The sequence below is a fragment of the Bos javanicus genome, chromosome 4, assembly GCF_032452875.1.
Source record: "Bos javanicus breed banteng chromosome 4, ARS-OSU_banteng_1.0, whole genome shotgun sequence".
Taxonomy (NCBI): Eukaryota; Metazoa; Chordata; class Mammalia; order Artiodactyla; family Bovidae; genus Bos; species Bos javanicus.
Genome location: NC_083871.1, coordinates 20,947,108 through 21,091,286, shown reverse-complemented (window position 1 = coordinate 21,091,286; position 144,179 = coordinate 20,947,108). Strand labels below are relative to the sequence as shown.

At 37.3% G+C, this 144,179-nt stretch overlaps 1 protein-coding gene across 1 annotated transcript; it reads left to right on the top strand.

Moving 5' to 3' along the window:
* The first annotated feature begins 35,820 nt into the window (after positions 1-35,820).
* VWDE (von Willebrand factor D and EGF domains) lies at positions 35,821-134,294 on the top strand. The gene is given in 27 exon segments (XM_061415369.1): positions 35,821-36,051; positions 37,713-37,944; positions 46,294-46,359; positions 50,947-51,194; positions 52,027-52,118; positions 52,655-52,800; positions 55,475-55,692; positions 55,940-56,013; positions 57,398-57,645; positions 60,333-60,373; positions 62,510-62,644; positions 66,893-67,048; positions 67,173-67,295; positions 72,660-72,824; positions 78,396-78,525; positions 78,528-78,569; positions 85,588-85,688; positions 85,744-85,858; positions 86,902-86,997; positions 87,898-87,993; positions 89,248-89,304; positions 93,651-93,746; positions 93,850-93,945; positions 94,817-94,912; positions 97,692-97,795; positions 103,493-103,576; positions 134,085-134,294. Coding segments are annotated over 27 exon segments (3,498 nt in total).
* The last annotated feature ends 9,885 nt before the right edge of the window (positions 134,295-144,179 follow it).

The following is a 144,179-nucleotide window of genomic DNA, read 5'->3' as shown; positions in this document are numbered from 1 at the left end:
TTTAGTTTGATTTGTAAAAGGGGAGCTATCTTCTCACCCACCATAAAATTTTTAAATGAATATTAGACCCAATTTATTAGATCATATCCTGAAATAACTCGCCTGTGTATGGGTGTTTTCTTTTTTCTTCTAACAGAAATACCATGTTTTATAATGACCATTTAAAATGGATGCATGTAATGTATAAAATATGTATTTATTATAGCTAGACAAAACATTTTGCAAAAAATACTTCACCAAAATTTAAAAAGAAAAGAGACTTCAGGCTTTATTATAGTTTTACTATAGACCACATATCCTCTTTTTACCCTTAACTTAGTCTTGTCATCTGTCTTCTATGGGCAAACATTGTCCCATGTTCTAAACTCCAAGTTTCATTGACTGGTACTTCCCTTGCTTTGCTAGCAGATTTACCATGGTTAAAATGTAATAAACATCTTATTTAAATGAAACCATTTAGTAGTAAATATGCACTTATTTCAGTTAGACAAAATATTAAAAAAAACTTGAGCAAAATTTAATAAGGAAGGAAGTTCATTATTTTGTTATAGACCACATGTCTCCTTTTCAGTCTTCACATAAATTGCATTGGCATCTCTAAAATAAATATTGTCCCTTACCAGGTTACTTTTAAGCTCCTATAAAAGTAAAGTAGGTAATATCATTTAATAAAGTAGAGACAGGAGAGGAGTGAGATGAGGAAATGAATGTTTGTTGAGCATCCTTTATGTTTAGCAAGCATTGTAGGGACATGAAAATATTTATAAACAATCTGCATTAAACCGAAAGATCAGCTGAAGTATCATAGAGTTATTTATAAGTCATTAGCACCAGAAACATAGTAGATTTATCTTTGACATGCGGTATTAGATAATACCCCTCATGTCCAATTCTTCGCGACCTCATGGACTGTAGCCCACCAGGATCCTCTGTCCATGGGGATTCTCCAGGCAAGAATACTGGAGTGGGTTGCCATGCCCTCCTCTAGGGGATTTTCCCAACCCACGGCTCGAACCCAGGTCTCCTGCATTGCAGGCGGATTCTTCACCAGATGAGCCACCCGGGAAGCCCATGAATGCTGGAGTGGGTAGCCTATCCCTTTTCCAGGGGATATTCCCAACCCACAAATAGAACTGGGGGCTCCTGCATTGCAGGTGGATTCTTTACCAGCTGAGCTACCAGGGAAGCCCTTATAAACAATCTTCATTAAACTGAAAGATCATTTCAGTTGAAGTACCATAGAGTTATTTATGTCATTAGCACCAGAAATATAGCAGGTTTATCTTTGACGTGTGATATTAGATAATACCCTGGGCTTCCCAGGTGGCTTCAGTGGTAGAGAATCCACCTGCCAATGCATGAGATGCAAGAGACTTGGGTTTGATCCCTGGGTCAGGAAGATCCCCTGGAAGAGGAATAGGCAGTCAAGCCCACTGTTCTTACCTGGAAAATCCCATGGATATAGGAGCCTGGCAGGCTACAATCCACAGGGTCACAAAGAGCTGGACACAACTGAGTGACTGAGCACACATGCACACACACAATAGATGATACCTTAGTTTTACACCATCTGCAAGTAACTGTGGAGTCAATGCTTTTTAATCCTGTTATAGTTACTTACTAGAATATTTTCATAAGATTTTAACTGATATTCAATTTTGGCATCAAAATAAAATAATGAAGATAATAAGGTAAATTTTCATTGAAATCCCAATTCAGAGCCAGTATGGAAAATTTTTTATGGGAAATAAAGCTATCTTATACCGATTCTCTTGAAGAAGAAGCTGTAGAGTAAAATAGACTGTAAGTCAAAATAGAAGGAGCCAGTTAAAACAATTGACATATTTCTAATTGTCAGACATATTGTATTCTGAATAAATACTGCAGGCACTGAGGAAAAACTCTCTTATGTATTATACTTAAGATTTTGTTTGTTAATTGTTTGTTCACATACTGGGTGTAACAATATACTTTCTTTATTTCTTATGATTTTTTGAACATATAGCCCAACAATAATATATAATGCTATTAAACATTTGCAGTCTTTAGAATCTTTTAATTTACACACCAATAATATTTTAGAACTTGTTCAAATATAAAACCAATATAGGTTTGAAAATAATCTTTGTCAGTTTTCCTCCTCTTTTACACATGACTGTTGGGGAAATCAGTCCTGAATGTTCACTGGAAGGATTCATGCTGAAGCTCTTAATACTTTGGCCACCTGATTGGAAGAACTGACTCCTTGGAAAAGACCCTGATGCTGGAAAAGATTGAAGGCAGGAGAAGAAGGGGACAATAGAGGATGAGATGGTTAGATGGCATCACCGACTTGATGGACATGAGTTTGAGCAAGCTCCGGGCATTGGTGATGGACAGGGAAGCCTGGAGTGCTGCAGTGCATGGGGTTGCAAAGAGTCAGACATAACTGAGCAACTGAACTGAACTGAACTGTGTTATGCTAAGTCACTCAATCATGTCCGACTCTTTGTCACCCTATGGACCCTAGTTCGCCAAGCTCCTCTGTCCATGGGATTCTCCAGACAAGAATACTGGAGTGGGTTGCCATGCCCGCCTCCAGGGGATCTTCCTGACCTAGGGATTGAACCCTCATCTCTTCTCCTGCATTGGCAGGCAGGTTCTTTACCACTAGCGCCACCTGGGAAGCCTCTTAGTGAAGTGAAAATGAAGTCGCTCAGTCATGTCCGACTCTTTGCGACCCCGTGGACTGTAGCCCACCAGGCTCCTCCGCTCATGGGGTTCTCCAAGATTCTCCAGGCAAGAATACTGGAGTACGTTGCCATTTCCTTCTCCAGGGGATCTTCCCGACCTAGGGATTGAACCCAGGTCTCCCGCATTGCAGGCAGATGCTTTAACCTCTGAGCCACCAGGGAAGCCTGGGAAGCCTCTTACACACATGACTAAACTATAGTTAAGATTTCCCAATCTGATGCTTTACATTGGAAACTGTGCGGAATTAGCACACATTATCAAGTGGTAATCTTCATTTTGTTCATCTGTTTTTAAAATATTCTAGGTAATCTTGTACTGTTATTAACAACAAAAATTCTTTTCTAATCTCATGGTTATACTTGGATGTTATTTGTAATAGAATATGAACATAAAGGGCTATTTTTGATGTGTTCCATACTGATAATTTTTTGGCATGAGCTTCTGCTGTTTCAGAGGGCATAGGTGGATCCATTTTAGATGTGTCCTAACAACACAAGAGAAGTTTCTACACATGGACATCACCAGATGGTCAACACCGAAATCAGATTGATTATATTCTTTGCAGCCAAAGATGGAGAAGCTCTATACAGTCAGCAAAAACAAGACCAGGAGCTGACTGTGGCTCAGACCATGAACTCCTTATTGCCAAATTCAGACTGAAATTGAAGAAAGTAGGGAAAACCACTAGACCATTCAGGTATGAGCTAAATCAAATCCCTTATGATTATACAGTGGAAGTGAGAAATAGATTTAAGGGACTAGATCTGATAGAGTGACTGATGAACTATGGAATAAGGTTCGTGACATTTTACAGGAGACAGGGATCAAGACCATCCCCAAGGAAAAGAAATGCAAAAAAGCAAAATGGCTGTCTGGGGAGGCCTTACAAATAGCTGTGAAAAGAAGAGTAGCAAAAAGCAAAGGAGAAAAGGAAAGATATAAACATCTCAATGCAGAGTTCCAAAGAATAGCAAGAAGAGATAAGAAAGCCTTCTTCAGCATCAATGCAAAGAAATAGAGGAAAACAACAGAATGGGAAAGACTAGGGATCTCTTCAAGAAAATCAGAGATACCAAAGGAACATTTCATGCAAAGATGAACTCGATAAAGGACAGAAATGGTATGGACCTAACAGAAGCAGAAGATATTAAGAAGAGATGGCAAGAATACACAGAACAAGTGTACAAAAAAGAGCTTCACAACCCAGATAATCACAATGGTGTGATCACTGACCTAGAGCCAGACATCCTGGAATGTGAAGTCAAGTGGGCCTTAGAAAGCATCACTACGAACAAAGCTAGTGGAGATGATGGAATTCCAGTTGAGCTATTTCAAATCCTGGAAGATGATGCTGTGAAAGTGCTACACTCAATATGCCAGCAAATTTGGAAAACTCAGCAGTGGCCACAGGACTGGAAAAGGTCAGTTTTCATTCCAATCCCAAAGAAAGGCAATGCCAAAGAATGCTCAAACTACTGCACAATTGCACTCATCTCACATGCTAGTAAAGTGATGCTCAAAATTCTCCAAGCCAGGCTTCAGGAATATGTGAACCGTGAACTTCCTGATGTTCAAGCTGGTTTTAGAAAAGGCAGAGGAACCAGAGATCAAATTGCCAACATCTGCTGGATCATGGAAAAAGCAAGAAAGTTCCAGAAAAACATCTATTTCTGTTTTATTGACTATGCCAAAGCCTTTGACTGTGTGGATCACAATAAACTGGAAAATTCTGAAAGAGATGGGAATACCAGACCACCTGATCTGCCTCTTGAGAAATTTGTATGCAGGTCAGGAAGCAACAGTTAGAACTGGACATGGAACAACAGACTGGTTCCAAATAGGAAAAGGAGTTCGTCAAGGCTGTATATTGTCACCCTGTTTGTTTAACTTATATGCAGAGTACATCATGAGAAACGCTGGACTGGAAGAAACACAAGCTGGAATCAAGATTGCCAGGAGAAATATCAATAACCTCAGATATGCAGGTGACACCACCCTTATGGCAGAAAGTGAAGAGGAACTAAAGGGCCTCTTGCTGAAATTGAAAGTGGAGAGTGAAAAAGTTGGCTTAAAGCTCAACATTCAGAAAACAAAGATCATGGCATCTGGTCCCATCACTTCCTGGGAAATAGATGGGGAAACAGTGGAAACAGTGTCAGACTTTATTTTTCTGGGCTCCAAAATCACTACAGATGGTGACTGCAGCCATGAAATTAAAAGACGCTTACTCCTTGGAAGGAAAGTTATGACCGGCCTAGATAGCATATTCAAAAGCAGAGACATTACTTTGCCAACAAATGTTCATCTAGTCAAGGCTATGGTTTTTCCTGTGGTCATGTATGGATGTGAGAGTCGGACTGTGAAGAAGGCTGAGCACCAAAGAATTGATGCTTTTGAACTGTGGTGTTGGAGAAGACTCTTGAGAGTCCCTTGGACTGCAAGGAGATCCAACCAGTCCATTCTGAAGGAGATCAGCCCTGGGATTTCTTTGGAAGGAATGATGCTAAAGCTGAAACTCCAGTACTTTGGCCACCTGATGCGAAGAGTTGACTCATTGGAAAAGACTCTGATGCTGGGAGGGATTGGGGGCAAGAGGAGAAGGGGACGACAGAGGATGAGATGGCTGGATGGCATCACTGACTCGATGGATGTGAGTCTCAGTGAACTCCAGGAGTTGGTGATGGACAGGGAGGCCTGGCGTGCTGCGATTCTAGGGGTCGCAAAGGGTCGGACACGACTGAGCGACTGATCTGATCTGATCTGAACAAAGTAAATATCCACTTGAAAATGGAGAGTTCCATAACTTTAGATATTTTTGATAAGTTGTATGCTGTCATATTAAAAGTGGAGCATATTTAATATCATATAGTTTAGGTTTTGTATCATTTTACATAGCGCTAGAATTTTTGTATCATTTTACATAGTACTAGATTTTGACCATTAAAATAGGTCCTTTTGAAACTCTTGTCTTTTGAAATTACATTATATGTCATGAAGCTTTTGATTCTTATATTTATCAAAAGAGTTTTAACTAGTGATAGCAGAACAAAGTCACAGTAGTTTTGGCTTTGAACTTATTTTTTGTAGGTAACAGTATATTTGACAGATTTTTTTCTTTATGGGTCTTCATGGTATTCTGTTCATTAATTAGAATTTATACACCTTTATGTCTTCTGCCATCTCAATGAACTAAATCAACAAAATAGATTTACTGATTCAACTTGATATAGAGTACTTGTGTGCTAGTTCCCGAAGAAAGTATAAACGAATTGGGAAAAAGAAAAGACATGAATCCTTCAAGTGCTCTGTTTTCAAGAAAGTGTACTTCTAAATGAAAAAAATGAAAATGATACATGTGACTATCAAGAAGTTTGATATTAGTGTTATTGAACAGGGTTCTTGGCCTCCTTAATCAATAGAAACTGATAAGAGAGCAGAAAAGAAATTCAGGCAAGGTGTTATTGGGACTCCTGCTGCAGCAGAGGGAGAAGGCGATGGTACCCCACTCCAGTACTCTTGCCTGGAAAATCCCATGGACAGAGGAGCCTGGGAGGCTGCAGTCCGTGGGATCACGAAGAACTGAGCGACTTCACTTTCACTTTTCACTTTCATGCATTGGAGAGGGAAATGGCAACCCACTCCAGTGTTCTTGCCTGAAGAATCCCAGGGATGGGGGAGCCTGGTGGACTGCCATCTATGGGGTCGCACAGAGTCGGACACTACTGAAGTGACTTAGCAGCAGCAGCAGCTGCTGCAGCAGAGAGAAGAGAGAACAAGCAACAAGTTCCCTTGATTGCTTGCTCCCCAAGGGGGTAGGCAAGCTGGTTCCTTTTGTGGAATGAGGGTGGGAGTGTGTCCAGGGGTCCGGCTGGAGTGGTGGCTTAGGTGGTTTGCCCACCCCTTTGGTGGTGGTGTGTGCAAGGGGCATGCACAGTGCTCCTGTCTCTTCAGAAGTGACAGTTGGATTTTTGGTCTTTTTGTATCTTATTGTTCATAATTTGCCCCAACCACACATATGTGCAGTTATTTTTAGTACTTTATAGTTTCTTCATATTTTGTTGCCTGAGGAGACATCTGTGTAGATTCAAGCACTGCAGCAAAGGGTTCCAGGTCCCAGTTCCCAGCCTTTTCATTAATAAACAGTTTAGGGCTTTTAAACTGTTCTACTGCTGTTGATCTTGTTTTAATGTTAGCATTGTATCATTAGAGTTGTGTTGTTTTAATGTTAGTAGTTGGTGTTTTAATGTTATAGTTGTGCCTACTTATAGATTTAAGGGGGAAAGATCTTGGCAAGAATTTATGGAAATTTTAGAGATAAGAAAATGTCTCAAACTTACATTATGTGTTGATGTTGGAGAAGGGTTAGAATCATAGGAACCCAGTAGTCTCAAGAATTGGTTGTTGACTGAGTAAATGATTAAAGTTGTTAATCTGTCAAGCATATTAATTATCCAGTATGTACCCAATCCAATTTGAATGAAACAAATGATTTTTATGAAATTTTTTGTATCTGAACTATTGTGGTCAGTCTGTCTTTAAATGAAAAAAATGCTCATTACCATTTTTTTTTTTTTACTGTAATCCTAAAATTTCATCACTGCAAAACACAGCTGTGCTGCTACTTTGACATTTACTATATTCTATAGTTTTCAGTCATTATCATTAAGAATAGGTCATGCTGACTTATTAAAGCAAGCTGAACACTATTTAAATAATAAAGTTTAAAGAGCACATAAAAAAGATTTCCTGGTCAAGGACTCCCAGAAATCTTCTTGTGTTATATCCTGTTTCTAATAGTGAGTTACTAACTTGGTCTTAAGAAATAAAATCTAAACATGCTGATTTGTTTTTCAAAAATGTTCTTCCTTCAATTTAGATATTGTCCTCTATCATCTACAAAATGCTTTTATTACAGTGCTTTAATGGCACATGCCTTTTTCACTACTGCCTAAAGTTGAAACAGCTACTCACTAGAAACAGCTCTAAGAAATAATAGACAGGAAATTCACTTCCCTGAAACTAGACTGAGGATTTTCTTTGGTAGTTAGAGAGGAACAAGTCAAAGGTTTCACTTTACTAGAAGTCTCTCATTAAAACCATTGCTCAACATGACATAAGTTACAATAAGCCGCATGTTTCCTCAACATGGCAATTTTTTCAGTCTCCTTTGGTAGTGAATTATACTCATCTGTTGCTTATATTGAGATGTACTTCCTAGCAGCAATGGGCTCCCCTATGTGACTGGTTGCGTGTGAACTGTCAGTGTTATATAAGCAGTGTTATCCTATCTCTCTTTGGAAACTCCCCTCAACGCCAACCCCACTCCTCTTGCAACCGCCCTGCCCCATGCCTTCTGTCTGCCTTTTGTCTGTGGAACACTTTAGCCAAAGAATAAATTTAATCAGAGAAATGAGGAATGCAGAAACAAAGGAAAATAGTCAAAGGAGACCAAATAATAATAATGTAGTCATTAAGCATAGTAAAGGATATTTAGCTCCTTCTCAAAGACTATATATAATAGTCTGAGCCATATCCTGTGAGCTGTCTTATAGGTACTGAAACACCAGATGGAAGAAGTTAAGTATATGATGACCAGACTGTACCCAGGACATGAGCTGCGATAATTCTCAGAATTGGCCTCAAAGAAATGGGAACAAGTGGACCCTGGAATTAAAGGTTAACTAATCTGGAAAACTCAGCCGTGGCCACAGGACTGGAAAAGGTGTTTTCATTCCAATCCCAAAGAAAGGCAATGCCAAAGAATGCTCAAACTACTGCACAATTGCACTCATCTCACACGTTAGTAAAGTAATGCTCAAAATTCTCCAAGCCAGGCTTCAGCAATACATGAACCATGAACTTCCAGATGTTCAAGCTGGTTTTAGAAAAGGCAGAGGAACCAGAGATCAAATTGCCAACATCCAATGGATCATTGAAAAAGCAAGAGAGTTCCAGAAAAACATCTATTTCTGCTTTATTGACTTTGCCAAAGCCTTTGACTGTGTGGATCACAATAAACTGTGGAAAATTCTGAAAGAGATGGGAATACCAGACCACCTGACCTGCCTCTTGAGAAACCTGTATGCAGGTCAGGAAGCAACAGTTAGAACTGGACATGGAACAATAGAGTGGTTCCAAATAGGAAAAGGAGTATGTCAAGGCTGTATATTGTCATCCTGTTTATTTAACTTATATGCAGAGTACATCATAAGAAACACTGGGCTGGAAAAAACACAAGCTGGAATCAAGATTGCCAGGAGAAATATCAATAACCTCAGATATGCAGATGACACCACCTTTATGGCAGAAAGTGAAGAAGAACTAAAAAGCCTCTTGATGAAAGTGAAAGAGGAGAGTGAAAAAGTTGGCTTAAAGCTCAACATTCAGAAAACGAAGATCATGGCATCCGGTCCCATCACTTTACGGCAAATAGATGGGGAAATAGTGGAAACAGTGGCTGACTTTATTTTTCTGGGCTCCAAAATCACTACAGATGGTGACTGCAGCCATGAAATTAAAAGACACTTACTCCTCGGAAGGAAAGGTATGACCAACCTAGACAGCATATTAAAAAGCAGAGACATTACTTTGCCAACAAAGGTGCATCTAGTCAAAGCTATGGTTTTTCCCGTAGTCATGCATAGATGTGAGAGTTGGACTATAAAGAAAGCTGAGCACCGAAGAATTGATGCTTTTGCACTGTGGTGTTGGAGAAGACTCTTGAGAGTCCCTTGGACTGCAAGGAGATCCAACCAAGTCATCCTAAAGGAGCCCAGTCCTGGGTGTTCATTGGAAGTACTGATGCTGAGGCTGAAACTCCAATACTTTGGCCACCTGATGTAAAGAGCTGACTCATTGGAAAAGACCATGATGCTGGGAAAGATTGAAGGCAGGAGGAGAAGGGGATGACAGAGGATTAGATGGTTGGATGGCATCACCAATTCAATGGACATGAGTTTTGATAAACTCTGGGAGTTGGTGATGGACAGTCAGGCCTGGTGTGCTGTGGTTCATGGAGTCTCAAAGAGTCAGACACAACTGAGTGACTGAACTGAACTGAACTGTACCTAAAACAACCAAGATGATGCTAGTCAGACCACTGATGACCAGTTTGAAGATGACTATTAAAGGTGAATATGCTGTTTCTGTATTTAGCCTCCCTCCACATCCATTTCTGGAGAAGGCAATGGGACCCCACTCCAGTACTCTTGCCTGGAAAATCCCATGGATGGAGGAACCTGGTAAGCTGCAGTCCATAGGGTCGCTAAGAGTCAGAAATGACTGAGCAACTTCACTTTCACTTTTTCACTTTCATGTATTGCAGAAGGAAATGGCAACCCACTCCAGTGTTCTTGCCTGGAGAATCCCAGGGGGCAGGAGAGCCTGGTGGGCTGACGTCTATTGGGTCACACAGAGTCAGACAAGACTGAAGTGACTTAGCAGTAGCGGTAGCAGCACCTCCATCTCTGTCTATAAAAACTCTTGCCCCACTGGTTGTCAGTTAGGGAGGAGTTGGCCTTTGGACAGATGTCTACCCTCTCCCTTGCTCAGTTGCTGGAATCTGAAATAAAGCAAACTTTCCTTCCCATCAACCTGGCCTGTTTATTGGCTTTTGGGCAGTAAACAGCCAGACCTTCACCCTTTTGGTATAAATGTGGCCAAATAATTCTGATTTGTGTGATAATTTTTGAGATATTTAGTCTATAGACCCAGAAAGACAAAAACGCATATGTGTGCATAGGCATGCTTACCTAATGAAGCTGATTAGACTTGTATTTTCTCACTTGTTGTTCAGTGGCTAAGTTGTATCCAACACTTTATGACCCCATGGACTATAGCCCACCAAGCTCTTCTGCCATGGAATTTTCCAGGCAAGAATACTGTAGTGGGTACCATTTCCTTCTCCAGATCTTCCTGGACTAGGAATCAAACCCACATCTCGTGCATTGGCAGGCAGATTCTTTACCACTGAGCCACCAAGGAAGCCTTATTTTCTCACTTCCTCATATGAAAATTTTCATTACAATTTAAAATTTAATAGTCCCATTTATCGTGTTTATTGCATGCCAGGAATGGAGGGGACATTTTGTTCACTATCTTATTTACCCCTCATCACAGCCCTGTGAAGTATTAATTGATCATCTTCTGTTACAAATGAGAAATCTAGGACAATGCTGGGATTTCTAGCACAAGTCTGCCCAACCACAAAGTCTGTACTCTTAGCTGCTATTTGATCAACCAAGTTCTCTTCTCAAATCAAAGAAAACATGTTAGTGAAAAGTGCATTTGAGCAGTGAAGTCAAGGAACATATGTACCAGACTTACCCAAGTCATGATTTTTGACACTCCATTATCCTACCCCTAAAATGAGGACTTCGATACTGAGCAGAGGTTGCTGATTGGCAGCTATACCCTGGAGTTGTGTCTTTGATTTGACAAGGAATTTTTCTTTATTGTTTGTTTTTAACTAGTTGTTGGCTTTTTAAATTAGATATTTCATAAGTATTAAAAAGAAAAAAAGAATGAAAGAAGAAAAATGCTTGGTTATTGTGAAAAGAGACCATCTAGGATAATAGGCCCCTCTCCCCAAAAGAAAAATAGGCCCAAATTTTGTTAGTACAATAATCAGCTGGTGGTAGCAGCTCCTCTCTCTGTGTGGTCAATTCCTTTTCATGCCCTAGTCTCTACCTCTCAGAGTAGTTTCGAACTAAACCACTTTCACACATTTACATTCCCAGCTCTGCCTCTGTTGACATCTGAGTAAGTACCCTGTCCTCAAGCCATTATTTCCCAAACTATCCTGTGCAGAGCTGGTGGGTAGGGCCCCAAGATTTCCACGCAACTTTTAATCAAAGACTTTGATACACATTATTTTTAAAATAAATCGTTTATCTTAAAATAAGCTTAAAAACCATTCATCTTGATGACTTTCCCAGCTCTAAAATAGGTAACTCTTATTCAGCTCTAACTAGAATATCTTTTCTTATTATTGTGCAGGTAAGAAAATACAGAAATTCCAAGAAGGTTTAAAATGTTTCTGTAAAACAAAAAATCATACATTTTAAAACTAAGGAAGAAGTAAACAATGTGAATGGTAAGTAGTTATTAATAATAATACATACTCTATTTTCATTACCTGTGAAAGATCTGCTAACTATGGCCCACAGGTCAAATCTGACTGATGGCAGTCAGTTTTTGTGGATAAAGTTTTGTATCAGCACTGCTATACCCAATCCTTTATGTATTGTCTATGACTGTTTTTACTCTATAATTACAGAAAAGTAGTCTCAACAGAGATTGAATTGTCTGAATTTACTATCTGCTCCTTTATAGAAAAAGTTTGCAAAAATCTAGAGAAAAATCTGGGTGATACCCATAGAGCAGAATGGTTCTGGCTCAGTTGGGACTAAGTTAGTATATAAATTTGCTAGAGTTAAGTGATGATTAAGACACTGTTCTTCTCCACTAAATTTCTAATTGATTCATTTGCTCTGTCACAAACAACTGAATAAGATATCTCAGTAACTGTGCTTATAAATAATATAGAAATATACAGAACATAGTACTGTCAATTCTCTAGCATTTGATAGGCATTATGCTAAATACTTAATTTTTAATACTATCACAATGATAAGCACTAGTATATTAGTTATATTTTCCCAGATAGTTTAAGTAGCAGACAATGTCACATTTAAACTGAGGGGTCAATGTAACAATGTAGTCACAGGGAATATAGAGGGAGGCAGATTCTTACTCAGCCTTTAAGTTAAGAGGAATTTGCTGGAGGTGTATTAGTTAAATTATAAGGGGTGTATAGGAGAAGAAGAGAAAAGAGAGAGAGTGAGGATTTACAAAGGCCATAGGCAATCTCTAAATTTCCTGACAATTTCCTCTAATTTTATCTTCTTCTCCCCTGCAGTAAATGGATATAGGTAATGAGATTGCACTGATAAGCTGCATGAAAAATAATAATACTAAAAACAGCCCAAGCCTCAGCCATTTGTTGAACATGTTCTAAGTGCCATGTATGATAAGACCTTATATATATGGTTTGGTTTAATCCACAAAGTAACTTTATTAAGCAAATACTATTAACCCCTTTTTACAGATAAACAAAGGTAAAGAGAAATATCCTACCCAGAGTTACTAGATGGGAATGGGCAGAGTCAGATTTTCAAATGATGTGCTCTCATTCCAGAAATCTGCTTCACCTTGTTCAGCCTCCTCAGTACAATACAGTAGCTCTCAGACCAGCTGACTTCCCATGTCAAGAATTGAAATTCTATAAAGGACGAATGACATATATACACTGCCATGTGTAAAACAGACAGCTAGTGGGAAGCTGCTGTATGGCACAGGGAGCTCAGCTTGGTGCTCTGTGATGACCCAGAGGACTGGGGTGAGGATGGGTGGGAGGGAGGCTGAAGAGGGAGGGGATATAGGTACACATATAACTTGTACAGCAGGAACTAACACAACATTGTAAAGCAATTATACTTCAATAAAAGAAAACAAGGTAAAATAAATTCTGTAAAGGTGGGGACACGTGGGCTCAGAGAATCAGTGCCTGTTTTGGAGCCTTCCGTTGGGCAGAATTGTGATGCCAAGTCCCTTTCTGTGCATCAAGCAGGGATTCCCTGATCCAATCAGCAGCAACCAAGGGTCAACATATTCAAACATTAGGAAATCAGGGGGAAGAATGTGACCATCAACTAGAGATTCTTGGATGCTTCTCTATTTAGGTAGTCATTGAATTATTGGCCTCACTTTAGAAATCAAGAAATTAATTCTCTGAACTGTTAAATAACTTTCGCAAAGTTGTACAGCTTTTAAAGTATCAGATTCCAACTTTGAATCAAGGTTGGTCTAATCCAGTAACATTTGTTCTTTTTTTCACATCATGAAAAATTTAGTTTCTGAAACCTAAAATATCAGAAAATCCAGGAATTTAATTAAGTACACTAAAGTCTTTGGTTTTTCTTTTAATGGTCTAAGCATTATTTGAAGTCTAAAAAGGCTTGCTAATAGATTAATCATTCATGAAGAAAAGTTGCTCAAATTTTCAAAAATGTTGACAGTAATTTTCATTTGTATTCATAAAAGTTTGAGAATCTTTGATAAATTGACTTCAAAATTTGTCATCCCAATTTTGTACAAACAAATCTTTAAGACATTTTACTTTTCTTCACCTAAGATCAAATGAAATGCACTGACATTTTCAAGACAATCCTTTCTAAGTCATGCTTTAAGTGTTACAACTGCTAAATAAGCTTCAAAATTGAGTCATGGAAAAAAACAAAAGATAATGTTTGATCAAAAAATTTGAGGATTTTTACATATACACCCAAAGACTTACTCAAATGTTAATAACAGCATTATTCACAATGACCTAAAAGCAGAAACAACTCAAAATGCCCATCAACTGCTAAATGGATAAGCAAAATACACTGTATTCATACAATGGAATATTATTTGCCAATAAAAAGGCATAAGGTACTGACAAAGCTACAGTACAGGTAATATCAAAAAGTGAAGCCTGTCACAAAAGAACATGTATGATTCCATTTATATGGAATATCCAAAAAAATAAAATATGTAGAGACAGAAGGGAGATTAGTTGTTGCTTGAGACTGGAGATGGAGAAAGACTATAAATTGGCATGAGATTTATCTTTAGAGTGATAGAAATGTTCTAAAACTAGATTGTTATAACGTGTGACCATGTGAAGTTGCTCGGTCACGTCTGACTCTTTGCAATTCCATGAACTGTAACCTACCAGGTTCCTCTGTCCATGGGATTTTATAGGCAAGAGTACTGGAGTGGGTTGCCATTTCCTTCTCTAGGGGATCTTCCCGACCCAGGGATCGAAGCCGGGTCTCCTGCATTGCAGGCAAATGCTTTACCATCTGAGCCATCAGGGAAGCCTATAATGTTTGCACAGCTCTGTAAATATGCTACCATGCATTGAATTATGCACTATAAAAACAGGTCAATTTTATGTAAATTAACAATACATCTCAATAAAACTATTTTAAAAAATGAGTTTGTATCTTATAAAAATCCAGCTTATTTCAAATTGGACTAGTGTGAATGTTATATTCTGACATCCATTAGGTTCCTTCGTAAATCTATCCATTTCCTAAATAATGGAATTACTCCTCCAATATTATCAAGCATTCCTTCTGGAGTTAAAGAATTTAACTAATTACATATTACAAGTTATAATTGTGAGGCTCAAAATGCTTTGGGATTTAGAAAAGGATGGCAACATAAATCATATAAACAAAAACAGAAATGTCACATAGCTTTACCATCTGCTACAACATTTTATTTAAGTCTTCTAGAAGAATCTAAATACTATTCAAGTATAATCATGACACTAACCAGACATGTCAATTATAAAGGTGTCGTATAATATATACTTTAGATGTGAGCATTATTGCTTATGTATATGAATGGCTATTGACAGGGAAAACATACCTTTCCCTACTCCATTTAAAGTAACTTTAGTACTCTAGTCTCATTTTTAAACCACATTGTGGAAGATAGTGTTTAAACAAGTTAATTTTTGTATTAAAATAATGATTTTTCTAAAAGCTGCTCTTATTGTTGTACACAAGAAACTAACATAATGTTGTAGGTCAATTATACCAATACGTCAATCAAAGAAATAAACGCTTAGAAAAAGAGATCAGATTTGTGGTTATTGGAGACTGGGGATGGGGGAATTGGGAATTGGATGAAGACAGTCAAAAATACAAATTTCCAGTTATAAAATAGGTAAGTACTAGGGATGTAACTGGAGAAGGCAATGGCACCCCACTCCAGTAGTCTTGCCTGGAAAATCCCATGGATGGAGGAGCCTAGTGGGCTGCAGTCCATAGGGTCGCTAGGAGTCAGACACTACTGAGAGACTTCACTTTCACTTTTCACTTTCAAGCATTGGAGAAGGAAATGGCAACCCACTCCAGTATTCTTGCCTGGAGAATCCCAGGGACGGGGGCGCCTGTTGGGCTGCCGTCTATGGGGTCGCACAGAGTCGGACACGAATGAAGTGACTTAGCAGCAGCAGCAGCAGGGATGTAACATACAACATGATAAATACAATTAACACTGCTGTATGTTATATACAAAAGTTGTTAAGAGTGTAAATCCTGAGTTTTCATCACAAGGAAAATACTTCTTTTTCTTTTATTTTGTATCTACATGAGTTGATGGATGTTCACTAAACTTACCGTGAGAATCATTTCATGAGGTATGTAAATCACATCACTATGCTATCTACCTTAAATTTATACAGTGCTGTATGTCAACTATGTCTCAATGAAAGTGGAAAAGAAAAAAATAGAAAATAAAGTTGTTTTTTTATATACAAATAACAGAAACAAAATCTCTGAAAAGTAGTAATTTGTCACTCTTCTGTAAAATATGCTGAATTAAAAGGAAAACTGCTTAGGTACTAAGACATGGTCACATGTTGCAGTCTATGTGATTTTGTATGGTTGACTGATATGTAATCAGGTTGTCATTTCTATATGAATTTCTATTAAAAGTAAACTCTGTCAGGGGTTGAAAGTGAAAGTCACTCAGTCATGTCTCTTTGTGACCCCATGGACTATTCAGTCCATAGAATTCTCCAGGCCAGAATATTGGAGTGGGTAGCCTTTCCCTTCTCCAGGGGATCTTCCCAACCCAGGGATTGAACCCAGGTCTCCTGCATTGCAGGGGGATTCTTTACCAGCTGAGCCACAATGGAAGCCCAAGAATACTGGAGTGGTTAGCCTATAGCTTCTCCATGGGATCTTCCTGACTTAGGAATTGAACCAGGGTCTCCTGCATTGCAGGCAGATTCGTTACCAACTGAGCTATCAGTGCAGCCCATTAGTAAGGGGTTGAACCATATTGAACTCTACTGACCATTTCCAGGAAACCTCCTTGAAACCAATAACATTGAGATATGTTTAAAGGAAGGGCTTTCATTCTGGCTGATGGGTTAAAGATTCATTCTTCTTATTTTACCTTAATTTACTTTTTATTCAAGTATGGTTGTTGTACAATATTAGTTTTAGGTACGCACCACAGTGATTCAGTATTTTTATAGATTATACTCCATTTAAAGTTAACATATTAAACTGATAAGAACAAATACTATACTTCAGTTCAGTTCAGTCACTCAGTCGTGTCCAACTCTTTGCGACCCCATGAATCACAGCACGCCAGGCCTCCCTGTCCATCACCAACTCCCAGAGTTCACTCAGACTCACGTCCATCGAGTCAGTGATGTCATCCAGCCATCTCATCCTCTGTCGTCCCCTTCTCCTCCTACCCCCAATCCCTCCCAGCATCAGAGTCTTTTCCAATGAGTCAACTCTTCACATCAGGTGGCCAAAGTACTGGAGTTTCAGCTTTAGCATCATTCCTTCCAAAGAAATCCCAGAGCTGATCTCCTTCAGAATGGACTGGTTGGATCTCCTTGCAGTCCAAGGGACTCTCAAGAGTCTTCTCCAACACCACAGTTCAAAAGCATCAATTCTTCAGTGCTCAGCTTTCTTCACAGTCCAACTCTCACATCCATACATGACCACAGGAAAAACCATAGGCTTGACTAGACGAACCTTTGTTGGCAAAGTAATGTCTCTGCTTTTCAATATGCAATCTAGGTTGGTCATAACTTTTCTTCCAAGGAGTAAGCGTCTTTTAATTTCATGGCTGCAGTCACCATCTTAGCCAAAAGACTGAGAAGCAAAATAATGGCTATATTTCCTTATGCTGTACGATAGAGGCTTCCTTGGTGGCTCAGACAGTAAAGAATCTGCCTGCAATATGTACAATATATCCCTGTTGCTGGTTTAGCTTATACATAGTAGTTTGTACCTCTTAAACTCCTGTTCCTGTCTTGTGCCTCTCCCTGTCCTCCTCCCCACTGATAACCACTAGTTTTTTTTTCTTTTCTCTTTATCTGTGAGCTTATTTCTGTTTTGCTATAATCATTTATTTAACTTTTAAAATTCCACATATAAGTGATATTATACAGTATTTGTCTTGCTCTGAATGACATATTTCATTAAGGGTATTACCCTCTAGGTCATCCATGTTATTGCAAATGACAGAATTTAATTCTTTTTTATGGCTGAGTAATATTCCATTATATATATCTACATGGACATAGATATATATCTTTTTACATTTCTATGTTGATGGACAATTAGGTTGCTTCTATGTCTTGCCAATTGTGAATAATGCTGCTATAAACATTGAGCTGCATGTACTTTTTCAAATTAGGGTTTTTTTTTTCTTCAGATATATGCCCAGGAGTTGAATTGCTAGGTCATATGATTGTTCTATTTTTTTGAGGAACCTCCATACTGTTTTGCATAGTGACTGCACCAATTCACATTCCCATCAACAGGGTACTAAGGTTCCCTTTTCTTCACATGCTTAGCAAATTTGTTATTTGAGACTTTTTGATGGTAGGCATTCTGATGGGTGTGATGTGCCATCTTATTATGATTTTGATTTCCATTTATCTTATGATTAGAGAATGTTGTTGAGCATCTTTTCGTGTGCCTTTTGTCCATCTGTATATAGTCTTTGGAAAAACATCTGTTCAGGTTGTTGTTGTTTAGTCACTAAGTCATGTCTGACCCTTTGCAACCTCATGGACTACAGCATGCCAGGCTTCCCTGTCTTTCACCATGTCCTGGAGTTTGCTCAAATCCATATCCATTGAGTCAGTGCTGCAATCTAACCATTGTACCCTTTGCTGCCCTCTTCTCATTTTGCCTTCTGTCTTTCCCAGCATTAGGGTCTTTTCCAAAGAGTCAGCTCTTCACATCAGGTGGCCGAGGTATTAGAGCTTCAGCTTCAGCATCAGTCCTTCCAATGAATATTCAGGGTTGATTTCCTTTAGGATTGACTAGTTTGATTTCCTTGCTGTCCAAGGGATTCTCAGGAGTCTTTTCTAGCATCACAATTTGAAAGCATCAATTCTTCAGTGCTCAGCCTTCTTTATGGTCCAATTCTCACATTGTACATGACTACTGGAAAAACCAGAGCTTTGACTGTATTGATGGACCATTGTTGGCAAAGTGATGTTTCTGCTTTTTAATATTTTGTCTAAATTTGTTATAGCTTTCCTTCCAAGGAGCAAGCATCTTTTAATTTCATGGCTGCAGTCACTGTCCACAGTGATTTTGGAGCCCAAGAAAATAAAATCCGTTACTGTTTCCACTATTCAGTTTATCTGCCCATTTTAAAAATCAGATTATTTGTTTTTTGGTATTGAGTTGTATGAGCTCTTTATATAGTTTGGATATTTATTCCTTATCTATAATTTCATTTGCAAATATTTTCTCCCAAGTAGGTTGTCTTTTTGGGTTTTTTTTGATGGTTTCTTTGCTGTGCAAAGCTTTTACATTTAACTAGGTTCATTTGTTTGTTTTCCCTTAGTAGACAGAGGAACCTGACAGGCTACAGTCCACAGAGTCACACAGAATCAGACACGACTAAAGCAACTAAGCATGCAGACAGGCCCCCCCAAAATATTACTATGATTTATTATGATAATAAAATATTATTATGATTTAAAGGGGGTTCTGCCTACATTCTCTTCTAGGAGTTTTATGGTTCCAGATTTTACATTTAGGTCTTTAATCCTTTTTAATTTATTTTGTATATGGTGTGATAAAATGTTCTAAATTTATTCTTTTACATGTAGCTGTCTAATTTTCCCAGCACCACTTATTTGAAGAGACTGTCTTTTTCCATTGTATATTCTTACCCACTTTGTTGTAGATTAACTGACCATAAGTGCATGAGTTTCTTTCTGGGCCCTCTATTCTGTTTCATTGATTTTTATCTGTTTTTGTGCCTGTACCATGCTCTTTTGTTTACTGTAGCTTTGTAGTATAGTCTGAAGCCAAGGCACATAGGACCTCCTGCTTTGTCCTTCTTTCTCAAGATTTCTTTAGCTTATTCTGTTACTTTTTTCTATTGTGACAAAATATATATAACATAAATTTACCATTTTAACCATTTTAAATGTATAACTCAGTAGCAATAAGTATATTCACGTTGTTCTGCAACCATCACTATCATCCATCTCCAAAACGTTTTCATCTTCCCAAACTCAAACTTTGTTCTCATTAAACAATAACTCCCCATTGCCCTCTCCCCTTCCCCCAGCTTCTGGCAACCTCCATTCTACTTTCTGTCTCTGTGAACTTGTCAACTGTAGTTACCTCATATAAGTGGAAACATGTAGTATTTGTCCTTTTGTGTCTGGCATCTTTCACTTAGCAAACTTTATTGTCAGAATGTCCTTTTTAAAGATGAATAATACTGTATTGTACATATTAATATATACTACATTTAGCTTACCATTCATACATCAATGGACACTTGTGTTTAATCCATGCTTTAGCTACTGTGAAAAATGTAATTGCTATGACCATGGATGTAGATTCATTCCTAAAATAAGCTCTCATGCCAGGCATGCAGCTCCCAGCTCTTAGCTTATTTACATTGTTTCCTAGAGGCATGCTACAATATACATTACAAAAGTCACAGTTAATGGTTGCTCTCAATGAACTGTTTTTAATATGTCAAGTTTCCAGCTGACTCCTCATTAAGAAAAAGGTATTTACTGTTGCTGGGAATGAAATGTCTGTCCCATTTAGTTTCTGTGTCTGGAAGCAATGCCTCCAGAATATAAACTCTGTGCCAGAGCCTCAAGACTAATTTGCAAAGCTCAAAAATTGGTCTGCTCATGCTATTCTCTTCTCCAACGCCATTTCTATCAAACTTTTCCTCCCTCCGCCAGGGGAGAAAAAAAAAAAAAACAGATGTGTCTACGTGAAAGCCAGGTTCTCTCATTTAGTAGAACTTACATGGGCCAAAGAATTCATGTATTATGCAAATGTGCATTTTTCAATAAGGTTCCTCCAAATTATACTCAGCACTGTAAGAGGATAACTCTGAAAAATAATGTTATAATAAAAAGATAAAAGGAAAAGTATAATTATGTGATATTGCATCTTGGTTTTATTATCTGCAAACTATTATATATATTTCATGTTAGCTACCTTGTGTCACACACTACCTAAGTGCTCTCTCCAGGCCTCTCTTCCTCCGCTCCCACCGCCACATATACTTAAACTACTGTTTCTTAAACTCTATGGGGTGGGTTTTAGTACCATCAATCTCACTGTACAAAAAAAATGAGGTTCAGAGGAGTTGAGTGGCCATCCAAGGTAACAGTTAGTAAACAGGTAGCAGATCTAGGCTTAGAACCTAGGTGTCCTGACCTCAGGATTTGTGCACTTATCAGTGTCCTTTTTTCCCCTGAATTTGGAGGTTTTGCCCATATAAGTTCAGCATCATTTTGCAAATGAACCTGAAAAGAACTGAGTTGTTTCCTTTTTCCAGGACATTATCGTCTGAAATTTTTTCTTGATAGAAAAAAGAAAAACTTTTCTTTTCACTTAAGTTGTACTAAGTACTTATTAGCTCTTGGCTTCCCTTTATCCTCCATACAGGCATTCTGTATTATTTCTCTCAGTGATATTTTACACAGTGCATTTTACATATACCACTGGTATTTAGAGTACCATGCCTCCATTGGTTATTCTCTTTTTCAAAAATAAAAAAATTAATATGAATATTAACCAAATTTTTTATGAACCTCACTAAATAATGTATGTTAAAACATGCTTTTTATTACCTTTTGTTTTTCCCCACAGTACTGTAACTAGTTTTTATTCAGCCTATTTTTGCAGACTTAAGTCAGTATAGATGAATTTTCCATTGAAAACAACTAAGTTATTTTCAGCTTTTTCCACTTAACTCACTAGTGTGGAGGAAATTTTGTCCTCTGTTACAGATCTACTGTAAACTCATAAACTGGTATTCACCAATCAAAAGTGAAAGGAAAAATGAGACCCATTTTACTTTAAATTTTTATGCCCTGGGTTTGCTGAAAGTTATGTTAAGTGATGGTGTCTTCCAGGAAAAGTATGAAAGTTGACTGCATTTTTACAGATTTTGTTGTGTTGGTCGCTGTGTCATGTCCAACTCTTCTGAGATCCCATGGATTGTATCCCACCAGGCTTATCTGTCCATGGGATTTCCCAGGCAAGAATACTGGAGTGGGTTGCCATTTCCTTCTCCTGGAGATCTTCCTGATTTGATTGAACTCAAATCTCCTGCATTGCAGGCAGATTCTTTATTGCTGAGCTCCCAGGGAAGCCCCTCTATAGATATTGCTGGACAATAAATTTACCAAAAAGGTCTGATATGATTTAATCCTGACTATAATCATTACTTCATTTCTGATAATTTCACAAATAGATTGAGAAAACTTAATGTTTATTTTTCTGTCCCAGTGTTATTAGGCCTCTGATAAGCTCAAACAAAAGATGCAGACTAAAAAATCTCTGGGTTTTCAACCTGCTCACATCAAATTGTTCTTCCGCGATTAGACTTCAAGATGAAACTCATCTGTCCATCTCTACCAGAAACTTATGTTTCATTTTTTTTACAAGATTGGGTGCTTCTTCTACATGTAAAAGAGGCCTAAACACAAGTTTTGTTCAGCACTAAGAATTTTTTTTTTTCCAAGATGAATACTCATCTTGAAGTTTTAAACTGGTTTCAAACTTTTAAATGGAAATTTCTTTCAAACAAATTATAATCAATTTTTAAAAGAACTTTATTCATTTGGACACCTACTGCCTCTATCACTGTGCATAGTCCACATTTCAATCTTCCAAAACTACAGATGGAACTATGGCCTGAACCCTGATGCCCACCAGAACTCCTGGACTACCATCTGTAGACCAGTGTCTTCTTTCGCCTTAGGTACTGGTTCTGAGGGTGAAGCCCCAGCTGATGAATGAAAGGACTCAAGAAGTGAGAATACCAGAGAAAAACCATGAGAGTAATGTTTCATTTAAATATCTAAATGCTCTCCTCTTTGCTTCTGAAAAACCTGCCATATAAACACAGGAAGAGAGCTACTAATGGTGAAACATTAATCTGTAATTCCTGCTCCCATCATTCATCACTGAGGCCTAAAGTGGCAGGAGCAACTTCTGAGAAGCACCTTTTAGGACAAACCAGCACACCTGATTATCAGGTAAACAGCCCACCTGTGGGTATAATCAAGGGCACTGCCTCTTCCAACAGACCCCTACAAGGCACTTTTTTTTTTTTGGAGGTCCATCTGAAGAGTTTCTGGGATTACCAAATTCTAAAGCAGCGAGATGCGAGATTCCAAGTTTACAACCTGGGAGTCTTTTCCCAGAAAGTACGACTGCTGTTGGCAACCAGGGTGGTGCAGCCTGTGGGGCGCACCGCAGTGTCCGGGGACAAGTTGGGCGTGGTTTTCCGGCGGGCGGGCGGGGTTTGGGAAGGAGGAGCCACCAGGCTCTCGGAGTTATAACTGGAAAGGACCCCCGGGTCCTACAGCGAGGACGCGCAACGACCCTGAAGGGCTACCAGAAACGGACTGTCTTGTGATAGGAGGATGGAGGAGCTGCGGTGGCACCTTCTCGCCCGCACCCACGGCCAGGGCTTAGTGACGTCTTTGTCCCACCTGTGGCAGCCAGCGATGCTTGGCGGAGTTTGGGTGCTGACGCTGGCGTGGATGCTCTTGGTCCCCGGGAAAGGTTGGCCAGGTAGGGCTCTAGCGGATGGGAGCTCAGGGGCGCCACTTGGGCCTCTGGAGGAGGGGGGCTCACTTCCCGGACGACGCGTGGAGCGTGCCTGTGCATCTACACGGCCGCATCCAGTCTGTCCCATACCGACCTCCGCGCTATCCTTCCGCCCTCTTTGAAATGGTCACTTTACAACCTTGGTGCTCGTCAGTTTTCCTTTGCGCACAAGGGATTGTTGCCTTCCCTTCTGCTGTTAAGACCCTCCGTTCCGTTTTTGTCCTTTTGTTTCCTGCTGATACCCGCTTCTTAACGTCCCTTTAATTTACTGTAAGAAACTTTTGCTGAATCTTCCAGGTGTCCTAGGCGACAACTGGATTTGAAATAATCCGAAAGGAGTTCAATTCCAAACTACACCACTTCTTCTCTACCCCTGGAAATAATAAATTAACATTTTACCCTAACAATAATTCAGTAAGTTTTGTGTATGATATCTTTCGTATATCGGTTAAAATCAGTTTTGCTATTGTAAAATAGATCTCTGAGAAGAAATCACTTTAATCCAGGACAAAGAACACTTGGTTTAAAATACAGTAAGTTAAAACAACATTCGTTTGTCCTTCCTGATTGTTTTGTGTTTGCACAGATAGGAGCATTAAATAAAACTTACTTGTAAGTTTTCGTATGTTTTTCAGAAATTAATCAGTGTAAAATTATCTGCAGCTTTTAAAACAAGATTGGGTGAACATTTATAAATGATAAGTGCATAATTTTACTTTATCAGCTTGTTGCTCTTCATCCAGTTGACTAAGGTAAGTTTGCTCTGTAAAACAGGGAGAGCAAGCACTCTCCCATGAAAAATTGTAAAAAGAATATTAGAACCCAATTAAGGTATTTCCGAAAATGATAGGCCACAACAAGCTATCATTGATCCATGCTTTATTTGGCTGCTTACACATTAAGTAGATCTTCATTAAGAACTGTTCAGAATACATGTAATAAAATGTAAATATTAATATGTGCTTCTTACATTTAGACAATGTTTCCAGAAAAATGACCAATATTTACAGAGGAGTTTGCTTCAGTGTTTACTATAGCCCACATTACCCCTTCTTGCCCTTTATAATAACCCATCCAGTATTCTTGCATGGAGAATCCCATGGACAGAGAAGCCTGGTGGGCTACAGTGCATGGGGTCCCAAAGAGTTGGACAAGACTGAAGCGACTTAGCATGCACAACCTCTCCACTGAAGGTGAATATTAACCGTTACCATGTTCTAAGCTCCTTGCATGGTAAAGTTGAAAATAAAGTTTATGATAAACTTATTTATGTCCTATAGCAGAGATAAAAGGGGAGACAAGTGGAACATACTTTTTTTTCAAATAGCTTTACCAAGATATAGTTCATATACCATGCAAATCATTTACAGTGTACAGTGGTTTATTATGGTATAAAATGATCTATGGGTTTATTTATATTCACAATATGTGCAACCATTACTATAGTGAGTTTTAGAACATTTTTATCACCTTGAAAAGAAATACTTTAGTTATACTCCCATTATACCCTCCTCCAAACTCTCCACCTTCCCAATCCTAACCAATCACTAATCTATAGAGTTTCTGCTCTATTCAGTTCAGTTCAGTTCAGTTCAGTTGCTCAGTTGTGTCTGACTCTTTGCGACCCCATGAATCACAGCACACCAGGCCTCCCTGTCCATCACCAACTCCTGGAGTTCACCCAAACTCATGTGCATCAAGTCAGTGATGCCATCCAGCCATCTCATCCTCTGTCATCCCCTTCTCCTGCCCCCAATCCCTCCCAGCATCAGGATCTTTTCCAATGAGTCAACTCTTCACATGAGGTGGCCAAAGTACTGGAGTTTCAGCTTTAGCATCAATCCTTCCAATGAACACCCAGGACCCATCTCCTTTAGGATGGACTGGTTGGATCTCTTTGCAGTCCAAGGGACTCTCAAGAGTCTTCTCCAACACCACAGTTCAAGAGCATCAATTCTTTGGTGCTCAGCTTTCTTCATAGTCCAACTCTCACATCCATACATGACTACTGGAAAAACCATAGCCTTGACTAGACGGGCCTTTGTTGGCAAAGTAATGTCTCTGCTTTTGAATATGCTATCTAGGTTGGTCATAACTTTCCTTCCAAGGAGTAAGTGTCTTTTAATTTCATGGCTGCAGTCACCATCTGCAGTGATTTTGGAGCCCCCCAAAATAAAGTCTGTGACTGTTTCCACTGTTTCCCCATCTATTTGCCATGAAGTGATGGGACCAGATGTCATGATCTTAGTTTTTTGAATGTTGAGCTTTAAGCCAACTTTTTCACTCTCCACTTTCACTTTCATCAAGAGGCTTTTGAGTTCCTCTTCCCTTTCTGCCATAAGGGTGGTGTCATCTGCATATCTGAGGTTACTGATATTTCTCCCAGCAATCTTGATTCCAGCTTTTGCTTCTTCCAGCCCAGCGTTTCTCATGATGTACTCTGCATATAAGTTAAATAAGCAGGGAGACAATATACAGCCTTGATGTACTCCTTTTCCGATATGGAACCAGTCTGTTGACCATGTCCAGTTCTAACTGTTGCTTCCTGACCTGCATATAGGTTTCTGCTCTATAGATATGCCTATTCTGGATATTTTATCTAAATGGAGTCATATAATAGATTGACTTCTTTTATTTAGCATGTTTTCAAGGTTCATCATGTTCTAACATGTGTCAGTAATTTCTTTTTGTGATGGAATAATATTCCACTGTAAGCATATACCATGTTTTGTATATAAATTAATCAGTTGATGAACATTTGGGTTGTTTCCACCTTGTGGCTAATGTAAATAGTGCTGCTATAAATATCTGGGTATAGGCTTTTTTATGGACACATCTTCATTTCTTTTAGAAATATACCTAGGAGTGGAGTTATTGGATCATAGGGTAACTCTGTGCTTAACCATATCAGGAATAGCCAAATTACTTTTCCAAAGTGACTGCACTGTTTTTCATCCCTGCAGCAGTATATGAAGGTTTTAATGTATTCACAGTCTCATCAGCACTGGTTATTATCTGAAATTTTGATTCTGACAATTCTAGTGGATGTGAAATGATGTCTTACTGTGCTTTGATTTGCATTTCTCTGGTGGCTAATGATGTCCAAGCATCTTTTTTCATGTGCTTGAACACCTGCATATCTTCTTTGGAGAAATACCTACTCAAATCCTCTACCAATGTTTTTATTGGGTTGTTGGCCTTTTTGTTGAGTTGTGTGAGTTTTTGTATAGTCTAGGTACAGATTTCTTGGTAGTTATGTGGATTTGCAGTTGTTTTCTCCCATTCTGTGGCTTTTCACTTTCTTGCTCATGTCCTTTGAAGCATGCAAGTCCTTGTGTGCCTGTCCTTTGTTTCTTGTGCTTTTTTATCATATCTTGAAATCCATTGCCAAATCTAATGTCATGAAGATTTACCCTAAGATTTTTGTCCTAAGTCTTAACATTCAGTTCTTATATTTTGGTCTTTGATTAATTTGGAATTATTTTTTGTATATGGTATAACCAGTCGGACATGACTGAGCGACTTCACTTTCACTTTTCACTTTCATGCATTGGAGAAGGAAATGGCAACCCACTCCAGTGTTCTTGCCTGGAGAATCCCAGGGATGGGGGAGCCTGGTGGGCTGCTGTCTATGGGGTCGCACAGAGTCGGACACAACTGAAGTGACTTAGCACATATGGTATAACCAGAGAGTCCAATTTCACTTTTGGGCATGTGGCTCTTCAGTTTTGTTGAAAAAACTGTCATCTGTCCCTTAGGTACGTGGGTTTATTTCTGGACTGTTAGTTTTCTTTACCAGCCTGTGCCTCTCCTTGTGCCGCCACTACACTGTGCTGTTTACGGTAGCTTTGCAGTGAATTTTGAAATGAGAAAATGTGAGTCCTCATATTTTGTGCTTTTTTTCTTGAGATATCTTTTTTTTTGGCTTTGATATCAGGGTAATCCTGGGCTCATAGAATGAGTCTGAAAGTATTCCATCTCTTTCTAGTTTTTGGAAATGTTTATGAAGAATTGATATTATTTTTTGAATATTTGGTAGAATTGAGCATTGATGCCATCTAGCCCTGGTCTTTTCTTTCTTGATATTTGAGCCTTCTCTTTTTACCGATTCAATCTTTTCACATCATATAAATCTATATGGATTGCTATTTTCTTGAGTCAGTTTTATACTTTGTATCTTTTCAGGAATTTGTTAATTATATAAAGGCTGTATAATGTATTAGCATGCAACTGTAATAGTATTGCTTAATAAGCTATGTAGTTGTGTGCCCTGTTTCATTTCTAATTCTAGCAAGTGAGTTTTCTCTCCTTTTTCCTTGGCAACTCTAGAACTATATCAACTTTGATTTTTTTTTAAAACATCTTTTGTTTTCACTGATTTTCTCCATTGTTTTTCTATTCTGTTTCATTAATTTCTTCTTTAGTCTTTCAAATTTCTTTCTTTTTTCCATTAGATTTAGTGTGCTCTTTTTTAAAAATCTTCAGGTGAAAGGTTAGTTGATTATATTGGGATCTTTTCTTTTTTAATATAATTTTCCTCTAAGCACTACTTCAGCAGCATCTCACAAATTTTGGTGTGTTGTATCTTTATTTTCATTCTTTTCAATGTATTTTCTTATTCCCATTTTCATTTCTTTTACCTCTTGATTTTCTAGTTGTTTAATTTCCACATATTTGTAAGTTACTTAAATTTCTTTCAGCTGTTGACATATATTCATTCTATTACAGTTAGACAACATATTTTGTATGATTTTGCCTTTTCAAATTTATTGAGGTTTGTCTTAGGGTCGAATGTATTGTCCATCCTGGAAAATGTTCCATGTGCTTTTCAGAAAAATTTATATTCTTCCATTGTTGGGCATAGTGTTCTATAGATGTCTATTAGGTCACGTTGATTTAAGTGTGTTGTTCCGACTCTTTTTCATTTATGATCTTCTGCCTATTTTTCTATTCATGTTGAAAGTGGGGTATTAAAGTCCCAACTATTGCCTTTGAAATAAGTATTTGTTTTTCTTTGTTTCTGTCAGATTTTGCTTCATGTATTTTTCTGCTCTGTTATTAGGTGTCTGTATGTTTATAATATCTTTCTCGTGGATTGAAACTTTTATAGTTATAAAATGTCTCTCTGTATCTCTAGTAACTTGTTTTTAATTTTAAAATAGTTTTGTCTTATATTAGTATGCCAGTCCAGTTTTATTGTGGTTCCTGTTTGCCTGATGTTATTTTTCATTCTTTTACTTTCAATCTATTTGTATTATCTTCATACAAATTATCTATTGTATTATCTTCATAATTAAAAGATTATATAACTTTTAATATATAAAGGAGGACAAAGTAAAGAGATTTAGCAGATTCATCACCTCTCTATTTGACTTTGCTTTTCAGCTTTTGTGTCATTGTAGAATCCATAATACAATTTTGAATATTAGAAGCTTAATATTAACTTTTAATATATTAACTTAATATTAACTTTTTATTTCTCATTGAATTTGAAGCTGAACAGTGGTTTTTCTCTTTCCCACATCCTTGGGAAAGCTATATAATTTTTTTTTTTTAATTCACAAATATTTGAAATTCCTGTTGAGTAATACGCTCAGTCGCTAAGTCATGTCCTACTCTTTGCAACCCCATGGAATATATAGCCCACCAGGCTCCTCTGTCCATGGAATTTCCAAAGAATACTGGAGTGGGTTGCCATTTTCTTCTCCAGTATACCAAAGTTTTTCTAATTATAAATTCAGATATTATGAAATGCCTGTCTTTAGGCATATAAATATATTTATCTATTAAAAATAAAATAATTTAATTTCTTACCATATTTGTCTGTCACCCAGTTATGAATTAGTAAGTAAGCTAGTCTTAGCCATTGTATTAACCAATATATTAACATAATACAGGTTACTTATATCTACAAACAAAACTAGAAAACTATTTATATATTGGATCATTATATATCTATTATTTATAACTTGGCATGTTTTCCCAAAGTATTTGAAACCCAAATATTGCAGATTCTATTATATACTACCTAGCTTCTTTAAATCCCTTTGAGAAGACAAAATAGATAGAAATGTAAGTTTTAATGTGTATTTATATGTACTTTTGTTTTAAGGGAAAAATGTTATATTGTACATTTGCTAGAAAGCTTCACACATCATTCATGTCATGAAACTGTCTTATGAGTTAGATATGCTTGTAGAGTTATTCTTTTAGTACTTTGAGGAGCTAGACTTTCTGATTCCCAAATGGCAGCCCGAACCAGCCACAGTTAACTATGCTCCCTTCTAGAGTTAAGGTTGCAATGAGGTTTTTAAGAGTGACATTTGTTCATTGCAAATAAGACTTAAGTTTTTTCTGCAGAGACCTTGAACATTTAAAGAGTGACAAGTCAGTTTGGAGGGGAAAATTGTGAAATAAATAATACAAAGTATGAGCTATTATTAATTATACAATTAAGAATTTTCCTCTGAAATAAATATCAAGTGAAAATTTAGAAATTTCTGTTCAAATATTATATGGTTCTTTGGTACTGTCAGTGTCATAACATGATTGCTTCTACATTTATGACATCATTAGTTTTGGATTAGGAAACAGTTACTCTAAGCAGCAAAATCAAAGGAAATGTGAGAACTTCAGAAGTCCTTAGCAAGCAGAAATATTGCACAGAATAAACATGGAGTTATTGACTTTTCCCCCAAGATAAAATTCTATTGCCAGATAAGCTCAGAGAAAACATTTCAATAATTAACACAAACCTCACTAGTAATCTCGTTTTAAATATTTTCCTTGGTTTCTAACCATGTGCAATCTTCTGATAATGACAGGGAGTTAGAATTATTTCAAAATTAAATCAAATGACAGCACATCCTCTGACTTCTACTCTCATACATTTTATAAAATATGTATCTAGTGTTGACAAATTGAGATTGACAAAGTCACTAGAGCCTTTGGGGACATTTATAACTGGTGAAACGACAGAGAAAAGGAAAAAGAACGTTTTGTGGTCATTCCGAAAATCTTTTACTGAAAAAAATTCTTTAGGGAGATCTTTTATCTTGCAAAACAATACCTTTTTTTTTTTTCCAGTTTAATTGCTATAACTACAAACAAAATAAAGGCAAAAAATTTTATAAGCTACACTTGTGAGACTGACATACAAATTAATATCTCTAGTTTATTGTGCTCCTTGTTTTGTTTGGAAACTGATATTTATCAACACTCTAACCTTAGGTTATGTAGTAAGTATTTGAGAGTTTTATTCAGTTAGATAGACTTTTGCCATAGTGAGATACTTTAATAATAGTTAAATTTTTCCTCCCCTTTTCTATTTCAAAGATACTGTCTTTACTGTAGTGTTTTCCTTGAACAAATAGAATACCCAACGTTGGGAGATTTTCTGCCTTCTGTGTAAATAAGATGGAGAAGGCAATAGCACCCCACTCCAGTACTCTTGCCTGGAAAGTCCCATGGACGGAGGAGCCTGGTGGGCTGCAGTCCATGGGGTCGCTAAGTGTCTGACACGACTGAGCAACTTCACTTTCACGCATTGGAGAAGGAAATAGCAACCCACTCCAGTGTTCTTGCCTGGAGAATCCCAGGGACAGGGGAGCCTGGTGGGCTGCCATCCATGGGGTCGCACAGTCGGACACGACTGAAGTGACTTAGCAGCAGCAGTGTAAATAAGATACTCCAAATAAAGGCAGTTTCATGTGTTTCTCGTTATATAAGAGACAAGAGCCTCAAACTAGAGCTATATTTCCAGGATAACTGTTTTCTTTGCTTTCTCTTCTCTCTTCTTGCTGGGAAGAGGCACTTTATGTTCTCTCTCTGCGGATTTGACAGAAAAAGTATCTTCCAAGACAACCTCTGCTCAGAAAATGGCTTTCCTAAAAAGCTACAGAACTAGCTCTTCCTCCATTTTCTTCTCTTGTATTTCCTTCGAAACCGTTCCCCCCCACCTCATTCATTTTCCTGTGCTTAGAAATGAAAATCAACTTCAATACTTTTATATTTAAAAATGAATAAAATTTTAAAACTTTATATTTTTTTCTGCACTAGAAAAAAATGCAAGAAACTTTAGTATGAGGGCATTTTATAAAAATTATACTAGTGTTAAAAGATTAGATTAGTTTGCTGCATTTCAGGACCTGGCAGAGATGGGATTTGGGGGCAAACGTGGCTACTGTGACAGAAAGCAGGTCATGGAGTGTCAGTTATGGCATTCAAACCCGGAAGACCCAATTGTAGGAATAAACAAATCTTGACACAAAGCAATCAGCAATTTTGTTCTTTAGTGGCTAAGTTGTGCCCGACTCTTTGCACCCCCAGGGACTATAGCCTGAGAAGCTCCTCTGGCAAGAATACTAGAGTGAGTTGCCATTTTCTTCTCCAGGGGATCTTCCTGATCCAGGGTTCGAAACTGTGTCTCCTGGATTGCAGGCAAATTATCTACCACTGAGCCACTAGGGAAGCCCTTGCCCAAATTAAATGAAATTAGGGACTCCCTTGGAGGTCCAGGGATTAAGATCCATGCTTCCAATGCAGGAGATACGAGTTTGATCTGTGTTAGGCAGTTCAGTCGCTCACTCATGTCCGACTCTTTGTGACCTCATGAACCGCAGTACAACAGGCCTCCTTGTCCATCACCAACTCCTGGACTTTACCCAAACTCATGTCCATTGAGTCGGTGATGCCATCCAAACATTGCATCCTCTGTTGTCCCCTTCTCCTTCCACCTTAAATCTTTCCCAACATCAGGGTCTTTTCAAAAAATTCAGCTCTTTGCATCAGGTGGCCAAAATATTGGAGTTTCAGCTGCAACATCAGTCCTTCCAATGAACACCGAGGACTGATTTCCTTTAGGATGAAAGTCCAAGGGACTCTCAAGAGTCTTCTCTAACACCACAGTTCAAAAGCATCAAATCTTCTGTACTCAGCTTTGTTTATAGTCCAACTCTCACATCTGTACATGACTACTGGAAAAATCATAGCCTTGACTAGACAGACCTTTGTTGATAAAGTAATGTCTCTGCTTTTTAACATGCTGTCTAGGTTGGTCATAACTTTCCTTCCGAGGAGGAAGCATCTTTTAATTTCATGGCTGCAATCACCATCTGCAGTGATTTTGGAGCCCAGAAAAATAAAGTCTGATACTGTTTCAACTATTTCGCCATCTATTTCCTATGAAGTGGTGGGACCAGATGCCATGATCTTCGTTTTCTGAATGTTGAGCTTTAAGCCAACTTTTTCACTCTCCTCTTTCACTTTCACCAAGAGGCTTTTTAGTTCCTCTTCACTTTCTGCCATAAAGGTGGTGTCATCTGCATATCTGAGGTTATTGATATTTCTCCCAGCAATCTTGATTCCAGCTTGTGTATCTTCCAGCCGAGCGTTTCTTATGATGTACTCTTCATATAAGTTAAATAAGCTAGGTGACAATATACAGACTTGACATACTCCTTTTCCGATTTGGAACCAATCTGTTGTTCCATGTCCAGTTCTAACTGTTGCTTCCTGACCTGCATACAAGTTTCTCAAGATGCAGGTCTGGTGGTCTGGTATTCCTATCTCTTTCAGAATTTTTCACAGTTTATTGTGATCCACGCAGTCAAAGGCTTTGGCATAGTCTATAAAGCAGAAATAGATGTTTTTCTGGAACTCTCTTGCTTTTTCTATGATCCAGAAAATGCTGGCAATTTGATCTCTGGTTCAGCTTGAACATCTGGAAGTTCACGGTTTATGTATTGCTGAAGCCTGGATTAGAGACTTTTGAGCATTACTTTACTAGCGTGTGAGATGAGTGAAACCATGTGGTAGTTTGAGCATTCTTTGGCATTGCCTTTCTTTGGGATTGGAATGAAAACTGACCTTTTCCAGTCCTGTGGCCACTGCTAAGTTTTCCAGATTTGCTGGCATATTGAGTGCAGCACTTTCACAGCATCATCTTTCAGGATTTGAAATAGCTCAACTGGAATTCCATCACCTCCACTAGCTTTGTTCGTAGTGATGCTTTCTAAGGCCCACTTTACTTCACATTCCAGGATATCTGGCTCTAGGTGAGTGACCACACCAATGTGATTATCTGAGCCGTGAAGATCTTTTTTGTATAGTTCTTCTGTGTATTCTTGCCACCTCTTCTTAATATCTTCTGCTTCTGTTAGGTCCATTCCATTTCTGTCCTTTATTGAGCCCATCTTTCCATGAAATGTTCCCTTGGTATCTCTGATTTTCTTGAAGAGATCTCTAGTCTTTCCCATTCTATTGGTTTCCTCTGTTTATTTGCATTGATCACTGAGGAAGGCTTTCTTATCTCTCCTTGCTATTCTTTGGAACTCTGCATTCAGATGCTTATATCTTTCCTTTTCTCCTTTGCTTTTCGCTTCCCTTCATATCACAGCTATTTGTAAGGCCTCCTCAGACAGCCAGTTTGGTTTTTTGCATTTCTTTTTCTTGGGGATGGTCTTGATCCCTGTCTCCTGTTCAATGTCGCGAACCTCTGTCCATAGTTCATCAGGCACTCTGTCTATCAGATTTAGTCCCTTAAATCTATTTCTCACTTCCTCTGTATAGTCATAAGGGATTTGATTTAGGCCATACCTGAATTCTGAAGGAGATCAGCCCTGGGATTTCTTTGGAAGGAATGATGCTAAAGCTGAAACTCCAGTACTTTGGCCACCTCATGCGAAGAGTTGACTCATTGGAAAAGACCCTGATGCTGGGAGGGATTGGGGGCAGGAGGAGAAGGGGACAACAGAGGATGAGATGGCTGGATGGCATCACTGACTCGATGGATGTGAGTCTGAGTGAACTCTGGGAGTTGGTGATGGACAGGGAGGCCTGGCGTGCTGTGATTCATGGGGTCACAAAGAGTTGGACACAACTGAGCAACTGAACTGAACTGAACTGAATAGTCTAGTGGTTTTCCCCACACTGTTCAAGTCTGAATTTGGCAGTATTGAGTTCATGATCTGAGCCACAGTCAGCTCCCGGTCTTGTTTTTGCTGACTGTATAGAGCTTCTCCATCTTTGGCTGCAAAGAATATAATCAATCTGATTTTGGTGTTGACCATCTGGTGATGTCCATGTTTAGAGTCTTCTCTTGTGTTGTTGGAAGAGGGTGTTTGCTATGACCAGTGCGGTCTCTTGGCAGAACTCTATTAGCCTTGCCCTGCTTCATTCTGTACTCCAAGGCCAAATTTGCCTGTTATTCCAGGTGTTTCTTGACTTCCCACTTTTGCATTCCAATCCCCTATAATGAAAAGGACATCTTTTTTTGGTGTTAGTTCTAAAAGGTCTTGTAGGTCTTTATAGAACTGTTCAACTTCAGCTTTTTCAGTGTTACTTGGTCAGGGCATAGACTTGGGTTACCATGATATTGTATGGTTTGCCTTGGAAGTGAACAGAGATCATTCTGTCATTTTTGAGATTGCATCCAAGTACTGCATTTCGGACTCTTTTGTTGACTATGATGGCTCCTCCATTTCTTCTAAGGGATTCCTGCCCACAGTAGTAGATATAATGGTCATCTGAGTTGAATTCATTCATTCCAGTCCATCTTAGTTCGCTGATTCCTAGAATGTCGACGTTCACTCTTGCCATCTCCTGTTTGTCCACTTCCAATTTGCCTTGATTCATGGACCTAACATTCCAGGTTCCTATGCAGTATTGCTCTTTACAGCATCGAACCTTGCTTCTATCACCAGTCACATCCACAACTGGGTGTTGTTGTTGCTTTGGCTCCATCCCTTCATTCTTTCTGGAGTTATTTCTCCACTGCTCTCCAGTAGCATATTGGGCACCTACCGACCTGGGGAGTTCATCTTTTAGTGTCATATCTTTTTGCCTTTTTATACTGTTCATGGGGTTCTCAAGGCAAGAATACTGAAGTGGTTTAACATTCCCTTCTCCAGTGGACCACATTCTGTCAGACCTCTCCACCAGGACCTGTCTTGGGTGGCCCCACATGGCATGGCTTAATTTCACTAAGTTAGACAAGCTGTGGTCTGTTTGATCAGATTTGCTAGTTGTCTGTGATTGTGGTTTCAGTCTGTCTGCCCTCTGATGCCCTCTCTCAGCGCCTACCATCTTAATTTGGGTTTCTCTTACCTTGGATGTGGGGTATCTCATCCCATATGCTGCATGGCCAGAAAAACCCCAGAACAATGAATTTAATGAAAATAAAGTCCTTGAAGCTCAAATATCTCAAAAACACATTCTACGGAATTTGTTGATTAGCTGATTGTATTTATGGAAAGTGCATATTAAGTCATTTTTGTTTTAGCAAGCGATCGCGATATATCAGATGGTCTTATGTACACTTGTAGGTTTATTTGCTCTGTTTTTGTTTTGGGAATCAATTTTAATTGAGGAATGAACTATGTCAATGAAGAAAATTTATAAGGACATCTATCTTTCCAATCTAGCTTGGGATTGCTTTCCTGGGGGACACCAGTTTCTTCAGAGCCCCTATAAAAATGTCCATTTTGACTCCTTGCACCTCCAGTAGTCAGCCATTCAAGACCTGATATGTGACCATTTCCATTCTCCTGGATGTTATCGATTTCTGCTCTTTGATAGACCTGCTGAGATGCTGACCAAATGTGCTGAGGTATCAACTCATTAATGTTAGCTCCATGTGCTTTTCTTATGTATTTTTTTGCTATAAGGATTGAATCTTGTTACAACCAATTTATAACTCACACTGCAATATTTTTTTCATCAAGATTAAGTTAATCTGAGGGAGTATTACCATACTTCTCTATTCTGACAATAATAATAGTTAATGTAATGCCCAACAGTCCACCAATTGTTTTTATTTACAGTGTTTATAGAAGAGAGTCTATCATCATTATTCTTACCATATAATACAGGAAATATATTTTTGGGGGTTAACACTTCTAGAGTCACCAAGATAGCAGGTCAGATAGCCAAGTTTTGATCACAGGCAGTCAGTCTCCAAGGTTCGTGTACTTAACTTCAGTAACTTGCAAATAGTAAAATCCTGCCTATTTTAAGTGCCTGAGTTGCTTCAGTCATGTCCAGCTCTTTGTGACCCTATAGACTGTAGCCTGCCAGGCTCCTCTGTCCATAGGATGCTCCAGGCAAGAATACTGCAGTTGGTTGCCATGCCCTTCTCCAGGGGATCTTCCTAACCCAAGGATCGAACCCACATCTCTTGTGTCTTCTGCATTGGCAGGTGTATTCTTTACCACTGAGCCACCTGGGAAGTCCTTTCTTTATCGTTACCTAGCATTTTAAATTATTATACCCACATTTAAAAAATTTTTTAAAGTGGGAATTATTTTCCTTTTTTAGGTATGTAATATAGAAAGAACTTGGGAAAGATATCCTAATTTGGCTTCAAGTGAGGCTTTGCCTTCATTTTTTTTCCCCTAATTGCTAACCAGTTGGTCCATCACCAGATTTTGAGCAATCCTTTCTTTCTCCCCTGATTTTTTGATGCCTTCTCCACTCTGCACTAACATCTTACACATACTATTTTCAGAAATTTTTCAAGAAATCTGTAAGATCAGTTTATCTTTGTGCTATATATTAAGATAACTTCAGGTTGACTTGTCTTAAGATGTATCAGCTATTCAGTAAATTCACTTATAATGAATTTATCTTGTTCACAATATAAATGAATAATAATAAATGTAATAAAAAGTATTTGAATTGAAAAAAGATTGTATCAATTATGAGAAAGCTACCCTTAAATTTATGGCTATCCAGGTGGCTCAAGTGGTAAAGAATCCATATGCCAATGCAGGAGATGCAGGCAGGAGATGCAGGTTCAATCTCTGGGTTAGGAAGATCCCCTGGAGGAGGAAATGGTAACTCACTCCAGTATCCTTGCCTAGAAAATTCCATGGACAGAGGAGTCGGCAGGCTGCAGTCCATGGAGTCACGAAGAATCAGAAATGACTGAGGACACAAACACATACCCTTAAATTTACTATTAATGACTTTATCTTTTCTTTTATGGTACAGGCACAAGTTATTAGATTTTTTTGGTGATTGATACTTTGATATTTTAAATATTAAATATTTAAATATTAAATATGGATGGCATCACCGAATTGATGGACATGAGTGATGGACAGAGAAGCCTAGGGTGCTGTAGTCCATGGGTTCACAGAGACTCAGACACGACTGAGCAACTGAACTTTAATATTTTAAAGGTTGTTTAAAAGAAGATATAAAATTGATGTATCTACCATGTATGAAAACAAATTGGTGTTTCCACTTTTGTTTTCTCTGCTTCAAAAGATGAACCACTGTGGAACACAGGCCCCCATGTGTCTGTCTCTGAAAGATTCAGAAACATTGCCTCCACCTGGGGAACTCAAGCAACTGACAGCTTGTGCCACATGGTGATTTTTGTTCAGCACTGTGAAAGACTGCTGTCTTTTTCAAATCCTGGTGTCTGTAAGAAACTGTTGAAAGTTTTTTGTGTACTTCCTACAACCCACTCAAGGATGCATGGGATATTGTGCAGAAGGTAATAAAACATGTGGAATGCACATGAATTGCTAGTGTTGGAACTCTGTATTGGTGTGTTTGTGCCATCCTCTGGATGGGGTTTATGGAGCTAATGTAAATCTCAGTAAGATATTTGGTTTACTGCTGCTGCTAAGTCGCTTCAGTCGTGTCTGACTCTGTGCGACCCCATAGGCGGCAGCCCACCAGGCTCCACCATCCCTGGGATTCTCCAGGCAAGAACACTGCAGTGGGTTGCCATTTCCTTCTCCAGTGCATGAAAGTGAAAAGCGAAAGTGAAGTCGCTCAGTCGTGTCTGACTCTTAGCAACCCCATGGACTGTAGCCTACCAGGCTTCTCCATCCATGGGGTTTTCCAGGCAAGAGTACTGGAGTGGGGTGCCATTTGGTTTACTATTATTGCTAAAATGAGGCTAAATTTCTGGTTTAAATTGGCCATATTTGTTAAGGGTTCTTTGCCAAGATGTTTAAATCGTCAAAATTATTTGTTAATGTGGAAGTGTGAACAGTTAATATCAGCAATGGTAATTGATACCACTTATCTACTAGTAACATTCAGTAGGAAGTACCTTTCTCCTTTATGGTATTCTTCAGTTCAGTTCAGTCACTCAGTTGTGTCCGATTCTCTGTGACCCCATGGACTGCAGTACACCAGGCTTCCCTGTCCATAACCAACTCTCGGAATTTACACAAACTCATGTCCATTGAGTCAGTGATGCCATCCAGCCATCTCATCCTCTGTCATTCCCTTCCCCTCCTGCCTTCAACCTTTCCCATCATCAGGGTCTTTTCCAATGAGTCAGTTCTTTGCATCAGGTGGCCAAAGTATTGGAGTTTCAGCTTCAGTGTCCGTCCTTCCAATGCATATTCAGGACTGATTTCCTTTAGGATGGACTGGTTGGATCTCATTGCAGTCCAAGAGACTCTCAAGAGTCTTCTCCTACACCACAGTTCAAAAGTATCAATTCTTCAGTGCTTAGCTTCCTCAAAGTCATAACCCCAGTCTAATCATTAGCAAGTTCACATAAACCCAAATTGAGGAACATTCTACGAAACATGTAAATAGTACTATTTAGAAGTGTCAAAATCAAAGAAAACCATGAAAGAGTAAGAAATTGTCAAAGATTGGAGAGGACTAAGCAAGCATGAGTAAGGCATTATGAAGATATCCTGGACTGAGTAACTAGAACTTTTTAGAAAAGAACATTCATGAAAAACTGGTAAAAATCTAAACAGAGACTTCAGTTTATTTATGAGTAGAATCCTAAAGGCAATTTTTTAGTTTTGACAAATGTATCATGGTTTTTTTAATAAGTGAACATTAGTGGAACATGGATAAAGATTATAAGGGATAGCTGTGTGTTATTTTGCATACTTTGTGTGAATATAAATCATTTTAAAATAAAATGCTCATCACAAAACAAACCAAAGTTATTTTGGAAAGCAAAGAAAACTGTGAATGCAATAGAGATTGACTGGTACAGGGATGCTATCTTATAAGGGCACCTGGGAAATGTCTCTCTGAATAGGTGATGAACTTGAGCTGAGCTCTGAATGAAGAGAAAGGTGGGAATAAGCATTCCAGGTAAAAAGAACAGCAAATGCGAACGTCCTTAGGCAGTTGTAAAGATGGACACTCGAGGAACTGAAGGAGAAACAACATGGCAGAAACACTGAGTGGATGATCCCTAGGAGGTGAGATCAGATGAGATGAATTTGGAAGGGGGAATCTATAGGGCCTGTAGACCATGGTAAGAACTTACATTTAGTCCTAGCTGCAATAAAGTCTAATGGGATTTTAAATAGGTGAATAACATGATCTGAGGATTGTATTCAAAAGGCTACTATCCCTGTAGAAGACTCTATCTAGGAGGCTATTGCATTAATTCAGTAGAAAGATGGTGGTGGCTTAGGGGTTGGGGGAGGTGGAAATGGCTTAGACTAGTGGAAAAGGAAAGAGGGTATTGAGTTGAGATGTCTTTTAGAGATGGAAGCTCATGTATTAGATATGGGAGAAGATGGAAAGAGAGAAACCAAGAACAACATCTAGGTTTTTTTCTTGAGTAATTGGGATGGGACAGAGTACAATCACACTGGCTGGGGAGAGAGAAAGGAATCAAGAATTATGTTTTGGCCTGTTATCTAAGACGGGGCATGAGATATACAGACATAAAATACATAGCAGACTTGTGACCTTGACACTGATCATGGTATTGACTAAGGATATTGAAGAATAAGGACCCTTACAGGGAGCCCCAAAATATATTGTCATGGAGCTCAGAATCGATAACTAATGAATCTAATGAATTTTTTCCATTCCTTTCCTTTTATAGCTAAATTATGACTTTGAATTCTTTGAAAATAGACAATGTACTCTTTACATCAATAGCAGTGTTTAATAGAACTAGTGGCCCAACTCAGCTGCAAGGAACTCAAAATAGAAACTACATAATGGCATTTTTTTTTTTTTTTACTTTGAGAGCTTAGACAAGTATGAAGCTGATAAAGGAGGGATTTATTCCTGGTTGAAGATGGGGGGTAGTGTGCTGATATGTGACCAGGTTATGGGGGAAAACCAGTCCCCTTCTGATTTATTATCTGATCTCATCCATATGTAGGAGACTGAAATACTGCTGTGGATCAGTAGGCAAACATTGCTTCAGCAAATAATAATTGTATGGGTAACATCTGGGCTTCCCAGGTTGGCACTAGTGGTAAAGAACCCACCTACCAATGCAGGAAACTTAAGAGACAAGGGTTTGATCCCTGGGTTGGAAAGATCTCTTAGAAGTGGGCACAGCAACCCACTCCAGTATTTTTGCCTGGAGAATCCTGTGGAAAGAGGAGCTTGATGGGCTACAGTCCGTAGGGTCACAAAGAGTCAGACACAACTGAAGTGACAGTATGCACACACACACACACACACACATACGCATGGGTTACATCTACAAACATTTTCATCCTGAGATTACTAGACTCACCAAATTAGAAAACCCCAAATGACACAGATACACCAAACCAATGGCAAAGAATATACATTATAAATTACAGTTAATTTCAGTAAATTACAATCGAAAAGATTAAAAGTTGTAAATACTGGAGGTAAGGAGAGGATAAAATTTATGATGTGGTGTTGTCAAAGAAAGCTTTTCTGAGCACAGGGCACTGACACTGAGAGTTTGAAAATGAATAGCTCTTGGTCAGAAAAAGGGTGAGGGAAGGAGCTTCCCAGATAGCAACAGTAATACATGGATGGCCTTAATGTTATTAGGATAGGGTATACTCACAAAAGTAAGGGCAGGACAAAGATGTTGGATCTCAGTGAGCAAGTGAGAGCATAATAAAACATGTACTTGGAAGGGCTGCTGCTGCTGCTGCTAAGTCACTTCAGTTGTGTATGACTCTGTGTGACCCCATAGACAGCAGCCCACCAGGCTTCCCCGTCCCTGGGATTCTCCAGGCAAGAACACTGGAGTGGGTTGCCATTTCCTTCTCCAATGCATGAAAGTGAAAAGTGAAAGTGAAGTCGCTCAGTCGTGTCCGACTCTGTGCGACCCCATGGACTGCCGCCTACCAGGCTCCTCTGTCCATGGGATTTTCCAGGCAAGAGTACTGGAGTGGGGTGCCATTGCCTTCTCCGTGGAAGGGCAGTGGGGCCTAATATTTAAGGAGCTCTGCATTTCATTCTCTGTGCACTGAAAAGTCTTTGGAGAATTATCCTGGGAGAGTTAGTTCGTAAATGTTCACATTCCTTACACAGCTGCTGGCCAACTAAACCTGGCTGCAGGCAGTATGTTCAGTAGGGAAGGGTAGCATCTGCTCAGTTAGTAAAGCTCGTGTCTTTCACTGGAAAGGAGAAAATCCAGAGAGACACATTAGCTTCACTCAGTGGCCAAGCTGAGATATTTTGAAAAATATTGTGTGTTTTCTTTTTTAAGTATTTTTCAGTACTCTTTACACCATATTTTTTCAACACTCTTTACACATGGTACCTCAGACTGTAAAGAATCTGCCTGCAATGCCGGAGACCCAGGTTCGATCCTTGAGTCAGGCAGATCCCATGGAGAAGGGACTAGCTACCCACTTCAGTATTCTTGCTTGGAGAATCCCATGGACAGAGGAGCCTGGCAGGCTACAGTTGATGGGGTTGCAGAGTCGGACACGACTGAGTGACTAACATACTTTTTATAAAATTTCAAATAATGTTATCAAATATTTATGTAAATAAATATTTTTTTTTGCAGATGTTTCAATGGAAAGAACCAACAATTGACCAACACTGGTGGTGGTGGTGGTGTAGTCACTAAGTTGTGTCCAACTTTTGTGACCCCATGGACTGTAAACTGCCAGGCTCCTCTGTCCATGGGATTCTCCAGGCAAGAATACGGGGGTAGGTTGCCATTTCCTTCTCCAGGGGATCTTCCCAATCCAGGAATCGAACTGGGTTTCCTGCATTGCAGGCAGATTCTTTACTGACTGAGCTATATAAGAGAAGCCCTATCAGTTTAAGAAATAGTGGCAACTGTTTAAAATTTAAAAAAAAAATAACTTTTACTCTAGAGAATAGCATAATAACATACAAATAATTACTTCAACAGAAATTTTATTTTGTTATTGTTTGCATTGAATTTAGAAACTCAATATTTAAAATTTGCATTTCACAACATGCCCTTAAAATGTAAGAAATATTTCCTGTTTTATTGATATTACTACTCATTCAATTTCTCAAGCCTGAATATTCAGAATTAATTCTCTCATTCTCCATATTCAAGTCCTCATACTGGTTTTAGGGAAAGGGAGATGATTGTTATTTTTTATTTTTAATATACAAGTTAGTCAAACATATACATAATTATCCTCTCTGATATGCCAGTAAAAGCCTACCTTGAAGTACCATTTAGACTTCAATTAAACGTCATAGATAGCAAACAAAAATGTCACTTAATCCTCTTAAGAATTTCTTTTTCATGCTTAGCAAGAATCTGGGACAAATGTTCAATAATGATGGTGATTTGGCCACTTTACAATGTCAGGCTGCAGTGTCTGTGAGCCTAGAAAGGCTCTTTCTGCACGGTGACAGGGTGAAGGTCTAGGTTCAGCCTTTTTATCTGCTTTTAGACAGAATAAAATGAAAAACCCAAAGGCTGAAAGAGGGCTGGTGGTAACTGAAACTTGCCCCCCTTTAAGGAGCTTATTTGGGAAAAACCTTATCACAACTATTTCAGATTTCCCTGGCTTTTCTCAGTCTCATCTTCAATGAGACTATGAAATGTTTTTTAACTTGGATGTATTTCTACCCCAAATCTATGGTGATTGGGTAGGCAACAGTCAGTCATATTTACCTTAAAAACCATCAAAAAAGCAAAAATTAAGGGAAAAAAATCTCACTTTAATAGTATATTCTCATGACTAGGTTTTGTTTTTTATAATTCATATGTCATTTTCACACAATTTATCTACCCTTAGTGATTTTTAGAAGCCAAATAAGAAACACTGATTTAAGATTATAATTGTAAAGAGGGTCATTTAAACAAAAAGATTGAATGCTTTTATTAGAATAATGCATGGAAAAATATTTTTCACATTTTACATAGTTAGCAAAATAGTCCTTAAGCTATACATGAAGAGGCAACATATCAATTGAAAATAGGCTATGAGAAATTAAGATTGTATTCTAGAAAGCCTGCAGCACCCATGAAAAAATAAAATAGCATAGCTAATCAACCAACAAGGAGATAAAATGGAATCATAAAATATACTGTTTGCTTGAGGCAGAAAAATGTGAAAAGTGCCAATAAGACAAACAGAAAACAACAACATGGTAAATTTAAACCCCACAATATCAATAATCAATTAAACAAAAATGGTCTAAAACCTCAACTCAAAGTCAGAAACTGTCAAATTGGATAGAAAAGTAAGACACAACCATGGGGTGCCTAGAAAAACCAACTTTAAAGATTTCTAAAAATGAGGTTGAAAGTGTAAGAAAGAAAAAGATCTACTTAGGTAACACAAATCACAAGGAATATGAGTAGCTAAATTAATAGACAAAGATTATAGAGCAAAGAATATTACATGGAAAGGCAGCATTCATTTCCTAATGATAAAAGAGTCACTTGAACAACAGAACATAAAAATCTAAATCCTTAATGTACCTAATAACAGAGATTCAAAATATATGAAGCAAACTTACCCATCTTCAAGAAGAGATATACAAATCTATAGTCTATGTTGGAGATTAATGCCCATCTGTCAATAACTGAGCATGTAGAAACAACAGCAAAGTGGAGGAGACTAGAAAACCCATATTATCTACAAATTGCAAAATTGGAGGAGGCTAGGCAATCAGTATTATTTACAAATTGTACATGAAGCATTTACTGAGATATAACACATTCTGGGCCCTAAATTAAGGAAATTAGAATATTAGAAAAAGTTTGAAGTTAATTAAAAGAAAAACCTACTACACATTTATATTGGAAAAGAAAAACAGTCACAAATTAAAGGCCTCAGCTTATACACTGGACCTAGAAGAAGTACAGATGAGACCCAGAGTAAGCAGGAAACGGAAATAATGATCAGAGTGAAAGTCACTGAAACAATACACAAAACAGAAAACTCAAGAAAATTAAAAGGTAGTTCTTTGAGAAATTCGAGAAAATTAATAAGTTCCTAGCCAATTCAATCAATAAAAAAGAAGATAGAAACTACCAGTATCAGGAATAACAGACATAATATAACTACAGATTCTACATATATTACAATAAAGGATTACTATGAATAACTCTGCCAACGAACTCAACATAAATGAAACAGACAAATTTCTTGAAATATGCAAAATGAAAGCTCATTCAAAATAAATAACTTCAACGACCTAATGTCTATTCAATAAACTGTATTTCTAGTTAAAATCTATCACACAAAACAAGGAAACAAAAACTCATGCCCAGATGACTTAGGAATTCTTCCCAACATGTAGGGAGGAAATACCAATTTTACACAACTCTTCCAAAAAATATAGAAAAGGGACAGCTAACCTTCTGCGCTGCTGCTGCTGCTGCTGCTGCTAAGTCACGTTAGTGGTATCTGACTCTGTGCGACCCCATAGACGGCAGCCCACCAGGCTCCCCCGTCCCTGGGATTCTCCAGGCCAGAACACTGGAGTGGGTTGCCATTTCTTTCTCCAATGCATGAAAGTGAAAAGTGAAAGTGAAGTCACCCAGTCATGTCTGAGTCTTCGTGACCCCATGGATTGCAGCCTGCCAGGCTCCTCCACCCATGGTATTTTCCAGGCAAGAGTACTGGAGTGGGGTGCCATTAAACTTCTGTGATGTCAGCATTATTCCAAAAGTAAAATCAGATACAGGCATTACAAGAAAAGTATGGAGCAACATCCCTCATGAATATAAATACATATGACCAAAAAAACTGCACATGAAAAAAACCACGTAGTGATTTGGGTTGCAAATAACAGAAAACAAGTAGAAATAATGTAAAAAGAAAATCAACACTAAAAGGTTTTAGGATATGTCATTGAATCTGAGGAAGAGTTAAATGGAATCCCTCAGAAAGTGTGGGCAAGAGAGCAACTCCATAATCTTAGCCGTAGGAATCTGCCTGGTGGCTCAGACGGTAAAGAATCCACATGCAATGTGAGAGACCTGGGTTCAATCCCTGGGTTGGGAAGATCCCCTTGGGGAGGGCATGGCAACCCATTCCAGTATTCTTGTCTGGAGAATCCCCATGTACAGAGGAGCCTGACTGGCTACAGTCCATTGGGTGGAAGGCACATGGGGAATAGGGAGGGTCGCAAAGAGTCCGACACAACTGATCAATTAAGCACGCACACAGACATCCCTATAGAGCTCCATTATTAACCTGTCTCAGCTTTCAACTCATCTCTGTTTAGTTCTAAATTCTTCTGGGAAGCAATCTGATGAGCCTATCTTTGTTCATAATGTGCTGAATTTGGCACTGGGGTATGAGTACTACCATGATGGCGGTAGACTCAGTTTTATAATCCTGTGCATGACTATGGAGGAGGCAATTCCTAAGGAAGGGATGTCCAGGTGACTGCTATAAATTTCTGGAGATTGTAATGTTTCATTACTTAATAATGCAGACTAAAATTTAGAATCCAAGATATGAATGCTAAAATTGTTTCAAAATATGATTCTAAATTATCTTCATTTGATCTCACCTTGAAAAGGGAAAAAAAGTATTATAAAAGAAAAATGAGAACTAGTAAATCTTAACCTATATTAAAACATACTTCTCAAAAAATTGTCCTCTTAGATATCACCTATTTATCTTATCAGTTGGATAAATCTATACACCTTAACCTTTTGCAGCTGTTTCTGATGCAAATTTATACCCATGTGGCCCTGATGAAACTGAAATTGAAGGTGACTGTGTTTGTATCAGTTTGTTTTTAACAATGTATTTATAAACCAATAATTTCAAAAGGTTTTTATTTTCTGTAACTTACTTTATGTGTTGAATTATAGTAATATTCGACAAATAGTCTAGTGGATATCAAAAATAAAAATCACTCTATTATGCCTTTAAGAAATAGTCTTGGAACTGGCAGAGGTATAGAGAGTGGGGTATATTCATGTCCTACAGATATATGTGTATATTGGTAGAATCTTTTCATGAGAAAATCTGGCAATTCATCTCAACAGCCTTAAAAATTCACATGTATTTATATCTAGGAATTCCACTTTCAAAATCTACCTAAAGAAATATTTAAAGTTAGTTATAGGAGCATTTTTCAAATAATATGAAAAAAATTGCACATATCCAGTTCCTGCTGGTTAATTCAGTAGTTTTGATGCATGCATTATGATGAAATATCTGTAAACAATATTATAATTCAAGGACACATACTTTGACCTTAGTAGTAGTCTTGGTACTTTGTACCAAATAAGCTTGAAAGATAAACCCAAAAATGTTCATGGTGGTCCCTTCCCAATCAATATTTTTCATTTTCTAATTTAAATTTTTAAAAGTTATTTCAAATGTTAAGGCCCCCTTCCTGCAACAAAAAACTCTAAATAGTTTGTCTAATAAAATTTATGATGTCTAGCTAATAGGGGGCAGAAATTAAAATTATTTATTGAAACATTAAGCTGTGAAAAGAAGAGAAGCAAAAAGCAAAGTAGAAAAGGAAAGATATAAACATCTGAATGCACAGTTCCAAAGAATAGCAAGAAGAGATAAGAAAGCCTTCTTCAGCGATCAATGCAAAGAAATAGAGGAAAACAACAGAATGGGAAAGACTAGGGATCTCTTCAAGAAAATCAGAGATACCAAAGGAACATTTCATGCAAAGATGAGCTCGATAAAGGACAGAAATGGTATGGACTGAACAGAAGCAGAAGATATTAAGAAGAGATGGCAAGAATACACAGAAGAACTGTACAAAAAAGATCTTCACGACCCAGATAATCATGATGGTGTGGTCACTGACCTAGAGCCAGACATCCTGGAATGTGAAGTAAAGTGGGCCTTAGAAAGCATCACTACGAACAAAGCTAGTGGAGGTGATGGAATTCCAGTTGAGCTATTTCAAATTCTTAAAGATGACGCTGTGAAAGTGCTGCACTCCATATGCCAGCAAATTTGGAAAACTCAGCCGTGGCCACAGGACTGGAAAAGGTCAGTTTTCATTCCAATCCCAAAGAAAGGCAATGCCAAAGAATGCTCAAACTACCGCACAATTGCACTCATCTCACACACTAGTAAAGTAATGCTCAAAATTCTCCAAGCCAGGCTTCAGGAATATGTGAACCGTGAACTTCCTGATGTTCAAGTTGGTTTTAGAAAAGGCAGAGGAACCAGAGATCAAATTGCCAACATCTGCTGGATCATGGAAAAAGCAAGAGAGTTCCAGAAAAACATCTATTTCTGCTTTATTGACTATGCCAAAGCCTTTGACTGTGTGGATCACAATAAACTGTGGAAAATTCTGAAAGAGATGGGAATACCAGACCACCTGACCTGCCTCTTGAGAAATCTGTATGCAGGTCAGGAAGCAACAGTTAGAACTGGACATGGAACAACAGACTGGTTCCAAACTGGAAAAGGAGTACGTCAAGGCTGTATATTGTCACCCTGTTTATTTAACTTATATGCAGAGTACCTCATGAGAAACACTGGACTGGAAGAAACACAAACTGGAATCAAGATTGCCGGGAGAAATCTCAATAATCTCAGATATGCAGATGACACCACCCTTATGGCAGAAAGTGAAGAGGAACTCAAAAGCCTCTTGATGAAAGTGAAAGTAGAGAGTGAAAAAGTTGGCTTAAAGCTCAACATTCAGAAAACGAAGATCATGGCATCCAGTCCCACCACTTCATGGGAAATAGATGGGGAAACAGTGGAAACAATGTCAGACTTTATTTTTCTGGGCTCCAAAATCACTGCAGAGGTGACTGCAGCCATGAAATTAAAAGACGCTTACTCCTTGGAAGAAAAGTTATGACCAACCTAGATAGCATATTCAAAAGCAGAGACATTACTTTGCCAACAAAGGTTCGTCTAGTCAAGGCTATGGTTTTTCCTGTGGTCATGTATGGATGTGAGAGTTGGACTGTGAAGAAGGCTGAGCGCCGAAGAATTGATGCTTTTGAACTTGGTGTTGGAAAAGACTCTTGAGAGTCCCTTGGACTGCAAGGAGATCCAACCAGTCCATTCTGAAGGAGATCAGCCCTGGGATTTCTTTGGAAGGAATGATGCTAAAGCTGAAACTCCAGTACTTTGGCCACCTCATGCAAAGAGTTGACTCATTGGAAAAGACTCTGATGCTGGGAGGGATTGGGGGCAGGAGGAGAAGGGGACGACAGAGGATGAGATGGCTGGATGGCATCATTGACTCGATGGACGTGAGTGAACTCCGGGAGTTGGTGATGGACAGGGAGGCCTGGTGTGCTGCGATTCATGGGGTCACAAAGAGTCGGACACGACTGAGCGATTGAACTGAACTGAAACCATATTGACATAAAATGAATCAGGATAAATAATATAAAATTTAGATACCAGCTCTTTTTCTTTAAAAAGTGGTACTGGAATAATCCTCAAAGTAAATCACTCTGTGTTGTTTTTCTATGCCCTATTTCATTTGCAAATGGATTTTCCAGCCCATTTTTCTAGTGCTCTCTAAACAAGCAATTGTTGTATCTCAAAGTCTCAGTTTGATTAGACCCTGTTAGAATAAAATAATATCCTTAATAATAGAAACATTAACCATAAGTATAATTTTTTTTCTGCATTATAGACTTGGATTTTCTTTGTGATACACTTATATTAAAGTAAAATCACTTCTCCCTCTTGAATAAACAATAAATTTAAGCCACCTGTTATGATACTCAGAATATTTGTGTAATTGTAAAAATTGCAGTACAACGTCACACACAATTTGAGAAAGTAACGCTTGAATGAAAATATTGAGTCAAAAATTAACAGATACAGCTTCAGGATAAAATAGAGAATACATTACAGCAGGTGTTTTGTTAGAATTGACAAAGTGATAATTGTGCCTTTCAAGCAGAAATAATTTATCTGTTGTTGTTTTTGGAATCTTTTTGTTTATATTTTACCAAATGTTTTTTGATCTACATTCTTGCAAGCAGTGATTAGCTTACCCAAATAGAGGATGCCAAGTGATTCAAAAATTAATTTCATGATTTATTTTCTTTTCAGTCATTTGTTATCTCTTCCTAGGAATCAGTTCCATAGATAGTTCTTCCCTATTTGGAAATAAATTCAACATTTTTTTTTAGTTTATTTAATAGAAAATTTTCATTCAGATATGTAATTTTTCAAAAATCATATATACTCGAAAGTAGTCTATTATTTCCTTAAAATCTAGATAATGATTTGGCCTAATGTTTAAAATGTTTGGCAAAATAATTATTACTGAGATTAATTTGGGATGGTTCATTTGTTATTGGGATTTTGTAACTAGATGTCTAACAAATAATACTTTAAAATATCTGAAATTACATAACTTTGTTCCCCTCACATTTAGACTAAGGTCTCAGAATTTCCCAAAATCTACATTACAGAATTGAGAAAATTATTTTGTGATTATCGTAAATTAATTACAGTGCATATCACAGAAAATATTTGTATTTTTTAGGACATTTAAAAAAATCTTACTTTTAATATTTATCAGTCAGATATTTTTCTCTTTTCTAAAATAGAACAAAAAAAAAATCAAAAGGTATTTTGAAACATTTAGATTCCCCCAATTTAATCTTAAAAATGCCCAGGGCTAAAAATTGTAAAATCTTCCAGAGTTCCTCGAGAAACCTTAAACTTTTTTAACCTCAGAAAAATGAAAAGAATGACTATTGTTTAACACTTGATATTTTTCACTACTGCTCCTGCTGCTGCTAAGTTTCTTCAGTTGTGTCCGACTCTGCACGACCCCATAGACAGCAGCCCACCAGGCTCCTCTGTCCCTGGGATTCTCCAGGGAAGAACACTGGCGTGGGTTGCCATTTCCTTCTCTGAATATTTCCCACTAACATCGTGTAATCACTTCTGTAATGAACATCTCTTTCAACCCAGAGTAATGATGGATTGGGTTATGAGAGTAATTTATAGGAGTAAAAGGGTAAAGCATTTGATTTTGCATCATCATGACTATATTTATATCAGGAAATTATAGAGTAGAAATCTTATTTGTCCCTTTTTTTTAGAAAAGATAATTGCTTAACAGAAAGTAAATTCCTTTTCAAGAGCTAGACTTTTCAAGAGTAGTCATATTCAACATGCATTAATACAAGCTTGATAAGCTGACATATTTCTCTGCTATTAATATCTATGAGATTATGAGTCAAAGTAAGAATATGGTACTTTGCTGATTGCCAGAGAATAATTATTTTTCTAAATGTATTTTACTTTTCCTTAATATAAATCCCTGAGTTACAGTCTTCATGAGCTTTCCCGTAACAACTCTTTAAGATGACCAACTGCAAATTTTCTCCCACCAGGTCAGCTGTCTGTGTCATTAGCACCACCACCTCCAGGAAGGCCAGAGGTTGTGGTGGAGCTTATTGAGTCCAGGCTTTTCTGTAGGTGTGCTTTTGATGTTTTCCCTACAAACAGCTTGGTGGGATTTCACATAGCTTGGTCTAGGCTTTCTTCTCAAGAAATCAGAGAAGAACTGAAACAAGAGACCACAGTTCAGGCATTCTCTCTTTTAGAATTGGATGGTATAAATCTCAGACTTGGAGACAGGGTATGTTCAAAAAGTTGGATTTTCTTTTATTTTCATAAATGTGTTAATTTTTAAAAATGGATTTTAAAATTGGAAGTGGGGATGAATTGGGACATTAGCATTGACACATATATAGTCATGTAAAATAGATAGCTAGTGGGAACCTGCTACAAAGCACAGGGAGCTCAGCTCAGTGCTCTGAATGACCTAGATGGGTGAGGAGGGTCAGGGAGGTCCAAGAGGGAGGTGATATATGTATACTTAGAGCTGATTCACTTCATTGTGCAACAGAAACTAACACAGCATGGTAAAGCAATTATACTCCAAGAAAAATGAAAAACAAAAATGTTAAAAAATATATATATTTAATATAAGCTTTATCCTCAGGATATAAAGCACAATGTTTTTCTTTTAATTTTTTTCTTGGAAGTTGTGCCAACTCCGGTGATAACTGGATTAATCAGTAATCTTAGTGACTTTATATGAGTATCTGCTTTAGTAATTCACTGATTATTATCAAGGAACCCTTATGAATTTATGTCCCTTTCTTGTTTTAAAATATAATTTTATTCTGGAAAAAAGTTTCTATTTTTTCAATGATAATATCATTTATTATCCACCTTTAAAACATCTTAAGTACAAAGTCTACAAAACACTGATTTATGTTGAGGTTTATATAATTAATATTTTATAATGGACTTTTTCTCAATTTTCAAGCAAGCTTTTAAATTACTTTTTTCTATTATATCTTATGCACAATCTACCAAAAGTTAGAGTTAAGTATTTTAATAATTTATCCATATGTCTTCCAGAATTGTGTTGGTAAATGACTATTTGTTAACTGTATTCATAGATATTTTGTAGTGCTTCTGTCTTTTTCTTGGAGAACCCACATGTACAAAGTTTAGCCATCGAAAGCCGAGAATTTTTTGCCGGCATTAAGGTATGTAGCAGTGGGTATAGATTTGAAAGATTATTCCTCTGGAACTGTGTTTTCCACATTGTGATCTGTGGCTGCTGGTTCCAGAACCACATCACAGACTCCATGCTGAGACCCAGGAGTTTGTATTTTTTGAGAAATAGCTCAAATAATTCTAGTGCCAGTGAGCTCTGAGGGCCTGTTACTGAACTACAGTTGGAATATACTTGCTTTTTTTTTTTCTTTCAGAAAAAAATTCTGTCTGCCTTGAACCAGAATCATGAAGGCAGGCTTCAACCAGACTGCCTAAAATGTGTTGTGGAACCAAACTGTGCCTAAACTCTAAACATTACAGCAACTCCATGAACTCTTCTGTGCATTGCTGATGTATTTAAGGGTTTGGTTTTAATTGATCTTGTTTAGTTAAAAAATTCTAGTGTTTATTGCTATCATCAGCTCACTCAGCAAAACAGGAGCTATAGAGGGGAATGCCCTTTCAAAATTATTATATCTTAGAAATAAATTATATTTTAACATGATTGCTTTACATGTTTTCTTACACCAGTTACAACCTGAGCACTATATCTGAAGATGGGAATGAATACCAGTTGAGGATAGAGAGCACAGTTCCTATTGTTTGTCCTACTGGATTCAGTGAGCTTGATCAGGAGTGCAAAATCTCATTAAAACTGACAACTGTTGATCAAGGTAATATGCTAAATCCATTTCATTATTATATTTCAAATACTAACCAGTCCTTTTTTCCCTTCAGGAAGTCACTGGAGTGCACTCATATAATTAATTATATTGCATGTTTACATCATTTTACAACTCAATCATGTTAATAATACTGGGCCAAATTTATGATTGCCAAAGCAATCTATATTGCAGTCCACATTTATCCCTCCAGGGCTCAAAGCACAAGTTAGGAAAAAAAGACAATAATAAACAGTCTCCACATTGTTATCTTTCTCTTCCTCCTCTTTTTTCTCTTTCTCCTTCTCCTCATCCTTCCACTTACTCTTCTCTTTGTTTTGTTTTCAGAGATTGAGGGACACACTGGTCTTTAAGATCTTCCAAGTCATCCCTAATGAGGAAGGTGTGATAAGTTATGCTAAAAGTTCAAGCTTATGTAACACAAATCTCATAATGCATTCTTCCCACTCTGCTCTCTAATGTAAGCTCATGTTTGAGATGTTTTGCTTTCAAATTCTTCCATTTGAATTACTGGTTATGGAGATTGTATGACACGGTCACATGCATGTCACTGTCACAGCCACAGAGAGAGCTGAAATTCCCCCTCAGAACAAGACAGACTAGGAGAGGACAAACTGTCTATAGCAGTGACTGGGTTGATTGGGTTCTTTGTTTTTCCCTTAAGCCTCTGATATAGGGACCAATCAAGTAAAATATAAATAAAATAATTTTCAAGAGAGATTACAACTCTGTTCATATATTAATACCTTTTTCACCATAGGGCATACAATTTTATTTAGTAAATACACCAAGTGCAATGTATCTAGGTCTTCACATCTGTATTACGCTTAATTAAATCAGAGAAACAAAAGGATAAAAATGCTAAGAGAGATTGCCTTATAGGAAGTACTCACCCAGAAAAAGAGACAACTACAGAGATAGAAAAAAGAATCAAAAGAAGCTATCCCAACATGCTTGACACTCAACAGGCTTAGGTAACACCCAACTATTCCCTCGGATTTCAGGAGCAACATAAGCAATACTTTATTTTTAAATACAACCCAGGATATGAAATTAAACCCTCTCTCTCAGGCTGTTTGACATGTCTACCTCAAGCTATTTGCTTATTGTGTATTTTTGCATAATATGCAAATTTTACTAAAGTTTATGGGGAATAATAGGAAGAGGGTGATGTTATTGACATCTTCCAAAATTGTGTTAGGCAAAGATTTCCTTCCAAGTGTAAAGTATATTTGCTTGCTCTAAATTCTTTCAACATGATAAGCACTGCTAAAATAATACAAAAACAGCCTAAATATATTCCTACATTTTAGAAGTTTATCTGTTATTTGTCAATTAAAAACAATTTCCTTTTTTTCTGGATAAAATTTATTTCATCCTGATATTCTTCATCTCATCTTCTTTAAGTATATTTTCATTATATCTCTACTCCTATAGAGCAGAAGTTGGTGTCTCCTACCATATTTCTGGGCTTTGCAGGTAGAGCTAGTGGTAATGAACTGGCCTGCCAATGCAGGAGACTTAAGAGAGCTGGGTTCGATCTCTGGGTTAGGAGGATCCCCTGGAGGAGGAAGTGGCAACCCATTCTAGTATTGTTGCCTAGAGAATCCCATGGACTGAGGAGCCTGGTGGGCTACAGTCCATAGCGTTGCCAAGAGTCAAACATGGTTGCGTCTCTGAGCACACACATGCACTGTATTTCTAGAAAGACCCCACTGCTTTTTCACAGTCTTAAAAAGAACAGTACTTGGCCCTCATATCATAGACTAGGGGGAATTATGTCTGTGGTTCTATCTAAGCAAGATATATTTCATATTCACCTTAGGGAGATGGCTAAGAGTTTAGATGTTTCTGTTATTATGTATATGGGAAAAGTATATATTCCTAGGGAAACAAAATGTATGAAGAGAAAAATTTTTCAGGAACTTAGAATCCATGCAGTGAGCCTATCTCAGATGGACTTTTGGTGGACTCTATCCATTTTGTTTAGTTATACAAATTTCTAGAGTTCCTTCCTCCTCTTTTCTTTCCAACTTATTTCTGTGTGTGTTTTTTGTTCCAAGGCAAAAAGCACCTCAAGGTTCTGAATATACTGGGACATTTGGAAGGTGAAAAGAGACTGAGGATTTATTTCTGGTGTGGAATTACTTAGTTTTGATTTTTCTGTTTTTTAAAATGATGAACTCTGTATCAATAATTAAATCTGCTTGGTGAACTCTATTTCAGTAATCATTGCTATCCCTCAACAATGGATAGATAGAATATAAGTTCAAGCCCTAAGATTTATCTGTACCCAAGGCCTAAAAGAATTAGAAAGAAAAAATTAATGATGTTTCATAGTGTTAGAATTACATTGTTTTCTTTACAGAAACAAAAATAAATTTTATATTGCTTCTAAATTATTTCCAAGAGCATATGAATTTATAACCTATGAAAAATAGTAATATGTATGTATATATGTTTACACACATGTTGATTAACTATTTGTAAAGATCAGGTAGAGTTCAATAGCTTTGGTTTATTCAGACAGAAATTACCAATATATTTTTAAGTAAGAGGAAATAATTTAAGAATAAATTCTGAATTCACTGTTCTATGTTATTATGGATTTTGGTTGGTAGTTTCTCTTAGGAAAATTTTCTGTGTATTTTTTTCACTAAAATAGGTACAGAACAGCTAGGCTTAAATTTGGCCCTGTCTTCCCGTCGCGTGGACCTTCGTCGGACGTCATCCTGTGCTAACGGAACCTGCAGCCACGCTTTTGTCTACTATACTGCAGTTACACGTTTTTCACAAGATGGGAATAGAGTCACAAATATTGTAGTAGAACCTATAGTTCATGAGAATTTCCTGTGGAACAGCTATATTCCAGACAGCATCCAGGTTTACAAATTATAAAAACCTTTTTATAAACTAAGCTTTAAAAATATATGTATTTTATCACTATACCTTATAAACTTTTTATCTCAAAATTATTTAATGAGCTATTTCAGTTTTTAAATGATTCCTACCTTAATAACTATGATAAAACAGTAGCTAATTAAAAATTCACTGTTTGTTAGAAAATGTATTGTATATCTCTAAATAACAATTAATAGTAATATTTAGGGAAAATTTCTTTGCTTTTAAGATCAGAGTGAAAGATGTCCCAACTGCTTACTGCTATTCATTTACTGATCCACATATAATCACCTTTGATGGCAGGTAGGTTCCTGAAAGCTTTCTCCTTTGGTAGTTTGTGTTTTTCTTGGATTTTGTTGCTTTGTTTTAAACATTATACTATTTTTTTTTCTTAGTCCTCTTCACTGAAGGATTAAAAAGGAAGGCATGTATGGACATCACGGTTTTGTTTCTAAATATTTGTTCATGTGAAATGTTTTTTGCCCTAAAATCTAGTTCTTTTTAAATATACAGAATAATTGTGAAGCTGAGTTTGTAAAAGTGAAGATTCTTATAAATACAGTAATTTTAGCTTGACCATTTACTTATCATAATGATTAAATTATCTATTCTAGAGATATGTACTGTATCACATTTCTACATGATATTGAAATAATAATATTGAATGTTTAGGTAAGATGATTAAGCTAACACATATAATTATTTTAAAAATTAACCACTTCTAATTCATTGCAAGAATACTCAGGGGAAAAACTGTTGTAGCTATCATGAATATCTGGATGTCTGCCTTTGGAACTTAAACTGAGCAAAATGACCCAACAGTAACCTAAACTAGCTTGCTATTAATACCTGAATAGAAGGATTTAAACTCAGTTATACTGTTTTGGGAAATACATGATTTTAAGATGTTGCTAAAGAAATAATAAGAATACCTCTTCATTGAGTCATAATATTCTTTGTGATAGAAGGTCATTTCTTCTTTAAAAAATTATAATGTGATCATTGTTAATAAAATTATTTAATATCAGCAAGAACATGTAGAGCCCCTCACCAATAACAAGTGAAATTCCAAAAGTCTGAAAAGGTATTGAAAGGTTGTAGGCGGTAACCCACATACAACAATCTTTTATGATTATAATTAAATTAAATTAAATTCTTTATGATTATAGCTAAACTTAGAAGCTTTAGTGGAAAAACCTGGAGAAAGCATAGTGGCTATTAATTTAATTTGTTATCATTCAACAATATTAACCATGTAACAACTAAGTGGCAAACCACACTCTTAAGTGCTGGAGTATGGCAGTGCACAAACAGACAAACGTCCCCTAGCCTCCTGAGGCTTACGTTTGTATGGGTGGAGAGAGACACACGACAAAGTATGTAGTGTATCTGAGGGGAAAGAAAGCAGTGTCACAAAGAGAAGGCTGAAAGTGGGGACTGACTGAAGCGATGACACAGAAGAAAAATGCACTGAGAGAGATTTGGGTGTTTATTACTACCTTGTTTCATTTAGTAATCTACAAATAATTGTTGTGATGTATAAAGCTATTAGAATACAGATTTTCCATTCTTGCATCAAAATATATTGAATGCATATAAATACATTTAATATGTATATTTAGTTTATAACATACTGTTGTGATATTTTATACCAATTCTTAATGCAATTGACTTCTGTTAATGATAGGATATATGATAACTTCAAGACTGGAACATTTGTGCTTTATAAGAGTATGTCACGTGATTTTGAAGTCCATGTACGTCAGTGGGACTGTGGAAGCTTTCACTATCCTGTGTCATGTAACTGCGGCTTTGTTGCCAAAGAAGAAGGTGATGTAGTTACTTTCGATATGTGCAGTGGTCAGCTACATGAATCACAGCCATATTTATTTGCAAAGAGCCAAGATGTAATCAGCAATATCAAGATAAGTGAATCTTAGGAAGAAAAGTCATAGTATGTATGATTCTTCACTGTTAAAAGTATTTTTTGTTTTTTTCTACTGATTTTGGATTCAAATCTGAATTTCATCTATATTAAATTAGGTGCCATTATTTTCCAATGTTAATTTTTTTAAGAAAATAACTTACCAATTAACACTGATCTCAGAATACATTTTTTTTCACTTACCACACAAATAGACACAACAAAGTTCAAACTGTCAAATCTAAGTGCCTTATTTTAAGATTTCAGTATGATAACAATGGATTATTCATAAAAAATATTTTTATAACATCCAGTAAACAGTATATTAGGCAGAGATGAAATACATAATTAAGAATAAATATTTACGAGTAACTATTTTTGAAATGAATACAGATGATTCTGCTTCAGGAATAAACTGATAGATACATGAAAGAGATTAGAAAATCAAGAAATAGACCTAATGTTATATATTTTAAAATACTACTTAATATCTGTGAACTGATTATTTGTATTTTAAGGTCACCTTCCCTTCATCTTCCAAAAAAGTAAATTCCAGGTGAATGAAATTTAAAATTTAAATCAAAGTAGTAGAAGTTGCCAGGTCCAGCACAGCAGGTGAGAAAGACCTGAAACGGGGGCAAGCACCATAATGAAAAAACAGACCCATATAATTTGGCAAGTGGGGAGTCAGAGAGCCATCCTGCTGTCCATGGCAGGAAGACAAAATGGCTCCTTCCAGCCCTCACTTTTATTGGCAGAAGTCACATGAGATCATTAGGGAATAGCTATACTGGGAAGTTTGATTAGCGCAGGCTCTGCTGTTGATCAGGAATACAGGAATAACTTGTTTTGTTTCCATGGAGACGGACACAGGGGTAGGCAGTGAAGCGGAAGAGAGAGCTCTTCCTGACCCAAGAATGTCAGGTTAGCATGCTTACTAGGACAATCACGAGGGCGCGGTTTGCCGCACCCTTGAGTCATGGGGCAGGTTCTGGTCTCTACTCTGCCAGGCTGCAACAGAAAGTTTAAGTAAATGTTTTTATAGCATTGAGATGAGTAAGAATTTTTAACATAGCTTTATATATTTGAATTGTCATTAAAAACCAAAATGCAAATCAAAAAGGGAAAATACTGTTACATATAAAGCATAGTTAATATAGAAAGCACTCATACATCACTAATATAGTCAGCACTCCAATTAAAATGAGAAAACAATATAAATAGGCAATTCACAAAGAAATAAAACTGACTAATATACCCAGAAGTACAAATAATCAACAAAAATATGAAAATGTCAACCTCATTAGTTTATCAAAGAAATGAAGATCAAACACCTCTCATGCAAGACCAAGTGTAGACCATGTAGTTACAGACTTTCCAGAGAACATATGTATTATTCATATATTATGATCTGAACCTGTGCATGCCACTTTTTCAGGAAATTTTAGTTCTGAAAATTTGTCAAAGTAAAATAATCAAAGATGTGCAGAACCCTAGTGATACTCATTATATTTTTCCAAGAGGGAAAAAGTACAATTAATCAGTGATGAATAAACCATTTAACCAAAACCCTAAATATAATGCTGTCACATAATAGAACATTTTGTACTCATGAAAATTTTGGAGTAAATGTGGATTTATTGACAGGTGAAGAAGATATTAATGAAATGTAGGAGAGGTTTACAAAGCACTTGCATTAAGATATACTAGCTACCTCAGATTGAGTAGTACTGTAAAATTTGTTTGCTTTTGTATTTTTCTGCAGTGAACATTTAACTGATTTCATACAAAGGAGAAAAGCTCTGTTTTTAAATTTAAAAGTTTAAAAGGGAAGGAGAGTCAGACGAATAAAACACAGGTGGTGTGTTTTCAGTGATCTTCAACACAGACACCAAAGCGCCTGACCTGGGAGAGGGCTGAACCTCCTGTGAGGAGGCTCATGGATGACATAGGCTTTTAAGATGATTCAAGAAACCCCCTTGCTCCCATTCCCAGTTGCCCAAGCAACTTTCTGGTACAATTTGGCTTCTTATTCTATTTACCTACTGACTGCAAGAGAATACTGATTACCCACAGGAATCTGTTCTCTTCTGGAATTATATTTATCTGTGTAAATTAATTACTTGGCAGTCTAGCTCTACATGAAATAATTATTATCAGAGATATTATTTTGGAAACATTATCCTCAACATTTCTAGCTGTTTTAATTGTATAAAATATTTGCTTTAGTGTAAATTATTTAACAAAAGGAGCATAAACAAAATATCTCAGTGAAAGGATCAATATGGAGATTAAACTTCAATATATAAAATATATAAAGATAAAACTTTATATTTTGCTCATTTTACTAATATGCTTAGTTTTTTTTCTAATCTGTCTAAATGGTACTCATTATTTTGTCCCAGTAAATTAGAGGAAGACATTAGAAAGTCAGTTTGATTCTCATAATCATTAAACCAATAACTCCTGATTTTCCTCCTACCACCACCAACCTGCTCTTTTCCATCTCAGTAAATGCAAACTTCTTTCCTCAATTGTTCATGTTAAAAACTCATAGTCACTTTGACTTTTCTTTTTATATCAAGCCTCATGTTTGATCCATCAGAAGCAAATTCACCTCTAGTATCAAAGAATTTTATCTCTTTCCCTGCTACCAACTTAGTCCAAGCCACCATTATCTCTCCCTTAATTATTTTAGATTCTCTTAAAGTTTATTCTCCATGCAGTGATTCCTTTGAAATGTAAGTCAGACTGTACTATTCCTCTGCTTAAATCCCTTTGTTGGCTCTTCATCACTTTCAGAGTAAAATTGGCAGGCCCTACTATAGCTTAGAAGACTGTGTATAATCTGAGACTCCTCTCTCACTGAACTCATCCACCATTCCTCCATAGGTCATTACTTTCCAGTGTTCTCTAGTGGACGCTTTACTGTTCCTAATCAAGGCCAGCCTGCTTCTCCCTCAGGACCTTTGGACTTATCACTCCCTCTCACTGACACATTCTTCCACATATCTTCATGACTGACTTACTTGTCTTTTCTATTCAAATATCATATTATCATATAAAATCCTTCCATGGTCATTCTAAATAAAATAGTTTTTCCTCACACAACCCCATAGAATTTATCTCCCTTAATGCATTAATAGTTAATATACATTTTCTCCATTGTCTTGAAAATATACTTTTTCTCCACTGTCTTATGGGATACACTTCATATTTATTTTTTCTTTTTTGTCCTCTCATAATAGAATGTAAGTATCAGGAAGGCCAAGACTATTTTGTTCATGATTATATCTCCAACATCCAGAAGGGAAAGAGACACGTGTACCCCAATGTTCATCGCAGCACTGTTTATAATAGCCAAGACATGGAAGCAACCTAGATGTCCATCAGCAGATGAATGGATAAGAAAGCTGTGGTACATATACACAATGGAGTATTACTCAGCCATTAAAAAGAATACATTTGAATCAGTTCTAATTAGGTGGATGAAACTGGAGCCTATTATACAGAGTGAAGTAAGCCAGAAGGAAAAACATAAATACAGTATACTAACGAATATATATGGAATTTAGAAAGATGGTAACAATAACCCTGTGTACGAGACAGCAAAAGAGACACTGATGTATAGAACAGTCTTATGGACTCTGTGGGAGAGGGAGAGGGTGGGAAGATTTGGGAGAATGGCAATGAAACATGTAAAATATCATGTAGGAAACGAGTTGCCAGTCCAGGTTCGATGCATGATGCTGGATGCTTGGGGCTGGTGCACTGGGACGGCCCAGAGGGATGGTATGGGGAGGGAGGAGGGAGGAGGGTTCGGGATGGGGAGCACATGTATACCTGTGGCGGATTCATTTTGATATTTGGCAAAACTAATACAATTATGTAAAGTTTAAAAATAAAATAAAATTAGAGAAAAAAAAAAAGTTTCAAAAAAAAACAAACAAACAAAAAAAAGAATAACAGCAGAAAAATAGAAGTTGCTGTGTAAACATCTGAATATATAAAAGAATATTATTTTTCTAAATTTTCATAAATATTTTAGAACTCTAAATACAAATAGCAGGATTTTTATATCCTATTGCTTTTAAAGTTATATTCACGTAGATCTTGACAGTTCTTAAAGGATTCAATGACTTTATGCATTTATCTATTTTAATAGATAATGCATTTATCTATTTTAACCACTAGATCTTACTGATAGAGATAATGAATAATCTTGCCATGACCAGAAGGAGAGAAATACCATAAGAAGGTCATCTGACTCTGACTGATAAAGAAATTATTTTCTCCTACGACTGAGAAGTATACCTAAGATTATGGTATTAAGTATGACAGCAATAATACATAAAAATAGCAACAATACTGGGACAACAGCATGCACAAAATTTGATAATTCTTTCCTAAAATTTATGTTAAGAATTGTTTTTTAATTTAATACATTGCATTGCTAAATACATTATCTTATTACAAGGGCATTTTTTCATAACCTATTTTTATAAGAGCATTTTTTCTGTAACGTGTCTCTATGACATAAACCAAATGGCAAAAGCAAAACATACACAAGGTGGCAGTAATTTGTTAATACTTGTATTATTTGGTATCAAATATTATTAAAATATTAATTAAACCTGTATAATTGGGCACTGATAATATCTGTAATGCTATTTCTATTGGCTGAATAGTAGGTAGTACTTCTTTTAATACTAGATTACTGTTAACATGTAACTGTTTAATTAATGTGCTAAATAATATTGGGGATAGACTTTAAAATATTATTTTACATATGCTTTTAATTTTGGCCTTGAAAATAATTTTTTTTGGAGTTAAAGAAAATATGTTCTATTTTTTTAATCATTTTTTTCTGAAGACAAGGTTCCTGAGATTATAGAACTTGAGAATGCTGGATTCTGTAATATTTGAAAATATAACTGTGTGATGGTGAGAGTTTTTGGTCAAGGCTTCAAAGAATCACCTTCAATTAAATGTGAAGTTACTAAACTGAAGGTATGTTAATTATAATGTCAAAAACAATTAAGTTCATGAGTTATTCAGGTTAATTTTCTTTAGTTTGGAGTATCAATTAGCAACATAATCTCAAAGGATGTCATATCCTCAGAGAGCTGAACAGGAAAACTGTTAAGTTGCTTAACCATAAAGCTTCTCCTGTTTTTTATCATTTTTATTGAGGCATTAGCTCACTATTTCAGTCTCAATAAAAAATTAAAATAATATCAAATGATATCGGCGTCTTTATTGAAATGTAAAAACACAAAGAATGGAGGTCATTTTAATCGAAGACACTTTGTTTAAATTACAGGATTTAGAGATATGAACAATTTCCTTTTGCAAACCAAAAAGTTAGGAATAATTGTGCTCATCCTTTATATTTCCCTTAATATGGATTTCATATGGGAAAATTGCAAAAAAAAAAGTGTTTTTCTTTCTTGAAGCCACATAAGACAGACATGGTCACTCAGTTTTAATATTAGTGCATCAAATTATACTTTATTTTTGATGATATTTATATGATCTTCCTTTTATTTGTGGAATTTTAAGGAGCATTTTAAATTTAGAAAGTACTTATTATGTTGGGTAAGCTAGAAGCTTACAATAGTAAAACATAATTTAGCATTTTTTTTTACTTTTCTCTCAATTCATTCTGAGATGAGAATTTAAGGAGGAAATAACTTTTGTATGTGTCTTTGTCAAATAGTTATATGTAAGAGTTATGCTTATTGCAAGATTTTGAGTAGAGCCTTTCCAAATGAGCCATGAAATATTTTAACCTCAGTGAAATAATAAGACATGTAATAGAAAATGTAATATATATTATTTCATTCACTTTAGTGTTGCTCACGAAAGTTGTCATTATATTGTTCTTGGCAGAATAAACCACATGTTATCACCACATCATACCACATCACATCAAATGTGATCATCACAGTCCAATTAAGTGATCTGATGAGAGAATTTTATAGGTTTATATTCTCTTGGAAAGTACATTTTGTTCTTTCAGATATACTTTTTACTGTGATACTTCTTCTCATACTACTTCCCTCCTTCAAATATCTGATAAAGAGTATACTCTGGAATTCTCTAACTCTATACAGAACTATAGGAAAATATATATATATAATATATATATATATTAACAAGAATCAAAATTACATACATTAACTATTTTCTTTCTCACACTGTTTAGAATATTTATGTATTTTATTTGTAATACTGTTGGATTTCTTTTTATAGTATTTGTATTCCACTTTGAATTTCCTTCACACTCTGGTTGATTTTAGTTATATACTTATTTGGAAGGTATGTGATATATTATCGTGGTTCTAATAGTTGATGCCATACAAAAGGTATACACTGCAGAGAAGTGTCACTTTCTTCTCATCCTTGTGTTCCTCTCCCCATTGCTCCTTCTTTCCATCCTGTTCCCATCCATTTTCCAAAAGTATCCATTGTTTTCTTAGTTTATTCTTATTGTATTTCTTTTGCACAGAGGAGAATGTAAATTTCTTTTTTCCTATGAATGGTAGCATAATACAGATGTTCTTTTTTACTTTTGCAGTAGTCATTTTTAACAAGTTTTTGTCTAGAGCTCCATCCACCCAGTCATTTTCTTCATTCACCCTAAAAGCATCTAGGACTTTACAGAATCCAATTTTTAAGAACTGGATCACTTAAGTGATCCAGAATTAAGAATCCCGTCACTTACTGATAGGATTAAACTTAAGTTGCTATCCTAGAAACCAATGACCCTTCATGATCCAGCTATTGTCTGTTTTTCCAGGTGTGAACTCCTGTACTCTAGGAAAATCCCATGCTTTTTTCTGCATTACTGTTTTTTCACATGGTATCCCCCTCCAGGCTTCCTAAATTGCACTCATCTATTTCTGCTCCCAGTATCCAAAAGGCAGTCTCCTTTTTCACTTTCAAGAGAAGTGCTGTTCCTTTTTTGAAGCCTTCCTTGACCACCCTAGTTAGACTTAGCGGCTTCTTTCTCTCATTACACCTTATTTGAATCTTGGTTATAACAATAAGAAAGTATTTTGTTTTTCTTTCCTCTGTGATCTCTTTCTTTTAGAATATTCTCATTCCATCAACAGTGTAAGAGGGTTCCCTTTTCTCCACACCCTCTCCAGCATTTATTATTTGTAGACTTTCGGATCGCAGCCATTCTGACTGGTGTGAAATGGTACCTCATAGTGGTTTTGATTTGCATTTCTCTGATAATGAGTGATGTTGAGCATCTTTTCATGTGTTTGTTAGCCATCTGTATGTCTTTTTTGGAGAAATGTCTATTTAGTTCTTTGGCCCATTTTTTGATTGGGTCGTTTATTTTTCTGGAGTTGAGCTGTAGGAGTTGCTTGTATATTTTTGAGATTAGTTGTTTGTATGGGGAGGGAGGAGGGAGGAGGGTTCGGGATGGGGAACACATGTATACCTGTGGCGGATTCATTTTGATATTTGGCAAAACTAATATAATTATGTAAAGTTTAAAAATAAAATAAAATTGGACGAATAAAAAAATAAATAAATGAAATTCCAAAAAAAAAAAAAAAAGAATATTCTCATTCCATATGAAAGAAAGTGAGTGTTAGTCACTTAGTTGTGTCTGACTCTTTGTGACTCTATGGACTGTAGCCCACCAGGTCCATGGGATTTTCCAGGCAAGAATACTGGAGTGGGTTGCCATTCCCTTCCCCAGGGATCCAACCCAGGTCTCCTGCATTCAGGCAGACTCTTTACCGTCTGAGCCACTAGGGATTCCATACAGATACTCACAAAATATTGTTGAATGGAAAAGAAAGAGAACCCTGTTTATTCTTCATTTGGAGTAGGCTTTCTAAACAGAAGAGTGGAAATAACCCCTGTATTCCTGGTCATTGCCTGGAGTCTTGTTTCAACACCCAAAACCAAAACAAGAGTCCATACATCCATCTAAGTGTCAATATCATGACTACCCTCTGATGATTGTTGTCATCCCCCTCTGCTGGAAGGGAATCACTGATTTATCTGCTAGGCCAGACTGTACACAGTCCCTTAAACATGGAGATGTGTTATGGGGCTCACTCTTTCAGCAAGATAGCTTCTGCTAGCCATAGACTAGTATGTTCTTGCTTTTTTTTCCCTGCTGACCTGTAATATTGAAACATCAGTATACTCCTATTTCTGAGCCCTTAAAAACATTCCAAGGCATAAACTTTTTAAATATCTGAACCTAAATTTTAGTAATAAAATATATCCTTTTTCTGTGTTGTTATGTAGCCAGAACGTTATTCTTGCTTTACTTCTTTAGATACCAATGCAATTCAATACTGAAAAATAGTATTTAAAGTTTAAGTATGATATGACGTTGAGTTATTAAATGTGGTGAATTGGTTAGAATATATTTAGTTTTAAGTTACATAAATTGAACTAGCTTGAGCAAAATGATATTATGAGGAAAATGCATTTTTCACAAAACCCCAATAGGAACCTGACTGCTGAATTCTCGGGAAAAAAAGAATTAAACTTGGGACTTAAACACCATGAAGACTCAGTTTGTCTGCATTTGTATGTGTGTGTGTATCTGTCATGGTCCTGCTTGTCTCTGTTTGTGAGCTTCATTTTTCCCTTTCACTAGGTATTACCTTTCTCCAAGTGTGATAAACATGGCCATCAACAGCTCCATAGCTTTTTATCTTGTAACTCAAGCCTCCAGGCTGGCTTAACATCCTCTATGGTACGAAGTTAAAACATCTGAAATAAGCATTGGCATAGCTTTGGTCTACCTACGGACCAGTCAGATGTAGTCAAGGGAGGTGGGTCATGTAAGAAAATGAGAAGCCCTTTGAAAACCATGTATATGGAGGCAGAAAGGGCAGTTTCAAGTAGAAGATGGGGTCAAGAGAAGTGAAGGATTTTCTGGGTAGAAAACCAGTCTGCTATGTATCAACTACATAGTCAAAAATGTTTCTTCTTGCTACAAAAGTCATTACTTGGGATCCATTATTTATGGCTAATATTGGTAACTTATTTGATTTGAACCCACAAGAAGTGTGTGAGTCATTAAAAGCAATTTATATCAAATTAGGATGCATATGTATTCTGAATAAAACTGTCAATGTCAGTTTTCTTTCTTTATTATGCATTCCATTATACCAGGCACATATTTTAAAATTAATATTTTGGTTATATGTGACTCACTGGCAAAGCATTTCTATGATCTAACAGAGGTTAATTGATTTTTCATTACGCTTTCAGTTTAATAGCAGTAAATGGGTCCTTGAAGAGGCCCTCTACACATACACTGTTTTTCAAAACAGCAGGACTGTTGATTATCAGTTGCCCGCTGATGTTCAGCAGTCTAGTACCATAGATATAATGAGTGATAAACCAATCATGAAGTGGCAAATAAAGGTAAAAAAGAAAAGATATCCTCATATTTATAAATAAAATATTTATGTATTAAAATTTCATAATGAATTTATAATATTATACTTAGAACAAATTATCTGATTATAGAACTACATATATCTTGCAGGTATCTAACAATAGTTATAGGTTCAGTAATCCCAAAATAATGATCATATATGATGGAGCTTGTCAAGTTAGTGGTCTCTATGAAAAGGACTTGTGTACTAGATCAGATCAGATCGGTCGCTCAGTCATGTCTGACTCTTTGCGACCCCATGAATCGCAGCACGCCAGGCCTTCCTGTCCATCACCAACTCCCGGGTTCACTCAGATTCACGTCCATCGAGTCAGTGATGCCATCCAGCCATCTCATCCTCTGTCGTCCCCTTCTCCTCTTGCCCCCAATCCCTCCCAGCATCAGAGTCTTTTCCAATGAGTCAACTCTTCGCATGAGGTGGCCAAAGTACTGGAGTTTCAGCTTTAGCATCATTCCTTCCAAAGAAATCCCAGGGCTGATCTCCTTCAGAATGGACCAGTTGGATCTCCTTGCAGTCCAAGGGACTCTCAAGAGTCTTCTCCAACACCACAGTTCAAAAGCATCAATTCTTTGGCGCTCAGCCTTCTTCACAGTCCAACTCTCACATCCATACATGACCACAGGAAAAACCATAGCCTTGACTAGACAGATCTTTGTTGGCAAAGTAATGTCTCTGCTTTTGAATATGCTATCTAGGTTGGTCATAACTTTTCTTCCAAAGAGTAAGCTTCTTTTCATTTCATGGCTGCAGTCACCATCTGCAGTGATTTTGGAGCCCAGAAAAATAAAGTCTGACACTGTTTCCACTGTTTCCCCATCTATTTCCCATGAAGCGGTGGGACCGGATGCCATGATCTTCGTTTTCTGCATGTTGAGCTTTAAGGCAATTTTTTCACTCTCCTCTTTCACTTTCATCAAGAGGCTTTTTAGTTCCTCTTCACTTTCTGCCATAAGGGTGGTGTCATCTGCATATCTGAGGTTATTGATATTTCTCCCGGCAATCTTGATTCCAGTTTGTGTTTCTTCCAGCTCAGTGTTTCTCATGATGTACTCTGCATATAAGTTAAATAAACAGGGTGACAACATACAGCCTTGATGAAATCCTTTTCCTATTTGGAACCTGTCTGTTGTTCCATGTCCAGTTCTAACTGTTGCTTCCTGACCTGCATACAGATTTCTCAAGAGGCAGGTCAGGTGGTCTGGTATTCCCATCTCTTTCAGAATTTTCCACAGTTTATTGTGATCTACACAGTCAAAGGCTTTGGCATAGTCAATAAAGCAGAAATAGATGTTTTTCTGGAACTGTCTTGCTTTTTCTATGATCCAGTGGATGTTGGCAATTTGATCTCTGGTTCCTCTGCCATTTCTAAAACCAGCTTGAACATCAGGAAGTTCACGGTTCACATATTGCTGAAGCCTGGCTTGGAGAATTTTGAGCGTTACTTTACTAGCGTGTGAGATGAGTGCAATTGTGCGGTAGTTTGAGTATTCTTTGGCATTGCCTTTCTTTGGGATTGGAATGAAAACTGACCTTTTCCAGTCCTGTGGCCACTGCTGAGTTTTCCAAATTTGCTGGCATATTGAATGCAGCACTTTCACAGCATCATCTTTAAGGATTTGAAATAGCTCAACTGGAATTCCATCACCTCCACTAGTTTTGTTCGTAGTGATGCTTTCTAAGGCCCACTTGACTTCACATTCAAGGATGTCTGGCTCTAGGTCAGTAATCACACCATCGTGATTATCTGGGTTGTTAAGATCTTTTTTTGTACAGTTCTTCTGTGTATTCTTGCCATCTCTTCTTCATATCTTCTGCTTCTGTTAGGTCCATACCATTTTTGTCCTTTAACGAGCTCATCTTTTCATGAAATATTCCTTTGGTATCTCTGATTTTGTTGAAGAGATCCCTAGTCTTTCCCAGTCTGTTGTTTTCTTCTATTTCTTTGCATTGATCGCTGACGAAGGCTTTCTTGCTATTCTTTGGAACTCTGCATTCAGATGTTTATATCTTTCCTTTTCTCCTTTGCTCATTGCTACTCTTCTGTTCACAGCTATTTGTAAGGCCTCCCCAGACAGCCATTTTGCTTTTTTGCATTTCTTTTCTATAGGAATGGTCTTGATCCCTGTCTCTTGTACAATGTCACGAACCTCAGTCCATAGTTCATCAGGCACTCTATCTATCAGATCTAGGCCCTTAAATCTATTTCTCACTTCCACTGTATAATCATAAGGGATTTGATTTAGGTCATACCTGAATGGTCTAGTGGTTTTCCCCTACTTTCTTCAATTTCAGTCTGAATTTGGCAATAAGGAGTTCGTGGTCTGAGCCACAGTCAGCTCCTGGTCTTGTTTTTGCTGACTGTATAGAGCTTCTCCATCTTTGGCTGCAAAGACTATAATCAATCTGATTTCGGTGTTGACCATCTGGTGATGTCCATGTATAGAGTCTTCTCTTGTGTTTTGGAAGAGGGTGTTTGTTATGACCAGTGTATTTTCTTAGCAAAACTCTATTAGTCTTTGCCCTGCTTCATTCTGTATTCCAAGGCCAAATTTGCCTGTTACTCCAGGTGTTTCTTGACTTCCTACTTTTGCATTCCAGTCCCCTATAATGAAAAGGACATCTTTTTTGGGTGTTAGTTCTAAAAGGTCTTGTAGGTCTTCATAGAACCATTCAACTTCAGCTTCTTCAGCATTACTGGTTGGGGCATAGACTTGGATTACTGTGATATTGAATGGTTTGCCTTGGAAACGAACAGAGATCATACTGTCGTTTTTGAGATTGCATCCAAGTACTGCATTTTGGACTCTTTTGTTGACCATGATGGCCACTCCATTTCTTCTGAGGGATTCCTGCCCGCAGTGGTAGATATAATGGTCATATGAGTTAAATTCACCCATTCCAGTCCATTTCAGTTCGCTGATTCCTAGAATGTCGACATTCACTCTTGCCATCTCTTGTTTGACCACTTCCAATTTGCCTTGATTCATGGACCTAACATTCCAGGTTCCTATGAAATATTGCTCTTTACAGCATCAGACCTTGCTTCTGTCACCAGTCACATCCACAGCTGGGTATTGTTTTTGCTTTGGCTCCATCCCTTCATTCTTTCTGGAGTTATTTCTCCACTGATCTCCAGTAGCATATTGGGCACCTACTGACCTGGGGAGTTTCTCTTTCAGTATCCTATGATTTTGCCTTTTCATACTGTTCATGGGGTTCTCAAGGCAAGAATACTCAAGTGGTTTGCCATTCCCTTCTCCAGTGGACCACATTCTGTCAAATCTCTTCACCATGACCCGCCCATCTTGGATTGCCCCACGGGCATGGTTTAGTTTCATTGAGTTAGACAAGGCTGTGGTCCTAGTGTGATTAGATTGACTAGTTTTCTGTGAGTATGGTTTCAGTGTGTTTGACCTCTGATGCCCTCTTGCAACACCTACTGTCTTATTTGGGTTTCTCTTATCTTGGGCGTGCGGTATCTCTTCACGGCTGCTCCGGCAAAGTGCAGCCATTGCTCCTTATCTTGGATGAGGGGTATCTCCTCACCGCTGCCCTTCCTGACCTTCAATGTGGTATAGCTCCTCTAGGCCCTCCTGCGCCCGCGCAGCCATGGCTCCAGGTCACTCCTCTCGTTGCTGCCCCTGGTCTTGGGCGTGGGGGCGTGGGGTAGCTCCTCCCATCTGCTGCCCCTGGCCTCAGGCTTAGGGACGAGGGGTAGCTCCTCCCGGCCGCCTCCCCTGACCTCGGACGTGCAGTAGCTCCTCTCGGCTGTTCCCGTGCCATCGCAGTCTGGTACTCTCGGTCGCCTCCCCTGACCTCGGGCGTGGGGTAACTCCTCTTGGCCGCCGCCCTTTGGGCATGGGGTCCTCCCGGCTTCTGCCCCTGACCTCGGACGTGGCGCGCCCGTCGCAGCCACCTGCGCTATGCCGCGCCCGTTGCAGCCGCCAGGTATGTAACTTTTCCATTATTTTCACATTTGCATCATAGCTTTTTCATTTCCTGTGCTGCTGGAATATTAATGTAAGTTTTCACTTTCATATCACAAATACTAATAGAGAAAAGCCTTCTTCAAGGTTATTCAAGATTAAATCAAAATTGTTCTTCTGTCTATAACTCCTGTTAAAATGGCTGAGTTTCTGCCTTAAAAATTTTGAAGTGACAGGTTTACTCCTGAAACATCAAAACAAGAGGTTCAGGTTGAATTTTCTTTCCTACACACATTTTAAAAGTAGTAATAGTGATTTTCCAATAAAATGCTGCCTTATGGTTACTTTATCTTCTTTGTGGCAAATGACATGCATTTAGACAGAATTTGTAAAATGTGAAGGTAACACTTTCAAAGGGAGTTTCCTGTGGCCGCTAAGCTCATTGAACCATGCAAATATCTACCATTTAAGGGATAACAGAACAGCACAGCCTGAGCTGAAACTTCTCACCCATATCCTTTTTAATCTATATCCAGTCCACTAGGCTTATCAACAGGTTTCTTTTCTATGTCAGTTGCTGATTTAAGTGATACCATGTGTGTAATATCACCTGGCTCTTCAGAACTAAGAAGCATATAAAATAGTTTTCATGTATCTGTTGTTCGGTCACTAAGTCATGTCTGACTCTTTGTGCCCCCATAGACTGCAGCACGCCAGGCTTTCCTGTCCTTCACTATCTCCCAGAGTTTGCTCAAATTCATGTCCATTGAGTTGGTAATACTATAACCATTTCATCCTCTGCCTCCCTTTCCTCAGATTTTTAAAATTTTCTTCTTGAGATTAACAATCAGATCACATCAATAAGAAAGTTCTGTTTTTGAGAAGTTGTTTGATTTTCTTTCCCTCCAAATATTACATTTCCATATGTCCTGAAATAATTACTCTTCAAATGTTGTTATTCACAGTTGTTTTAACCTCTTGGGGCTATTTTGTTCTCATTTTTGTGCAGTGTTCCAAGTGATGTCAAGGAGATTTGGTAGAATGAGCAAGTTTATATATCCTGGACAAAATTTGATCTTCTTCCCAAGTTAAAAATGATTTCTACATTTATGATTACTTCTTTGCATGTCAGCATTTCTCTCCACTATTTGTGTAATAGCATCCATTATCAAGTATGGATGACTATGCCAGGGATCTAGTTTAGTCTTGCCATGTTCAAAGGACTAGTGGGCTCCTGGAGGAAGGGAGAATAACTATAAACCAATCTAATTCCTAGATATGCAGGGGAAAAGAGTCTGTTTTTATTTGTAAATAAAACACTTCCTGTGTGAGTTTAGCAGTAAAAAGAAAGAAAAGTGATGCTTTATTCCCATGTTATTTATAAATTTTCTTATTCCTTTCATATTGATCAGTTCCATTAACACATAGAGGAAATTATTTGTTTTCTAAGATGCATTTATGATCAGAATATACAAAAAAATGTTTTCTAAAGTGAAAAAAATGTTTGCTAATCAATACAGACTTATAAATTGCATTTGTTGGAATCATCAACATATATGTTGCTTTCTTTTATGTATTGTGTATTTTTTTTCCTAAACACTAACTAGTTGTATCTTGATTGGTGTTTTCCTTTTAAAAAATCTCCATTAGGAAAATGTTTGCATTATCAATGGACTCTGCTACATTGAAGGGGATAAAAATCCTACCAGCCCTTGTTCAATTTGTAGACCTAAAATTTCAAAATTTACATGGTCATTTTTAGAAAGTAAGTTATTCTTTTTAATCCAAATATTTAAAAACAATTTAAAATCATGGGTTACATAAATGTTTTTTTAAGATGAATACTGTGTAATTTAGGATTTTTCTTAATTGCATAATTTATTTTGCTGCAAGGAAATATAAGATGAAATGTTTTCATTATATATAATCTCTATGATTGAAGTACAATAGATATGGGATTTTTATTTTAATATGTAATAAAGAACACAAACCCAGCACTATTATTCTGTGACATTCTGAGCATAATATTGGGTATGGATGATTTCTGGATGCTTTGTTCCACCTAAAAAAACTACCCAAATTATAGTCATGTACCATATAATTTCTTTACTTCTTTAAATATAGCCATGTATGATTCGATATAGGTGTTTCTCACATTCTCTTTTTTAATAAGGCCAGGCATCACAAAATACAACAAGATATAATTACTCCCTGGTCCCATGTAATTTTATCTAAGGAGTCATAAAGCCTTACATTTACATAGTGCTTTGTAATGTCACCATGTACGTTATTGAAAGTGCAATTTTCATTATTGTGTTAGACCATATGAGACCATATGAGTCTCAGGTGCAAGACTTGGGATATTATGGGAAGAGTAGAAATGTGGGGAAGAATTTAGTGCAAGAAATAAGAGAAACACAATGTAACTTCTGAATTGGTGTCTTTTTTTAATGGCTTTGTTATGACTAATTCATCATAAATTCACAGTGTTCAAAGATATAAGGGGCATTGAATTATCTGTTCCAAGACCCCCATATTGAAAGGTGGGGAAATTAAAATCAGTCAGTATTATAAGGACATACAGGGGCAAGTTCAGTTCAGTTCAGTCGCTCAGTCGTGTCTGACTCTTTGCGACCCATGAATCGCAGCACACCAGGCCTCCCTGTCCATCACCAACTCCCGGAGTTCACACTCAGACTCACGTCCATCGAGTCAGTGATGCCATCCAGCCATCTCATCCTCTGTCATCCCCTTCTCCTCCTGCCCCCAATCCCTCCCAGCATCAGAGTCTTTTCCAATGAGTCAACTCTTTGCATGAGGTGGCCAAAGTACTGGAGTTTCAGCTTCAGCAACATTCCTTTCAAAGAAATCCCAAGGCTGATCTTCAGAATGGACTGGTTGGATCTCCTTGCAGTCCAAGGGACTCTCAAGAGTCTTCTCCAACACCACAGTTCAAAAGCATCAATCCTTCAGCACTCAGCTTTCTTCATAGTCCAACTCTCACATCCATACACGACCACAGGAAAAACCATAGCCTTGACTAGACGAACCTTTGTTGGCAAAGTAATGTCTCTGCTTTTGAATATGCTATCTAGGTTGGTCATAACTTTCCTTCCAAGGAGTAAGCGTCTTTTCATTTCATGGCTGCAGTCACCATCTGCAGTGATTTTGGAGCCCAAAAAAATAAAGTCAGCCACTGTTTCCCCATCTATTTGCCATGAAGTGATGGGACCAGATGCTATGATCTTAGTTTTCTGAATGTTGTGCTTTAAGCCAACTTTTTCACTCTCCTCTTTCACTTCCATCAAGAGGCTCTTTAGTTCTTCTTCCCTTTCTGCCATAAGAGTGGTGTCATATTCCTATCTAAGGTTATTGATATTTCTCCTGGCAATCTTGATTCCAGCTTGTGCCTCATCCAGCCCAGTGTTTCTTATGATGTACCCTGCATATAATTCAAATAAGCAGGGTGACAATATACAGCCTTGACATACTCCTTTACCTATTTGGAAACAGTATGTTGTTCCATGTCCAGTTCTAACTGTTGCTTCCTCACCTCTTCTTAATATCTTCTGCTTCTGTTTGGTCCATGCCATTTCTGTCCTTTATTGAGCCCATCTTTGCATGAAATGTTCCCTTGGTATCCCTAATTTTCTTTAAGAGATCTCTAGTCTTTCCCATTCTGTTGTTTTCCTCTATTTCTTTGCATTGATCGCTGAAGAAGGCTTTCTTATCTCTCTTTGCTATTCTTTGAAACTCTCCATTCAGATGCTTATATCTTTCCTTTTCTCCTTTGCTTTTCGCTTCTCTTCTTTTCACAGCTATTTGTAAGGCCTCCTCAGACAGCCATTTTGCTTTTTTGCATTTCTTTTCCATGGGGATGGTCTTGATCCCTGTCTCCTGTACAATGTCACGAACCTCTGTCCATAGTTTCTCAAGAGGCACATCAGGTGGTCTGGTATTCCTATCTCTTTCAGAATTTTCTACAGTTTATTGTGATCCACACAGTCAAATGCTTTGGTAGAGTCAATAAATCAGAAATAGATGTTTTTCTGGAACTGTCTTGCTTTTCTGATGATCCACCAGGATGTTGGCGATTTGATCTCTGGTTCCTCTGCCTTTTCTAAAACCAGCTTGAACATTAGGAAGTTCACAGTTCACATACTGATGTAGCCTGGCTTGGATAATTTTGAGCATCACTTTACTAGCGTGTGAGATGAGTGCAATTGTGCAGTAGTTTGAGCATTCTTTGGCATTGCCTTTCTTTGGGATTGGAATGAAAACTGACCTTTTCCAGTCCTGTGGCCATGGCTGAGTATTCCAAATTTGCTGACATATTGAGTGCAGCACTTTCATAGCATCATCTTTCAGGATTTGAAATAACTCAACTGGAATTCCATCACCTCCACTAGCTTTGTTCATAGTGATGCTTCCTAAGGCCCAGTTGACTTCACATTCCAGGATGTCTGGCTCTAGGTCAGTGATCATGCCATCATGATTATCTGGGTCGTGAAGATCTTTTTTGTACAGTTCTTCTGTGTATTTTTGCCACCTCTTCTTAATATCTTCTGCTTCTGTTTGGTCCATACCATTTCTGTCCTTTAACGAGCTCATCTTTGCATGAAATGTTGCCTTAGTATCTCTAATTTTCTTGTAGAGATCTCTAGTCTTTCCCATTCTGTTGTTTTCCTCTATTTCTTTGCATTGATCGCTGAGGAAGGCTTTCTTATCTCTCCTTGCTATTCTTTGGAACTCTGCATTCAGATGCTTATATCTTTCCTTTTCTCCTTTGCTTTTCGCTTCTCTTCTTTTCACAGCTATTTGTAAGGCCTCCTCAGACAGCCATTTTGCTTTTTTGCATTTCTTTTCCATGGGGATGGTCTTGATCCCTGTCTCCTGTATAATGTCATGAACCTCATTCCATAGTTCATCAGGCACTCTATCTATCAGATCTAGGCCCTTAAATAGTCTTGTTTTTGCTAATTCTATAAAGCTTCTCCATTTTTGGCTGCAAAGAATATAATTGATCTGATTTTGGTGTTGACAATCTGGTGATGTCCATGTGTAGAGTCTTCTCTTGTGTTGTTGGAAGAGGGTGTTTACTATGACTAGTGCATTTCCTTGGCAAAACTCTATTAGTCTTTGCCCTGCTTCATTCAGTATTCCAAGGCCAAATTTGCCTGTTACTCCAGGTTTCTTGACTTCCTACTTTTGCATTCCAGTCCCCTATAATGAAAAGGACATCTTTTTTTGGGTGTTAGTTCTAAAAGGTCTTGTAGGTCTTCATAGAACCGTTCAACTTCAGCTTCTTTAGCATTACTGGTTGGGGCATAGACTTGGATTACTGTGATACTGAACAGAGATCAATCTGTCATTTTTGAGATTGCATCCTAATATTGCATTCCAGACTCTTTTGTGGACTATGATGGCTACTCCATTTCTTCTAAGGGATTCCTGCCGGCAGTAGTAGATATAATGGTCATCTGAGTTAAATTCACCCATTCCAGTCCATCTTAGTTTGCTGATTCCTAGAATGTCGACGTTCACTCTTGCTATCTCCTGTTTGTCCACTTCCAGTTTGCCTTGATTCATGGACCTAACATTCCAGGTTTCTATGCAATATTGCTCTTTACAACATCAGACCTTGCTTCTATCACCAGTCACATCCACCACCTGGTGGCGTTTTTGCTTTGGCTCCATCCCTTCATTCTTTCTGGAGTTATTTCTCCACTGATCTCCAGTAGCATATTGGAGAAGCGCGCCGGCTGTGATGGACCTGGCAGAAGCGTGGCTGAGAGGAGCTACACCAAATCTGAGGTCAGGGGTGGCGGCCGAGAGGACCTATCCCAAGTCCGAGGTCAGGGGCGACAGCTGAGAGTGCCAGGCTGCGACGGCGCAGGAGGGGCCAAGAGGAGCTATCCCCAACCTGAGGCCAGGGGCGGCGGCCAAAAGGAGCAATCCCACATCCAAGGAGTGGTGGCTGCGTGGTCACAGGAGGGCAGAGAGGAGCTATTCCACGTTCAAGGTCAGGAGGGGCGACGGTGAGGAGATACCCCTCGTCCAAGGTAAGGAACAATGGCTGCGCTTTGCTGGAGCAGCTGTGAAGAGATACCCCACGTCCAAGGTAAGAGAAACCCAAGTAAGATGGTAGGTGTTGCAAGAGGGCATCAGAGGGCAGACACACTGAAACCATAATCACAGAAAACTAGTCAATCTAATCACACAGACCACAGCCTTGTCTAACTCAGTGAAACTAAGCCATGCCCGTGGGGCCACCGAAGATGGGCGGGTCATGGTGGAGAGGTCTGACAGAATGTGGTCCACTGGAGAAGGGAATGGCAAACCACTTCAGTATTCTTGCCTTGAAAACCCCACGAACAGTATGAAACAATATGAAAAGGCAAAATGATAGGATACTGAAAGAGGAACTCTCTAGGTTGGTAGGTGCCTAATATGCTACTGAGATCAGTGTATAATCATAAGGGATTTGATTTAGGTCATACTTGAATGTTCTAGTGGTTTTCTCCACTTTCTTTAACTTCAGTTTGAATTTGGCAATAAGGAGTTGATGATCTGAGCCACAGTCAGCTCCCAGCCTTGTTTTTGCTGTCTGTACAGAGCTTCTCCATCTTTGGCTGCAAAGAATATAATCGATCTGATTTTGGTGTTGACCATCTGGTGATGTCCATGTGTAGAGTCTTCTCTTGTGTTGTTGGAAGAGGGTGTTTGCTATGACCAGTGCGTTCTCTTGGCATAACTCTGTTAGCCTTTGCCCTGCTTCATTCTGTACTCCAAGATGCTTGTTAACACAAACTTGATCTTTTATTGTTGGTTGTTGCTTACTTAGTTTGTGGTAGACACAAAAATCAATAACTATAAAAGTAAATAAATTGCAGTTCTTAAAGTTCCTAAGTAGTGTAGGAAAGAGACACATACGTGTGAAGAACAAAGTTCATGGAAAGAATACAGGTGGTTGACACTGATTGGGTGAGTGTGACCATAGGAACATCTGTTAGCTCTGCTGCCATAACAGAATACCACAGACCGGGTGACTTAAACAGCAGAAATTTGTTTTCTTACAATTCTGGAAACTGGAAGCTTGAGATGAAGTTGCCAGCAGGGTTGGTTTCTGGCTTCTCTCCAAGTCCTATAGGATTCATGCCTTATGACCTCATTCAACTTTATTCACCTCCTTAAAAGTATCTCCAAATACAGCCACATTCAGGTTTAGGGCTTCCATGAATGAATTCTGGGGAACACAATTCAGTCCCTTAGAGAAGCATCTGCTGAAGAGGTGATGTGTAAGCTAGTTCTCTGATCTAATTTGCAAGGAGTTCAATGCACATGCATTTTTATATGTTCTTATTCACAGTGCTTTGGTTTCATAAGTTTAACTCTGATCTGTGTTTCGTGTATACATTTATAGTTGAAACACACTTTTTAAATGAATTTATTGCACATACTGTGGTTCTCACAAGGTCTGACAACAGTGTAACTAAGGAAGAGGATGGTATATATGCCAGAGACGGAGGAATGTTAAGCCAACAAATGGAAATGCCTTTATTAAGTAATTATTTTAGTTAAACTCTAATGACAAGTATTATCTCTCATTTGTTTTTCAGAAGATTCCCATATTTACCCCTCAGGAATTTTTATTTTCAAAAAGTTCTAAGATTATATAATGCATTTTACAGATTATCCTTTTTCTTGCTAATCTTTTGAATTCTCTGGTTTATATTCTAGATAAATGAGTCATGTTGTATTAGAAACAAATTACATAATTATTTAAGGTGATTTTAGAGAAACTTAGGGTTGGAAGTGATCATTCCAAACTTATATTCTATAAATTCCTGGTCATTCATCATCCACTCAAATGTGAAACTCACTGTTTCATAAGACCTTTTCTTCTTCGCAGTGCTTTCTTTATAACTCTTGTTTTATTCAGTAACACTCTATTATTCTTGCATATTTCTAATTACTTTTCTTTATGCCTTTGCATACTATGATGTCAGCTGTTTATCTTCCAAGATATTGCATTTGTTCATTTTGCAAGGTTTTGTTGATTATTGCAATATAGGAAATGTATCCTAATTTTAAAGTTATTCATGCACCCAGTTGCCTTATTTAACGCTATTTACACTCTTCTATGGTTTATTCTTGTCTTGATTTTGTCGGTAAAACATATTTTTGCAAATGGTGAGTTTGTCTCTATTTACTTTTTATAGTAACTAAGATTTAGTCTAACTTCATGATGTACCGACACTAAGCAAATATTTTTAATACATTATTTCAACTGATCCTCATAATAGCTATATATACTAACTCATTTCCATTTTACAAATGAGTAAACAGAGGCAGGAGAAGGCAATGACACCCCACTCCAGTTCTCTTGCCTGGAAAACCCCATGGACGGAGGAGCCTGGTGGGCTGCAGTCCATGGGGTCGCTAAGAGTCTGACACAACTGAGGGACTTCACTTTCACTTCTCACTTTCATGCATTGGAGAAGGAAATGGCAACCCACTCCAGTGTTCTTGCCTGGAGATTCCCAAGGACGAGGGAGCTTGGTGGGCTGCCGTCTATGGGGTCACACAGAGTCGGACACGACTGAAGCGACTTAGCAGCAGCAGCAGCAAACAGAGGCACTGATGGGTTAAGCAATACGTTTACAGAGTTCTTAAATTACAGAGGCAAAACTTGAACTTGAGCAATCTAACAGCCCTCTTCCAGCTCTCAAATTTATGTTCTGATTGTAGTGGCCGGGACCTCCGGTGCAAAGTGTGTAGGAATGTTTCTTAATAGTTTTGTTTCTTAATGGTTTTAGTGGGAATTCTTCCATGTTTTGCCCCTAAGTATGATATCACTACAGGTTTCTGCTGGAATTTTCCTTTTATTGGTTGCTTTCTCAGAATTCTCTGGTTTTAAGTCAGGAGTGGGTTTTACATTTTATCAAATGCTTTTTATCATCACTAACTATGTGCTATAACTTCTGTCCCCTGGATTAACTTTTTCAGAATGTTTTCATAATTTTCTTTTTTATTTATTTAGTTTTGACTGTGCTGGGTCTTTGTTGCTGTGAGGGCTTTTCTCTAGTTGTAGAGAGTAGAGGCTCCTCTCTAGTTATGGTGCCCAGGCTTCTCTTGATTGCAATGTCTTCTCTTGATTCAGAGCACAGTCTCCAGGGCAATCAGGTTTCAGTAGTTGTGGTGTGTGGACTCAGTAGTTGTGGTTTGTGGGTTTTAGAGCATAGGCTCAATATTTGTGGTGTACAGGCTTAGCTGCTCCATGGCATGTGGGATCTTCCAGGAACAGGGATTGAACCCATGTTTCCTGCATTGGCAGGCTGATTCTTTATCACTGAGCCACCAGGGAAGCCCTTTCAGACTTTTTTTTTCTTTTAACAAAAATGGATGTATCAAATTACTTTTTAACATGTTAATTTTTTCACTTATATCTTAATAAATTATGTTAGTTGAGATACAAGTCTATTTCATCCTGATGTGATAATATATAACTACACAGCTGCACTTGATTTATCTTAAATAAAACAGTATTTCATTTTAAATTTGTGTATTTTCAAAAATAATGCTGACTATAAGATTATGCCACTCTGATAAAATGTTGATGTTTCATCTCTTTGTGCATGTTCCAACAGTTTTGCAAAATAGTCTTTCCTTGAAATTTGGTAAAATTTTTTTTCCATTAGATCAGCTGTCCTGACATCATTTTAGGAGGTTATTTTAGATTGTTTTTCTATTTCTTTCAATGTAGTTTTTCTGTCATCTACTCTATCTTCTTCAGTTCATTTATATTTTGCAAAAACTCATCGAGATTTCAAATTCTCAGTTTAAAATTATATGTATTATTATATACTTTAAAATTATTTTCATGTATGTATCTTTTCTGTTTTCTTATCTACAGAGTTGTTTAGTTTTATCTTTCCATTGTTTGTTTTTGGATAAAACTTGCCAAAATCATTTTTTTTCAAATAATCATTGAAATTTACTTTTCTGTTGTTTATCTGTTTATAACTTTTCTTTGACTTTTTGTTGTTTTGTAAGAGTTTATTCTGGCCACTGATCCTTTACATAATGTGTACTTGAAAGTGTCTTTTCTATCTCTATGGCCTACCTTATCTATATTGTCTTTTTATGCAGAAATATTAAAACTTTAAACAAATACTTCTATACTGTTTTATATTCTGTGTTATCTTGTGTATCTAAATATATTACAAGTTCTCAGAGGGCAAGAATCATGTGTTGACTTTTTAATGCTGTAAGACTCCTAGAATAGCATTTATACATGCAATAGATTTAAACAAAAAATTTTTAATTGAAATATGCACGCATGCGAAGTCACTTCAGTCGTGTCAGACTCTGTGCGACCCTATGGACAGCAGCCCCCAGGCTCCTCTGTCCACAGGATTCTCTAGGCAAGAATACTGGAGTAGGTTGCCATTTCCTTCTCCAAAATAAAAGGATGAGCAGTATCTTATTAAAGATGGTATTCTTATACAAATCAAGTTCCCAAATGTGTTTCACACCAGTGTCCTGAATATTCGGGGAATAAAAGAAAGACCTCACATCTAGATGAAAACAAATGATCTGGAATTGGTTGCTAATATGTTACCAAACAGAAACTAGTTACCTCATTAGAATGATTCTCTAACAAGAGAACCAAAGGCAGAGAAAATATGCTAACATTGCAAAGAATCCTGAATTTAGGTTATATATGAGGATGAATGCCTTGAATGAGAAGGTTGCTTAATTTGGGATTAGATATTGAAGTATAATTGCTTTACAGAATTTTGTGGTTTTCTGTCATGTATCAACAAGAATCAGCCACAGGTACACCCATGTCCCCTCCCTCCAAGACCTCCCTCCCACCTCCCCCCACCTCCCCACCCCATCCCACCCTTCAGCCTGTTGCAGAGCCCCTGTTTGAGTTCTCTGAGTCATACAGCAAATTCCCATTGGCTATCTATTTTGCATATGGTATTGTAAATTTCTATGTTGCTCTCTGCATACATCTCGCCTTCTCCCTCCTCTCCTCCCACCATGTCCATAGGTCTGTTCTCTATGTCTGTTTATCCATTGCTTCCCTGAAAATAAATTTATCAGTGCCATTTCTTCAGATTCCATATAAATGTGTCAGTATAAGATATTTATATTTCTTTTTCTGACTTACTTCACTCTGTATAATAGGCACTAGTTTTGTCCACCTCATTAGAACAGATTCAAATGCATTCCTTTTTAATAAACTGTGGAAAATTCTGAAAGAGATGGGAATACCAGACCATCGGACCTGCCTCTTGAGAAATCTGTATGCAAGTCAGGAAGCAACAGTTAGAACTGGACATGGAACAATGGACTGGTTCCAAATAGGAAAAGGAGTACATCCAGGCTGTATATTGTCACCCTGCTTATTTAACTTATATGCAGAGTACATCATGAGAAACACTGGACTGGAAGAAGCACAAGCTGGAATCAAGATTGCCGGGAGAAATATCAATAACCTCAGACATGCAGACGACACCACCCTTATGGCAAAAGTGGAGAGGAACTCAAAAGCCTCTTGATGAAAGTGAAAGTGGAGAGTGAAAATGTTGGCTCAAAGCTCAACATTCAGAAAACGAAGATCATGGCATCCAGTCCCATCACTTCATGGGAAATAGATGGGGAAACAGTGTCAGAATTTTTGGGCTCCAAAATCACTGCAGATGGTGACTGCATCCATGAAATTAAAAGACACTTACTCCTTGGAAGGAAAGTTATGACCAACCTAGATAGCATATTCAAAAGCAGAGACATTACTTTGCCAACAAAGGTCCGGCTAGTCAAGGCTATGGTTTTTCCAGTGGTCATGTATGGATGTGAGAGTTGGACTGTGAAGAAGGCTGAGCACTGAAGAATTGATGCTTTTGAACTGTGGTGTTGGAGAAGATTCTTGAGAGTCCCTTGGACTGCAAGGAGATCCAACCAGTCCATTCTGAAGGAGATCAGCCCTGGGATTTCTTTGGAAGGAATGATGCTAAAGCTGAAACTCCAGTACTTTGGCCACCTCATGAGAAGAGTTGACTCATTAGAAACGACTCTGATGCTGGGAGGGATTGGGGGCAGGAGGAGAAGGGGACGACAAAGGATGAGATGGCTGGATGGCATCACTGACTCGATGGACGTGAGTCTGAGTGAACTCCGGGAGTTGGTGATGGACAGGGAGGCCTGGCGTGCTGCGATTCATGGGGTCACAAAGAGTCGGACATGACTGAGCGACTGAACTGAACTGAGGTGCTATCTCATTGTAATTTTGACTTGCATTTCTCTAATAATGAGTGATGTACATGTAATAGACTTCAAATGAAGGAATGAAATACCTAATGTTAAATACTACAGAAAGTGTTAGTCACTCAGTCGTGTCCAACCCTTTGCACCTCCATGGACTGTACCAGGCCAGGCTTCTCTGTCCGTAGAATTCTCCAGGCAAAAATACTGGTGTGGGTAGCCATTCTGTTCTCCAGGGGATCTTCCCCACCCAGGGATCAAACCCAGGTCTCCTGCAGTGCAGGCAGATTCCTTACCGTCTGAGCCACCAAAGAAGCTCTCTGTAGGTAGAGCAGAACATTAATAAATATTATGCTAACTGTGACTAACATCTTTTTCTTTTTTGGTTGTTAAATTTGCATCAACTGTCAACAGAACATTCACTACTTGGTGCGAGCTCAATCCACAGTCCTGCAACTACGAAAATGTTCTTGGCTGCAACCAACTACCTCTCACACTTCTCGTTAAAATCAATTACAACTCAAATTAATCATTCAAAGAAGGCTATTTCCCATCAGATATCAGATTTGAATATGTGGCTCATACCCCTAGTGCAAACCTCTTCCTGGAGGAGTTGGCAGTTCCTACAAACAACCATAGTTCTTTAAGCATTCACCTGAACAGTTCTCATGGTGAAGTATTACCCAGAGTCTCATCCAAACAGAAGCAAGAGAGTATAATTCTCAAACTAACAGGTCTGCCCAAGGTTATACACAGTATAAAAGGATGGGTTTACATCATCACTTATTACAGCCATCACTGTTTTGCCAGAAAAGCCTGGATTGACCAAAAGATCAAGTTGTGCTGAATCCCCTTGCTTTCTTGGTGTTTCCTGTGTGCCAACCACAGATGGTCACTTCCAGCGTGGACGCTGCCCCTTTGGATATTACGGAGATGGTAGCAATTGCAGAGGTAGTGTGACAACTCTTCAAATGTCACAAGGAAAACTATCTAGCTCACTGTTAAGTGCTTAAGAAGATACACCTTTCTATATATTACATTTTGTTTACTCCATTTAGTTCACTAACTTCTACTCATTTTATTTATTATTTGGGTATATTCTCTTCACATTTCAAAAAAATTAACACAAGTGTTGCTCAAATTTTTAATAATGTTGATACTAAAAAATATTATATAACACACTACAAATATATGAATTAATTACCTACTTGTTCTAGGGCCTTTGGAAATATTTTGTTTCTATTATGTCATATAATCCACAAGGACTCCATGTACTAGGTATTATTTTTCCCGTTATACAGAAAAGAAAGCACAACCGTACAGGGCCAACCGACACTCCTGGTAGCAAGCAGCTAGGTATAAAATAACAGTATGAATAACACTGTGGTCTGGGTTCTTTTCAGCTCACAGAGGGTATTTAGCCTTTAAATGACTAATCCTGCATTATTTGTATAAATTAAGTTTCTCTGTAATTCCTCCAGCTCTTAACAATAAAACAAGTTAGGCATCACTTTAATTTTGAAAGGATTGTTTACTTCTTTTCACAATCATCAGCATAGTTTTCTTTGATACAAATAAAACTTCTGGCTTAGAAGTTACATTTTAATGTTCATATTATTTTCTTGTGTGTGTGTGTGTGTTTTGATTTGTTTGAGACCAGCTTAAGAAACAGAGCTGTTAGGGTGTTCCTTTGTTCTGAGTTACCTTGAGGAACTTCATTGTTTTTTTTTTTTCTGTAGGAATAATGATAATAACCTTTAATTCTTACATGTTTATAACATAAAACTCCTTTTTATTAGCAAGTAAAACAACCTCAATCATTTCAGTTACTTCAAAAAGTGTTAAATGCCTAATAGAGTACATTGGGTTGTCAGAGAAGCTTAAGAAATAAGAACATATAAGCTTACGATGTGTTGCTGGCATTTTGCTCTTTGACATTCTGATTATCCCTGCCATTCACCAGCATTTAGCTAATTAGTATCTGACACTAAACTGCTCTCTGAAAGACTGAAATCCCTTTTATGGTTAGCAGCCACCATGTCCAACAGCAGATTTTCTATGGGACTAATTTCCTCATATGGTATGTTTTTCTTACCCTATTAATCATTTACCTCAGTCATCCTGGTAGTAAAACAAATATAAGGGGAAAAATAATTTTGTGAATGTTTGCAGTCATTATTGTTTAATAGCAATTTCAAATTTTCCAATTTCAGAGAATTTTACTTTTATTACAGAATTAAGTCTACAGGCAATGTGTATACACTGTATCTACAATTCAGCCTTTTTGCCTTGATTTTTCCAGCCATTTGTAAACATCCTTGGGGAAGAAACAGAGAGTGTGTTGCCACAAACATATGCAAATGCAAACCTGGTTACACCGGTTCTGACTGCCAAACTGATTAAGTATAGCTTTTATTTGTTTGCATAATGAATTTAATTGATAATTAATATTTCTAAGCCATGAGCTTTATTTTTTACAGCTGTATGTCATCCTGACTGCAAAAACCATGGAAAATGTATTAAGCCTAACATTTGTGAATGTTCCCCAGGACATGGAGCAATCTGTGATGAAGGTGATAATTCAAATTAAAAATCAAATAATAAAACCAAAATAATGCAATCTTTTAAAAGTGTTTTAAAGGTAATTCAGTTTTACTGTGTACATATTAATATGTACACAGTATATGTTAATATGTACATATTAATATGTATTAATGCTGGTGAGGGAGTCTAAGTTTTGTTAATGTTTATTAAAAATAATTTATTGAAGATTTAAAAAATTTAAATTTGCCAAATCAGAGAGCCAAAAAGCAATAGCTCATATATCTTTGGTAAAAGTATCTGCAGAAATATTTTTTTGATATTTAGTTATATGGAACCATATCCCTATAAATATTTTAGCTTCAAACAAAGGATATCTGCCTATTGAATAATTTCTCAAACATGGGTCCAAGGAACTGCTATTACCAAATAATTAGAAGGTATCAGGTAGCAAAAAGAAACCTAAAAAATCATTTTTAAAAACATGTTTATAGCCATATAATTTCATTGCCTTGGTTGAAATCTTAAATGGAGAGTTTAGGAAATGGCATTCCTAAAATGGATAATACTTTAAAGAAAAAAAGTTGTTAAATTTTTAAGTAATATTTTTAAAGAATACATATTAGTGAGTTGTACATATATAATTATTAATAAACTGAGAGCCTATTGTGTTTTCATGGCAAGGCAAGGCACAAATTAATAAATTACAGTAAACACAGAATGAACTAACAGAAACAGTATGAATAGCATAGAAAATAATTATAGAAATATAGAAGTGTTCTCTTTGTAGGGCAAGAATGTGTAACTCCAAGTCTCACTTTTCAGAAGAAACCTTAGATTGTGCATTTCCATCCAGTTAACCAAAAGTTTTATAAACCAAAACATGCTGATGATTTATAGGTGTCTACAGAGTGTGACCTCATAGTCAATCCCACAGAACTAGATTTCATGCTAAAATAGAACTAAGTTTACTATAAATTGCTCATAGCAGAAGGTTTTATTGTGCTTGTGCTTCATAAACATAAACTGACTGTTTCCAAATTAGGAGCTGATTTAACACAATCTGTGTCTGCAGAAGGCTGGAGACCACCTTGTCAACATGGTGGCACCTGCTTAGCTGGAAACCCCCACTTTTGCCCGTATGGTTTTGTAGGAATAAGGTGTGAAACAAGTAAGCAAAGCTCTCTTGCAGTCTAGTATAATGAAATTGCTCCTTGAAGAGTTGATTGCTCTAATGCTAACTGAGATAAACCCAAACCCTATGCAAAATATATGCCTTCATGATTTGCTATGATGATTACCATTCTGCATACCACTGAGAGCACTGGGTGCCAGTAGTAAGTAAGATAAAGAAGCTTGTTCTTAGAAACAACTCTTTTCTGGACTCTGTCCATGACCATTACTTTGAGATAATAAGAATTCTAATTTGTTGTGTGTGCATAGTTGCTCAGACATGTCCAACTCTTTGCGACCCATGATCTGTAGCCCATCCGGCTCCTCTGTCTGTGGGATTCTCCAGGCAAGAATACTGGAGTAGGTTTCCATTTCCTTCTCCAGGGGATCTTCCCAGCCCACGGATTGAACATGTCTCTTGCATCTCCTGCATTGGTGGTTGGGTTCTTTAGCACTTGTGCCACCTGGGAAGCCCCTCTAATTTGTTGGCTTATATACAAATTTATCTCATTTAATCTATGTCTATGATTACTTTCATTAGTAACAGTTTTCACAAATAGTCAACTCTTGCTTACTATTCATCTCAGTGATTTTCTACTTTCCCCATCTGTATTAACAGCAAACAATAAAGGTAACTGAATACGAAAACTGCGAACTATTTAAAGCCAAAAAATAAAATGTTTTTTATCTTTCTCTTTAATCTTATTCATTAGACTGTGGTTGGCAGTTATGAGCAACTAAGTCATAGCCTTTTCATACTGTTCATGGGGTTCTCAATTCATGGGGTCACAAAGAGTCAGACACGACTGAGCTACTGAACTGAACTGAAGTCATAGCCAATAAGATGACCAGTACCGAATCTAACTTACCTTTCTTTTAATTTATCCTATGATCTTAGTTGTCTGTAACAGGCACTGTGAAAATGGAGGCAAATGTCTTAAACCAGATGTCTGTGAGTGTAAGCCTGGCTGGTATGGACCTACTTGTAGCACAGGTAAAATCAGAAATATTTTCAATAAATATGTCAGTTGAAAGAAATTTAAGGTGCGTCAGTGGTTTAAGGTGCATCAATGGCTTAAGGATAAGGACTTGCAAAACATAAAACTAATCAGATGAGACTGGTATAGAGTTTTTATTTCAGATAGATTTTTAACACCCTGTCTCTCATATTCATTCATTATCTTTGTATACAACCATAGAATGTATTCCAGCTTTAATCTTATCCAACCCAACCAATACTTTCTTTTTTGGCTTTTATTTTTCCCTCATACTCTGCCTTATGGTGGAGAGAAACATATTTGTGTTGCATATTGAGGTCTCTTTGAAGATTTTTTTAAAAATCACAATGCAGACATTCTGTTTCGTTAAATATTCAAGCACTTCTGAGTTAACTGGACATCATAATGTTATTCTATTTATTACAGTATCAGGCTTAATTCCTTGGCAGTGGTGTTTGCCATTATCTGTTTAATCCATTGTGATCTAAGGACTTTTCTCAACATAAATTTAATTCAGTGTTTATAGCTTGACAACTATGTGTGAAGCATGATGCAAAGGGAAATAAAGATCAATTTGATTTTTTCCCATTACAAGTAGCATATCATTAGTGAAGGAGATACAGATTATAATTATAAAAAGCACTATGTTACAAGTTGGGTAACAAGTGACATAATAAATGTTTACCTTTCTGGAAGCAGAGGAAAGAGAAATTCATTCTGACAGGTGCAGTTAGGAATAAAATTGTAAACTTTGGAGAATTGGCAAAATCGGGATTAAAAATGGAATTTGGGGTGACTTTCAAAGTGGAACAAAGGGAAAGAAGCAAAAACAAAGTGTGTTTTTGAGTGTGCTAGGACTTGAGTGCAGTGTTCCTATTTGAATTGGCAAGATGACTTAAAATCATGACTGAATGTATTTGAGCAGATTACAGACTATCCTGTTTGTGTTGCTGAATTGCTTTCTCTTAACTTCCAATTGTTTTACCAACAATGCTTACCAAGGGCATTCTGAATTCTAATAACAGCTTCTACATTCTTAGCTTGGTAATAACTTAATGAACAAACTTTCAAAGCTATTATCTGGTTATTCCTCTCCTCTTATTTTGGAAAAGTCTAATTAATTATAGGTTATGGGTTTAAATGGCAGTAAAAATAAAATATTTCATTATGCACCATTCTGTACTTCAGGGCAGCTTCCATTTTTAAATAACAAAACTTTTATGGTCCTTCTCCCTCCTACTGTTTACCAGCTTTGTGTGACCCCGTTTGCCTCAATGGTGGTTCCTGTAATAAACCAAACACTTTCAGTTCAGTTCAGTCGCTCAGTCGTGTCCGCCTCTTTGGGACCCCATGAATCGCAGCACGCTAGCCTCCCTGTCCATCACCAACTTCTGTCCAAATGGATTCTTTGGTACACAGTGTCAGAGTGGTAATTATTCTTTCTTTATAAATAAAAAGGCAAAGGAAAAGTTAGACACAAACAGAGCTCTGAGTAAACAAACATAAGACAATTTTCAAAGGGGAAGATGTTATTTATTTACTCTATTTCTTGTGACATTGCAGTTTTGGTCACCAAATTACCAATTCACAGAAATATATGAGTTATTGTGTAAAATGTTTACTTATTCAACTTATGTTAGGCTCACAGCCTTGGTGCATTTGTAGGACCAAGGTGTGAAACAAATAAGCCAAGCTCTCTTGCAGTCTTTCATGTGCAATGGTGTCATTTTTGTTGCCTTCTCTGCAAAAATGTTTTATTTGCAGTCAATCTAATGTCTACTACTAATTTTATCTCATGATCTCTCTTGACTTTAGTTTCATTAAACACTTATGAAGAGACAGCTACACACAGCAGTGTGCCCAGTAATATGAGACATAAAGATGTACCGTTTACCCCATTTACGGCCTATGACTTTAACACTTTCACTCATTGAGTTAATGCTATAAGCTGTTTTTGTTTTTTTTTTCAGAATAATGGGCATGACCTGAAGTTAAGCACACAGGCATGAAATAATGTCAATAAATTAAGTTTTAAATCTGTTTTCTGCATCTTAGTAGTTTTGAGCCTATATGAATATAGAGTGGATTTTTAGTATATGATGTGATAATTTAACTTCTAAAATACATACTTTCTTTGTCATGTTACAGTTTGACTTCAATCCTGTTTTGTTTTGTTTTTTCACTTAGAGGTAGGTTAGGATTCTAAGATTGACACTGAGATGGAGAAGAAACCATCACTCTAATACTAGATATATTAAGCATTCAAAATGAGTTTTTCTAATTCAGATTTCTGTTAAGAAGCTAGGGTATGAACATGGAATGCAAAGACCAGGTTAAGGCAGATCTTAAAAATTAGGAGATTATTACTAAATGCATGTTTAAGAGTTTTAGGTAGAATTTTGAGTGGAGAATGTGAGAAAGGAAATAAAAAGCTATGCTTCTAATGCTATTTGCAATAGGTGTAAGATTTACTAAGAAAATTTATCCTCTAAAATGTATATGCTGACTATATAACTAAGTAAAGCAGGGACTCTAAATTACTAAATTGAACTAAAAATTGTCTAATGAACATGTCATGTTAAAATTTTTGGAGTTATCAGTCTTTATAATCTCCTAGTGGCATGGATATGACAAATTTATAGTTTCCAGGCCTTTACTTTCAAGTTTGAGCTAGACAGTTGCTGTCAGGTGTGAATGAGACTACAGTAGACCATATACAAGTACAGTCAGCACTTGGCATTAAGTAATGGTATTATTGTTATGATATGTTATAGAAAGTGCAGGGGAAAATATGGTCTTTATTTTTATTAAGTCACATCCCTTCTGAGCCCAAATAGAGGGAAGGGAAAATGGTATACATATTGAAAGCCACTGAATAAATTAGGCAGAATATGCTTAAAATAAGTATAAGGGGCATATACTGTGTATTCTATAGCATTTCAAAAGAGGGAGAGAGACACTGAGCTGAAAACAACACGAAAGGTTAACTATTAATAAGCAAGACTTAAAATGTGAGGCTGTGTGTGTGTTAGTTGCTCAGTTGTGTCCAATTCTTGGGACCCCATAGACTGTAGCCTGCCAGGCTCCATGGGATTCTCCAGGCAAGAATATTGGAGTGGGTTGCCATTTCCTTCTCCAGGGGATCTTCCCGACTCAGGAATCAAACCCAGGTCTCTGGCATTGCAGGCAGACTGAGCTATGAGGGAAGCCCAAAACATGAGGCTCAGTTCAGTTCAGTTCAGTCTCTCAGTCGTGTCCAACTCTTTGTGACCCCATGACTCGCAGCACGCCAGGCCTCCCTGTCCATCACCAACTCCTGGAATTCACCCAGACTCATGTCCATCGAGTCAGTGATGCCATCCAGCCATCTTATCCTCTGTCGTCCCCTTCTCCTCCTACCCCCAATCCCTCCCAGCATCAGAGTCTTTTCCAATGAGTCAACTCTTCACATGAGGTGGCCAAAGTACTGGAGTTTCAGCTTTAGCATCATTCCTTCCAAAGAAATCCCAGGGCTAATCTTCAGAATGGACTGGTTGGATGTCCTTGCAGTCCAAGGGACTCTCAAGAGTCTTCTCCAACACCACAGTTCAAAAGCATCAATTCTTCGGCGCTCAGCTTTCTTCACAGTCCAACTCTCACATCCATACATGACCACAGGAAAAACCACAGCCTTGACTAGCCGGACCTTTGTTGGCAAAGTAATGTCTCTGCTTTTGAATATGCTATCTAGGTTGGACATAAATTTCCTTCCAAGGAGTAAGCGTCTTTTAATTTCATGGCTGCAGTCACCATCTGCAGTGATTTTGGAGCCCAAAAAATAAAGTCTGACACTGTTTCCCCATCTATTTCCCATGAAGTGATGGGACTGGATGCCATGATCTTCATTTTCTGACTATTGAGCTTTAAGCCAACTTTTTCACTCTCCTCTTTCACTTTCATCAAGAGGCTTTTTAGTTCCTCTTCACTTTCTGCCATAAGGGTGGTGTCATCTGCATATCTGAGGTTATTGATATTTCTGCCTCATATCTTCCAATTTCCTTCATCCCTTAAATGCCATGAGCTCTTTCTATACACAAAGTAAGGCCAGATTACTTGGCTCATTTTGGAGTTTGATGGAAGATCCATCTGAGACTGGAGAATCTCATAAATATGTATACATGACTGGGTATTCTCCTAAACCTCCTTTTCTTAAAATGGGATTCGGGGTGGCACAATGAAGTCCATGTTTTATGCCATTTCTCTGTATTACTCTAATTATATATACTTTTTTGTATAGATGTAGTATTTATCAAGTTTTATAGAGTATATGAATACTGCCCATTATAAAAAGGTCTTTTATTCTTTTTATTTTTAAGTGTTAAATTCCTAACTACAGGTATTTCTTGTGGTGTTTTTGTAATGAATAATAGAAATAACCTTAAATTCAATAAGGATTGTTGTTGTTCAGTCGCTCAGTCGTATCTGACTCTTTGTGACCCCACGGACTGTAACCCACCAGGCTCCTCTCTCCATGGGACTCTCCTAGCAAGAATACTGGAGTGGGTTGCCATTTCCTTCTCCAGTGTAAGGATTAGAACGCAGAAAACTTAAGATCATTTCTCCATTATAAAAAGTACCAATAAAAATGCCAGAGAAAGGGAACTCAATCATTAACCAAAAAAGGCTCAGTCTAAAATAATGGATATTATTCATTTGCTAAAATCTTTCAGTTATATTGTTTTTATACAAAAAGTGTTACATTATTTTCACCTATGAATCTACTTGAAATCAGCTGGATTTTTCTTAGTGTTTGGAAATTTTCAAAAGGGGAATCTGTCCACAAATACGTTATTACCCAAACAAAACAACTGGGCATTCACTTTTACACCAAAAACTAAAATCCACTTAATCATCACTTAAGGAAAATTAAATTTAAAAATTTATAGGGAAGTTTGCCTTTGTATTACTATTTTTATATAACTGAATTTAATTGTCACATCAGGAAGAAGTATGACACAAGAAAAATCCTATAAATGATAGAAACATCAATTTCTGAACTCCATGGAACAGAACCATATACATAGAAGTTACTAGTATACTGTATTCAGGATTATCCAATAACTATTCTTGAAAAAGCTGATGATTTATTGTTAAAAAGATTTTTTCCCAGGCCCTGACAGGAATAAGTCACATATAAAGCTCTGTCTCTATGACCTCAGTAGGTACCTAAAAGTAACTTTAAAGTTTTTTCTAAACATATGACCAATTGTATGACCAATTTTTCTAACTTCCATAGGAACAGGTCTTATTTTGAGCTTGGTTTTGACTTATTTTCTTGTTTTTTTTTTTTTTCCCAGGTGATTTCACTCTTTACTTCAGAGTTTGGTGAAACATAAGATTAGATTCATAATATTTGTACTATCATACTGAAGGCTCCATTGGTTATGAACACTTCACCAATATATTTCCAAGTTTGCTAACCCACTAGCAATGTATGGCTATAAGCATTGTATTTTATGATTTAGAAATGATGGTTTTAACAACTTGCAGTTGTGATCTTTTATTTTACTATCTCATTTCTCTGCCTTATGTCCCCATAGATCACACACACATAATGCAACATATAATAAGTGAATATGTGATATTCACAGATTGCTGCCATATGTTCTTTTAGCTATCTGCCAGCCTCCCTGTAAGAATGGTGGTCACTGCATGAGAAATAATGTGTGCGTCTGTTCTGAAGGATACACTGGTAGGAGATGCCAAAAAAGTAAGACACTACTAAATATGTTTGCCAGCTACAGGTAAAGCAAACATATTAATAGCAAAGCTACTGATATTTAAGGACTAATACTTCATGCTTTTATCTCCAGGTATCTGTGTTCCCATGTGCATTAATGGAGGAAAGCGTGTGGGACCAAGCCTTTGCTCTTGTCCTTCTGGCTGGACAGGGAAACAGTGCAACACACGTAAGGGAAATGCCCTTAAAAGGCTAAAGTCCACATGGGAACGTAAAGCAGGACTTCAAAGAGCATGTTCCTTGTTTTTTGTTTCCTTGCTTTTATTTTTTCTTATTTAGTCCTACTTTAGAATTTATCTTTTTTTTTTTTTTTAGAATTAATCTTTTTTATTTCACTCTTCTTCCATTTCCCAGTGCAAAGCAATTCTCCTTCCATTGGTTTATTACTGGACTTGCCTAAACTTCTAAATCCAAAAGGTCCTAATTTCATATTACAAAATATGTATAAGCTTTCCTAGGAAATTCAGTTAGCATCAGTTGCATCAGTGTTTCAACTTTAAAACTGTTTTCCATAAATGTCTCTTGGAATGTTAACATCAAACAAACTCCTCTGCCTTGTATCAAAATAAATCACTTAATTAAAAAAAATATATATATTTTAAAAATAGAGTAAAATGCCAGTTCCTCTGAACTCTTTCTTTCTAATTAGCAGAAGTACAGGGTATCCTGTATTTTCCAGTCTAGCCAATACAGTTGCCAGGATAAATGACATGTATTTAAGTCTTGGTTTCAGTTATAAGTAGGAGTCAGGGGAAGTTTTTTAAAAAATTACTGATTTCTTGGCCCTGTCTCAGACCAGTTCAGAACCTCCTGAGAGGTTTTATTGCTTTCAATCTAGTTCTTGAGATGATGGCAGTTCTCATTCAAATGTTTCATTTTTTCCATAAAAGTCTAACAATGGGAAAAAGGTAAGGGGAAAAATTCTTTAATCATTGATGTTTTAACTGTTTCTCTTTTTTCTTTAATGAAAATTGTTGTGGCTTATGGTAGGATTTGACTAGTAAATTAAGTTTTAAACTTATTTATTTTTCCATTTGCAGCAATCTGCTTTCAGAAATGTAAAAGTGGTGGTGAATGTATCACTCCCAGCATATGCCATTGTCCCACCACATGGGCAGGAGCACAGTGTCAAACACCTAAGCCTACACAACTCACTTTCTACTCTGTGTTCTGAATTTGAATCTATTCTAATTATTAAATAAAGTATAGCTTTAAGAGAAATATATATAGAAAAATAAATCCCAGTATGCTGATTCATTAAAGTTTTAGAAATGGAGGGATGTCTTATCCGTTTCTCTACCTATTTAAAAAGGAATGTGTGGTATGTTATATTAATGTTTTGTGTAGCTTAGAAAGATCCAAAGTATAATCTGTGGGGTGTCAGTGAATTCCTCTTAGGTGGACTTAAGAATTTTTTGTTTTTCATTTTAAAAGATCTTTCTTTCTTTTTCTTCTAGTTTTATTGCAATATAATTGACATTCTGCACTGTATAAGGTGTACAACATAATGATTTTACTTACATATATCATGAAATGATTACCACAATGTTTAGTGAATATTCATCTCATACAGGTACAATATTAAAGAATTTTTTAAAAAAAAGTATCTTTCCCTTGTGATGAGAACTTTTACTCTCTTATAAGCTTTTGTATATAATGTACAGTGGTGTTAATTGTATTTATCATGTTGTACATTTCATCCTCAGTACTTATTTAACTAGAAGTTTGTAACTTTTGACTGCTTTCCTCCAAGGGGGAATTAGATGAAGAAGGTTTTAATATATAGTTTAAATATTTTTCTATATTATAGGGTAGATACATATCTATCATGGAAATCAGACAAAATATGAAAAATTTTTAAAAAATAAATCTCTCCAAATTCCTTCACCCAGAACTAGTTTCTTCCTTGATTTTCTCATCTTAGCTATTTCCACTTTTAGTCATAAATTTTTACATAGATGGGATTTCATGCTAAAGAGAAAAATCAAATTTTATGTAATTTTGAAATTTATGTAAACTTGAAATACATCTTAAAATATGAACAAATATTGACTTAATGGGAAAAACAGAAAATCTCCTCAAAGTACTTTCAAATGTTCAATAACTACATAATATAAAAACTGGTAATGCAAATGTATTATAAACTGAAATTATACAATTGTAAAATGACTATTTTTTTACTAAAAATACCTGCTCTGCTTTTCAGTATGCTTGAACCACACTCATTTCCATTTGTCAGAGATTCTGCATATAATTTTTATGACTCTTGGAGTTTATTTTATTATTAATCACTACTCACTTCTCAATCTAGTAAAATATTTTCAAAGAAATCATTAAGTGCTAGCACTTATGTAAGAAATATGTGCTCAAAAATCAGTAATTCACATTGAAAGTCAGATGTGATAAACTGCTATAAAAAGGAACACTCGATTTGGCCTACTCATTCTGGGAGGGGCTGTGTGGACCATGAGAGAATGATGAGATGCTAAAAGCACGGGAATGTGAAAATATGCTCCAGTGCTTGTGAACTCAGGTACTTGAGCACAGTCTGAAGATGTGCACCCTGTTTTTGCACCTTGTAGCTTCTGTGTGAGTTTTTAAAAGTCCCCTTCCTCAAAAATGCTTTACTTCTATCTGGAAACTGTCTAAATACTGATGATGTTATTTATACAAGTTGTTTTACTGCCATCTTTTGGAAAAATTGTTGTAATAAATATTAAGTCTATGATGTCTGTGATATGAACAGTGTTTAGTTAGCTGTGGAACCTCATCCTTTACACAACCTGCTCAGCTGTACACAATAGCTCTGATAAAAACATATCTTTCAATGTTGCATTTATACTAGAGGGAGTATTATTCTTATATATGCAAGCTTCAAATATGAACTATTTAAACAGATACTTCTCCCGTGAAAAATAACTGTATTGTATATAATTTTACATCATGCCTATATTTAGTCAGTATTACTTAAAAGTGTTTCAGAGTCCTTAGAAACATAATTTTAAATGATATATTAAATTCCATAATATAAATACTATAATTCACTTGACCTTTCCTCTCATGTTGAACATTTCTGTTATTTACAAACTGCTACTATTATAAGAATTTTTCTCTATAGGTGGGTAGGTAGGTAAATGATGGAGGAAAAAAAAGACAAAAGATAAACAGATATTGAAATAGATATAGGTATTTTAAAGCTGCATAGGAAGAGATTTTAAAGAAGAAATTTCTAGTAGAGATAATATGAAAATCTTTAGGAAGCTTCCAATAGAGTGGTTTCACATTAAACTTCCACTGAAGTGAAGTTGCTCAGTTGTGTCTGACTCTTTGTGACCCCATGGACTGTAGCCTACCAGGCTTCTCTGTCCATGGGATTCTCTAGGCAAGAATACTGGAGTGGGTTGCCATTCCCTTCTCCAGGGGATCTTGCCAACCCAGGGATCGAACCCTGGTCTCCGATATTGGAGGCAGACACTTTAAATCTCTGAGCCACCAGGGAAGCCTTCCATCAGGAGTACATAAAACTTCCATTAGTAGTACATAAAATTGTCTGTTTTTCCATATGTTGGTCAGTACTGAGTTGCCCCTTTTAAATTTTTGCTAAAAAAGTTTTACTAAAAAGCAAATTATGAATGCTGATTTGAATCTCCTCTCTAGAAAACAAAAAGATCTGTTTTAAATACTTTAAAATATAGCCAATGAAAATGTTTGCTTTAATAATATTGATATCTTTATGAAATAGTAAAACTGTTGTGTTGTATTGCACACTGGTTGCAGAAATATAGTAGTGCAATTGGTCATTCATTGATTCTTATGACTGTTTTATAGCCAAGTTGCTGAATGGCTTCAGGCCTTTGGAATTGTCTGAAGCATTTGTGTTAAAAGACAGTAACTGTAAAAACTTGTGTATTACAGCAATTTGCAATTAAAAGTGTCTTTATGGAGGCATATGTGTACTCCCCAACATATGTTCTTGCCGCACTGGATATTCTGGAGTCAAATGTGAAAAGAAAATACAGGTATTTTACAGTTTAAACAAAGATTGTATTAGATATTGACACCTGCCATCAACTGGGATATTCAGTTGATAGATACAGTAATTTATACCTGTTAATGCTTTTTGTTCTTTTACTTCTAAAATAGAAAATATACAAGATTTTACTGTTTTCCTCTAAAACTAGAAATCATATCATTTTTGTGTCATTATAGAGTTATCTTGTAGAATTTTCATGTGCACTTATGGAATTTCAGTGTGTAGATAACAACCATCAAACATTATATAATATTTCATGACACCAGAGCTGAAAGAGAGCAAGTATCTCACAATATAGATTTACGACACCAGTAATTTATATTTGGTCAAATACTAGTTAAAAAGACCACCTTCACCCTTTAAAAAAATTTTACCACCTTTACATCAGGGAATCACTACTTCACTGATGGGAGGAGGCGTGTTTCTAAACATGTTCAGCGGATCATATGCCACTGAAGCATTGAATATCCTCATTCCTTTCCTTGATAATAGTTCTCTCTCTTCATTTGCGTGCAAGCATGCTAAGTCACTTCAGTCCTGTCTGGCTCTTTGCAAACATGGACTGTAGCCTGCCAGGCTCCTCTGACCATGAGGTTTCTCAGGCAAGAATACTGGAGTGGGTCGCCGTGCCCACCTCCAGGGGACCTTCCCAACTCAGGGATGCAACTCACATCTACTCAGGGATGCAACTCACATCTACTCAGGGATGCAACTCACATCTCTTGTGTCTTCTGCATTGGTAGGCAGGTTCTGAAAAACTAGCACCACCTGGGAAGCCCCTCTCTTCTTTTACTTGATGTATGTTCAGTTGTGTCCTGCTCTTTGTGACTCTGTGGACTATAGCCTGCCAGGCTCCTCTGTCCATGGGATTTTCCAGGCAAAAATAACTGGAGCAGGTTGCCAAAAAACCATTTCAGGGAAAACAATTTTAAAAACTCTTCATATCATTAGAATTAGGATTTCTTTGTATTTTGAAAATCAAGAAAGCAATAAGACTTTCTTGCAGTTTCTGAAGCTGTACCCCCCCCCCATGTGAACTATAAAGCCAGTGCTATGTAAACATCTATTTTAAAAGTTTCTATGATTGTATCAGCACTAGTAAAATGAAATTGAATTTTTTAGGCCTCCAATTTTAAATTTCTAAATATCACCAGCCAAGGTATTTTTTCAGTCCTGATTCCTACACAATCACAATTGCAGCAGAACTCTCCAAAAATTTCTTAATCTATTGGTTTAGTTGCTAACTTGTGTCTGACTCTTGTGACCCCACAGACTGTAGCCTGCCAGGCTCCTCTGTCCATGGGATTCTCCAAGCAAGAATACTGGAGTGGGTTGCCATTTCCTTCTCCAGGGGATCTTCGCGACCCAGGGATAGAACCCGGGTCTCCTGCACTGCAGGCAGATTCTTTTATCAACTGAGCTACTATCTATTAGATTTCCTCTTAAAAAGCAATTATATGCTATTTAACACTTCAAAAAATCCAAGGGTCTTGAATATCAGAGTACTCTGGCGTATATTATATTTTGAAAAATGATAAGGAATTTTATTCCTGAAGATACTGAATGAGACTGGCTTGGTGGCAAAGTGGATATGTATATATGTCTTTCTCCTAGCAGTGGTGTTCCTCATGGAAGTTCCTCATCATGGTGTTCCTCATCTCCGTTTTGAGAAAAACAAGATCGTAATAGTATTATGGTTTGAAAACTAGAAAACAAAAGTTACCGAGTATTTGATCAGCTATTATTGAGAAAAATAAATATTTTAATATAAAAGTTTAAGTTAAGGCAGTCTGAATATACTTTGAGATTTTTTTATGGCACAGAAAACCCTATGACCTCAAAAGCTTTCAAGTCCACTTTGACATACTAAACTACTTCTCTATGTTCTATTTTTATGTATTTCTTTACTATCCAAATCCTTCCTCATATGACTACTAGCAGATCATCATCCCCATTTATGTTTCTGAGATCCATCTGGAACCATATTAAGGAAAGAAAAAACACGAGGTCATGGGGCAAATGAAACAAAAAGAGTTAGCTCAAGGACCACATGTCCTGCTGTGTTGTAACCTGCTCTCCCAAGCTCTTATGGGTTGCTAGAATTTCAATGAAAGAAACAAAGAATTACTAGCTAGAAAGAAGACATGGAGAAAGAGGAAATGGGGAAGGGAGGTGCTAAAGAGGGTAGTTTGATGAACAGCTTTGAGAGATTTCATAACCTGCTGCCTAACTGCCAAGTGTATTTCTTACATCCCTGCCACTTGTTTGCTCTGTGACCTTGGGCAAGGTATCACACCCCACCCTGAGCCTTAATTGTTTTCATCTGTAATATGGAGCTTATATGGGGTTGTCATAGGATTAAATATGTTAAAGTATGTGAAGTACCTAGAACAGTGCCTGGCATGTAGAAAACACTATGTAAGTTTGTTGGTGGTTACACTGAATAGAAGAATAGAGAGAGGTGGAGAAAGAAAAGGATGGACAAAGAGACCTGAGAGGAAATTTTGCAATACATGAATGTCAAAAGTCTTTTCCTAGAGAATATAAAAATACTTATTTGGTTTTATGGAGCATGGATATTTCTTGAATATAACCCTTTACCAAGATGGAATCATATATAATTGTATGCAAGCTCCATTAAGTCACAAGTATTTTGACATTTAAATATGATCTTGATTAGATCTCAATTTTATGAGAGCAGTTCTTAGTCTCTAGTGCTTTATGTCAGGAGGAAGAAGGCAGCAAATAATGAGTCAGAATTACCTAGTTTTCTAATATTCTCTGAAACTTGATTTCCCTCTTTCTACTGCAGGTCAAATACCATTGAGTAATATCAAGTATAAGAACGGACATTTTTATTCAGAAGAAGTTGAAGTTAATTATTAATACTTGAAGTTTATTTGAACATCATTCTTAAAGCTCTTTTAAAGGTTGAAGAAACTAATAAAAACAGACTGGTCTTAGTTGTCATTGTTAGAGAAAAGGAAAGGAGAAATCCAGATAATCAAATTTTTACTTTGACTTGTGATTTGTTATTAACATATTGAAATGATGTTTTTGACAGTCACAATATTTAATAAACTGAATATTTTCCTTGTCTTTACTGTGACAGTGTCTTTATCATCTGGGACCAGTCAGCATCACAGAAGGCATCTGACGTATCCAGATATAAAGTGTTAATGCAAAATTAGGAACTCTCAGGACTGCTGGAAGAGCCTTGGTGGGGATGGGGGAGACTAGGGAAGAGGTCAGGAAAGCAGCTGCTGAAGGTCAGAGAAATTGAGAATGAAGATGTCACTTTAATTCCAAGCATCTAACAGCAAACACCTTTGAAGAAATAATGGCTTCCTATTCATGCCCAGCTTCTGACTCTCTGGAAGGCTCTTTTCATTGGTGAACTCTAACCCAGAACCACACAGAGAAGGGGTTCTGGAAAATGTGCTCCTATCCTTAGGAGGAAGTGACAGTGATGCCAAGGGAACAAAAGTGAGCTCACACGGGACATATTGAAAGCTCTGCATCTTACTCCTTTGGACTATATTCTGGAGGTAAAGTTATTACTTTTCAGTGATAAAAAACCATGTTTAGTTTGGTCTGTTTATTTTTCATCTCTACTCTTTCTGCTGCTCTGACGTGTACCATTTCTGGAGAGCGGGGAAGAAATAATGGAGTTTGGAGTTTTAAAAGACTCATTTGGTCACTGTGTTTTCTGTGAAAAGGTCCTTTATTCATCCATTCTTTTCGGTACCATCATCTATTTTGATGCAGAAATGAGAGAAACTGTCACAAAATCAAATCCGCCTATAAATATCAAAAGAGATTTGAATACTTCATAAAAGAAAAGTAGATTGACATGATTGTTAAAGAAGTGGGAATGTCAACAAAGAATACATAAATAACTGAAAGCTCTATTTCAGAGATGCAAATAATTATACATTAACTAGAGTTATAACACTTCTTTTTCTCTATTATATTTGACCTCAAACTTCATTATCTTTTTCAAAAAACATTTTATTTTAATTTGAACATGCCTATTAAATCATATGAGTTTACAAAACTCATTCTGTTTTTTTAAATGGAAAGACTAAGCATTCCTAGGCCATGTCTAAAATTACAAGACAAAGTAATACATTGTTAGAATAAAATTATTGCCTAACTTTGATAAGAATCTATGCATTCAGTGTCAGAATTAAGGAGATTTTATCATTTCATATTTGCTGAAAGATAAAGAATCATTTAAGAGAATATAACATGTTTTACTATGTCTTATTTTATTACCAATAATATAGAAATACAAATGCAAAATAAACCTTTAATAATTTATATGTGGTTAAATTTGTAATCTGTTGTGAAAATAAGTGCTAGAAAGAAAAAAGTACTTTAGATGAGAGTGAATAATTTTTTAAAGTTAATAACTAGAATTAAATTCCTATAGAAGCTGTCATAATGAAATAGCTATAATTTTTATATCTGCTTCTGCCTTCTTTGCTCAGTATACAGTATTGCAATTTTATTAGTAACTTACTAAGCTGATCTTCAATGTATATTTTTTATAGTTAAAAAGTTATAATAGCTCAAGTATTTATCCTGAAATGTCTAAACCAGGATTTTAAAATCTTTATAAACATTTTCTAGATCCACACCAAGACTCTCAAGCTGCAATTAAAATATTAATCAGTAGACTATGCATTTATAATAGATTTAATGGACCCATATAGGCTAATAATGAAGAAATGCTATGGTTTACAGCTTACAGATTTTATATAAAAGCATTCCTTATGAAAGCTAATGACTCATGCAAATAGAAGTAATTTTCAGAAATATAATGTGAACTTTGAAAAGCAAGTAATTTGATAAATTTATGGAGAAGTAATTTAAGTTTTTCTTATTTCTTGGTTATATTTTCACATCTATTAACTTGAAAAATCTTTTATCCAAAATCTATTTGGAGAATATTTTGAAAATAATGTGTTTGAGAATTTAGGCAAAAGTACTTCAACATGTGTAAGTTCCAGTGTTTATGTTATCTTCCAAAAATGAATTCTGATCTTAAACATTGTTTAATATGCTTGGCTATTTTGTGTTTATTCGTGTTAACATTTAAATGAAATATATGAATTATCAAATATTCTTAACCTTTCTTTGACCCTCTAGAATTGGGGAGACCTGGGTTTTAATTCAACCCCAAATCTTCATGCCATCTTTTCCCAGTTATGTGGCCTTGCACAAAGAGCTTCTATATTTAATTCCTTCATTTGTAAGATAGGGATAAATAATTCTCATTTCAGAGATTAGTGGATAATTTTTAATTTAAAATGAGATAATTATAAATAATTTTTCACAATGTCACCTAATAAATGCCCAATATGAGTGTTATTATATGTTGCTAAAAATGAATTAGTGGAACCACTAGGCTGAGGAAAAGATGACAGACTCCTCTATTTGGGTTTTAGGTTTTCCAATGATTATTGTATATTGGTGTTTCTTGTTTCTGACTAAAGAGTTTACTTTTAAAAAGCACTGATTAAACAATATGTGAGTCAAAAGCAAGATAAAATAAGGGGATGTAAATTTTCAATCAACTCTGGCATACAGTTATTTAAAATTGAGGACAGTCTTGTCCATCAATGTGAAAACCAACTAACCTCAGCTGTCAATCTTTTAAAAATGTTGTAACTGCCAGATGGAATTAGCAGAGTTTCACCTGCAGATGGTGCTAGATCCTCAGTTCCCAGATACCATACACGCAATGCAAGACGACCACTGGGTAAGACAGCTTATTAAACATTTAATGCAGACATGATATCTTTCAAAAATAAATTTCTTTGCTAACACAGTATCGGTCTTTCTTGTGACCTAGACATCTGTTACACCTGGTGATTAATCAATAATTTCAGCCACTTGGCTGACTGCAGTTAACAATTCCCATTGTGCTAGTAAAGGATAAATTGCATTTGAAGATTTAGTGACCATCTATATGATTTAAATTGCTGTGAGAATTATTAGGGTAAGCAGAAAACCTTTGTTTTTCATATGTACATTGAACTTGGAAAAGTCTAGAAATGCAAATAGTCAGTACTTTCAGGTATTTCAAAGTTATAATGTTTTCTCCTATTATTGACAAATAATCATAAGTCCCATATGTGGTACACCCTGAGAGAAAAAAAGGCTTTGTAAAGGATGATGGTTTTCTGAATATACTCCTTCTTGGCACTATAATTTTATCTGAAGTAAGCAGGTTCCCCCCAGCTATATGTCTTACATATGACAATACCTGGAAAGTCTTTGACTTGAGAGACTAGAAACTTGAGAAAAGTATTAAGACTTACTGGACAAAAACAGTACAGTGAAAGTAATTCCACTTTATTTCCCAACTCCCTCAGATAGGCAGAAAGATAAATAGATCATATACTATACATATATATAGTAGACTCTGATATCAAACTTAAATCTTGCTCACCAAGTAACTGTGGCCCTTGCTAATGTGACCAAGAGATACTGTTAGGATCTAGTTTTGATTCTCATTCTAAGATCTTGAGATCTTCATCTGCATTTTCTTTACTGCTTTGGTTCAATTCTGCCTGAGCTGAGATGTTCTCTCTTGGTTGAGGGCTCTGATTATGAATCAAAGGAAATTCTTAGAGTTTGTGTTTCCATGCCTCCAAGCTGTGTTTTTAGCCATCAAGACCTGTCAATGTTTGGCAAAAACCACTACAATATTGTAAAGTAATTAGCCTCCAATTAAAATAAATAAATTTAAAAAAAAGACCTGCCATTCTTTTCTAAGGACGATCTTGATGATATCCCCTAGGTTAGTTTATGGAGACGGCAGCTTCAAGGTGCTTCATCTATGAAGCAACCCCTTTGTTGCCATATCAGTGTCCTCTGCTGATGCACTCTCATTGATGACTTGCAATTTCTGAGGACTCCAGAAATAAGCAGGACTTTTTTTCAAATTCTTTTTTGTGACAACAGTCAATTCTTCCTTTGGAGCTGACCTGAAATCTATCTCCCCATATTAAAGATTCAAGCCATTTTCAGTGTAAAGTCATCATCAATGCACCCTGCCTGCAGCATTACAAGTGAAATAAATAAAGCATCAGAAATGCTATGGATAGTCTGACCCCTTCATTTTCTACACAGTGGCCTGCAAAGAAGAGTAGAATGGTTCAAACCAAGAAAAAAACATAAAGCAGTAGCAGAACTTCATAAAAAAAAAAAAAAAAAAAACTGGGGCACCTTCTCATAGCGTTTGTATCATGTCTCACATGAGTGATAGAAAAATATTTTAGTTTTCTTTTTCTCCCCAGAAAAGAAGAAACAGCTGTAGGAAATGGAAATTGACCTTACCAGAAATAAAACTTGAATTGCTCATTTTGAGGGTTGGCATACGGCTGTGTGCTTGGCTCTGCAGAGCAAGAGTGGGATTTTTCTAGAGCCATATGGTTGGAATCAAGAAGGGCAATGAGTTAAAGCAGACAGAAGGCAGTTTATGGGTAATGATAAAGTCCTGAAGCATAATATATTCTAAAATGTTTCCAATATTAGATTTACATTGAAAAGGAGGGGGCTGCCAGGAGATGCACTGAGGTGTTTTTCTCCTGAAATGAGAAAACAAGGATCCCATACTGTACTACCTGTCAGCTCTGCTTAGATGACCTTACCTTCCAGTCGCTGTTAAACCAAATGATTAAGAGAAATGTCCTGTTTCTAATTGTTTGAACATCATGATAGTCTTCCAAACCAGTATCTATTGAGTTTCCACTGAAACAGAAAATTCCTTCATTAATCCATACAGGCAGGTTGATAACAGGCTCTGCCAGTCTATATTACTCAGCCCTAACTAACCTAGTGAGACAACTGGCTAGAAAGGGAGTTGTTTCATTCCCCATCCCTCAGGGAAAACTAAACTGACAAGCATGGTTGAAACCATGATGGATAAGCAGTGTGTAACTTCTGACAGAATTCTCGTGCTGAAAATACATATGTGAGATTTTAACTAATTAGGCCTCAAGCTCTTTGTAAAAGCCACATTGCAATTAATTAAGATGCTACTCATTATTTTTCAAAAAGCAAATTCTTTATCATAATTCACAGAAGTGTCAGAGAAGAGTAAACATTCTAACACTACCATATTATAATTTTTAATGCTAAAATAGATAAAATATTTAAGATGAACTGTTATTTTTAAGCTGTTCATTTGACTTGAAATTGACATATTGTTATGAATACTTTAGCTAACATATAATTATAATTGAGTTAAATGAAAATTAAAATCAAGATTTGTAATATTTTATCGAGATCCAAATTTAAAGAATTATCACATCCACTTTTAAGAGCAGTGCTACAAAACGGGACCTGTCAGTGGAAATCTTGAGAGATACAGCCAATTAAGAGAATACATAAAAATTTTAAATAGTAACCTCTGATATACTACTCTTTGAATAACAATATTTTAAGTGACATCAATAAAGTTATTACATATTCAGCTATGAAATTTCTATAGACCATATGAAACAGTAAGTCATGCAGAACTTAATCTTACATCTTTGAAAGATGGCTATGTTATATTAAATGAAAAATATGAAAAGGCAAACTTTTAGACAATCCTACTGCTGCTGCTGCTAAGTCACTTCAGTTGTGTCTGATTCTGTGTGACCCCATAGACGGCAGCCCACCAGGCTCCCCCGTCCCTGGGATTCTCCAGGCAAGAACACTGGAGTGGGTTGCCATTTCCTTCTCCAATGCATGAAAGTGAAAAGTGAAAGTGAAGTCGCTCAGTCATATCAGACACTTAGCAACCCCATGGACTGCAGCCTACCAGGCTCCTCCATCCATGGGATTTTCCAGGCAAGAGTACTGGAGTGGGGTGCCATTGCCTTCTCCAGACAATCCTACTACACTCATTTTAAAATGTGTTTGCATGCACATATGTTTTTAATAACAAAATTTCTATGAAGACATATACTTTTTTTTTAATTGGTTACCTTAAGAAAGTATGATTAGGAGCTGAGGAATGATTTATATAGATGTTACTTATTACTTCTTATATATATTTGTACCATCTGCTTAGAATTTTTTAGTGATCTTAATTTTGTAATGTATACTTTTGCAGAATCTTCAATTAGCTTCAAACAATGCTGCTCTCTTGAAATACCAAGTAAGAGACATTCAGAATAATATGAATTGAAAATCAAAGGACGACTGCAGTTTATCTTAACTGAAAAGGGGCAATTAAAATTAATTAAAAATTTAATATGTTATTTTAGAAAATTTCAGTTGTGGTACTTTTTTCAGAGTAAAAAATTTTCCTAACTCATTATTGCATATGGATTAAAGTTGTAAACTGTTGTATTTAAATTAAGGAGAATGGTTTACAGTCCTCTGAGTATTATCATAAGATTAAAATTAATTGCTCAGAATTTTCAGCTGAGGCCAAACTGGACAGCTAATCAGTCATAAGCTAATGTTATTAGCTTGATTCTTGTTATCAAACTGTCTTCTGATAATACCAGGCAAGTGGGTGGGCAGAAAAAAAAAAAAAAAAACCTCCATATAAAAATGATGGAACCAAGTTCTTTTGTTTGCAATAGTTCTAACATTTAGAGATCACATTTATAGCAAACACTTGAGTTTACTACTTGAATAATTCAAGTAAAAAGCTTACATGTGCTTAAATTCATGGGACCAAAAATCCACAAAGTATATTTTCTACTTATAAGTTTGTTACAGAAAATGACGACTATCTTTCCTTTTGAAAAAATACGTGATATTTGATACATACAAAAGAAAATGGCACTGTATCTCTGAAGTGATAAAGAATACCAAAATGGACACCTACAACTCAATCAATTCAGAAATATGCCAATGACAAAAGAGTTGCACCTATTTCTGTTCTCCTTTTATAATCTTGCTTCTCCCCACTCCAAATTATTGTCCTGTATTTTGTGTTCATAACCTGTGTTGTAGATGCATGCTAAGTCGCTTCAGTCGTGTCCAACTCTTTGAGACTCCATGGACTATAGCCTGTCAGGCTCCTCTGTCCATAGAATTCTCCAGGTAAGAATTCTGGAGTGGGTTGCCATGCCCTCCTCCAGGGGATCTTCCCAACTCAGGGACTGAACTTGCATCTCTTATGTCTCCTGCATTGGCATCTGGGTTCTTTACCACTAGCACCATATCAGGCAACCTTTAAGACAATGACCACCACTTCCTGATACTAATACCCTTATGTGATCCCTTTCTTTTGAGGGTATGCTGAACTTAGTGATTCATTTGTAACCAACAGAATATGATAGAAGGAATGACTATCACTTCTAAAATTAGGTTATAAGATACCTAACTTCTCTCCCTACTTTCATATCCCCTTTCCCTTCTCTCTCTCTCTCCCACTCTCATTTTCCCTCTCTTCATCTCTGAGAAAAGCCAGTTACCATGCTACCAGTTTGCCCATAAGAAGGCCTATATAGCAATGAACTGAGGGAAGCCTCCAGCCAACCCAGGAAGAGCGGAGGCCAACAACCCAGGAGGAACTGAATCTTGATAAAAACCACAAGAGTGATTTTTGAGTGGATCATCCCCAGGTCAAACCTTGAGATGACACCATCATACTGACTGAAACCTCAAAAGACACCATGAGCCAAAGCACTTAAACCACACCTGAATTCCTGACCCACAGGTAATGTGATATAAGAAAATCATGTTTTCTGAGTCACCATTTTTTGGAATAACTTGTTAGATAACAAATGTTTATCCTTACCTTTATAAAGTTTTGATACAGAGCAAAAAGTTTATTAATTTCTGTTAAATCCAAACTTTAAACTGTTTTTTTTTTTTGTCTATTCTTCATCTTGTGAATTTATTATCTGCCTAATCTTCTATAATTTAGAAAGGTACTGAAATTTTTTTTTCCTTTTTTGTATTGGCTTAGTTCTTCTTGTAATTTTATCAAATTTCCCTTTATATACTTGAGGCCATTAAATTAGATGCCTAGACGTTTCTAGTATACCAGGCCTTTTCTTAGGTGGCATAACATACTGGTTAAGTGGATGGACTCTGGGGACAAACTGGCTTCTGCATTTGAACCCTAATCTTATTCCTTACAAGCCGTGATCTGAAGCAAATTATTTAACCTCCATCCCTTCATTTCCTCATCTAAAAAAAAAGGAAATATAAATAATATCTATCTGTTGGATTTAAATGTAGTTTAAACAAGTTGATACTTTTACACAGACAGCAATAGTTGACATAGAACTATTGGTAAATCACTATATGTTGTGACTTATTTATCCCTAATGCTCTTTGCTGAATGGTTATTAAAGGTTACCTAAAAATTATTTTGAAAGCTACTCATCTTTATTTAAATTTTCCTGAAAAAATATATTTATCTGGCTAATCATTTTCTACTGTACTTTCAACGCTTCTCTAGCCTTAAGTTTTATGTGTGCCTCTGGAATTCAATGCAAAGCTGATTTTTTTTTTTTTTTTTTTTTACTACTAGTCATTTTGCCTTTTAATTGGAGAAATTGTGTATCATGAATTACAAATATTTTGACTTATTTCTTATCATTTTGGTTTTTCCTAGGTGTTCCACTTCTGCTATTTTTTCTCTTTTCATACTTTCTTTTGGATTGATTGAGATGCTGTATTTGTTTGGATTTTGCTTCCTCTTTTCCCTTTAACTGGCCTGGGCATAATATATATTTTGATCTTTATGATTATTGCCTTTGAAATTCGCAGTTGAAAAACAAAATATAAGTCACTCTTCACTCTCATTTCAAAAAATTTAACTTTTTCAACAGTTTAATTCCTGTCAGTCTCTTTCCAAGTTACATGCTATTGTTTAATTTTATCTTCCTTTATATTCTAATTTAGAAATTATTACTTTTATAAAGACAACATTTGATTTAGTTAAGTGTTTACTAATTTGCTTTCCATTCTTTCTTGCCTCTTGACCTTCATTTTGGAATCAACTTTTTTCTCCCAAAGCACATTCATTTACAAGTTCCTTTAGTAAATTTCTATTGATGGTAAATATTCTATTTTTATGTTAAAGTACTATTATGATTCCCTCTTACTTGAAAATAGTGGTGCTGGATACTTAATTCTGGTTTTATGGTTATTTTCCTTCTATTCACTGAAACTATTATTTCACTGTTTCTAAAATTTATCTTATCAACCTAATTATTGTTACTCTGTTTTATTCTGGTTCTTATCCTATTCTTCTTTTTTTATTTGTTCTGTAGTTTGACTACAAGGTGTCAAAATGTCATTTTATTTTTAATTTATACTGCTCAGTAAGTATTATATTTATTGTATCTATGGAATCATCCAATACCTACTCATAAGGTTGTTACAAGCATTAACTTAGTTAATGAAAGTCAAGTGCTGTGAACAGTACTTTGTACATAATTGATACCATGTCTGTGTTTTATTGTTACTGAATAATGATAACTTTTATTATCCTCTCCTTAATATTGCCCGCCACCACTGCCATTACTTGTATTCTTTCCTCTAGGACACCCATTAGGAATGTAAAGCACCTGTCCATTCCAGTCTAAATGTCAATTAACTAATCTTTCCTATTTTCCAAATCCTTGCTTCTATGTGCTGCTGGGTAATTTTGCAGATCTATCTCTGAATCACTAATTATCTTTTAGGTTTTGTCTAATCTGCTATTTCATCTGCAAGTGTTGCTGATTAGGCATTCTGTGCCTGACTCTGTACAGTGCACTTGATCTTTACAGTGTCCCACCTAGGCTCCTTCCCTATAGTTTCTGGTGGAGCCAGTACAAGGGGAGCCATCAGTAGCAGACCTAAGTTCAGGAGGAAAAGGAAGGAGATGTCAGGTACTGAGTCCCCTCTTGTCTCCCTGTGTTATCATAACACTTTCATTTTGAGAGAGTTAACATTTTACTTCGTTATGAAGCTGGGATTTATTCTTGGTATATGAAAGGCACAAAAGGTATTTTTTCTTAAACGAATACTGTACTGCTTTCTTCTGAATCATGACAATTCCAAAATAACCAGGAAAAACAAATCATTTTGCATCATCTAAATATTACCATGCCCATAATCACTAAGTACTTTATGTGAAATTGCTTCAAGAATGTTAAAGATAAATAAGCAAATCCTTTTCCAATCTAAAGAAGAGAAGCAGAGCAATTCTCTTTAGATGTATCACATCTGGTAACAGAATGGGAATTGTTGAATGAAGATGGAGAATCTGATTACAAGAAAGAAAAAAAAAATGTTTAGAGATTTGGCATAATGTGATGTAAAGCTTTCAGAAAAGGAAAAACTAAAAACTGCCAAAAGGAATTTATGAGCTAACATGATCTTTTTTTCCCATCTGAAATAAAAGACGATAATCATAAAAATGCTTTGCTACTTTTCCATATATTTTATTACTTATTTACATGCAACTACTACAACATTCAAGATTGCTGGGAGAAATATCAATAACCTCAGATATGCAGATGACACCACCCTTATGGCAGAAAGTGAAGAGGAACTAAAAAGCCTCTTGATGAAAGTGAAAGTGGAGAGTAAAAAAGTTGGCTTAAAGCTCAACATTCAGAAAACGAAGATCATGGCATCTGGTCCCATCACTTCATGGGAAATAGATGGGGAAAAGTGGAAACAGTGTCAGACTTTATTTTGGGGGGCTCCAAAATCACTGCAGATGGTGACTGCAGCCATGAAATTAAAAGATGCTTACTCCTTGGAAGGAACGTTATGACTAACCTAGACAGCATATTCAAAAGCAGATACATTACTTTGCCAACAAAGTTTCATCTAGTCAAGGCTATAGTTTTTCCTGTGGTCATGTATGGATGTGAGAGTTGGACTGTGAAGAAGGCTGAGCGCCGAAGAATTGATGCTTTTGAACTGTGGTGTTGGAGAAGACTCTTGAGAGTCCCTTGGACTGCAAGAAGATCCAACCAGTCCATTCTGAAGGAGATCAGCCCTGGGATTTCTTTGGAAGGAATGATGCTGAAGCTGAAACTCCAGTACCTTGGCCACCTCATGCGAAGAGTTGACTCATTGGAAAAGACTCTGATGCTGGGAGGGATTGGGGGCAAGAGGAGAAGGGGACAACAGAGGATGAGATGGCTGGATGGCATTACTGACTTGATGGACGTGAGTCTGGGTGAACTCCAGGAGTTGGTGATGGACAGGGAGACCTGGCGTGCTGCGATTCCTGGGGTTGAAAAGAGTCAGACATGACTGAGAGACTGATCTGATCTGATCTGATCTGACTACAACATTAATGGCATACATAACATAGAGAGATTGTGAGTTAACTTATAAATTTAAGAATAACAATTCTTAAAGAAACTACTTACATACTGTACACAAAAATCACTGCATTGGCACAAAAGTTCTTCACCCAATTTATATTTTAAAATCATTCCCTAACTAGCTAAATTTATAATAAACTTGAGAATGGGCAGTGCCATAGTCCACACTTATTTTCAGTTTCCCTGAAAAGTTCAGTGGACACGTGTGTATATCATTTCCAGAGCATCTTTTCTCATTCTCAACACCCCTACTTTGAGTTAGTAGCAGGAAATCTTAACCAAGACTCCCCAGTTCTATCCAATGATCATTTTACTAATGTTAACCTGTCAAAGTCTTGAACAAAGGTTCTTGAAACAGTGAATAACTAGGTCAATTTGGTCACTACAAAGCACCTCTAATAATTTTTGAGCTTCCAAAGATCAACAACCATCCACAGCTTACTCTTGAGCATTCCATCTGACCTAACTGTGCTTTTTAACCATCCTACAATGACAGAAATAAAATAGTTATGAACACTAGGATGACACCAGCTTGTCTTGATATCTGTGCACCAAGTTATTAGGTTGGAGAAGGCAATGGCACCCCACTCCAGTACTCTTGCATGGAAAATCCCATGGGCAGAGGAGCCTGGTAGGTTGCAGTCCATGGGGTCACTAAGAGTCGGACACGACTGAGCGACTTTACTTTCACTTTTCACTTTCATGCATTGGAGAAGGAAATGGCAACCCACTCCAGTGTTCTTGCCTGGAGAATCCCAGGGATGGGGGAGCCTGCTGGGCTGCCGTCTATGGGGTCGCACAGAGTCGGACACGACTGAAGCGATTTAGCAGCAGCAGCAGTTATTAGGTCTAGGATACTTTATTATCTGTATAAAGGAAACTATAATATTTCAGCACATATAAAACACGGCTCAACTACTAAATTATAAAACACTTAAATCAGGAAAAAGTCTAACGAGATCTGGTCTCTAACAATTCAAGAGTCTAGAAAGCACTGTTTTTCATGTTTTGGAGGTGGCAAACAAATCTGGCCTCAGAGAGTGCTCAGTTCAGTTCAGTTCAGTAGCTCAGTCGTGTCTAACTCTTTGTGACTTCATGAATCGCAGCACGCCAGGCCTCCCTGTCCATCACCAACTCCCGGAGTTCACTCAAACTCATGTTCATAGAGTCAGTTTATGCCATCCACACATCTCATCCTCTGTCTTCCCCTTCTCCTCCTGCCCCCAATCCCTCCCAGCATCAGACTCTTTTCCAATGAGTCAACTCTTCGCATGAGGTGGCCAAAGTGCTGGAGTTTCAGCTTTACCATCAGTCCTTGCAATGAACACCCAGGACTGATCTCCTTTAGGATGGACTGGTTGGATCTCCTTGCAGTCCAAGGGACTCTTAAGAGTCTTCTCCAACACCATAGTTCAAAAGCATCAATTCTTCGGTGCTCAGCTTTCTTCACAGTCCAACTCTCACATCCATACATGACCACTGGAAAAACCATAGCCTTGACTAGACGGACCTTTGTTGGCAAAGTAATGTCTCTGCTTTTGAATATGCTATATAGGTTGGTCATAACTTTCCTTCCAAGGAGTGAGCGTTTTTTAATTTCATGGCTGCAATCACCATCTGCCATGATTTTGGAGCCCCCAAAATAAAGTCTGACACTGTTTCCACTTTTCCCCATCTGTTTGCCATGAAGTGATGGGACCAGATGCCATGATCTTCGTTTTCTGAATGTTGAGCTTTGAGCCAACTTTTTCACTTTCCTCTTTCACTTTCATCAAGAGGCTTTTTAGTTCCTCTTCACTTTCTGCCATAAGGGTGGTGTCATCTGCATATCTGAGGTTGTTGATATTTCTCCTGGCAATCAGAGAGTGTTACATTTATCTAAAGAGAAATCCTAAATTCAAGAGGAAAGCGTCAGTGTACATGTCTTTATAAAAGATGACATTTAAATGAAAGTTTGCTTCTAACCTACAAGGTGTACACTTTATGTCTTGAAGTGCTGAGGACTTGGCAAATATGAATACTTATAAAACCAAACCCAACATATTCCAACTCTATATAACTTGATAGAGTAAAACATGAAAGAGGAAATGTGAAACAGCACTCTCTGTGTTGCTGAAAGTTAGACAGGGAAAACAATGAACAAATGTATCTGTCTTGAAAAATGTATAACTAGACTCAGCAAACTAGATACTTTTTATCAATTATTAAGGATGCATGTAAAGGGAATTTTTCAGCATACTTTCCTTCTCCCCTCTGCCTTATAGTTTTAAAGGTTCTTTGTTCCTTTGATTTATTGTTCTGCTTGTGCATTCCAGCCCCAGAGTCATAGTTAGGGGACAGCTAAAATTAAGGGACTAAGGAATAGTCTGTCAATCTTTGCCCCTTGGGTAGAAGGCTGCTATACAGCAAATGAAAAATGAAACGTCATTAAGAATAAATTGTAGGTTTTGAGTATGTTCCTTTATTCTCAAAATGGGTTTTCTTTTTTGAGAATCGTCTCTTTCCATTTGAATTGGCTTGTATTATAAGCTGATTGTGGCATTCTGTTTTTGTTTGAGTCTGCCCAGATGTTCCTTCCATTTACAGGGGGAAAAAAAATCTACTTCTAATACAAAGTTCTGTATTTTTAAGTCCCATCTGATGAGTTGAGTTTCAAAGTCCTAGAAAATTCTTCAGAAACTTGTGACTTTTTTCTTTTTAATCTGCACTTTGCTTTCTAATTTGAGAAGAGCTTTTGTTGACTTTTTTATTAAGCTTTAAAAGTTTTCTTGCATTTTGCTAATCAGCTAAGTTTCACATTTCAGAGTAGCATCTTCATGTTAAAAATTCTAATATGACTGCTATTTAGTTTTGAAATATATGAATAGCCTTATTTTCACATTTTTGTTTGCACTGAATATTATCACAGAAGGATAAGTTTCTCTGGAATAATATTTAATTATAAATATAGAATACCATATATAATTATGAACTATATCATATTTATAACATTATAATTATTTTAACATTTATAATTATTCATGGAAGGGAAGAGGAAAAGCTAAAACCTAGTCTTTTAATATCATTTTTAAAATCAATTAACTAAAATGCTAATTACATAACTCTAAGTTAAATCAAAACAATGGAGTTAATATATATATTTATTAAACCACTCAAAAGAGAATAAAACCAAAAGGAACAATGTGTCTATCACACATGATATATTTCTCACCCATTTTCATTTGAGGGGGAAAAACTGTTGGCAAAATCATGCCTTGGGTAGAAGAGAAGCTAGGTTTTATTAGCAAGTAGCCCAAAAAATGGAGTGGTAGGAAAGAATTTCTCAGGCCAGTTATCATAAGGAAATCATTGGGATCAAAGTCAAGAATTTGTGGAAGCTGTTTGCCCATATTTCAATATCCAAATATAGGGGGAATGAAACATCTTCAGGTAAGCCCTAGAAACTTGTGGAAGGCTAATACCCAGACTCCTGACGTGGCAGGCAGAACTGTCCAAAGTAGGAAAAGGAGAATGAAGGCTCTCCGATAGTGCAGGCTCTCTGACGTAGTATGCCCTCCTTCAGATCTTGTCCAAATAGTCAGGTGTCCTCCTTCCTTTCCAGGTTTCTCTCTTCCTCCATCCTCTCAGGCTGAACTATTAATACTTGCAGCTGAGCTACTGAAAAACCACTGACCAACTTTTATAGGCCTTTTAATTTGGGCTCAAGTTTTATTTTCTTAATAGTAATTTACTACTCCTCCAGATAGCTTGAGTATCTGCATTTCTAGAGCCTTGTGCATATTTTCAATGTCTGTGGTGTCATACTCTATTTAATCATTAGCCTCATACACAGGAGATGATCAGAAAATGTCACGCGGATTCATGAAGGAATCAGCAGAGCGTTTTAACTATACTAAAACCGACACAAGATTTTTTAAAATTAGTACTTTTTAAATAAGCACTTGGTTATTATGATAAATTAATGCTAATCTTTAGAGTATCACATTCTTTTTTCAGAAAACATATTATGTAACTTCTAGAAACTAGCTGTAATTTTTACAAGAAAAAATATAGGTGATTCTCATATTAACTTTTATTCATTCAAATGTTGTTATAGGTTTTTAAAAGAGGCAGGATTCTCAGGTACCCAGTGCAAATTGTTGGCTTATTGTCATCATACTAAAATCTGACAAGCATGTAGGATTTTTGTCACAAAGACTCTGAGGTCAAATTACAAATCACTTTATAAGAATTCTGTTCTCCCTGGGACTGGGAACTATTTATTAGAGGGACAAAATATAAATACCAACAATTTTTAGGTACAAAGTGTTATCTATCAATGACAAAAACTAAAAGCTGTTTCTAGGTTCTAAAGTACCCTAGAGTAGACAATTGCAAAAAGAAGCTGCAAAAAATTTTTATGTGTACACAGTTCACTCTACATCAGAAGAGGAAATGATTATTTTACATCTTCATAATGGGTGATGTAAAGTTAAGAGTGTTGTGCTAGCCATATTGATTGACATGGGATCTTTTCTTTCACATTATTGTGGCTTGTGTATATCATCATCACAACTTTTAAGTTTTAGTGTGGTTGTCCACTGGTATTTTTTAGAGCTTTTTCAGTACCACGATGGAAAGAAATGACACAAAATAGATTCATAGGAGGTGCTGCTGCTGCTAAGTCGCTTCAGTCGTGTCTAACTCTGTGCGACCCCATAGACAGCAGCCCACCAGGCTCCCGTCCCTGGGATTCTCCAGGCAAGAACACTGGAGTGGGTTGCCATTTCCTTCTCTAATGCATTAAAGTGAAAAGTGAAAGTGGAGTTGCTCAGTCATGTCCGACTCTTAGCGACCCCATGGACTGCAGCCCACCAGGCTCTTCCATCCATGGGATTTTCCAGGCAAGAGTGCTGGAGCAGGGTGCCATTGGCTTCTCCATTATGGGAGGTGAAGTTCTTTTAAATACTCTTGAGTTGTTCCACTATGCACTGCTTTAAGAACTGGATGATGTAAGGCTGTCATTTTCTTCCTTCCATAACTTAATGGCAATTAACACAAACAAACCTCACAATCTTTATAATAATGTATCTCGTATCTCTCAAGTGCTAGTAATATTATATAAGCCCACGCGTCACTTTCCACCTGAATGTCATCCCAGTTCACCACAAATGAAAGTCTTGGTGATGCTACAGAATCCCAGGCACTATTTGTCACCAGCAATGGGACCCTGTTGGCATTTAATTTCACTTTTCTTCAACCCAAGTAGACCCTAAAACAAGGATTTCAGTGCTAGTAGTCTACCGGGAGGTGGACCCATGAATACCTTTAGGCTCAGTGGAAAAATGAGACAGCGAAGAAAAGTTAACTAAGAAATTTACTACTGCAGTCACCTGGAGCCTGATCTAACAGAGTGGATTCACAGTTCAAACTTGTTCTTTGAAAATATGAGGAATTTTCCTGGCAGTCCAGTGGTTAAGACTCCGTGTTTCCACTGCAGGGGTTTTGGGTTCTATCCCTGGTTGAGGAACTAAGACCTTGCATGCTGCCACCACGAAAAAAGAGAGAGAGAGAGAGAAGAAAAAAGGAAAAGAGACTCTGAGAGGGCAGTGGTGGGTGAGTATGCACTCAGTCATATCTGCCTCTTTGTGACCCTTTGGACTGTAACCTGCAATGGGATTCTCTAGGCAAGAATACTGGAGTGGGTTGCCATGCCCTTCTCCAGGGGATCTTCCTGACTCAGGGATCAATCCCATGACTCCTGCATCTCCTGTACTGCAGGTGGATTCTAACCGTTATACCACCAGGGAAGCCCAAGGGGCAGTGGTATTTATCTACAAATTCCCACTACTGTAGTCATTGTCTGAAGAATGTTATGGGGGACTGAGAGACAAGCGCTAGTTAACCTGCATTCCAGTCTGCATGGGCAAAGTGAAGAAGCCAGAAAAATTCCTCTGGCAAATAAATGTACATGCTGATGATCAGAAGAAGTAGGGCTTATATATTATGGTAGTTCTAGGAGCAAGATTGAGGAGCAACTAGTAATAGCACTTCTTGATTTATTGATATATACCCCAGAAATGTCAAAAGCATGTGTCAAGAAGGCTAATGTCAGCTGCAATGATGGAAAACTTGTTGATCCATTATTCAGTTTCTAGACCTAAGCCATTTCTCATTCCCAATTGAAAGGGATAGTGGGTAACATTAAGGATGGACTCTGTCACACCACAGCAGGTATAGGAGATATTCCCCAGTCTGTCCAGAGGGATCCATGACAAGTATCTATAAAGATGCACATGGAAAGAAGTGGAAAATGGCAGTTCTTCAAGGACTGTTAGTAATAATTATAGGGTTGAGCTGTAACTGATACGTAGGATCCTTTTTGTGGCATAAGAGGTACAGTAGACAGCATAAGACCATGGACCCCAGTGGTCCTACTATATACCTTATCACCTAAAAGCGTCCAAGCTAGTAACATTTTTAATGGCCTCTTAAATGCCCAACTTGAGTCTTCAGCCGGGATGCCCAATCACTCTGAGTGGTTGGAAGTTGGGATACTGTTCTTCAAGATTCAATATATACTAGTTTCATTTCAAGCTACACAGCATGTGGGATCTTAGTTCCCCAACCAGGGATCAAACCTGGGGCCCTCAGAAGTGAAAGCATGGAGTCTTAAGTGGAGTCCTAACTCTTAAGTGAAAGCATGGATTCACCGGACCACCAGGGAATTCCCAAGATTCAGTATTTACTTTAAGCTAAAAGCCACTGTGTGGTGATATTTTCTCAAAAGCTTAATACCTAGGGTTGGGGCCAAGGTATGGGTATAGCGATCAGCTCCCTCATCGTCACTGCTACTAACCCACTTGGGGAATGTTTGCACAACTCTCCCACAACTTTAGCCTCCACTGGATTACAGACACTGCTTTGGGAAGGCGTATGAGATGGAATGCTTCTATCAAGGGACATAGCAAGGGTTTGCCACTAAATCTACAGCTTTGGTTGCCACCTGGACATTTTGGATTCCTGGTACCAAAACACAAGCAGGCAAGAGAAAGTCAGTATCCTGGGAAAAGTAATGGGCCATGGTTATCATAAAGTGATAAGGTTGGTGCTAGTGACAGGCACAGGGAAAAACAGGTCTGAAATTTAGATGGTTCTGTTGGGTATCTCTTCCTGCCTCATCATCTCCAGTGGTAAGTGTGAATGGACAATAAACCATGCACAATCAGTCATCACATGGGTAAGGGAAAAACTGAAAAGTGTGATGCTAGATTGATAAAAACAATTTTAAGATACTAAGGAAAAACTATTTATAAATTCAATCAAAATTTATAGAAATTTAATTGTTATCCTTATTACTTTACCTGATTATATGATAATTCATTATCATTATGGAATATGATTTTTTAAATTAGAAAATGGGTTATGGATACTGTACAATAAAAATGAGATAAGTTGTATATACAAATCCACTTTTCTTTAATACCAGAACTTGTTTGAAAAACTACAGTGTAATAAGTCTTTAATAGAAAATTGAGAAATTTGTTTGTTAGAGAACATCTATTTTTAATTTCAAAGGTTATTAAAATCAATTCTGTTTCACCATATCCTTTCATTCCACTTCATAGCACTCATATTGAACCCGGCAGTGCTTGGACAATCACAGCAAGTTGGTTATTATGCAGCCACACTTTAAAGTCTGTTGGCTTATTATGTAGCCATTAAGAAGATTGATTTTTTTCTAAAGTAATTTTCGTATTTCTGATTAAATCTTCCCATGAATTTATTTTTCAGTTGTGGGACACATCAGAGTTGTATGGTAAAGTAAATTAAGCCTAATTTGAAACCTCATTTAAACCACTATTGTATATTTTAACACATTGAACTGATTTTCTCCTGTGTGAGGCAGGAATTTGTTTTAGATATTGAAGTTTTGCTTCCATTGCCGTGCTGACTAACTTTTACATCTCTGTAGATACCTTCTCCATCTTTCTCTGTGGCCCAGGGAGCTGAACCTAGTAGGCATCAATTTCCTTGCCCACAGGCTTTGGCCTCAGCATTGAGACAAAGCCAGGAGATGAGAGAGAGCTGGGAGCAGCGCGGGGGTTAGTGTGAAGATATTCATTCTTCCATATTCCCCCATGTTGTTTGTGGTCAGCAGACACATCACCTTCTTTAAAACCTCCTTCTCCAGGATCTGATCATTGCTACTTCCCCTGCCTCTTTCAATCTATGGCTAGTAAAGGCACTCTGGTTGTTAGTTGCACAAGCATAGAATACCACCCCCCGCCGCCCCCACCCCACCTTGATTTTTCTTAAGAGTCTAAAAATTTTCTAAATTTTAGAAATTCTAAAAATTTTCTAAATTTTTCTGAAGATTTTTCACCATTCTGAAGAGTCATTTTGCTAAGCTCTCCTTTACTGTTAAACTTGAATCCACATGTGTGTATTACCAGGACGCTGACTAATGTAATTACTTTAAGTATATTTATTTTCCCTATTACAAAAACCATGTTGTTATTTAGTTGCTAAGTTGGGTCCAGCTCTTTGCAACCCCATGGACTGTAGCCTGCCAGGCTCGTCTGTCCATGGAATTTCCCAGACTAGAATATTGGAATGGGCTGCCATTTCCTTCTCCAGGGGATATTCCTGATCCAGGGATCAAACCCACGTCTACTTGGCAGGTGGATTCTTTACCACTGAGCCACCAGGGAAGCCCCCAAAGCTAGAAAAGTTATAAAGGCCAATAACTGCTTTGAATTCATAACTTACAATTATTACAGTTAACTTCCTTGGACACACACTCCTTCACTTATAAATCCAGGATGGATGACTAAAGTTTCGAACAAAAGACCCTTTTCCCTACTTCCTCATATCACTTTTATCAGCTTACCTTGAACTTCTTTTTCTGTGTTTCTCTTCTCTCATCCTCCCCGCTTCCTCCAAGTGAACCAAGGATCATACATACTGTATTTTCCCATTACATTAGCCCTCTCTCCAACTAAAGCCTAGAATGACAAATCTGCTAATTTGGAAAAATTTAAAGTGGTCTTAAAGTTCTACTTTTAAGTATACCTTAAATGAATATGATCAGTTGTCTACTGGACATTTTACTAAGTTATCTGAATTAATATGCTCAAACATTGTCTTTATTTTCCTTTCAGCTTGCTACTTTTCTTTAATAACAAATGACAGAATGATCTTTATCAAACTAGAATCCATGTTCATCCCCAACCTCTCAATTTTTCTTTCTCTGACATCTAGTTATAATGGTTATTGTAAGGATAGCACCAAGCATGTATTGATTACTCTAAAATCAGTACTCTACTTATTTTATGTAACATTTATAATAATAGCTAATATTCATCAGGAATTACATTTATCATATACCATACTGAGTTTAACTTGTATTTGTTCAGTTTTAATAACATCACTTTGATGTTAAACACTATTTCCACTTTTCCAGGTGATACTGAAGTACAGTAAGTTATTAACTTCCCAAAGTTAACACAGATCATAGCTGGCCTAAGTTTGAGTTCAAAAATGATGCTATTAACTACCACATTACTTTCTTTTTCTAATGCCAAATGGGAGAAATATCCAATTTCACAGATGATAGAACTGATTTCCAAAGATATTTAATTAATTGCCCAAGATCACACAGCTAGTCAGAGGTGAACATAGGTGTTACATACACTTTTTCTTTCAAAATTCCCAGAAGCATAGTTTTCATTAAAATTTGCTCATAGCACTTAAGAATTTTTTTCTTAAAATGTCCCACAAACTTCACTATTTGAGCAAATTTGAACAATAAAGTAATATTTATGAGCCATTTTTAAGATAAAAATTGTGAGTACAACTTATGTTCTCCAAACACCATAAGCACCATGATCATTCAGCTAGGAAGCAGAGTAGCAAAGATTACAACTTAGACTGTCTCACAACAAAGCCAGCTTTTTATCTATTTCATGTTATTATCAAATCCTATAGAAAAATAACTCTAAAATTTCCCCCGTTTCCTCTCCATTTGTATCACTACTGCCTCGTCACTTCTCTCTTTTCCAGTAAGGTCATAATTGTTTTTCCTTCTTCCTCCCTCACCGCTCCCATTTCATCACCCACGCTACCTTTTTAAGTTTTTCTATAATTAAAATCAAATTACAGGGAGAGAATATTTGTATTGAACATCTCTGATAAGGGACTAGTATCCAAAATACATTTTAAAAATACCACTCAATGGTTAAAAGGTAAATGAACCAATTAAAATGTAGACACAAGATCAAAAGAGATATCTTTCCAAAGATGATATACAAACAGCCAAGAAGCACATGAAATGATAATCAATATCACTAGTTATTAGAGAAATGCAAAGTCAAAACCACAAGGAGATACCACTTTACACTTACCACAATGTCTGTATTTAAAAGGGTGAACAGCAACAAGTGTCAGTGATAATGTGGAAATACAGGAATCTTCATAAATTGCTGCTGGGAATGTAAAATGGTGCACATGCTTTGGAAATGGCTTGTTTTTTTTAAAAAAAAGTAAACTTAGAGTTATATTACCCAGCTCTTCCAATTTTCAGTATAGATTCAAAAGAACTGAAAATATATGTTCATATAAAAAACTGTACTCAAATATTCACAGAAGCATTAACTTGAAAAATACAATAGAAACAATCCAAATGTGCATAAATAAATGAATAAACAAAATGTAATATATGCATAAAATGGAATATTATTCAGCTCTAAGAGGAATGAAGTACATGAATGAACCTTGAAAAACTATTCTCAGTAAAATAAGTCATTCACAGTCACATACTGAATAATTCTGTTTACATGAAATGGCCAGAATAGAAAAAATCTATATTACCAGAAAGTAGATTAGTGGTTGCCAAGGGCCAAGGGGAGTAAAGAATAGGAAGTGAATGCTAATGGGTATGAGGTTTCTCTTGGGCCAAGTCTTTTACTATAACTATTAAAATATATTAGATTATATTACATACACTATATAAGTCAAAGTAGACTTAGCAATGCTGTCGGAATAAACCATGGTAAAATCTAAGTAGTCTAACACAATCAAAAGTTAATTTCTCATGAATGCTGTAAGAAATATCTCATATTTAATATCATCTACTAGAAAGAGTTCAATTCATCAAACCACTGATGAAATGTTAGCTGTATCAAACAGGGAATGAAAGAAAAGACAGGTGTGTTTTAACCATCCTTCCACTGACAGCATCCTCAGTAAAATATATATTTACAGGATAGGTTACATTTGGCCATTTGGTTTTTTCTTTTTAAAAAAATCCTTTAACTAATAGATAAATTAGTATAAAGCCCTGAAAATTCATTGCTCTTTAATGACCTACAAAGGATTTGTCTTCCTAATTTAAACATATTTTGATGCCTAATTAAAGATAAAATAAGGCCCTCTCATGCAGTTAATTTTCATATCATTTTATGACTATAAGAAATAAAATTCAATTTTGTAGTCAAACAGCCTGCTAATTTTTGTGGTTTAGTAATAAAAGCTTAGATGTAATGGAAATATGTAGTGATTTACCTTGCAAATGATCAAAATAATCTATAAAGTCATTATTTTTAACATAAATTGTTAAAATTCATATTTTGTTACTCCGATAAACAGTCAGTTAAGTAAGACATTACTTATTAAACTTTAAGGGGTATTAAAAAGTCCCTAGTAATAGCACAAATTTCAAATTTGTTATATTTCAAAAATGTTTTTAATTATATAGTGAGACAGAATTTGAAGATAAGCAATACATTCTTAACAAGTAGGATCAATCTCCTGGACACAAAAAATACACATTGGTCTATATGATATAGTTTGAGGGTGTTTCTCCAAGGACATTCCTACTTGCTGCTCTGTCTTAAATTCCAATTAATGATTCAGTCACCGAAATATGTGTTGGTTGTTCAAAGACTTGTGAATTCAACAGTGAACAAGAACAAAGACTCTGTCCATTTCCCTGAAACCTTAGCCATTCGTTATCACCTTAATAACGTTTGCCATAAATGTTCATGCTGTCTATACTATATTAACTTAATAATTTTCTTTAAAGTGACTTATTTTACTTAAATCTATATGAGAGAAATCAGTTCAAAGCATATTAAACAGGTGGAATTTGCTCTTAATAGACTGTAATTGTAAAGAAATTAATATAAGAAAACAAAATAACCATATTAATTAATAGAGTCCATTTGATAATGACTTTGGCCCTGATGATTCTGAACTTGAATAGAATACTCTCTCCTTATTTAAAGGAGGAGATCAAAAATAGCCAGGACATGGAAGCAACCTAGATGTCCATCAGCAGATGAATGGATAAGAAAGCTATGGTACATATACACAATGGAGTATTACTCAGCCATTAAAAAGAATACATTTGAATCAGTTCTAATGAGGTGGATGAAACTGGAGCCTATTATACACAGTGAAGTAAGCCAGAAGGAAAAACACCAATACAGTATATTAATGAATATATATGGAATTTAAAAAGATGGTAACAATAACCCAGTGTACGAGACAGCAAAAGAGACACTGATGTATAGAACAGTCTTATGGACTCTGTGGGAGAGGGAGAGGGTGGGAAGATTTGGGAGAATGGCATTGAAACATGTAAAATATCATGTAAGAAACGAGTTGCCAGTCCAAGTTCGATGCACGATACTGGATGCTTGGGGCTAGTGCACTGGGACGACCCAGAGGGATGGTATGGGGAGGGAGGAGGGAGGAGGGTTCAGGATGGGGAACACATGTATACCTGTGGTGGATTCATTTTGATATTTGGCAAAACTAATACAATTATGTAAAGTTTAAAAATAAAATTAAATTAAAAAAAATGGTTTGAGAAGTATTGAAAACTACAAAAAAAAAAAAAAAAAACCTGGAACTTTCCATATAATCAAAAGAATCACAGAGTGATTTGTTTTTTAATATGATGTCTCAAGACAAATTATGATCACTTTGGAGAACAATTTAAACTCCACTAAAATGGGTTCCTTGGCTATAAGGATTTGTCCTCCTGTGAAATCTTTTTCTTGGGTACAAAATATTCTATACAGATTACTTGTATTGTGAAAGTAATTCTGTATTTTAAGTGACCTCATAGGATAGGAAGTCTTTTCCTGAGGTATTAACACTCTGAGTAGATTATAATTGAAGAGACCAACTGGGCTCAGGCCTCAAATCTCTGAGATTTTAATAAAAGAGAAAAGTAGAGAGAGGTCAAAAGTAAGGTGAAAGAATATTTAACTATTTTGACAACTTCAAATCAGCTAGAAAGTTGAAATAGGATAAACAGGAATTCTCATTTTCAGTTTATAAAACGGTTTAGTTCAGTGGGTAATTAATAAATTCTTAAATAATTAGCTATTATATTCCCAAATTAAACTTCATTTTAATTACTTAACTGAGGTGTAACAAATATTACACAGGTGTGTTGTAAATTTATTATCTCATTTGAGATGAAAAATAAATCCAAGCTGGAATTATTGTTAAGGCAGAAAACACTGTCATTGCTGTGTTGGACAGTCTTTGTTTGCTCAACTAGAGATACTCCTTACTTATCTCCACCCTACTCCACATTCTGAAATACTGAACTTGTGTGGATTACATCAACACGCTCCCTTGTCCTCTGACATTCTATTCAATTGGGTAAGCCCAGCAGAAGTTTAGGGGAAGGGAGGAAAATGAGATCTGAATGTACTTTTTCTTCCTGGCTTCTTTCTTGTGGAGTGAAATGTGTTGGCAAGCCCCTTGACTAAATACCTCAGCTCCTATTGAGGAATTTCTCTTGAAACAGCCCTTTTTGTTTTTTTGTTCCTTCTGTCCTAAGGGTGGTATTAGTGCCATGATTCACCAGTCTCAGGTGCAGTACAACTTCTTGTGCTTTCCCTATACTTTATCCACATGCTTTTCAAAAACAGTCATTTTTTTTAAACACTCGGCAAATTACCCAGTTTGGATGTATTACTTTATTATTTTCCTCCTAGGCCACTGACTAGCTCAAACACCCATTTATCTTCTCAAGAACTTCAGTGGTTTGGGGCCAAGTATTCACATAAAATTAATCTTTCATAAGAAGACCTAGTTTTAAAATGACATTTTCTTATAATTGTTTTATATTTCAAAGGAAACAAACACTCTGCATTATTGTTGAAAATTTGAGTTCCTGTTCTCTATTTCATCTTACAGTTTTTTAGGAGGAAAAAGGTCATTGACTAAAACACAGAAGATTCAAAAATACCTAAAATAACTATCAGATTGAAAATACATATTAAAATAAATTTTCTCTTGTAGGAGATTCATTTTCAAATTTTAATGACTAGTTCTGGCTACCATGGAGTAACTAGGAACAAATTTAAACTCCTATCATGAACACAATAAAACTGGAAAATTTTATATATATAAAAAAAATTTGTAAGCCTTGAAAAGCTACCACCCAGGGCTATTTATGATCCTTGAGAGAAGAGAGGAGGATGAGGTGAGCCCTACACTCATTGGCTTTTTCAGTGAGGCATTTTCCAAACTGTTAGCGAGGAAAATAGAACACAATCAGAGAGTGCTGTTTCACTGGGTGGAGAAAATAAAAATCAGCGTTCTGGGTTACATAACTGGTTGGGATTAGAGGATCAGAATACTAGAGAGAAGACCAACACAAGGAGGCCAAAAATATGCATTAAAATTTCCCTCTGGGAAGGGAACCCTCCTACAATGTTGGTGGGCATGTAAATTGGTATAGCCACTATGGAGAACAGCATGCTGCTGCTACTGCTAAGCTGCGTTAGTCATGTCCGACCCTGTGCGATCCCACAGACAGCAGCCCAACAGGCTCCTCTGTCCCTGGGATTCTCCAGGCAAGAACACTGGAGTGGGCTGCCATTGCCATCATGGAGAACAGTACAGAGGTTCCTTAAAAAACTAAAAATAGAGCTACCATATGACCCTGCAATCCCATTCCTGGGTATATATCTGGAGAAAAGTATGGTCCAAAAAATACATGCACCCCAATGTTCATTGCAGTACTGTCTACAATAGCTAAGACATGGAAGCAATCTAAATATCCATTGAAAGAGGAATGGATAAAGAAAATGTGGTACACATATACAACGGAATTTTACTCAGCCATTGAAAAGAATGAAATAATGCTACTGCAACAACATGGATGGACCTAGAGAGTGTCATATTGAGTGAAGTAAGTCAGACAGAGGAGGAGAAATATCGTATGACATCCCTCATATGCAGAATCTAAAAAGAAATGATGCAAATGAAGTTACAAAACAAAAACAGACTCAGAGACTTCAAGAACAAGCCTATTGTTGCTAGCGGGAAGCATAGGGAGAAGGGATAGTTAGGGAGTTTGAAATGGGCACGTACACACTGCTATATTTAAAATGGATAACAACAAGAACCTACGATATAGCACTTGGAACTCTGCTCAATGTTATGTGGCAGCCTGGATGGCTGGGGGTTTGGGGGAGAATGGATATATATATATATATGCATGGCCAAGTACCTTTGCTGTTCATCTGAAATTATTACAACATTGTTTGTTAATCATCTATACCCCAATACAAAATAAAAAGTTTAAAAAAACATACTCTTCTGGTCTTTGGCCAACTCATAAAGTTTTCATGTTTATTATGAAACACTGGGAGATCTAGCAGAGAATAGCGGTTGGGATACTGAAAGTTTGAGTAGAGATTTTAGAAGCTTCACAGACTGGATTTTGGGCCCATTAGAACAGAAATTTTTTCCAAACAGGGTTTTTCATCTAGAAAGGTCAGCCTTGCAATTGAGGACAAAAAGCTAGGAGTAAAAGGATAACTAGCATAGACCAGGACTATAAGTTCTTCAATCAAGCCATTCAAAGTAGAGGCTGGTAATTTACTCCTTGCCAGAGCAAAATATAACAAAATATAGGTGAATATATATAACCATAAACACCCATATAAAATAATTCAAATGTTTATTATAAACAATTATAAATTACTAAACAAGCAAAAAACAACAGGTAGTTGCTCATATTCAAGATGTAGGTTCAAACCCAGTAATGATTAAGGAAATGGAGTTGCAGAAAACAGTTCAAAATTACTGTAATATATTAAAGATAATAGAAAATAATGAGGAATGAAAAATGATCTTTTTTAGAACATAAAAGTCTATAAAATTATCTTAATGGACATTTTAGAACAACAGAACACCAAAATATAGTATCCGAGATTAATAACTTATTGAATAACTTTAACAGCACACTGAACAGAGAAGACAAGATCAGTGAGTATAGATAGAGACTGTTGTCATGCTAAGTCATGGCCAACTCTTTGCGATCCCGTGGACTGCAGCATGACAGGCTCCCCTGTCCTTCACTATCTCCCAGAGTTTGCTCAGATTCATGTACACTGATTCAGTGATGCTATCTAGCCATCTCATCTTCTGCCACCCACTTCTCTTTTTGCCTTCAATCTTTCCCAGCATCAGGGTCTTTTCCAATGAGTTGGCTCTTCGCACCAAGAAGCCAAAGTACTGGAACTTCAGCATCAGTCGTTCCAGTGAGTATTCAGGGTTGATTTCCTTTAGGGTTGATTGGTTTGATCTCCTTGCAGTCCAAGGGACTCTCGAGAGTCTTCTCCAGCACTATAATTTGAAAGCATCAATTCTTCAGTGCTCAGCCTTTCTTATGGTCCAACTCTCACATCTGTACATGACTACTGGTAAAACCATAGCTTTCACTGTTGAGCCTTCCCTGGTGGCTCAGATGGTAAAGAATCCACCTACAATGCAGGAGACCTGGATTTGATCCCTGGGTTATGAAGATTCCCTGGAGAAGGGAATGGCTACCCACTCCATATTCTGGCCTGGAGAATTCCATGACCTGTATAGTCCATGGGGTAGCAAAGAGTCAAACACGACTGAGTGACTTTCCTCTTGACTATCTGGACATTTGTTGGCAAAGTGATGTCTCTGTTTTTTGATACGCTGTCTAGGTTTGGCATAGCTTTCCTTCCAAGGAGCTGCAGTCTTTTAATCTCAGGGCTGCAGTCACCTTCTGCAGTGATTTTGGAGCCCCAGAAAATAAAATCTGTTACTGCTTCCCCTTATGGTCCTTTCATTTGCCATGAAGTGATGGGACTGGATGCCATGATATTAGTTTTTTAAACATTGAGTTTTAACCCAGCTTTTTCATTCTCATCTTTCACCCGCATCAATAAGCTCTTTTAACCCCTCCAAAAAAGTGTGGGGGATCTTCTCTAAAGCTGTGGCCTTCAGAAGTTTCTCCTTTTCACACTAGGTCTGCCTCCCACAATTCATCAAAAGTGACATTTAAGTGTTTCTGAAACCAGCTTGTAGCTACAGCAGCTTCTGTCCCAGGAAACTTTATCTTATCTATGACTTTTTATGTTTGCATTTCTCTCCAGGTTTTGGTCAGTGGTTTGCAAGTTTCCATCCCTGTGTTGGGAAGATCCCCTGAAGAAGGAAATGGCAACCCACTCTAGTATTCTTGCCTGGGAAATCCCATGGACAGAGGAGCCTGGCAGGCTACAGTCCATGGGGTCGCAGATTTGCATATGACTGAGCAACTAACACTTTCAATTTTCACTTTGCCCTGTAACCTCAATTATTTGATAAGCCTAAGATAAGTCATTGATTTTCAGATTTTTTTCCCCATCATTTTTCTTATAAGGGTAAGAATGATGACTTCTAATTTCCTTGCATGTCAGAGTTGAAACTGGAAATCTGCATACATCTTTAAATAAATATTTTTATTTTATAACATTAATGTCTTTTTCAGAATTTATCTCTTAAGCCAAATCTAAAATGTCCCTAATATCAAATAAAGAGACATTTCTCAGAATGTCCCTTTTACCTTTTTCTTTTTTTTTGAGATTCAATCTCATCCAAAGGAAATACTATGCCTATACTCAATTCTTTCATGTGTCTCTACTACAATTTCATATGACAATCTTCTCAATAATGCATATTTAAATTTAAAAGAACCTGGAGCTGTATTTTAAATCACATACAAAATTACTCCAATATGGGTCACAGACTTAAATGTAAAAGCTAAAACAAACAAGCCTCTACATGAATACAAAGTAAAATATATCCATGGTAGCTCTAAAAATAACGAGATTTGCTAAAATTAAGAACTTTGGTTCACTAAAATAAACTATTAAGAGAATGAAAGATAAGATAAAACAGAAAGAAAATAACCTCAATATATAGGTATCAACAAGCTCATTTCCAGAACATATGAAGAATTCCTATTAAATGAGGAAGAGGTCATTCAACTGTTAATGGGACATTAACAATACTTCCTAAAAGAGAGAATATCAAAGTGGCCAATAAACGTATATAAAAAGATCCTCAAAAAATTAGTTTTCAGAGGACTACAAGTTAAAACCGCTCTATATCCACCAAAATAGGTAAATTAAAAAATATCAAAAGACAATAGGTGAAGGTGTGGAGCAAATAGAACTTTTCCTGGTATTAGCAATCTGGGAAAATATCTACCTTTTCCAACCAATGCCAAACATAATCTTCGACCTACCGATTTCAATGAAAAACAGCTTATTACTGATACACCCAACAACCTGTATGAATTTAAGAAACTTAATGTCAAGCCAGACACAGGAGTATGTGATGTATGAGCCTATTTACAGGAAGTTCAAAAAGAAACTAAAATGGTGATAAAATCAGGATGGTGGTGTGTGTGTGGTGGGGAGTACTGTCTGGTTAGTGACAGGAGGGAATCTTCAAGGAAGTCTACAGTGTTTTGTATCTTGATTAGGGTAGTGGTTACATGAATGAATCAAAGTATAAAACTATATCAACTGTATCTTTACAATTTGAGCACTTTATATTGGGTAAGTTACATCCCAATTTTTTTAAAAAGATACATCGTCACTTTCAATCAACTGAAATAAATATAAGGTTGAAATCTTTGCTCCTCAAACAATCAATTTTTTTGTCTTGCTGCATAGGCCAAATAGAAATATTATCTTCAAAATACAAAGCATATTTTTCTTTAAAGTTTAAATGCTAATATTATTTTTCATAATAATAACATTAAGCTTCCTTTTGATTGTTCATGTTGTAAAAAACTGAATCTACCTCCTGCCAAGTTATACAGAACCATCTCCTCCATTTATTTACTTTTTCTTTTCTTTTTGTCAAATATTGAGAAGTGGCAGTGTGACATTAGTCAAAGATTTACAGCAAACACATTTCTAGTTTGAATAGAAGTTTCCATTGCAATATTGTTCTCCAACTAAAATGTCTAATTTGGTGGTGGTCCCCTCATTGACTAGTGACAAGTCCTTTAATTAAGAACAAAAGATCATAACTTACCAGTTAACTCTTTGTATATAGTTTTCCTTAAGTTTGCAGAATATTTGCTTAGTCAGTCAATTCCAGCTAAACAATTTAGCAATAGTGTAGCAAACCAGGAATCTAGAGATATGGAACAAGGGGAAGTTTACATTAGTTTAACAGAAATACAACATGTACACAATATCAATTTTCATCTTGGGATTTGTATTAATAATGATGGATTCATTTTGATATTTGGCAAAACTAATACAATTATGTAAAGTTTAAAAATAAAATAAAGTTAAAAAAAATAATGATGGATCAGCCATTTGGGAGTGATTATAGCAAAAGCTCCTCATATTAGGAATCTGGCATCAACACTATTTAATTACAGAGCACTGGCTGAAGTGCTCTTTAACTTCCTTCTACATACAAAGTAAAGTGTTATTTCTAAAGTTATTCCATTCTATTGCTTAGAGAAAGTTCCACAATAACTTCTTAATGTACCATATTATGATTTCTCCATAGCAGTCACTTACATAGGTGCACTTATTAGAAATTTAATCAGCTTTTCATTTTATGCATAGATGAGTTCTTTGCTAACTATGAGGAAAAGAGAGCCATTTTGCTATATGCGGCAGTGGCTCAGTGGTAAAGAATTCGCCTACCAATGCAGGAGATGCAAGAGGTGCAGGTTTGATCCTTGGTTTGGGAAGATCCCCTGGAGTAGAAAATGGCAACCCACTTCAGAATTCTTGCATGGAAAATTCCATAGACAGAAGAGCCTTGTGGGCTACAGTCCATGGGGTCACAAAGAGTTGGACATGACTGAGCATGCACGCACCCCCTACTTTAAGAAAACATCATAGCTTCTGGGGCTTCTCTTTAAACTACTAGTGCAGCTCTGGAATCCTCATTACTTCTCTTTCATGTCCCTAGGCCTAGACTTGTATCAAGCCACCAAATATTAGGGAGCATGCTATCCAGCCTTACAGTGGTCATAGACCACTGTTACAACTTACATAACAAATTTAAACCTCTTTAATAAATTGTGGTTTTCTGTTCCCCCATTCCCAATAAAAGAAAGAAAAAGAACACATCATAGTATGCATTAGATTTCTCCATTCTCTCTCCCTTTTTCATATGTAGCATGAAAATATTCTATATTTTCTTTAGCATAGAGACTGACTACATTATGCTCATTGTTGCACACTGTGTCTGGTTATAAAACTACTCATCTAAATCAGTAATTTCTTCTCTGCTGCTGCTGCTCCTAAGTCGCTTCAGTCATGTCCAACTCATGGACTGTAGCCTACCAGGTTCCTCTGTCCATGGGATTCTCCAGACAAGAATACTGGAGTGGGTTGCCATGCTCATCTCCAGGGGATCTTCCCGACCTAGGGATCGAACCTGCCTCTCTTATGTCTCCTGCATTGACAGGTGGGTTCTTTACCATTATTGCCATCTGGGAAGCCCCCTAATTTCCTCCCAATCCTATACAAAAAACTGTACCCTGGAAACAGGTGAGGGCTCTGTTACATAATTAGATCCAGCTTGTCCAAATATAAAAGATACAAAAACCAAAACTACAAACTGTTAAATATTTTCTACTTTTGTTAAAAAACAGATATAGCTTTACAACAAGATTTTTTCATGGGGTAAAGGAACAGGAAAATTAATAGCACAATTTCAAAATTAGTTTTATTTCTTGACAAACAGCATGATGAAGACAGGCAGCCTGGAACTGAGCAGCAAACCGCCCCCCACCCCGCCCCCCAAACACACACACACCAGAACTCTGGCCCTGTCCCCGCTGAAGGGAACAATATGAAGCAGCTGGACTGGGCGCCTGTCAGGAAAGCTTGTCCTCCAGAGCTCAAGCTTGCACTTCTCCATTCTCTAATCAAAGCATAGAACTTTTGTTTGCTTTTCAACCACTCAGTCTTATTCTATTGGCACAAGTGATACCAGGCAGGAGGCCCCCACCTGGTGATGCTAACCACCCACTCTGTCCTAAAGTTGCAGGGGATCACTCTGGGGGGTCATCAAACTCAAGGGAAGAGGCTCCTGAGCCCCAACCTCCAGCGAAACAACCTAGGGCAACAGACTCCCCTTGAGTATGCATGTGAACCTCTTTCTGACCTGAAGCTTCTCTTCTAGAACAAAACCCAAGTGTGACCAGGGATACTCTGGCCACAGCAGTGAGTCTCAATGTCAGGGGACACTTGCCTGCAGGTAAAAGACATAGATACCTTCACTTTAAGGAAAATATGACATCTGACCATTATTCTCTTGTTATTATTTGGGCCAAGTATCTTAAATTGTCTGATGCCCTTTGTTTCCAAAAGGTAAGACAAAAGGTGGTCGCTCAGGGATAGAGAGTTCTGGCTGAGGCCTTGGGATCATCACACATATCTGAAGGCAGCTGGGGGAAAGTCCCGCTGCTCCACTGGGGTGATGACAACGTCTACACTCAACAGGAAGCACTTACAGAAAACAACCTGTGCCCCTCAGTGCCCCTCAAGAATGAGGGGCAGGGCAAAAGGCAGAAGGGGGATTTGTCACTAGCAAAGCCCATTAATAATACCCAGAAAATAAAAATAGAACATGGGTGAGAAAATAGTCTAACCTTTTTTTCTTTTCCTGTTGGCTTAGTCTTGTTTGATCTGCTCAAAGGAAGTCGTGTACAGAGGCCTCGCACCCAGCACTTTGGTCCAGAGTTCTCAGAGGGCAATGGCGACACCTGACGTTCAAGATGGCCGCGGTGGGCTGTGCGCAGAGGTGCTGCGCCTGCGCTGCCGGGAGCCTCCGGCAGCCAACAGCACACCTGGGCCAATCTGCAAGAACTCCGCCCCTCCCTGCTAACAAGGAGATCACACCGGTCAGTCCTCAAGGAAATCAACCCCGAATATTCACTGGAAGGACTGAAGCTGAAGCTCCAATACTTTGGCCACCTGATGCAAAGTGTCGACTCATTAGAAAAGACCCTGATGCTGGGAAAGATTGAGCGCAGGAGGAGAAGGGGACGACAGAGGATGAGATGGTTGGATGGCATCACCCTGCTGACAAGACCCCTGTAAAGGATCCCCGCAGCAGCCTGCCAGGGAGAGCACATATTGTAAAGCAGGTGCTTGCGTCTCCATTCTTTGATCAAAAGAGGAAGCTTTCCTTTGTCTGGAAGAAAAGAAAAAAGAGAGAGAGGAAGAAAGGCAGGAAAGGAGAAAAAAGAAATGAAAAAGAAATGAGGTTTCTCTTTATGCCACCTGCTGTCTGCATGCTGTCACTTCAGTCGTGTCAGACTCTTTGCTACCCTGTGGATTGTAGCCCGCCAGGCTCCTCTGTGCATGGAATTCTAAACTGAAATGAATTGCTGTGCCCTCCTCCAGAGGATCTTCCTGACCCAGGGATCGAAACCGCATCCCTTGTATCTCCTGTATTGTCAGGTGGGTTCTTTACCACTAGCACCACCCGAGAAGCCCATGCTATCTGGTACATTCCTGGAATTTTCTGCCCACATGATGAGTTCAGATCCTACCTCCAGGACTCTTTTTAAAAACACGTGTATACCTGTGGCGGATTCATTTTGATATTTGGCAAAACTAATACAATTATGTAAAATTTAAAAATAAAATAAAATTAGAAAAAAAAAAAAACTCTTGGAAAAAGTCTGAGGCTGAGGCAAGGTTTTAATTGAGACTTTTCAGAATTTTCTGTGTTCTACAACTGAATATGATGATGGCACGTCCCCTGCCTCCAGTTCTCCCAACTCCACCATCCATTTTTCCTCTTTGTCTCTTCCCACCCCAGTATCACTTCACACTTGAGGGGTCTCCAATGCCCACAAGGCACCCTCACAACTAGGATCCACAGACATCTTTGCTAACAGCTGTCTCTATACCCCTAGTGTCTAGGGAGGAAGATGCCCACTGTAAGCAGGTCAACAGGAAGAGAGACTCCAGGAAAGAGCTCCCATAGGGATGAAGAATGGGCTCAGGGATTGTAGAACAGACAATTCAGAGTCCCAGGTACCATAGTATGGTTTAGAAGGTGGAACACTGTCTCTGAGTGGTCACATACCTTTGGTCCTACAGGCTGTGACATGGAAAATGGCAGCTTCTGTATGTGCTGGAATAGACACCCCTCTTGTCCAAGTCTAAGAGTTGTGTTGATCCCAGTACTACTGGACTGGGACTTCCCTGGTGGTCCAGTGGCTATGACCGTGCCCCCAATGCAGGGAGTCCAGATTCAGTCCCTGGTCAGGGAACTAGATCCCACATGCTGCCACTGAATTCACAGGGTGCAACCAAAAGTTAGCATGCTCCAGCTAAAACTCCCACGTTCCGCATCTAAAACCATCCTACATGAGGTAGTTTAAGAAGATCCCACATGCCACAGCAAAGATAGAAGATCCTGAGTGCCGCAACTAAGACCCGGTCCAGGCCAGTAAATAAATGCACACATAAATAAATAAGAGAATGGCTATCTTAAAAAAGTACTAATGGAATGACAAAACTTAGGAGGTTCAACGGGGTATTAGGATGTAAAAATATTAACTGTGTACAAAACATCAATGCTGTAAAGAAAAGGCAGAACATTGACAAGAATATTCAGTGAATGGAAAATAATCCTATGACTGATGCTTGCAGGCCATCACATGGTCTTAGAACACAAAGCATGTGGGTTTTGTATTAATGTCCTCCTACCTGTCTTTGTGGAGAAGACAATGGCACCCCACTCCAGTACTCTTGCCTGGAAAATCCCATGGATGGAGGAGCCTGGTAGGCTGCAGTCTATGGGGTCTCGAAGAGTTGGACACGACTGAGTGACTTCACTTTCACTTTTCACTTTCAAGCATTGGAGAAGGAAATGGCAACCCACTCCAGTGTTCTTGCCTGGAGAATCCCAGGGATGGGGGAGCCTGGTGGGCTGCCATCTATGGGGTCGCGCAGAGTTGGACACGACTGAAGGGACTTAGCGGTGGCGACCTCTCTTTGTCCCTTCTTCCCTCTCTCAGGATGAGGAACCTGTTCAAAACCTGGTGCAGTGTTGTCCTACTCAGAATTACACTCCTCAAAGAGGTAACCTTGCTCTTTTTTCCTTTCCTCATCACCCCTGGAAACACCCTGGGTCTTAAAGAATGTGATGTCAGCTAGGTGAAAGGGAAAAGGCAAGGACAGGAAGAGCACTCTCTTTCACAGTGTCCTCTGAGAGGAGTTTTTATAGGCAGTACTCACTGGAAGAAATGAGTCTTTCATTGGTGGAGATCTGGTGTTAGAGGAAAATTTGTTGGAGACTGTTTGGGTCAATGCAGTTTGTACATAGCTACCTCATGGAAGTTAGGGACAGTATCAAAATCACAATGGTGCATTTTGGAAAATATGAGGATAACTGAACTGTGAAGATATATTTTTTAAACTAGGAATATTAAATGTACTATCACATTGCATAAATTATGCTGGTGATGGAGGAGAAGATGAAAAGACAGATGTATGAAAATAATGTGTACAATTTCTACTAGGAAATAAACAGAGAAAACATCATTATAATTTCTTCAGTGTGGAAAAAAAACCAACTAAAATCTTAGGTGTCTCCTTCATAAGAAAAAATAGCAAGTGTGTCTTCAAACTCTTTTCAGACATTTAAATCTTAAGGGTCTATTCCAGATGTTCATTTTTCTATTTTACAACCTAGGAATGACTTTTTAGAGATGCTATTAACGACTCCATTCTCTTTCACTAATATGAAATTATAATAATTTCATTGGAAATCACTACTATATATTATTTTATACTTTATTTCTTCCATAATTTTGTTCATATATTAGTCTCATACAGTACCTACCTTACAAGACATTATAAGATAGGAAATTACCGAGAGATTTAATGTAGAAATAACAATGGTATATAGTGTCCTACCTATTCATTTGTGCTTACATAACTTTGGAGGTGCTCAAAGGGTTCCACAAATATCGAATCATTAAAGCTTAGTACTCCTGTGAGGTGCGCTTGGCTATTATCATTATAGTTTATTATTATTCAGACAAATCAAGTGTCCCCTGGAGTGCCGCTGAATGGCTCCTGCAGAAAGCATCGGCTTTTTAATATTCAGTATCTGAGAGTTCACATTTCAGCTTTGTAAAATTAGCTCATTTTTCTTAGGATCGTCTCTTGTGAATTACTGGCCATTATCCACTTTGGATAGTGGAAAGTAGCATAGCAGAAATAAGGCTCACCCAGCTTTTAGCAAGCCTTCTAGGTGAAAGGCCATCTTGCTTCCTTCTAGAGATACAGGGTAGAGACAAAACAGTTGAGAGATGCAAAGTAATCAGTGCATGGTTTGCTTCCCACCACCATGTCTCATGAACAGAGAAATAGAGATAGTATCACCCGGAGATGGTATCACCTGTACTGTGCAGCCCGGGCCACAGATCTGTGGGTTGCTTTTTGGTTTTTTGCTTGTTTTTTGTCAGCATATCCCTTGCCTTCATTTATTTTCTTTCTGTCTCTATACCCCTAAAAGTGAACGACACGCCCTGATTCATCTCTGTGTTCATTTCAAATGTACCTGGTGTTTGGCAGAGATGCTTTGCACTTGTCTTTGAGAGAGGTGTGCTTTCAGAGATATACAGTGGTAAACCACCCTCAACCAGCCCTGATTTCTCTACAGGAATGCCTGGAACCTGGAAGACTACAAAAGCCCGGGCTGCCTGCAGCTGCCCCTGGAAATCTCCACACTTTTCCTATAGCCCTGATTACCTGTCTGCCACTTACTGCTTAAAAGTCTCCCACTTTCATCCCTTCAGGAGAAGGTGCTTTTAGAGCATGAGCTCCCCTTCTCCATTCTCTGGTCATCGAATAAAAGCCTGCCTTGCTTGCACCAAACTGTTTTATTATTGGCAATATGATCCTGAGGAGATAAGAACTTTCTGACCAAGCCAGAAGGCTTCAGTTCAGCTAGGACTGTAAGATAGAGGCTGTCTAATTTGGTAACAACAGGTCAGATCCCACAGGTTAGGGCTCAGTCCTGTAAGACCACCCCTACTTTAGACACCAACTGAAATCCTGGTTGTGACCTGTACTTCTGACTCATGGGCTTAAAACGGGTTCCCATGACTGCTTCCCTGAATTTAGTAATTTGCTAGAATGGCTCACAGAGCTCAGGGAAACATTTACCTATGCTTCCCAGCTTATTAGGGCTTCCCAGGCTTCCCAGGTGGTGCTAGTGGTAAAGAACCCCCAGGCAAATGCATGAGATGTAAGAGACGCAGGTTCGATCCCTGGGTTGGGAAGATCCCCTGGATCTTGGGAACCCACTGAGAATCCCCATGGACAGGGGAGACTGGCAGACAGTCCATAGGGTCACAGAGTTAGACACAACTGAAGCACACATGCACACATACTTTCCAAAAGCACAGCTCCTTGAGGGGCAGAGTAAGTTCTAGACCTCTGGTCTTCTAACACCAGCCCAATACCCTAACCCAATTTCCCAAAGTGTGATACGTTTGTGAACAGTGGAACAGGACAGTGTTTCTCTATACATCGGTAGATTTAAATGTAATGACTGTATAATTTTAAAACAATACGATTTCTCCACCAAACTGTGATATCATGGAAATTATTGGTTAGGAGAAGGCTAGCACAGATAGAATCTGTGGCTGAGGGTCAGTGGTGTCAACAGCAAATTAATCAGTCAATTGAAGAAAGAAACAGAAAATATTATTTGAGACAAATTGAAGATTATAACTCAGGGGTAGCATCTCAGAAAGCTCTGAGAAGCTTATACCCATTAGAAGTTAGTTTTCAGTTCAGTTCAGTCGCTCAGTCATGTCCGACTCTTCGTGACCCCATGAATCGCAGCACGCCAGGCCTCCCTGTCCATCACCAACTCCCGGAGTTCACCCAGACTCATGTCCATTGAGTCAGTGATGCCATCCAGCCATCTCATCCTCTGTCGTCCCCTTCTCCTCCTGCCCTCAATCCCTCCCAGCATCAGAGTCTTTTCCAGTGAGTCAGCTCTTTGCATGAAGTGGCCAAAGTACCAGAGTTTCAGCTTTAGCATCATTCCTGCCAAAGAAATCCCAGGGCTGATCTCCTTCAGAATGGACTGGTTGGATCTCCTTGCTGTCCAAGGGACTCTCAAGAGTCTTCTCCAACACCACAGTTCAAAAGCATCAATTCTTCGGCACTCAGCCTTCTTCACAGTCCAACTCTCACATCCATACGTGACCACAGGAAAAACCATAGCCTTAAGGCACAGTCAAATAACTTTTTGAGGCAGAGGCTGCTGCTGCTGCTAAGTCACTTCAGTTGTGTCTGATTCTGTGCAACCCCATGGACTGTGGCCTACAAGGCTCCTCCGTCCATGGGGTTTTCCAGGCAAGAGTATGGGGGTGGGTTGCCATTGCCTTCTCTGTTTGAGGCAGAGGGCCCTACATTAAATGTTGTATCAACAATTTACACAATCCTGATCTGAGCTAAGCATCATCTTGGCCCCTCATAAGATCAAGAAGAAATGTTATCTTTTAAGGAATTGTCTTGATGGTGTTAGGAGAATGTTGCTCTTTTTGGTGGGCAGACATTTCTGCTGATGAGGAGGTTCGGTTGATGCCTAATGCACATGATGCAGAATAGGAGAGAGGAGGCCAAAGGGCAGAGAAAATTTTTTATGTGTAGTTTTCTTGTCTTGCCATAAAATATGAACTTTATTTCATAGAGGGAACGATGGCAACTGCCTAAAGTTCAAGAGACCTACCGTGTACCATTTTCACAGGCTTTGTTTAAAGTGGGGGCTATGGTGTAAAGGACAGTTAGAGGAGAAGGATGAAGAGAAGAAGGAATGGTAACTCTAGCTTTAGTTTTGGGTTTTTTTATTTGCTTATTTGCTGATGTAAAAGTATTCATTTGTATAACTCACCATTTTTCTTTTCCAATGAAGTTATACTAATGCCAAAGATAGAGTACGAAATGATGAAAAAGTGCACTGCTTTGAAGATGATCTTCCTCTGGCAGTTTCCTTAACTGTGAGTCTCAAGATTTCTAATTCCAGGTATTGGTGTTCATTTCTTGGGAAACCCTTACAGAAGATCTGCGGCATAATGGGCCTGGGTGCAGGGATTCACAAGTGAATTCCCAAGGGATATTCCCAACTCAGCACCATCTTCAATGACCTTTCCTTCTTTTGTGTATGTTACTCACTCAGTCTTGTCCGACTCTTTGCAACCCTATGGAATGTAGCCCGTTAGGCTTATCAATGCATGGGATTCTGCGGCAAAAATACTGGAGTGGGTTGCCATGTCCTTCTTCAGGGAATCTTCTTGACCCAGGGATCGAACCCAGGTCTCCTGCATTGCAGACAGATTCTTTACCATCTGAGCTACCAGGGAAGCCCCAAATTAAAGATCTATCCATCTCTAAAGTTCTTCCTTTCTTTATGTAGATCCAAGTTTTTGGCCTGTACCTTCTCTTTGAAGAAATCATTTGAACATTTCTTGCAAGGCAGTTCCTATTGGCAACAAATTCTCTCAGTGTTTGTTTGTTTGAGCAAGTCTTTATTTCTTGTTTATTACCTTCAGTGTTGATTTCTAATTCACGATTACTTCATAATCTGAAAGAGCCACTGGAGCTCCTGTCATTTAGTCTGGGTTCCATGCAATAGAAAAGAGGATAGAAGAGGACCTTTTCCTTAAAAAACTACCCATGAATCTCATATACAGTGCTTCCACTTACATTATTGGCCGAGATTTAGTCATATGCCACATCTAGGCACAAGGCAGGCTGGTAAAGGCAGTGTTCTGCTGCTAAGTCACTTCAGTTGTGTCCAACTCTGTGCGACCCTATAGACAGCAGCCTACCAGGCTCCTCCGTCCCTGGGATTCTCCAGGCAAGAGTACTGGAGTGGGTCGCCATTTCCTTCTCCAATGCATGAAAATGAAAAGTGAAAGTGAAGTCGCTCAGTCGTGTCCGACTCCTAGCGACCCCATGGACTGTAGCCCACCAGGCTCTTCCATCCATGGGATTTTCCAGGCAAGAGTACTGGAGTGGGTTGCCATTGCCTTCTCCTTGTTGGTAAATGCAAGCTTGTGTGCTCAGTCATGTCCGACTCTTTGCAGCTGCATGGACTGTAACCTGCCAGGTTCCTCTGTCCATGGGATTTTCCAGTCAAGATTACTGGAATGGGTTGCTATCTCCTCCTCCAGGGGATCTTCCCTACCCAGGGATCAAATCCACATCTCTTGTGTTTTTTTGCATTGCAGGCGTATTCTTTACAGACTGAGACATTGGGGAAGCCTCACTTGTCGACAAGGGACCCACCTAAAACTCAGAGCTCTGTAAAAGAGGAGAGTGGATATTCTGAGGCAACAAGATGTCTCCAACAGCGGAGAGTAACATTATTTCTGTGAGGAAATGTGCCATTAGAATCATGAGTCCCAGTAGATAGATGACTAATGCATAAGGAAGCCATTCACACAAAGGGCAGCTAATTTATTAGTACTTTAGCTGCTCTGTTCTTTGAGCACACATAAATCCAAATACTATAATCACCTCTACTGTGTCAGCATGATTCACCTACATTACACTGTTTGTATATAATTCATAAATGACATGTTTGTTTCAGCAAGCATACTTCATATAAAGATTGGCTAAACAGTATCAAGTTAATTTCCATAACCTTAAGTTATCTAGAAAGATTTTTGCTCCATGAAATTCACTACTATGGAAAATGAAACATTAAACTGTCTTCATTTAGAAAATAGATTTTATAATAGGTATGCTTTATGTTCTATATTGCACTGAATAAAATGAAAATGTAGAATCTAAGTTTAAGAGACATATTAAATATCTCTATTGCAAAGATAATAAAGACTGTCTATATGGTACATTTTAATTTGCTCTCAAAGTAATCATTAGCAATTATAAAATTAAGTGTGTAGTTCTTTTTTCTGTAATTAAATAGCATCAATTGTATAATTAAAACAAGAAAGATATTCACACAGCAGGAGTCAGAATTGTACCAGAGAAAGATATCTGAAGGGTTGGGAATATCCCCTAGAGAAGGGAAAGGCTACTCACTCCAGTATTCTGGCCTAGAGAATTTCATGGACTGTACAGCCCATGGGGTCACAAAGGATTGGACATGACTCAGTGACTTTCACTTCACTTCATAGATAAAGTTGAGGAGGCAGAAATTTTCCTCTACCCATCTAGGTCCTTTTGACTTAAAAAAGTACACAATGTGGGCTTCCCTGGTGGTTCAGGGAATCCACCTGCCAATGCGAGTTTGATCCCTGGTCTGGGAAGATCCCACATGCCAAGGAGCAACTAAGCCCATGTGCCACAACCACTGACCTGAGAGCTCTAGAGTCTGTGTTCTGCAACATGAGAAGTCACGGCAATGAGAAGCCTGCTTAGCACAACTAGAGAGGATCTCCCGCTTGCTGTAACTGGAGAAAAGCCCACACAAAACATAGACCAGCACAGCAAAAAAGAAAAAAAAAAACCCGCCAAAATCAACAAAACGTAATGTGCAGGTTGTGAGTTAAGTTTTATTGGGTGCATGAGAACTACAGCCTGGGAGACAGCATCTCAGATAGTTCTGAGAAACTTCTCCAAAGAAGCAGGGGGGAAGGTCAGTATATATAAGATTTTGGTGATGGGGGAATACATGCAATCAAGCACATATTTTTCCAGAAGATTTCTGCTAGTCTCATGAAGCTTTTGCAAGTAATGACAAACAGTTGTCACCATGAAAAGGAGTTTAGTACTTTTCTAGATATGGGGCAATATAAGAATTAGGCTCATAAAATCAGCTCCTGAAAAAATAAATCTAACTATCTAAAGACCTGTTGTCAGTCCCCACTGCACCCCTTTCCCAAGCAGAGTGCCTCATTTCTGCTCTCCACCCTGAACTCCTTTCAGGGGTTGTGGAAAGTAATTGGAGTGGTAGATGAATGAGTACTACAGCAGTTAATATAATAGGCAAGAATATCTCTTCTCATTATACGTACACAGACAATAAGAAAAATCAGTAAATATGTATAATGTTTCACATAGAGATAGATGCTATGCAAGAAAGTAAAAGGCATGAGAAAAAAAATGGGAATTCCATGGTTCAAGGGTGTTGAAAGTGCTTCTACCTTTTTAAACCTATGCACAGCTTATCAAAGAGTCAGCTAGTATTTTAGGAAGGAAAAGATACTGAAGAAGGCAATGCTTTTAACATTGTGATAAGTAACATGAATATTCAAAATGTAATTTAAGGAAATTCCATATTACTTAACTCAAAAAACACAAGATTATCCACAAGAACAAAATTAAAATTAACATATAAACAAGAGTGTAACTTTTAAAAAATTATACTTTATATGTGAACAAATAACTTCTGGAATAAAAGACTTTATCTCAAATTCATGAAAGCTTACATTTGAGTGTAAAATGAAAGTGTTAAGTCACTGAGTCGTGTCTGACTCTTCGCGACCCCGTGGACTGTAGCTGGCCAGGCTCCTCTGTCCATGGAATTCTCCAGGCAAGAATACTGGAGTGGGTTGCCATTCCCTTCTCTAGGGGATCATCCCAATGCAGACTGATTACCTTATTTTAAAAAATCTGACTTTAAGCTCATTCTTGACTTTTTATAGGTTTTTACAGATAGCATTTGTTTTAATTCTGAAGTTATTCACAAATTATTAAGACAAAAAAGTCAGTTTTATTTATAGTGTACCCTTTAATATTTAAGAATTAAATACCTGAAACA